The 125,220-nt window shown below is 45.3% G+C and overlaps 4 protein-coding genes across 15 annotated transcripts; 1 reads left to right on the forward strand and 3 right to left on the reverse strand.

Annotated features, from left to right (window-relative positions):
• Window positions 1-347: 347 nt before the first annotated feature.
• Window positions 348-14,277, reverse strand: NHLRC3 (NHL repeat containing 3). Of its 6 annotated transcripts, none has more exons than XM_061575506.1 (8): window positions 14,137-14,277; window positions 12,268-12,339; window positions 9,838-10,002; window positions 8,698-8,848; window positions 6,066-6,266; window positions 4,924-5,015; window positions 3,623-3,735; window positions 348-1,766 (listed from the first exon to the last, which is right to left on the reverse strand). In XM_061575506.1, exons 2-8 carry the CDS (start codon window positions 12,328-12,330, stop codon window positions 1,538-1,540), a joined length of 1,014 nt encoding a protein of 337 aa, XP_061431490.1. In that variant the 5' UTR covers window positions 12,331-12,339; window positions 14,137-14,277; the 3' UTR covers window positions 348-1,537. The 6 variants fall into 6 exon arrangements, with proteins under 6 accessions (XP_061431490.1, XP_061431492.1, XP_061431489.1 ...); XM_061575508.1 differs by having other exon boundaries at window positions 14,196-14,260; XM_061575505.1 differs by lacking the exon at window positions 14,137-14,277 and adding an exon at window positions 13,874-14,081.
• A 974-nt stretch (window positions 14,278-15,251) lies between these two features.
• On the forward strand, window positions 15,252-76,546 carry PROSER1 (proline and serine rich 1). Its single transcript, XM_061575374.1, is given in 17 exon segments — window positions 15,252-15,656; window positions 18,160-18,225; window positions 18,723-18,802; window positions 19,385-19,480; window positions 21,588-21,681; window positions 22,877-22,978; window positions 57,212-57,295; window positions 63,281-63,359; window positions 66,812-66,934; window positions 68,786-68,830; window positions 70,255-70,811; window positions 71,335-71,650; window positions 72,622-72,754; window positions 73,498-73,582; window positions 74,653-74,949; window positions 74,951-75,084; window positions 75,086-76,546. Coding segments are annotated over 17 exon segments (2,448 nt in total). The 5' UTR covers window positions 15,252-15,611; the 3' UTR covers window positions 75,198-76,546.
• Window positions 28,699-43,610, reverse strand: SPTSSB (serine palmitoyltransferase small subunit B). 7 transcript variants are annotated; one of them, XM_061575287.1, is made up of 5 exons: window positions 43,455-43,610; window positions 39,643-39,792; window positions 38,767-38,892; window positions 35,302-35,348; window positions 28,699-32,417 (listed from the first exon to the last, which is right to left on the reverse strand). In XM_061575287.1, exon 5 carries the CDS (start codon window positions 32,386-32,388, stop codon window positions 32,113-32,115), a length of 276 nt encoding a protein of 91 aa, XP_061431271.1. In that variant the 5' UTR covers window positions 32,389-32,417; window positions 35,302-35,348; window positions 38,767-38,892; window positions 39,643-39,792; window positions 43,455-43,610; the 3' UTR covers window positions 28,699-32,112. The 7 variants fall into 7 exon arrangements, with proteins under 7 accessions (XP_061431271.1, XP_061431268.1, XP_061431270.1 ...); XM_061575284.1 differs by having other exon boundaries at window positions 38,767-39,017; XM_061575286.1 differs by lacking the exon at window positions 38,767-38,892.
• Window positions 76,547-89,635: 13,089 nt separating the features above from the next.
• LOC133357540 (collectrin-like) lies at window positions 89,636-100,903 on the reverse strand. Its single transcript, XM_061575514.1, has 7 exons — window positions 100,707-100,903; window positions 98,752-98,809; window positions 97,248-97,300; window positions 94,439-94,527; window positions 93,413-93,529; window positions 91,831-92,025; window positions 89,636-90,821 (listed from the first exon to the last, which is right to left on the reverse strand). Exons 1-7 carry the CDS (start codon window positions 100,776-100,778, stop codon window positions 90,713-90,715), a joined length of 693 nt encoding a protein of 230 aa, XP_061431498.1. The 5' UTR covers window positions 100,779-100,903; the 3' UTR covers window positions 89,636-90,712.
• Between the last annotated feature and the right edge of the window lie 24,317 nt (window positions 100,904-125,220).

Consider the following 125,220-nt stretch of genomic DNA (forward strand, 5'->3'; position numbering starts at 1 on the left):
GGAAGTCACTCACTACACTAGCAACCCACACATCCTTTACAAGTGACCTGTCCCTCCCCCAAATTTTTTTATATCCTGAAATAGCCGGGTCTCTATTGCCCCTTCTCCTTGTCCGTCTATCTGTCGATTCTAATTTCTGGCTTTTTGTCTCCATTCCTGTCTTAATTCTCCCCCTGGTTCCTCCTACCTCATCGCACCCGCTTCCCTCCCCCTATCTCTCCGCAGGTTTATCTCACGGCTCTCCCTGGCTTGCCTTTTTCCGCCTCTAAATCTCTCCTTGCCTCATCCTAATACCTGAATCCAGCCAGCAAACATTCAAAATGTAGCATGAAATTCCACTCGGTTGAGCAATTTCAAGATTTTATTGAACTTAATTTAAATTTCATGGAGTATTTCGTTTTTTACAATTCTACTTTGCAACATTTTACAAACATGTACACGCTATTTGCATTTGTAATGCAGCTCCAATTCACCTTACAAATGAACGTTTTAATACATTCACGTCTCTACACATGGACTAGCCAAGGGTGGGTGGTGCGTAAACCTGGCTGCTGTGGGATGCGGATGCCACTTATACTTGCCCCACGTGCCATGCAGTTAGCAAAGCTGATTTTTTCCAGAAGCGCTTTGATATGATTCTTTAATTAACTACTTTGACACCCTTATATCTGAAATCTTTAACTGCACCTCGCGCTTTAAATACAGCATGTATAATGGGACCTCCTTTGTCAGTACCAAAATATGAGAATAGGTTTTACCCTTTCTTCTGGCAACAAAATAGGTGTTAAGATGTTAAAACACCAAACTGAAACCTTCTACAAGGAATCACTCTGATTATCAGTGTTTTTTGTTTGCATTCTGACCACGAATATTGTGGTTAATGCAGACATAATTCCTTGTAAAAGGTTTCAGTTTGGTGTTTTAACATCTTAACACCTGCTTCGTTGCCAGAAAAAAGGGGAAAACCTATTCTCATACAGCACATATATTAAGATGAGGTACAGTAATGCAAATAAGCTCATTGGCATACCTATTGTACTATCACATAACTTTCCTTTTGTACATTACCTCTAACATTCCATGTGTACATTGCTTTGTTACCGAGGCTTTTGAGCACCAGAGACTGTTGCATTGTGCACTTATTACAGAGAAACTTGGTGGTCTTTGTAACCACGATTTGAAATGCACCTCCAAATTATAAAAATAATATTAATTCACTCAATGTTTATCTTAATTTTTGTGTGCCTAAGGTGCAGGGGAAAAAACATTTACAAAAAGATTGGACGAATGTAGGGTAGATTCTTTTCCCTTTTCCCAACATACATAATTTTTTAAGGAAATTAAGGAAAAGCAAAACCTAATATTTCTACAACCCACCATCCCAATGAATAACAGCCTCCAAGATTTCATGAGCTTTGTCCATAGACGTATTTAAAATCCACATATTGTAACCATTGTTAAGTCTGTGCTGAAATTGCAGCCTAAATAGAGACTCTGTGGATTTGTGAATGGAGTGAATCCGCAAAGGCAGAAGTCATCACCGGATTGGAACAAACTTCTGTGCCTGTTCAGCGCCGATCTCCGCCAGGTAGATGGCGCCCGTGGCAGGGCTGACTGAGACAAGGTGTGGCCGCGTCTCAGGGCCCATCTGCAGCGAGGCGGCAACACGGCACGTGCCCGGTAGGCCCACGCTCGGCATGTGCAGCAGCAGCAGCCGCCCCACGTTGAGCTGTGCCACCACCAGATACTGCCCATCCTGGGTCAGTCTAAAACATGCACATACACGCGCGCACATGACCTGGGTCAGTCTAACATGGGGGTTGGCAACCAAAATGAGGCATTTTATTCGAATTTGGTCAACTTATTTCAAGAGCTGCAATGCACTTCAATAACATCATGAAGCAGTCCTTAAAGAGCCACATATGGCTCTGGAGCTGCAGGTTGCAGACCCCTGATCTAACACATGTAAACAGATGCACACACATGACTTGGGTCAGTCTCGCACATGTACACAGATGCGCACACAACTACTGTTGGCATTGTAATCAGCATCGGCATTGATAATCATCAGGAACAGCATCAAGCAGGTATATCATTGGCACCCAAGTTGTGGAACATCTTACCTGGAAAATAAATGTACCCACCAATTCATATATTTAAGACTGAATTAAAGACAAAACTTTCAGATTGTAATTGGATAACAAAAAAGAAAGTAGTCTTAAGCACATTTATATTTTAAAACTTTGTTTATTCTCATTGTGTAAATGGCTGCATCGCATTGTTTTTGAACATATTTGGTCTGCCATGACTTCCTTCCTAAGTAATTATCTCAAATACTTAAAATTTGTTCTGGTGCCTAGAAATGTACTGTGCAGGAGGCATGATATACATAATAAAAATATAATTATGATAGCAGGATCCTAGAACCAACATTATTAGTATCAGTGCCTCCACGCTCTAATAAGCAATCGGATAGCACTGACCTCCGATGGCAGCCCTAAACTAAACTAAAATAACATTATCGGTACCGAGACTGACAAGGCCATGCAGGAGGACGTGTGGTACGGTTTGGCGCCAGCTATCATAAAGTGTGGTCGTGTTGCTACAGTTCTCCGCGGTGAGTACAATGTTTTTAAAAACTGCGGCGCTATGCCTCTAAATCAAATTAACACCGAGCCGATTGCGAGTTCCAAGATTCACCGGTGAACGGGGGGAAGCTCCCAATCTGCAACTTGCAGATGTCTCGGAACGAAAAAAGGGTTAATTATGTTTGGCCTCGCGTTCCATGCTTGGTGCCTCCCTTTTCATAGGCAGTGTTTGTTTATCTCAACATGGCTGCGAGCGATTAATTTCATGATTGGCAAAGGGGAGGACTTCTCTCCCCCCTCTGTGTCCACATCGATTCTTAATGCTGTACAGTTTTTTTGACTCTTAAGATCCGTCTGACTGGTTTGTGGCCTCAAGTGCCAACTAAAACACTTGCATAAAAACGTGATGCAACCAATGCATTGTTAAACTCGAGAAATTTGTTCAATAGTATACCCACAACATTAGCCACATAAACCATTTCATGGCAGGGGTCAGGCTCTCCATAGAATGGCCACCGCTAACTTCTTAGGGTGGCGATATGGCCAAGCAGTAGCACATTTGTCGCTTGTTGCAGAGGTTTGCGGTCTGAACCCCAACGGCACCGTAGTTAGCATGACCGGTATATTCACAGTGGACGTGAAAGATCCCGCAATGTTATTTCAAAAAGAGTAGGCAGGCATTGAGGTCTGCAAAGTAATTAACCGACAACAATGCAGCAATATCAACCCCCTACTGCTGGCAGGCCAGTGCTGCACAGGGATGGTTGCCCCCAGGGGACATCTCAACCATTACATTTCCCTGCTGTAGGGAAATGTAATGGTTGAGATGTCACGTCACACGTTTTCAGTTGCCGAGTCATGCAAGTGTCTAAAATCATAATCCTGAAGAAGCAGTGATCAGATATAACTTACTCAATGGTGAAGTTCACGATATGCTAGATTGATTCCTGATTGAATTTAAACTTACAACATTTCAAATTTGAGTCGAGTGCTCTGACCACAGCAACACACTGGACCAGGCCATGTAGCCTCACCTGACGGAATATGGGCCGTCATCCGTGAAGCAAGAAGTCCACTCTCCCAGCCATTCACCAGTGGCAGCGTCGAACACTTGAATTCGCTTGTTCCCCCTGTCAGCCACCCACAGCTGTGATGTACAAACGCCAGACGCACAACTCTTGAGTGGATTTCATGCTCGCTAATAGGCATGCAACCTATTAAACTATCTTGTGATTCAATGCACATGTACAAATTTTGGGTCGTGACTCTATTCAAGTAGAGATGGGCAATATAATTATGTATTCGACTAATCTGATAATGTGAAAATACATGAGAAAAAAGACGAATTTATGGAAGGGATATTGGGTGGGACTTGGTAACATAATTACCTTTTTTAGCTGCATCACGCTGGGCGTGAATTTGTTTTTTTCAAGGGGCCGATTAACGGACCACTGGAAACGTATTTATTCAAATTTTTGGTTGCATAATCGACTTAATCAAATGATTGCCCCAACTCTATACTGAAGAGTGTATTCTTTTTAGTGTGAGTTGTAATTTTTATCATTCTCATTTGCACAGTGTTTCCCTGCATTAGTATACGTAAACATATCAATACACAACTGAATGAGGTCCTTCCAATGCCATGTGGGTCACTGTAGTTATTTGAACATCATCAAACTGGTCTGCGAGTTGGTGACGGTAGGAAGCAGAGACGCGGAAGCATACATGTAAAGAACAATGTCTAGATTTGAAGCTTTCGTGACTGCAAGGATTCGTACGCTTTGGTTTCAAATCTAGAATTAATGCCCTCTACGGGGAGGAATTTCACTTATCTGTTAGAGTTTTTAACAGACAACATGTGTTTTACCTACGTGACTTTACCGAAAAAACCAAAAAGTAACATTAATGTCCTCCACATAGCCCCGCAGACTTAAATGGACAGTTTTGTGCATGGTGGTTGCCCATTCAAGCACTATCCAGGCTCAATATCCAGAGTTGGCTTCTGAGATATGATGAGATCTGGAGCACTCCGGGTGACATGGCCAAAGGCAGCAACATTTTAACACCATATGATTTGTATACACTTATTAGCTAACATTCAAAATAATTATTTCTTACACGTACCAATTTATGCATGAATCGTACATGTAGGAATCAATTTTAATCGCTTGCAAACATGTTTTGACATGCCTTCTCACAGATTCACTGCAGACATTTTCTTATCATTAATCTCTTACATCCGCGTGTTTCTGCTGTTGCTGGTACTATTATATTCGATACTCTCAGGCGCAACAGGTTTGCATTCCGACGCCAATTTCTTGATCGGTAAACTGACCCTGCCAAAGCTGTCGAGGCACAAGCTGTGTGGGATGTAAAACTGGGCTTTTCCACTCCCCTTTTCTCCGTGCACCCACTCCAAGGTCCGGTCTGTCAATGGAAAGAATGAGTCACCATGTGCCAATCTGATCAAGTGCAGTGGAGGCTTACAGCTAAAAAGAAAATCAATTGTATTTCATATTGTAATCAAAGTTAAAATTAGCAGGGATCCATCCAAATGACAGCAGCTGCAGGCAATTCAGCAAATGCAATGTTACTAAGTGGCTTCCAGCCTTTATTGGATTGGCAGACAGGTTTCAGCCACTTTGGCTTAAACTGGGTTCTCAAATGGAATGTGGTGATGGTCTCAGCCTGACTCACAAAGTACCATTAAATTAAACTTTGTGTTCCAGTTAACTTAGGATATACCAACTAAGTATAATTTAAATAAATAGGTTTGATTGCCATGCGAGAAACACATAGAATGTGAAAGGCATTCCACCTACTGGGTAAGATTCCTAACAAATTTACTTTAGAAGTAGTTCCTTAATCTCATCTTATAGGGGCTTTCTCCAAAATTGATGTTACATTAAATGTATCTGGTAATATCCAATGGAAATGTATTTGCCTTAATGCAACATGACGTAGATAACGTTACAAAATGTAGTATATTTTGGAGGAAAAACAAGGGGAAAAAATATAATTAAATGTAAGCTGGCAGTACAGTCAATTGAGTGAGTCTCCACTTGAAGACAGTCTCCATTAAGGAGACTTGAAAATGGTATCTATTAAAGGATAAATAAATGAAAAAACAACTAAATTAAATCACGACGTTTCGGAGGCAACACAAGCTTCCGTCTTCAGGTGGAACCGTTACAGCCAAATTCACTGTAATAATGCACTTATTATTAATAATTCACTTATTACAGTGAATTTGGCTGTAACGGTTCCACCTGAAAACGGAAGCTTGTGTTGCCTCCGAAATGTCGTGATTTAATTTAGTTGTTTTTTCGTTTATTTATTTTTTACCTACGTGACTTTACCGAAAAAAGCAAAGAGTATGAATCCTTGCAGTCACGAAAACTTCAAATCTAGAATCTATTAAAGGGTTCAATGCAAAGTGAGAGGTAGCGACAGAAGGACAAAATAGCTCTGACGCACCAGATTGGAGCTTGAAGACGCGGTTGTTAAGGCCACCGTCTCCATCAGCAACGTACATCTCCCCTCGCGGCCCCACAATCACCTCTGCCGGCTGGTCAAACTGCAGTGGCGTGAAGCTGGCGCCAGCCTTGCCCGGCGTGCCTAGCACCTCAAGCAGGTTCCCGTCTGGGGAGAACCTCTTTATCGAGTGGCCCCATTCACCTGTCGGCAAAGGGGTTGCAGTGACAGTCAAGACAGGGACCGGACTAGATATGAACGTATTCACGCATGGCAGTGGCGGTCAACAACCGCGTTGTGCTGAGGCTGTGCCGAGCTCGGCTGGCGCACCTCATGAGTGCCCAGGTTGTTTGTCCAATGCAAAATCTGAGCCGCGCCGCTGACGTCACAAGCAATGAACAAGTTGAGACGCATGCAGATGCTGCGGTGAAGCTGTATTCGAGTAGTGACGTCACAGGCAACAACAACGTAATTTGCCCCACCCCTGGCCCTGCTTGGGCTCAAGCCAGATAGGGATGTCTCATGTCAGTATCATATGTAGTGACGTTATTCGGATCACTACGGCGCTTTGCGCTGTGTGTGTGTGTGTTGTGGAGATAACTAGCAGGGTACAGTACCATGCACGTGACGGGCTGGGGTGAGGTATAGGGGCACGTGACGGGCCGGGGTGAGGTATATGGGCAGTGGAGGACAAGTCACCCCGCGGCAAACAGATGCTAGGGAACTGGAATTGACCGGATGGGCCGAGGGGAGTGGCGACGGAGGGAGGAGCGGGCGCAGTGGGGAATAGAGGATATAAGGCAAGCCTCGAGCGAGATTCGAGGCTGTTCGGTGGATGGAAGAATCCAAAAACCTCTTATGGATGATATTGGTCGCGAAAGCCTACGTGTTAAACTGACTAACCTCAATGGGGAGGATACTTTTCTTCAAACTAGAAAACTGGAGAAACTCCGAATTGTCTTCACTGGCGTTCCTCAAAAGATGCAAAAATTCAAAGAGCGCAAGAAGGGTGGTCAACACATCTACGCCTCTATATAAGCAGGGTTGCGATTTCCGCACCAATTTCCGCAAACATGCTGTTTTCGACCGCATTTTGCGGTAGTTTCTGTGACCCTCTTCCGCACAAATTTCCGCAATTTGCGGTGATTCCTGTGAAGACTTCCGCAAATCGTGACTTCGATTCCCGCCTTTCTCGGTGCCGTACTCGCGCGGTTGGCGCACATATCTTGCGTATGCCCATTTGGCTCTGCTGACTTCTGGAAAAAACGATATGTATATATGAACTATGGATTCCTGCATTCAGACAGCGTTGTTGGTGCGCACGAACTGTGAAAAAATCAATGAGAGCCGCGAGCTCTTGTGCGTCGAAGTACTTGTCGATGCCGTCGATGAAGCACACTTGCCACAAGTACACGACGCCACCGTTGACATGTTTGTCGCCGATAGGAATCCCTACGGTTGCATCTTTCCGGATCGACGCAACCCCCGGCGCTGTGCTCACGCCCTTTTGCCCAGCCCCATGATGTCTCCTAGCGTCTGCCATTCGGAGCCCTCGCAGTACTCGTAGCGACAAAGGAAAAACAAAAAACTGTAGCATTTTCTTTATTCATATTCTGTCGATATGCAAAACTATTCATCGTCGCTCAGATTGCAGCGCGTTGGGAAATCCACTGGTAATTTTGGCCAAGCGCTCAGATACCCACGCTGTTTTCGATACGCTCAGATACACACGCGTTTCCGCTCAGGTAATATCCTCGTCCAGCGTATGCTCATTTGCCTCTGTCGTAGCTACTTTATACCTCCTGCGAATATATACACTTTACTGCTAACGATTAAAACTTTGGCGCACAGGTCGGTCGGCTGTGAGAGGGCTTTCTCTCTGCAAAACAACATCAAGCCCGAGGAGTGGTTGCTCCTCTCGTGCAAGCAGTTGAACGCGCTTATAGTTTGCGCCCGCGACAAGCCAAAACTCAGCATCTTTCACGCCGAAGACGACATGAAGCGCTGGAAGAATGCGAAGAAGTGAAAGTACATGTGCTCGTAATCATGGCTCCGCATTTGAATAAAGTATGTGGTTCTTGTGCGGAAATGCGGAAATCATATATTCATTCCAATCAGTAACTCAAAGCCCTACGTGATGCTGGGCCTTGCATGTATCCTTTCCAATAGAACGCATTAACGTGTTGTTAAAAGCGCGCGGTCATAGGAGTAGTCTTTCCACCGTTTGCGGTTGACTTTAGCAAAAATGCGGGAAAATTTGAACCCTCCTTCCGCATTTTCCATGCGGAAATCGCAACCCTGTATATAAGGAACAAAACAGTAAGACTTCTCCACAAATTTGGCTGTTGCCTGATGAAGCTAGCTGTAATTACTGGTGGAACGTCGTACTCAGTTTGTAAATATTGTGGCTTGGCTCTACAACACACTTGTGTGCTGTACAAGTGACGAATTGGCATGTTCTGTTTACGTGACAACCCTTACTAGTTGGCTGTGTCGGGTGGTGGCAGGTTTTAATGACACATTTATACATTATACAGGTTCATTATCACAGTAAGAATGAATTAGACATGCCCTCTCATTTGAGCTCGTTAAGTTTGCTGACCGGGCAATTATGAATGGTGATGGGGTGTGCTACCCGTGCCGACGTCTGTGACCCAGATATTGGAGTTGTTCGCAGATTGCAGGAAGAAGATGCCGTGGGGCATCTCAAGGGCCGACGAGTTCCAGGACCCAAGGAATGACCCAGACTCTGAGAACACCAGCATTTTTGGCACGTTGTCTCCCCTCTACACACAAACATGCGAAAATACAAAGAGCGCTTGTATAGCAATGTTCCATATCTGTGACTTATCTGCCATGAACAATTAACTGCCCACACCCAGTGCAGTATTTGTGCACATGGAACTCATTTCCTATAGACGTCCACAAATCTGACATTTTCACACGCAGTTAATGCTTGCATACATATGTTAACTTATAAAATACAGTGGAGCATGGCTTCAAGTTCAGAGCAGTTTGGGTTTTATTTATCCGTGAACTTATTTGAGCAGGATGCAACTGTGATTTTCTATAATGTTCACATGTACAACTTTTTCACATTCGCCTAAACCTCAAGTCTCCAGCGTATATGGATATGCAACATTTGACTGTATAGCGTTTTGAGTTAGCGCAACGTAAATATTAATTTGTTGTAACATGAAGCACCAATGGCTTGTTGGCAAGAGGTCCATTGGACAGGCCCCAGGTGTGTATGTATGTTTAATTTCTTTCGCACCATAGGTAGCCAACTGTGCAAATCGGAGGTGTGAGGAAAGGACAACTAAACACAAAAATTAGTGTTAAATCTATATTTAAAAGTGCATAGCTCCAATGGCTTCCTCATATCGGAAGAGAGTTCTAGACCAATTGCAGAAGTGATCTGAAAGTGTCAGATGCTGTGACCGCATTTGTTGGATGGTTAGCCAAATTCCGCTGCGAGGATGGCCAGAGTTTACGTGATGGTTTATGCTCCTTGACGAGATCAACAAGGTATTGTGGTTAATTTGTGCCCAGCACTTTGTGTTAAATGAGAGCGATCTTATAACGTGTTCGTTCAGTAACCGGAAGCCCAATGCAGCTCAGCAAGAACTGGACAGACATGGTCAGATCTTGCAGTATTCTGTATTGGTGGACTGAGATGACAGGCAGATGTGCCAACTGCGTTCCCCACTGCCACATTGTTGTGTTTTCGCTGCCTACTATATCGTGGGTAGCCCGAATGATTTTATCCACTTACCTGCGCGACATACACCCGTCCAGTGGCGCCATCCACCGCTGTAGCAAACACCTGCCCGCTGAAGTGCTCCGGATAGTGTGGCCACGTGGGGTCAAGCTTGTAGAGGAAGCCCTCGCCACTGAGATGATATGACCAGGCCTCCCGGTGCCTCAGCAGAAGTGACATCTACAAAGGACAGGACAGCCAACAGTTGTGACCATGCTAAGGGAATGTACTGGGTAAAGATGTCAACCTGCAATTGATTACTCATGCGACCGATGATAAAACAGCATCCACTACAAAGAATTCTAGAGTACAGTCATACCTCAGTATACGACCGTTTTGGAATACGTCGAATTTGGTATACGTCGTGTTTTGACGAGAAAAAAATGTCTTGGGATACGACGTCTTGCTTGGGGTACGACGTGCTTGCTAGAACTTGTATTAGTCGGGATGGGTCACCGCGTACCCGCGTATACGCCGTTCACGACTCCTCCCCTTCCTCACCACCATCCTCGTAGGCTAACAAACTCCTCTCAGCAAGGTAAAGTGATGTTAAATTGTATTTTATTTCAATTTATTTATATTTATTTTAATTTATTTATGCATTTATTTTAAATGATGTATGCATTTTAGTAATAAGTAGTGTCTAAAGTATGTTATACAACCCCATTAATGTATAATATGCCATATAAAATATCATTTCTTATACTCTGGAACGGATTATTTCCTTTCCCTTTATTTCTTATGGGAAAAAATTTTACCCGTCAAAACAAAGTTTTTCACTATAAATCCTTAATATGCGTGGCGGCTAGAGTCCTCTCGTCCTCTGGCTTGAGATGGCTGCCACATATGGGTCAGATGATTGCCTGCCACCATTAAGCAATTGGTAATTGAATATAATTTATTTTTTCCTAAAAAGTGTAAAATTTTGGAAAAAAAAAAAAAATTTCCACGAAAATAAATTGTCACGCACAACGAGTCTGTGTGCAAAATGTCAGCTCGATTGGATCACGGGAAGTGGGTTAAAAAACGACCGAAAGATTTGCACGGTCGTAAGCGCGCAAGCAAGCAAGTGAACTTAATATAAAGGATTTAAAAATCGTTTGGTATACGTCATTTTCGGTATAAGTCCTACCTTCTGGAAATAATTAACGACGTATACTGTACTTCTTTAGAACATAGTTTGCTGTTCTTCCACGCAGGCCAGATATCTTGGTATGCCCACACATGACCTGCCGATCGACTGTGGCGTACCAATTTAGAATCCCACTGGATAGAGGCAACCCAAAAAACACACATCTCTGATCTTGCAGGTCAACGTTCATTTTGTGTGCCCGGCTGTCAAATGAAAGTTTTAGCATTTCATAATTGAAGAAAAAAATACACTTTAAATTGGCTTTCCGGTGCCCTCTAAAAATGCTATTCCAATGGTTAATATATATGTACCAACTGAGTCTGATTCTCAAGCACAATAATCGCTACTTGCGCATCATGACCATAAGGATACATTTTAATTGATGAAGCAATAAAAGAGGAATTAATGTTATCACACATGGAAGGATGATGATCATTTAGTGCTATATGTAGTATTGACATTTCAGGGAAATGGCACAAACATGCTGCATTCAGGAACTGCTCTGTCCTCATCTTAGCTCTGTGTAATGTATCTACTGGTGCCTATAACTTTCGTGTAAGCTGGTCAGAAATCCAAGCACTATCCAAACTAACCCATGCTTGGTTTTCAAATAATGATGACATCGGGCAGATTCTGCATTGCAATACAGGGTGGCACAGTGTTAACAGTTGCAAGGAGATCCTGAGTTTGATTTCCGACTCGGGCACCTTTCTGTGTGGAGTTAGTATGTTCTCCCCATGTTCTACATAAATTTCCTCTGGGTTTTCTGGTTTCTTCTCATAGCCGAAAAAACATCCAGTAAATGGTTTCTGCCAGACTTCCCAATGACGAAAAATTACGGCCATATTTCTTAATTGGTATTACACACAGCAACTTTTGCTCCCTTCTGCAAAAACTTGGCAGAACCCTGCCAAAAGCAAGTCTTGAGAGTCTGTGAGCCTTTCCTGGGAAAACAAACATAATAACCATGTGATTTGTGGTCGGCAGCAGGGGGCAGTGCAACAAAGTCCATACTTGGAATGGATGTATACGCCTCCACATCTACGCTCTTCCCACCTTCACCAACCAGCACCGATAAACGTGAAGTGTGGTGAAATAACACTCGACAAGGCATGGAAAGGCCCTCATTCAGCAGCACGTTTTTAAGAGAGTAGAACAGATTCATTGAAACTACTGGAAAGTTCTCGTGGACCACGTGTGTATGCAGTGCTAGTGTTGGCGTGCATTACATGTTCACAAAATGGATTCATGTTCATCTTTGTGAAGGAAATGGGCAGTCAACAGTGGTGATGGCTGAGGCTGTAGATTATTACCTTCAACACGACGAGGATTCCCACGAGGGTGAGACTCATTGTCAGAGTCATACATTTTCTCATGGCTTCTGGCTGTCGGTACAAAATGCATACACATCACACATTTGATAATTCTACGTAGACAATGCCACATTTCATACATTACTCCCCCCAAATTTAGAAGGGCCACCAATGGTGGAGCGACGGATCTTTGGAGCCAAGAAGGCTGTGTGGCACATTAGGAATGGACCACTCTTTTAATGATTTCCTCGTGCAACAAGGGAGTAAAGTGTGGTTTTGTGAAAGGCCTTATGTGCTGTGCGGTACATCAATGCACGTGTGTACACCAGCATGCGATAACGGAGTTGGGCCTGTGGGTGGCTGGCAGGGTTATTGAACACATTCCTGCAGGGGGAAGCTGGTAGGAACGTTGGGTTGCTCGGTCAATGGCCAGGGTCAACAGCGGCGTGGTGTATTCCGCAAAAATGCCCGACTGTGAGGGCTGGCACAAGCCGGTGTGAGTAGGTTAAACGTTGAGTTTTATAAGGGCACCACGGGGTGACCAGCCTCTCCCCACCCAGCCCTACCCTCCCCACCCAGCCCCACCCCACCCAGCCCCTTCCCACCCTCCCTGCACGACGGACACAATAATCCCCCGTGGGCTGGTGGAACCAGGAGGTTCCTACCAGTAAAATGTATTGTTGTGGTTGTCACACCTGATGATGATTGCTTGTGTTGCAATCGAAACGTCGTGATTTAACTTATTTATTTATTTTATCACCTACGTGACTTTACCGAAAGAAGCAAAGAATATGGATTCCTTCTTTGGTTCTTTCGGTTAAGTCACGTCTAAAGATAAAATAATAAATTAAAATAAAAGCATATTACGACGTTTAGATTGCAACACAAGCAATCATCAGGCAAAAAAGAGATAGCAACAAAAAAGCTCCATAATTAAGAATATGGATTCCTTGCAGTCAACAAAAACTTCAAATCTAGAAACAACAAAACATACGTGGCATAAACACAAAAACAAACACGGGGGTCATTGCATTGGCCAGCAAAGCCAAAGCTACGTTTTTAAGTCGAATAATCTTGACATTCCCTACATCCCACACAACACACAATTCCATTCACACGCCCTCACGTCAAGGATTTGTTGTCCACAGTTGCATACACATTGCAGATGTATCACTTAATCACGTCAAAAAGTTTAAGGTTTGTTTAGATCTGCGGCATTGATGATCCCGTTCAGAACAGTTTAGTTTTGCTGTCCTTGCCCCGGCAACCTACCGATTGGCTACGTACGGCGTGAAAGAAGTTCTCTGTACAACGCAAATTTAATACGAAAGATGCGTGGTACATGAGCACAACAATAGCAAATTAAATTAAAAAACGTAAACAATACATTGCAACGAGACCTTAAGGAATTGTGCAGAACCATCAGGCGGCGTCAAGCGATGAAATCCGATAGAGCTATCAACAAATCGAAATGTTGCTTAACAAGAAATGTTGCTTAACAAGACAATTAAGTTTTGTTCACGAGGTGATGTTACAATGCACTGATGAACATTAAAGACATCCAATACCTTAATAGTGCCAAGACGTATAACAGACACTCACTCACTTGGTTCTTTCGGTAAAGTCACGTAGAAGGTAAATAATAAAATATTAAAAATAAAACAATAAAATTCTCACGACGTTTCGATTGCGACACAAGCAATCATCGTGAGGTGTGAAAAACTTTACCGAAAGAACCAAGAATACGAATCACTGCAGTCACGAAAGCTTTAAATCGAACCTCACTCACTTCCTTGTTAAATGAAGGCAAATAATGAATTAAAGTGCCCGCTTTTAGCAATGGAATCGCACGACGCCCTGAGAACTTACGAACAAGTGGCGGCTCGTCGTTGTTTATTTCAACAGCGCCGTTAACAATAAAAACATACCTTGAGGGAAAGTGTCAAATACTAAACGTAACGCGACGCTCACGTTAACGTTAACGATGCGAAGCTTTAACACGGGCCTCGGTCGGCCATCTTAGGTGAGGGGAACGGCTAAACGCGAGGGGGGGGGGGCGATTCACCGCCCCGCCCCCCTCCGAGCGGGCGACGTCACGGCCAACTTGCAGTTACGGGGGTTAGAACATGGGGGGGGGGAAGGGGGGGAACGGGGGGAACGGGGGGTAGGGGGGGTAGGAGAGGGAAGGGGTGGGGGGGGGAATGGGGTCGGTAGAAAAAGGGGGGGGGTAGAAAATGGGGGGGTATAAAAAGGGGGGGGGGGTATAAAAAGGGGGGGGGTATAAAAAGGGGGGGGGTAGAAAAGGGGGGGTAGAAAAATGGGGGGGGGAGAAAAGGGGGGGAAAGAAAAAGGGGGGGGGGAGAAAAAGGGGGGGGGAGAGGGGGGGGAGAGAAAAAGGGGGGGGGAGGAAAAAGGGGGGGGGGAGAAAAGGGGGGGGGGGAGAAAAGGGGGGGGGGAGAAAAGGGGGGGGGGGAGAAAAGGGGGGGGGAGAAAGGGGGGGGGGTAGAAAAAGGGAGGGGGTAGAAAAAGGGAGGGGGTAGAAAAAGGGGGGGTAGAAAAAGGGAGGGGGGGTAGAAAAAGGGGGTTGTAGAAAAAGGGGGGGAGGTAGAAAAAGGGGGGGTAGAAAAGGGGGGGGGGGAGAAAAAGGGGGGGGGGAGAAAAAGGGGGGGTAGAAAAGGGGGGGGTAGAAAAAGGGGGGGGGGTAGAAAAAGGGGGGGTTAGAAAAGGGGGGGGGAGAAAAAGGGAGGGGGTAGAAAAAGGAGGGGTAGAAAAAGGGGGGGGTAGAAAAAGGGGGGGGGTAGAAAAGGGGGGGGGTAGAAAAAGGGGGGGTAGAAAAGGGGGGATTAGAAAAGGGGGGCGGTGAGAAAAGGGGGGTTAGGAAAAAGGGGGGGTAGGAAAGGGGGGGGTAGGAAAGGGGATTAGAAAGGGGGGGGGGCGTTAAAAGGAGGGGCGGGGGTTGAACGACTGTCCCTGACAAACATGGCCGCCGCGGGCCTCATCTCCACTCGTTCGCGAGCCGCCTCTTCCACGCGCTTCTGTCTCGCGTCGTTTGAAAGCCCTCTCGGTCCCGCTCGCGAATCGCGCGGTCCTTGCTTTAGTCGCAACAACAACGTCAACAACAACAAGAAGAAGAGGTTTGCACAGTTGTTAAAGTGGCGTTATATCCGCACCCGTCGGGGATATGTTCACGTTCGGCGTTTGCCGCGTGATGCGAGCGTGGCTTTTGGCATTAAAAACCTGAGGTGGGGTTTTGTGTAATCGTTCCCCCCGAGTGGACATTGTTAACAGTCTTCTAAAACACGCAGTGTTGTAATGTCTAATAAGCTTTAAAAGCCACCCAAGCGATGGATTCCACTAAGTACGAGGTCGTCCTGGACGAAGTGAAAAAGGCAAGGAAACCTATGTTCGTGTGCTGCTGCTGCTACTATCCTTTCACCATCGTCAGGGTCTATCCACTGCTGCCTTCTCTCGCAATCAACTTGTTTATAATCCACCACAGCACCTGGTATTTCATCGCTCCCATCTCCGACAGCGAACTCGTAACAACTTGGTGACAGCCACGACATGTAACCACCACGTCGGCCGAGGGGGGGGACGTGACGACTTAATCACATTGTGTTGTTGTTGTTGTTCCTTCCTACCAAGCTGTTCAATTATCAACAGCACAGCTTGCGTTGTTGTTGTTGTTGTTGATGATGATCGCTGACAATTGACCATGCTTTGATCACTACCACTGTACATGTTGTGCTCATTGAGCCAGCTTAAGGCACTTGCTAAGCCACACTTATGTTGATCAACCGAGTGATGTACAGAGGGGTCAAGATGGCCCGTGACACCCAATTACTTGACCTTTGCATAGTCATTCCTGTTTTATAGAAACCGTACTCAACAAATGTTACGTTTTAGAGACTTATTGGGGGTCACAAGACATCTGGACCGCCCTGTGGATGATGATCACTGGCTTGTACGTGTTGTGCTCATTAAGCCAGCTTAAGGCGCACTGGCTTATCCACAGTAAGGTGGATAAACCGAGTTGATGTACATTGTGGTCTAAATATGTTGTGAACCCCCCCCCCCCAATTAATTGACCCCAAACATAGTTTTTCAATCATTTGCATATTAATTAATGTATCAAATAAACTTTTAAAAAAAAATCCGTTTTAGAGAATTAATTGGGGGTCACAAGACATCTGGACCGCCCTGTAGATGATGATGTGCTCATTAAGCCAGCTTAAGGCGCACTGGCTTATCCACAGTAAGGTGGATACACCGAGTTGATGTACATGGTGGTCTAAATATGTTGTGACCCCCCCCCAATTAATTGACCCCGAACATAGTTTTTCAATCATTTGCATATTAATTTATGTTTTAAATAAACTTTCTTTTAAAATCAGTTTTAGAAAATTAATTGGGGGTCACAAGACATCTGGACCGCCCTGTAGATGATGATGTGCTCATTAAGCCAGCTTAAGGCGCACTGGCTTATCCACAGTAAGGTGGATAAACCAAGTTGATGTACATGGTGGTCTAAATATGTTGTGACCCCCCAATTAATTGACCCCGACACATAGTTTTTCATTTGCATATTGATTTATGTTTTAAATAAACTTTTAAAAAATGTGTAAGTTTTAGAGAATGAATTGGGGGTCACAAGAAATCTGGAGCACCCTGTATACGTTTGGGGGCAATGCAGCAACAATGAACTGTTGTACGACTTGACTTTGATCCACTTCCATCTACCCAGCACCTCCGGATCGCGAGGGATGGCGACTGCGTGGGGAAGCATTCATCCAGCAGTGGATAAACAATAGCTTATTGATGGTGATGACTGTGCTTGTATATTCCCAGTTGCACTGGTCTGTACTGTGTTCAAATTGCTCTATGTAGTATGTACTGTTTTGTCTTCGTGGTGTCTTGTCATATCTGCTTTGGGGCCGTCCATAAATGACGTCACGCACCTGGGGGGGGGTGGGGTCAGACATTTGTGACGATGTGTGACGAGGGGGGGGGGGGTGAGCAATGTGACGTCACATCAAAATGCGCAACTTTAAATAAATATAGACAACACGTTCTACTTAATTAAATATACTTTTTAATAAATGTTTTCTCCTACAACATCAGAGTGCAGCGCCACATTAAATACGCACTACAATGACAATAGTTTAAAGCGATTTGAAGCATGTTTAATTTTTTTTTGGGGGGGGAGGGGGCAGAGCTTTGTGACGTCACATTTGAGGAGGGGGGGTCTGACTTTTTGTGACGCCGTGTGACGAGGGGGGGGGTCAAAATGTTCCAAAATCGCGTGACGTCATTTATGGACGGCCCCTTTGTGATTTCTGTTTCAACGTGACTTTATTGTGCTTCTGTATAATGTGACGTTTGTGTGCAGTCTGCCTTGTGTATCGAAACTGTACTCTTTTCTTTTACTCATTCGTCTGTACTGCCTCGCTTATCAATCTCAAGTCGATCTCGTTTTTTTTATCGTCGGCATCATCCATTGCGCTTCTTCTGCTCTATATCCGTAAAGGAAATCAATACGTAATGCTCCTTTATTTGAAATAATCGATAACTAATTTGGTGCATGTTTATTTGCATAAGGAAGTTTTACTCAATCATCAGTTGTCTTCATATTGCCCAGTCGCATGCAGTTTGGAGATGCGTTTTCGAGTGTTCTGCATGATATCCGAGCGAAACGTCACACATCAAGCTTCCCGAAGAAGCTCGCGGAATATGGCTCCAAACATCGGACGTCATACTGCGCAACGCACATTAACAGTTCCAAAAACACATTGGAGAGATATAGAGTACAACCGCGAAAATCAACATTGCTGCTCGCATGTCAACAAAGTCTGCGGTTGCTTGCTTTCTCTCTCTCTCTCTTCTTGCCCACAGGGGGTTTTAGCGGAGCACAAGCTGAAGGCTGTGGCGTGCGTGCAGGGATTTTTTTCCGGAGAGCAGGTAGGTGATTGACAAGAATAAAGGAAACACAGATGGAACAAACACACACGGTTTCCGTTGTGCACTAGGAGACATAACTCATTCAAATGGCCAGATTTGTATTCGACTAGTCGTGGATTTACAGCGGGATTTTAGGCAATTAAGTTTTTTATTGATTAAAAAGTTAACTGCCCACTGGCATCTATGTACCAAGGCAGTTTAATTTTATGGCAAACTCACCATGCTTATGGCCCAATCTCTCACGAAAATAATGTTTTTTTTTAATGACATGGGTGAGATTGCATGTTTTGAATGAGTTGCGCTTTTGCTAAGGGACTTGATGTAACGCTCAGTGGCATTTTATTTAAATTATATCGATCCATAAAAGCGTTACTAAACAATCTGGAAGTTCAATTCATGTGATGCGGTATCCGCTTATCCACTCGCCCATTTACATCTGCACTCGCAGCCACTAACCCAATCACTCAATAACTTGACTCGCTCTATTTTTCCTGCAGGTTGTTCGACTTCTCAAAAGCTTCCCCGGTGCGGAATGTCAACTGAAAGCACTGCGCATTTTACAGCAGGTATTATTTTTGTTACACAGCATAACTCCAGCTTCACCAGATTCTGCATTTAACCTTATTATTAAAATGACAATGAACTGTGGGGAAAAAAGTAAGTGTTTATGATAGACTAATGTATATTTCATGTACCGTTGATTCATTTTGTATAACGTTTTTTGTATACTGTCCCTCTTAACAGGGATGTGACATTTCTTGACTCAGGGTTGGCAGTGGAGATGCTCACTGCCTCAGTTTGTAAATGTTGTGGCTTGGCTCTCCAACACACCGGTGTGCTGTACTAGTGACGAATTGGCATGTTCTGTTTATGTGACAACCCTTACTAGTTGGCTGTGTCGGGTGGTGGTGGGTTTTAACGACGCATATATATATACGCGATCTAACCCAAAACCTCTTATGGATGCCTAATGCTCATTGGAGCGTGTGGAGTTATTTGAACTTTTACATTAATATAGTGCATTGTCAGCTTATTGTCCTGTTTAGTTTGCCAAGCAGTGTTGTTTATGATGCTGTTATTTCTTAGTTATGTTCTTCATCCCAACCCCTTTGGTGTTTCTCCTTTGCTGACCTGCCAATGCGCGGTTGCGTTTCTGCAGAAGATGTTTCGCTCTCTCCACGAATGCTGCCGTCTCAATCTTGGGCGGCTTCACGTTCAGCAAGGACAAGGTCCACGCTTTGGAGGTCATCGCGTCGTGAGTGCTGCACGCACGCTGCACACACTTACCCGCTCGCCCGGCCACTTGCACACAGTGCATCCATTCATAAAATGTGTAATGTGCGTGATTTTAACTTAACTCAATTTTTCTTCCCATGCTGATGACATAAACGTACGTTATCAGGAATAGAATAAAATAACTTTAAGATCGGTAACTTTAAGATGGGTAACTTTAAGATCGGTAACTTTAAGATCGGTACCGAGGCTCCCACAAGACAATGCAAGAGGGCATGCATGTGGCACAGTTTGGCGCCGCCTATCATAGTGTACGGTTGTGCCACTACAGTTCTCTGCGGTGAGTACAATGTCTCTTAAAAACAACAGTGCTACTATGCCTCTCCAAATAAAATTACAGTGATCCCTCGTTTATCGCGGTTAATGGGGACCGGAACCCCTCGTGATAGGTGAAAATCCGCGAAATAGGATTGGTCCTCTAGGAATTTCCGTATATGTGTGTGTGGGTACCAGAATGTTTAAAATATGTATATTTATACTTTATATATATTTTACTTAAATCTATTTAATTATAAAACCTTAATATTATACATTCACTCTCTCTCTCTCATACGATACGTATTATGGTGTTCTACACTCACCAATGACAGTAGTATCTTGAGACTTGACTCCAGTAATGACGACGACGACGATGACAATGACGATGACAATGACGATGATGACAGACCTGTGCAGTTCGATGAATGTGATGATGAATGATGATGATGGTGGTGTTACTGCACAGGTATAATGAGGCCTTTGAATCAGTTCGAAAAATCCGCGATGCACTGAGGCCGCGAAACTTGAACCGCGAAGTGGCGAGGGATTACTGTATCGCTAACCGCTTGCGCATTCCGAGATTCAGCTTTGAACGGGACCCCACCTCCCTGCAACTTGCAGACATCTCAGAATGGGAAAGGGTTAAAAATAGGACATTCACAGGCATTTGAGATTAAAGAGGGAGAAAAGTGTTCAGATGCTGACAAAAGGTCGACGCCGATGTGCGCAGTGAGGGAGCAAGTAAATTCCAGACGACTGGAGCTGTGACAGAGAACTGACGTTTATTGCCTTGTCTGGTTCGACAGACGGGCTTGACATAAGTGGCCCAGTGTCACAATGTAAGTGTACCATTTGGTTGTTATTCCTAATGAGATTATTGTCATTGTCAAAGTGTTGCCATTTGATATGAGGAATCGCCAAAACGTGCAATTTAGTAGTGGATGAAATCAAAATAATAATTTTATTTCTTTCATGGAAGCCAGGACTCCTGGTTTAAATTAGCGTGTTTTCTATGGACATTGGCTCGGCTGTCAAAAATCACATTCCTCTATTTAAATGAATGAGCATGCCACTAGATGGCGCTCTAACCACGCTTGAATTTCATTCAAGTGAATGACGATGTCACATGGTATTCGCTCATAGATTGCCATCATTGCATGATATGCCCACATTGGATTTGTGGAATTCAAATACAATTCCTGCAGGAATTGCACTGGTATACATACATAATTTACAAGACACACACGTGAAATACAATGGACACAACACATTCAACTCAACAGTCGCACACGTGCACAGCTCTTTTCTCAATCCACTGCTGCATGAGGGCCTCTCCCCACCGTACTGGTCATGGAGGTTATTTGGCCACATCACCACACTGGTCAGTGTGGGTTGGCGAAGATGGGAAGCATAGATGTAAAGTCCAACAATGGAATTTTCTGCACTGCTGCCTGCCACTTAGCTTCCCAGCCTATAACAACCGGTTTTGTACAAGATCGTGACCCATTCAAGCACCATCCAGGCTCAATATCAGGGTTAGCTTCTGAGATCTGACAAGATTGTGTGCATTGTGGGTGATTTGGTCGTGGACAACACGCATCACATTCCCCAAATACAGAACATGTACACACTACATATACACTACACACTATCCCCAATATGCGTCATACCCCTCAAATATACAAACACAACATATATCACATGTGCAGTATACAGTATTTATTTCACACAAGTAAACTACATCGCATGTGGCATTACTGATTTGTTCATTCATCATATTTTGCTCCACTGTCATGCTCGACTGTCTGCAGGTCCATTCGCAACCCACTAAAATCGGCTCCGCTGGAAGATCACTTCCGCACATTCGCAGACGAGCAGAAGAAATGCCGGGCCATTCTGGAGCAGGTGATTTCGCCGTGTGTTCGTTTAATCGTGGCGATGCTCTCATGTTTGAATTTGGCTTTTAATTGAAACCTGAACATTGAAGCTTCTCTATGCGTATGTGCACGTGTGTGTGTGTGGCGAGTAGGGGAGTGGTGGTGTAGCGGTGAGCGCGCTGCACTACGAACCCAGTGCCCTGAATTCGATTCGCGCTCGCGGCCAACACCAGTGATCAATTATCCGAACCGGTCATGGGCCTCCCCTAGGTCGACTCAGCGGCAAATGAGTACTCGGTGTGATGTATAAACATCATGTGTAAACATCACCACTGGCGAAGACAAAGGCGGACAAGCGTGGTGTTGGCCACCCATCCCCTCGTGTGCCGTGCCGGCCTCAATAGGTGCTGCTCGCTAACTGCACTTGTCCCAACAGTCTGTTAAGGCTATTTGGGGGATCTTTGTCTTTGATTTTGTGTGTGACGAGTGGTAGCACAAAGGTTAGCTGGCGATGCAACGATTTGTGGGACCTGCATTTGGTGTCCGATCATAAATGGCGTCTGTATCACAGGAGTACTTCCACCTGTCCATGAGTCAATTCATTCTTAAATGAACACAATGGTTAGCTCGCTACGCCGCATCTCCAGGGACTTGGGTTTAATAACCAGTTATGGCTAACATCAAATACCAAATGGTACCCCAACCTGTTTTGGGCCTTCCCTAGGACTGACGAGGCTTAAAACAAGTACCAGGTGCACTCTGTGAACATGATCACAGGGGAGAAAAAGGTGGCTGGCCTGGCCACACCAACTACCCCTTTGGGCACTTGCGGTGGCCAGATGTTAACTCCCTCGCCAGGTATACAGGAGGTCGGGGGTTCTATCACCATCCCTAACGCCTGTATATTTGGGGTTTGCATGTTCTCCCAGTGGTCGCGTGGATTTTTATCCGGGTCCTCCGGTTTTACACTCCACATTTAGAAACATGCGTTTAGAGTATTTGGCTGCTATAATTTTTCACATGATAAGCTACTTTGTTGAGCTATCATTTGTAGCCAGGTCTTGGGAGGCCAGTTTGGTTTCTGGTCCAGCATGGCAATAGCCAGTGGAAACCACCCATACCACAAAGCCCCTGCGTTCGCTCAGCAAGAATGTGCCAGTGTAAAAAGGGGTATTGATGTTTGGTTCGTGTACATATATAGATTTGTGTCTGTGTGTGTGCAGGCATCACGGCTGGGTTGCCGAGCTCCCATGCAATCGTACAGCGGAAACTCGGGGAATCCCTACCCTCAAGGTCGGCCCAGTCGCTCCAATCCCCTCTTCACGGTACGTGGGCCTCAGTGCGACACCCATTATGGGTATCGCTTTGGAAAGTGACTAGATTATGAGTAACATTTTTTTTCTAATTTAGAACAGTTTCAGATTTCCCTCAACAGAAAGTATCTAAAGAAGAAATAAAAGAAGTGGGAAGGGGAGTGTGCCAATGTAAATAAAACATTATTTGAATATTTAAGACAAGGTATGTGCAGCATAAATAGAATTACCAAAGAAATTCCTACTGCATTGTGGAATGCAATAGTTACATGTTTATGACAATGACTATGTGTGCACGTACGTACTGTCCATATGTAGTGCATTATTTACTTAACAGTTCTTAAACAATCCATCAAATGTTTCGTTTTCATCAGTCATTTGTAATTTATGAATATTAGAAACACATCACATACTAATGTACCCCTTTACGAACAGAATAAGCAAGACTGAAGAAACTAGACAAACGAGACATGACAAAAAGACAACAATCTAATCTTGAATCGAATAATAATCCCGAGTGATGGACAATTCATTAAATAATTGGGGAGGTGGATTACTATATCCATCTTTAAATGTATAATGTATGCATGCTTTTGTGTTTAGTTTGTTATTCCTACCCCGCACCTCCATTTAGCTCGTTTGGCTACGTATGACGCGAAAGAAGTTCACCATACTTACATGCGAACGTGTGTGATACGTTTGCATAGTCTAATTAGGTGCTCGCCAAGACCACTTGGCCCCTCAATGTATGGCTATAGGGCAGTGCTTCTTAACCTGGGGTACAAGCACGCCCTGGGGATGCGAGATGCCATTTATGGGTGTGTGAGACACGCCATTTTTTAAAGGGTAAATCTTCAAAACACAAATTAAGCATGGGCACGCAAGTACAACTACTTTGTTTCATCAAACCTATGTATTTATTAACATAAACAAATTTAACGATTGAGAACCAAAGGTTAAGAACCACAGCTATTGGGAATCGTTGCCTTAAGGATGTATTTGTGTGCATGTCCACACAGTTGTATGCGATGAAACATGCTGTGGACAGGCATGTGCTCTCAGGCTTTTATAGTTTCCCTCTGTTCCCACATCTCCACAACCCCCCTCACTGTCAGCTCAGGAGTGTTAAACAGGTAATAAATAAGACACCAAGCTGCCTCTAGCTGAGTGTTTAAAAAAAAAAACACGAGGTGCATGGCTTATTTTTTTTGTTATTTTCTGCCAAATTTGAGAGCAGCCATCAGCACTCGCTGGCTTGTCAGGTTGCATTGTACTGGTAGGAACCTCCTGGTTCCACCAGCCCACAGGGGATTATTGTGTCCGTCCGTCGTGCATCCAAAAATGGGAGGGGTGGGGCTGGGTGGAGAGGGGCTGCGTGGGGAGGGTGGGGAGGGGCTGGTTGGGGAGGGGAAGGGCTGGGTGGGAAGGGGAGGGTGGGGCTGGGTGACCCTGGCCATTGACCGAGCAACCCAACGTTCCTACCAGCTCCCTCCGCAGGAATGTGTTTTAAATGATGAGCAATAGTTAATGAACGCACACACGAATACACGCTAGGGTTGCTGCGATATGGCGATACGCACTGTGATGCGTCGTACAACACAATATCCACTATACTCATATCGTGCATTTTGCTAAATATTGTCACAGCCTGATGATTGTTTCTCTTCTAAGTTCGTCTTAAATATTTACTAAATAATAATTGAAGTTTGCAACAATTGCTATTACCCATTACATCTGTACAGTATATTATAAAACATTTTCTGAAGAAATAAACTGCACGGCGATCATAATATGAAGCCATCAATTTCTGACGGCATGTTCTGATAAGCATTATATGTTTATTGCAAAGTTACAGTGCTTTAAAAGATTCATAGCAGGCTTAAGTAAAGTGAACTGCGGTTGAATAATTCAGTCTTTATTTGCACTTCAAGTACATTAAAGCACAATAACAAGATGATAAAATAAACTAATATAGTAACTGTCATGGCATTGTGAAAATTATCACTGTTAGAATGAAAACTCTGCCAGAGAGCCTATTAATCATAGATCATTAACTCGGGTGTGTTAACAGGCTTGGGAAATCGCATTAATAGAAACGCAAAACACAATTATTAGAGTGTACCCCTCCGCTATTAAAAGCATGTAAGTGAGCACATGTTGCATGTCCATTTCAAAGAGTTAAAACACGTAAAATGTAACTTTGTTTACGACCACTACGGCAGTGAGGAGTTACGCAATCAAGGTGATGAGTTACATCAGAATATGTGTTACATAATGAAACAACAAGTTTCTTGAAAACTAAAGGGTTCCCCAAAACTTGAAACCCCTAGTATGGAGCAAAAGGAACTGTTTGCAAATATGTAAATCCAGTTTGGCCTCACAGCTGCCTGTTGAAAAGCATCACGTAATTAATGCGTGCTTTTTCCAAGCTTGTCGAGATTAAAAAATGTTGTTTCAAAAGCATACTACTGCCAATGCTATCCAAAAACTAAGGATATGGACAGGTGGTATGTTAAGCTACGCTGGTAAAGTTTCTAGTGAATTAAGGCGGGTTTTCAAGAGTTTTTAACAAGTCTTCCCAGACGAATGGACATTATTTTCAGGGTATAGCATGCACTTCAATCATTCTCCTACGTATGGTAGGATGGAAAAGCAACATTTTTGACATGTGCTATAGTTGAATGCCAAGTTTTCTTTTCAACCAATCTAAGGAGGCAATCGACTTTGTATGGATCACAGCCATACCATTGAAGCAGTGATGGGAGAGTATAATCACAGGGTTACGTCTTTACCTTTTATTACGACATTGCTATAGACCAACTTGGAATATTAATTCTAGATTTGAAGCTTTCGTGACTGCAAGGATTCATATTCTTAGTTTTTTTCGGTAAAGTCACGTAGGTAAAAAATTTAAATTAATAAAAGTAAAATAAAAATAAAATAAAAATCACGACGTTTCGGAGGCAAAACAAGCTTCCGTCTTCAGGTGGAACCGTCACAGCACGGACTGCTGCATCAAGTAAGCATCAAGCTTGTGTTGCCTCCGAAACGTCGTGATTTTTATTTAATTTTTATTTTACTTTTATTAATTTAATTTTTTACCTACGTGACTTTACCGAAAAAACCTAAGAATTGGAATATTAACTCATAAGAAAATTACGAAGTATAAGAGTTTTCATGGCGCTGTTAGATAACCAGGATACAATGCTGGATTACGGTAACCCCCTTTACATTGCGCAATGTGGTGATGTTTCACCATGCGTGTCTGTGCACGTTTGTTTTCAAACAAACGTCTGAAAAAATCTCTTGAATATGTATTGGCAAAAAAATCTCCCAGAGCGTGGAGCGAAACATTAGACAACATGCGGTACAACCTGAAAAATGCATCGGAGAGCTCTACATCGCAATCGTTAAAATCTGTGCAGTGGCAAATGACTGAAATTTCCATTTGCAATCTGGCATAGATATTATTGGGGCCCTCACCATTTTGCTTCACAATCAACAATTTTTATTTTACGTGGGGTTTATTCCAAAGTGGCTAAAGATTTTGGGTTTAAGTTTTAGGACTTATTTTTTTGCCTAAGGCTCAGAACCAAACAATAGGCGTTCTTCTTGCAGGGTTCCACGGCCTCATGCTTCCAGTGGCACGTACAAATGAATGCAGATCGTCAGCACATTCTTTAGAGAAGGTTGATGGAGTAGCTGTTTGCTAAGCTTGTGAATCGAGCGCAAATTATGATTACTGCTGTATTGTGGGAGGGTGGCAGGTATGCATTTGTATGCCATTGAACAAAGTAAACAAATACGTGACAAAATCCAGCTCTTTGGAGGCATGGTTGGTAGATCGTGAATAGCTGTCAATCTGTTAATCAAGGGGAGGCGTGTTGGCGAGATGTTAACTCCCTCGCCTGGTATACAGGTGGTTGGGAGTTCGATCCCAACCCTGATGCCTGTATATTTGGAGTCTGCATGTTCTCTCCGTGATCGCGTAGATTTTGCACAATTTTTAGAGAAGGTTGATGGAGTAGCTGTTTGCTAAGCTTGTGAATCGAGCGCAAATTATGATTACTGCTGTATTGTGGGAGGGTGGCAGGTATGCATTTGTATACCATTGAACAAAGTAAACAAATACCTGACTAAATCCAGCTCTTTGGAGGCATGGTTGGTGGATCGTAAATAGAGGCGTGTTGGCGAGATGTTAACTCCCTCGCCTGGTATACAGGTGGTTGGGAGTTCGATCCCAACCCTGATGCCTGTATATTTGGAGTCTGCATGTTCTCTCCGTGATCGCGTGGATTTTGCTCCGGGTTCCCCGAGTTTTTCCCTCCACATTTAGAAACATGCGCGAGTATTTGCCTGCTGTAAATGTCCACGTGATAAGCCACTTTGTTGAGCTGTCGTTTGTGGCCAGGTTGCTTCTGAAAAAGAGCTCTATAGCTCCAGTGGGCCTTACCTTGTAAAATCAATAAAAAAAATAGTTTCAGTATCTTCTCAACTCTATGGTGGCCCAGAGATGGTAGTACAACAAGTGGGTTGCCTAATTATTTTAATTCTGAGTGTTATCTCCTCATGTGAGGGGTTTCTTTAGGTACTCTGGTTTCCTCTCGTTTCCACAGCACATTGGAATTAGCCAAGCTTCATAATACAGGACCCATCTGAAAAATGTATCTTGAGATTGTCTCTCTTTTGTGGATAAGAGAGCTTTATCGTTATCGTCACTATCGCTCCTTCAAATTAAAATCTACCACATGGTGTGCATTATGATCATCGTGGCGATGACAAAATGTGTACCTTGTGAACAAAAATGGAATGCCTACGAACGTCTTTCCCCTGGGGGGATGGAGCGATTAAATCAGCTTGTGTAGGTGCTAGGTGTGGATTCATATATTGTCGGAGGATGATAAATGACTACAGTGTGGGGAGATTTTCATACAGCAGTAATAATCATGGCCAATAACGATGACGTGGTAAATACCCTCTATTAGCTCAGTGGTTGGGCAGCATCCACATTTCTGCAAGGCAGTGTGTCCAAGGATTGGAGAGAATAAAAATGCACCGGATTGAATTAAAGTTTCATCTCCAATACCGGAAGGCATGCCTTGCCTGGCAGGAGCTCAAAATATGTGTTCTTAAAATAATCGTTTATAGTCCCACTCCACTGCTGGATGAAATGTTTCTTACAACATGTCAGTCATGGGGATCGTTTTAACATACTTTACCACACTGGTCATTGTGGATTGGTTAGGGAGGGGGGGAGGAGTGGGACCCATTCAGATATCATTCATCACTGATGTCAGCCCGGGCCAGGAATAGAACTGGGATTTCCAGTTTCATGTATGTTGAACTTCTTTCGCACCGAACGTAGCCAACCGTGTGAATCGGAGGTGCGGGAGAAGTGGAGGTGTGCTAAGCACAACACCACTGCTTCCCCTCTTTATACATTTGGCAAAGCTTGTCTTAAAAATAGTTAAACTATGGCTTGAGCAGACAATGCCAAAGCTTTAATTGGCACTAAGCGTGAAAGGTTATAATTTAGCATCGGTGTCATCTTCAGATAATGCATAAATAGATTATGCAGTGGGGAAAGGATTTTATTCATTTTCCTAGCACTTTTAAGAGATTAATAGCATATTCTTTGGTTCTTTCAGTAAAGTCACGTAGGTAGAAAAAGACGGATGCTTGTGTTGCGAACGAATCGTCTGATCTATTATTTTTTGCTACCTACGTGACTTTACCGAAATAACCGAAGAGTATGGATTCCTGCAGTCACAAAGGCTTCAAATCAAGATAGATTAATACCATTTTAAAAACCCTCGTTTTTGAATTATAAATGCACGTAGAAACATTTCTTTTGCATGTGAGGATGTTTGTCACTTTACCTGTTTTGTCAATCGACATGCCAAGTGTGGTAGTGTAAACTATGGCGACTTGCACTTCTTTCAAGATGTCTGACCAACATGGAAGAGTAGGCCAACAACACCCTCGATGGGCTCAATGGAGCTCACTCCAATGAAGACCATTTTGCCCGCAGTGAATTTGAGCAAGGGATTGCAGGGCTGCGCCTTTATATTTTTGTGCATCTTATATTTTATTTTGCGTTGCGTGTACATGTGCTGTCGTGACTTATTGTCTGCAGCTGAACCAGCTGCTTCTCACGCTAAAAAGAAGATTATGCTGCAACAATAACTTGCGTCCGACAAATGTTAACTGCCCAGGTTTATTGGACAGAGGTTTTAAAAAATGCAAAACCCCCAAAAAACGCGAGTTTCAAAACAGCCTTGACATAAAACGTCACAAATACAGAACTCCTTAATTATACACCAGCATTGCATGACCCACAATTTTTCCCAATTGTGCTCATTGCACAATGTCATGAGATGGACCAATCCAGTCGGGTTTCTCGCAAAGTCTTGGCAACTCTTGTCACTGGAGAACGAGCCACGGTAGCCGGGAGTGACCATACGTCTCCGAGGTCATAGCGTGGAGCTGATGCTATGGAGATCCTGGGTTTAAATTCAGGCAAAAGCCGCCCGTGATTAAACTCGGTTTTTTTTCTTCCTGTCGCACGTAGACTCTCAGCCCGGTTACCAGCGACTGCACAAAAAGAACCATTACATTCAATTTTGTTCTACGATTAATTTGGCTAACAATTACAAATATTGCTTGGAATGACAAACAAATGAAAACAAAACACAAGTGCACGACCATGACGTGTGCACATTTGTTAGACACATGTAAATGTTGTGCAGATACTGTGCTGATCCATGCATTAAAATCCACAGGTACGCCCAGACACACACTCGGAGGTTGTCATTGGTCATTTTGCACACATGATTTGTATGGCAACTAAAGGAATTTTCCTTCTTTTCCGTGTGTCATTTATTTATATTTGAAAGTTGTACAAAAAAAGACAAAGTAAGACAAAAGTGATACTGTACACATCCTTTTTACCATAGTTTAGACCCGGCTAGGAATGGTGTCCCATTTTTTATCATGCAGTTTTGTTTTTATCTTTATTTTTAATCATTTACTGGAAGCTCAATTTAAAAACAACTTGACCAAAATAAAACTTCGTTGTCACCTTCATCAGAGTCCAGCAAATTCAAGGGAACAGTCAAGCCCATCGCCTCTTGCGTGGAGCTGGGTTACTCGTTTCAGGCTGAGTTTACCTAGGGGGAGGCCCTCACCGGGTGAAATTGTCATTGACCAATACAGTGGTCACTAGCCTGGTAGGCACTTGAGTAGAGAAACCGACATTAGCACAAAGTTACATACAACTTAATCACAGATGCGATATTGGGAACAATACATGTTGCAGGCAATTACTTTATATATGTATGACCACATGCTAGAAGACTTTTTTTTGGGTGAGGGGAATGACTAAAGTTCAATAAAGTATATAATATTGTATGTACATTCCTATGCACTTTATCAATGATGTGGAGGTGGTTTGGATAATGGGGAAGTTATTCCACCAACATGCCAGCTGTTTTATACTTTCACTAATACAAGGAGTCTTTAATGTAATTTTTGCTAAGAATACGATTACTACTGCAGGTGCAAATTGTACTGCACGTAAAAATAATCCCTTGCTTGGCCTTTAGAGGCAAGTGCTGTTTGCAAGCACCTATTTAGGAGTTGCACAGCATGTGTGGCCAGCCACTATGCTTTTGTCACCCCAGGTTTGATTGTTATTCCCCAGACCAGCAGCTAATTTAAGGCCTTGTTTCCTAGAGACTGCCTAAAGGCAGATTCAGATACGGTTAATTTGCCTCGTGCATGGCTGGCTGCCTGGCAACTGCACAAAAGTATGTGCACATGTCAGAGTATTTTATATATTACGTATGTTGCAATGGAAGATATGTAAAACCTCATGTTATAGCACATTTCATTGGTTAGACACTTAGTCATCTTTTTTGCTGTTCGTGTTGTAAGGTTTACGCTTCCTCTTTAAAGACACTATTTTCTTTGCGATGTGCCACAGAAAGCAGGAACATAGTTTTAGTGTAACATTCAAGGGATGATTTGGAGTTAACCTATGCATACCATTCCATTTCTTTATTTATTAATTAAAGAAGATTAAAATATTTTTTGATTAAATGCTACCACCATAAAGTTACTTAGTTGTTAACAAAATGGCAAATGCATCTATTTACAACTGTGTAATGGTGTGATTTATGTTTCAATAGATTGAATTCACAAGATAATGGTTGGTACTGTTTGCGAGGAACGTGTTTACAGTGAAGAGAATATTTGTTGATGGTTTTCATACACACGAGCGTTCACAAAAGCCCTTGTGAATATATATATAGAGAAGGTCAGTGAACGATATCCATCTGGGATAAATCCAGCCTTTGTACATTCTTTCCTCATTCTATATTACAAAATGAGCAGTCTTACAATTTGTTTCAGTTTAAGACGGCTCGTTTTGTATTTGGCTAGTTTTTCACATCCTCAGGATTACGGGTTTGTGGGCTATAACGGAGGGCACCGCTGTTTAATTTCCGACCTGACCGATTCTAATTATGGTCTCCACCAGGTGGGTATTATTTTAATTTCCCCCGGGGGGGGGTATGGACACCAAATAAAATGGACTAAATATAAACGGCGGTTTAAAAAGTTTCTTAGTATAAGTGTTTGTGTGTAAAATAAAATGTGTATTTTTGCGGACGTAGGTATGGGTAGGCAAGTGTGTGAGCGAAGTAGCGTTAAAGCTCTCCAATATGTTTTGGGGTTGCACTGCTTGTTTGGAATGATGTCCGACGTTTCACTCCATGTGCTGGGAGCCTCTTCAGTATGTTTCTTCAGAAAGCGTGCGGTACAACCCGTAAACACATCATAGAGTTATGCTACACAACCGCCAAAACCTATGCGGTAGGATTTGTATTAACTCCCTCGCACCATGGCACCTTTTAAAGATAATACATTTGGTAGAGGGACCTGGGACGTAGCTGAAATTGGTAAATTTTAAACACTGCCTGATTATAACTTCAATATTATGTCAGGGCAACCCCGCTGCTGTGGGGACACACTACCATCGTTTTATTTCCGAATAAAAAAATCCCCCGAAAACAAAATGGACAATAGTACGTTTTGCAAATGCCCTCCAGAAAAAATCCGTGCGGTCTGAGCGCCAACGGTTGCGCTCAGACTATGGCACCCTCCATTTGTGATGCATGAGTGCCGCCGCCCGGAGACTCGCTTCCCAGGATGCTGTAGAGCAGGCTGGCAGCAAAGCGTAGGTGCATGGGCACGAAGGCATAGGTGGTGTAGGCCACCATGGCCATCACTGACAGGAAGATGGTGTTGAACACGGTTCTTTCCCAGGGCTCCATGACGTAGCAGCACGTGACCAGCAGGTACTGGTAGCGGAGCCAGCAGAGGTACTCCTTGATTCCTCGTCGGTGTGCCGGTGGGGCCATTGCTGGACAACCCTAAAGCCTGTGGGTTTCTGGAGGGGTGACAATGGGATAAAAGGAAAATAAGTGGTCACGACACGGCCCAGATAGCACAATTAGTAAATAGGCCATAAGTGCATTGGCCTAATGCAATAATACGACTGAAACATGAGGATTTCTCCACAAATCTGGCTGTTGCCTGATGAGGCTGGTTGCAATTACCACCAAAACGTCACTCGAATTGTAAATGTTGTGGGTTTACTCTCCAACACGGGTGTGCTTAACTATTAACTAATTGGCATGTTTTGTTTACGTAACAAACCCTACTAATTGGCTGTGTCGGGTGGTGGCAGGTTTAATGACATTTATGCGATCTAACGCAAAAAAAACATCTTATGGATAATAAGCAAATATGTTTTGTCGGGCACTAATTCACAACTGACAGCTGACAAAAAAAGGCTGTGGGTAAAATCAAGCGGGGATAATAAGTGATGCATGAAGTGTGAAAATCCACTTAACGCTCTCAAAATTGCTGCAAGATCTGTGCTCCCTATGGCCACACTTTGATGCAGGGAAAGATGTCCGTTTCGACTCAGGTTGTTACAATTTAGGTGTGGATGTTTGAACAGTTTCAATTGCAGGCGGAAAACAGCAAGGAATCCACTATTGGTCAATTGTAAAGGTTTTCGCGTGGGTGACTCGCAGTGCCAAGCCCCAGTATGACTCACTTGTGGTTAAATAAAGGAAGAAGCACTCTGCAGTTTCTATTCTTAACAGATAGCCTGTAATTTACTTTTTTTTTTAAACGATGGCTCGGGGTGCATTTACCTGGTGTTGTGTGGTGAACTCTGCTTGCAATTATACGCCTAAAATTGCCTATTGTAAAGGATACGTTTGCAGGTGTCACATGGGTTTCAAGCAGGTTACAGCTTGCAACCGTCACAATGTTACGGTTACATCCGCGCAGTCGACGTGCGGTATTTATTGACGAATGTCTTCCAGTTTGCGGAATCACAAAGTTGAACGGTGAAGGCAGAATTTAGATCGCATTTGACAGCCAAGATTTGTGTTAGCCCCCATGTCGTCTACTGAAGCTGTTCGACTTGTAAAAGGGGCTGTGCTCCGTCGCCAATATTAACCATTGCCAAGCAATGGTTAATGCACGGGCATAAGTAGTACTAATCACATACCTGCATTTCCCATAAATATGCTAAATTCCTCTTGATATGCAAATTCTTTTGTCAAGGCGCCCTTCCCCCCCCCTTCCTTCCCAGCTTAAATATATGCTCCAAGCATGGTGCTGTTTCATTCAAACGCTGTCGCCTCGACAGACCTGGTTTTCACCTGAGGACGGCTGCTTGCGTTGTGGCCGAAACGTCGTGAGAATTATTTTATTATGTTTTATTTTTATTATTTTATTACTTCCCTTCTACGTGACTTTACCGAAAGAACCAAGAAGATCATTGCCAAGCAGTGTGGAATGTCCCATACCCTAACAGCTGTGCGTCGTAAGCCAATGAACTCGGGAAGTAAACGGACACCTCCGTTTTAGCGTTTCGTGCCCCGACGAACTCTGCCGGGCTCCCTCGTGAATATATTTGTTTCTCATGCGCAAGCTGAAGTCATGTCGCTCGGGTCGATATCCTTGTTGCTGCAACACTTGCTTTTATGTAAAGACGGCACGGTGTTTTTCATGCGCAGTTTAGAATAGGTCAGACCTGGTCTCCCTTAGCGCTCACTGGCAAGAACTAGAATTTGCTGTATTACTTGGTTTGTTTATTATTTGGTCTGCCTTGTTTACAGTGTTGTCTGCTCCATTAGCTTAAATGTAACATTTAGCTTCACATTTTCACGTGATATTAATAGGTTTTAATTGACAAGTCGTGGCATGCCTAGCAAGCACTTGTCAACTCAGACTGGTACAAACTTTAATGACTCGGGAGAGATGATTGGCTCGTGACCTAGAAACATGCACTTGGGATTTGTTTTTATACGACAGCTTCACGCACAATTTATATATTTATTTGCAATCGAGGCCACATGTGACAGTTGTCGTAATGACAACGTTTCTATGCTCGCGAAAGTGTGAGCATCAGTGTCAGTGGTGGTGCTTCTGATCCATTGTGGGGGAGGGGGTGGGGAAGAGGCCGCTTTCCATTTATAAACTCCCGGTGAGATAATATTTAGTGAGATTTTTACATCAATTGGCTTGTGTTTATTACAATTTGAATTCGAGCTGCCGATATTCCATGCATCTCCGTGTTTTTCATCAACCCAGAGCTTTGTTTGCTTCTGCCAAGTGCCACAGCTGGACAGGGCCAGTAGCACGTTTTGTACGCAGATCAATATTGTCTGTAGTCGTCTTTAAAGGAGGAAATCCCCCGACAGAGTAATGTGGAAATTGAACTGCTCACTCAGGGTGGTCAAGGGACGATTACCACCCCAACACTCACCGAGCAAGGGATACACTATCACAATCAATTTGATCATTCACATTGTTAGTTTAATTGCCGAGTGACAAACACTATTATGCAGGGCATGTTAAAGGAATGCCCCAAATGTGGATAATGAGGGTTATTCCATGGACTTCACAGTTGGTTCTGTCCTCATCACCCACGGCCCTTTTCACATTCACTGCTTTCCGTGAGAGTTCTGAATTAAAATGTCTTCTGACCATCATGCTGATATTACAGTTGGAATTCAAACTGATGTGTGTATAGACCCCATAAAATTATATTGAGACATTTTTATTCATATTCCTGTACATGCCCAACAATCTGAATGGGCGTATTTAATATTGAACACCCTTTTGTAAGATGTGGAGCCATTGCTTTCACGATATTCATTCACCTATCTATATAGAAAAGAGTCATCCTGTACAATGAGACAAAATAGAGAAAATAACAGGCCTGGCAGAGAACAGTGTGAGTGACTCACTTTTTAGTTTGTCGTCCTTCCCCTGCACCTCCGATTAGCACGGTTGGCTACATACGGTGCGAAAGAAGTTGAACATGCGTACATAAATACTTTGCATTCTATCGTCACACAGTGTGTTGTTTAAAGGAGCATGTTTTTAGTTCGACAGGAGTATTGCCAAGCTCAAGGATGCTTGAATGACGGCATATCTTGCATTAGTGCTAGTCATGCCGAATAGGCTGAATGCCATGCGCTGAGTATCGTAAAAAGCCATAACGATCATGTTCTGGCCAGATGTATGTCACTATTAATATTTGTATGTCAATAAATGGGGAACTTATATAGGAAGACAATATACATCATTATTAGTAAGTCTTATATTACACGAGTCCCTTAAAGCAGCTTAGCCCTGGTAAATATTATAGATAGATAGGGAACACATTGGTAGGAGCATAAAATGAGAAAAAATTCATCATCGGCCTTGGTCAATCCACTGCTGAATGAAGACCATCCCAAACAACCGCGATCTCTCTCAATCCTGCTATGTAAACAGTCCACCTAAACCTTGCACACGAGATTAATTCACCTCTCCATTTCCTCTCAGACAAAGCTAGCGATGACTGCTGTATTAAGCTTACAGGTTGAGGGGCCGACTCATGTCCTTATACGCCTTATCATATAAAATGCTTAAACATGAGGGCATATAAGGTGAGCATTCAGTGGTTGAATGCAACTTGGGTTTATCGGCCTAAAATTGTGCGGAGGGGGGAGCATTGTTGCAGTTAAGCTCCTGGAATCTCGTCAAGCTAGCTGCCAGTACCCAAGGCACCTTTACTACCCCTGTATGCTACTGGCCCACTCCCCCTCCGCCCTCTAAAATCTCCACATTCCTGGGCCAAAAGATTAAGCGGGCACTCATTGACATCGGGCGCTCCTGTTGTTTGCAGGGACGTAGCTTGGAGGCATAGAGCCAGTAAGAAAATAACACGCTTGCTTTAATGCCTCTTGCATTCGTCCTCTTTGTCGACGGAGTTTGGTCTGGACCTTTTGGCGAGTGAAGGGAGGAAAGTCAGCGGCGCAAGCTTAACCGCACATTTCTAACTCATCCTCCCATCGTTGTAAAGTATTGCACGGTTACTCGTTGGGCGCGTACAGCTCTCACGCGAAAATGTAAACAAATTATTCGGTGATAGTTTCATTGGCAGTGTTGCACAAGCACAAATAACAAATGTGCTGCCGAAGACCAGCCCTTGCTCAAGTGATTGCCTCCTATACTTTGCCTTTAAAAGGAAGAGTTATTGACAAAGTATTGATTTTTTTTCTCATGCTCAAGATACTACATGCAGACCCGCACACGTAAGAATTGATTATTTGCTCGTCATTGTTATTTATTATTTATACCGCACCTCCCTTTGCAGTATATCTCAAGGTAGCAGAAGAGGCGCTTTTTAGAATTTCTCAGCAAGGAAATGACTGCAGAACATAACATGTGAAGCAAATGTAAATTGTCTAAAGATTATATACAAATGTACCTTGGGAGCGAATTGATGAAGCAAATGAGATGACACCATCGAAACAAACACAGAAGAAATTAGACATCACAAACGAGAGACACCAAAATGCTTTTTTTTAATTTAATGTTGACACCCCGAATGACACGTGTGTGCTCATGCTTTGTTTTCTACTCAAAAGGAGAATGGGGGAGGGGGGGCTTATCCCCTTTCATGGCCAGAGCACGAAATACAAATTCCACATTCCCACGGAAGGTTGCTCCAGGGTTCTTTATAAGGAAACTGTCCTATGTACGTATGCATTTTGAACTTCTTTCGCACCTCACGTAGCCAATCGTGCTAATTGGACGTGCGGGACGACTACTGTTGACTATTCTGGGGTGTATTATCAAGATAATATCCGAAACATGTCAATGTACAAGTTATTTAAGATTGTAGACTTAAGATCTTGATATTCTATAAATATTTGCACGTGCTCCCTTATTGTTATCTCTGCGTGAAGCTCTATTGTTTGTTTTGCAATGTTTTTAACTGTGCCTTTGCGATTGCCAAGTTACACAGTATTCCAGCTAAGATGCGTGTTTAGCCCCTCGGAGCCCATACCATTGAGTAGGTCACGGTTGATCGAGATGAAAACATCAAGGCACATTGCTATGTTTTTGTTCATTCTTAGCATAGCGTCCCACCTGCTTGTAAGTGATGCTTTTGTCACGTATATTGCACACCAGCACTTCTGTCTGCACGATGCGCCCAGTTCGTATCGACTATTTGTAACGCCTCGGAACCTAACAAGATCGCACCGAGTTCTTAAGACTGGGCTTGGGGTGTTTGGCCAATTGGATGTCCTGTTGTGTTTCTGCACAGCGTCTTGCATTTAGATGACATTTCTAACTCCAAATTGTACCTTAGACTATTGCCGGAGAGATACCTCCTTTTAAGGAAAATAAACAACCACGTTCACCAGTTGATTTGAGCAAGCTACTTGTGGTACTGTATCCTACGGGCAACTCTCCGCTCCTGGAGGGTGGGCTATCATCTTGCCCGTATGGCCTCGGTGCATCCACTAAATGCGCAAGCTGCTGGCTCGGCAAGCACGCGCCACCACACGTGTGTGCGTGTGTATCTGCATGAGCGGTGGCCCCCGTGGGTTTGTGCACTGTCGCTTCAAACACAGTGGCTCGAGTTCAATTCCCAGTCCTGGTTAACATCAGTGGCAAATGGTTCAGCACTTGATAATTGTTTTTTTACTCTTTTATCTGGCAACAAAACTGACACCTTTTTTACAAGTAGTCATGTTTGCATTGACCACAATCCCTGCGGTCGGAATGCAAACAAAAAAAAAGATGTCAGTTTTGTTGCCAGATAAAAGGGTAAAAAACCAATTATCATATTTTGCTACTGGCAAAGGAGGTTCCAATGGTGGTTCAGCACTTGTCCCATGCCTCTAGGTCAGCACGACTGTAGCTGAGTATCCGATGTTGTGTGCGATTAACAGGACTGGGGACACAAAGGGCAGCCACTTAGTCACCTCCTGTGATTGTGTTTTCCTTCATCGATGCTCACTAACAGTCTTCGCACTTGTTTGGGTAATGTGTTTGTGTGTGTGTATATACGGGCATATTGCACTCCGCTATGAAACCGGCAAACCGAGTTTGGTTCCTAGCAACGACTAACATCAGTTAGTCCTGTGCCTCCCTGACGTTCACTCAAACTTTAAAATAAATACCTGTGTAAACATAGGCAGCTGGACGTGATGCTTGGCACACCACCTCCTTGTTATGCCATGTCAGCCTTCATTCGTGGTCACAAACAGCAGTTTCCCCAACAGTCTATATGAAGGCTATATACAGGGGATGCATGTTTTGGTGTGTGTACGTGTCAGTGCCTCTGGGTGACTGTAGAATAATGCACGAGTGCAGGCGTGGCTGTGTGTAACGTACACTCGGGGTGTAACAATTCAATCACCCCTCCTTACCCGTGGCGACTTGAAGAATTGTTGCAATTTGTGGGTCATGGTTCCATTTGGCAGATCGTTTTTCATCTTATTTTAATCATCTTGGTTGTGCTCTCCCATTTGGCCCATCTTGTTTGCTCCTTTAGCCTAAATATTGTATTGGCATATCAATTGCATGGACTATTTTAATCTCCGATAGCCACATTACAGGGTCCTAAGAGATGGCGGTGGCTTCCGGAGGCCTTCATCCAGCAGTGGTTTATTCATACGTACTGTAATTTGCATAAATTTAAGAACATGGATTCATTAAAACGCGATTTGTACTATGAACTTTACAAACAAATTATCAATAGATGAATAGATTACTTACTCCATCCCTACTATGTCAGTGGTTACCTGGGTGTTTGCGTGCGCAAGATTCATCACTTTGGGGAGAGGTGGCTTATTGGTTAGCGCACTGCAATACGAACCCATTGATTTCGATTTAAAGCTTTCGTGACTGCAGGGATTCATCTTCTTGGTTCTTTCGGTAAAGTCACGTAGAAGGGAAGTAATAAAATAATAAAAATAAAACATAATACAATAATTCTCACGACGTTTCGGCCACAACGCAAGCAGCCGTCCTCAGGTGAAAACCAGGTCTGTCGAGGCGACCGCGTCTGACGCTGTCGCCTGAGGACAGCTGCTTGCGTTGTGGCCGAAACGTCGTGAGAATTATTGTATTATGTTTTATTTTTATTATTTTATTACTTCCCTTCTACGTGACTTTACCGAAAGAACAAAGAAGATGAACCCATTGATGTACGTTTTAATTACCAGCCACGGATAACATCACTAGTCATTGTTCGTACTAGTTCTGTACCTTCCCAAGATTAACTTGGCCTTACGAGAGAGTACCTTATACGATGTGTAAACATCTCCACTGGGGAGACGAAGGTGGCTGGGCGTGGTGCTGTCCGACACCACCCCCTTGACAAGTGCCATCCGGTCTTTCATAGCTGCTCGCTCAGCAGCACTTGCCGCAGGGGTTGGAGGGACGATCTTTGCCTTTGTAAGACAGTCATCATTGGCGCGAGAAACTAGTTGGTCTCTTCTGCTCCTGGGTGATGTGTTGTAATGGGATAGGTTTTGTTTTTCATTGCACCAATCTGCCAATGTACCTCAAGATGCTGTGCGTACACGTGACGGCCAAACAAGAGTAATGTATGATTAGATTACTCTTGCCTGGCCGCGTCCATTTAAGAGATAGCATGCCTATTTGCAAGGAAGACTTGAGGGAATACAGGCTCCTAAACACATGACTTACATTCATGAATAAACAACCTAAAGGTGCAAATGTGTGTATATGTGTACGCAGGGCGGTGGGGAGCAGTGGTGTTGCGGTTAGCGCGCTACGCTACGAACCCGGCGACCCGAGTTCGATTTCCGCTCATGGCCAACACCAGTGACGATTATCTGAGTCGGTCCTGGGCGTCCCCTAGGTCGACTCATCCTCAAATGAGTACCTGGTGTGGTGTGTAAACATCACCACTGGGGAGACAAAGGCGACTGGGTGTGGTGCCAGCCACCCACCCCCTCCCTCGTGTGCCGTGCCGGACTTCATTAGGTGTTACTCGCTAACAAACTTGCCCCAACAGTCTGTTCAGGCTATATGGGGGATCTTTGTCTTTGCGTTATGCACAAACATTTCGATAAAAATACAAGGTGAACATTGTGCATAAACAGTAAGCTTTGGGAGGAGTGCCGGACAGAGTGAATGACCATTAAACGAACCAGCTGTTGTGAATGCTAGCAGTGTGTGTTGTAAAAAGCGGCTGTCATAAATCCAAACGGTGTTTTTGGACAGAAAGAACAGCATAAGAGAAGCTGGTGACTGCCCAACCACTGCATTGGTGTTGTGTGTATTAAACCAAAGCGCAGATATCCTCGTGTACATTACCAGCATGGTCGAGCACGCTACATCAATGCGGAATGGGCTCGTTGGATGAAAGCAACGCCAGCAGGAATTTTTGCAGCATGATTTCGTGAGTTCCGATTCAATGAAACCCAATTCGGCTTTCTATGCAGGACCATGAAGGTACATTTTGCCCCACTTACTGCCTTCTGCGGTCCACAACACAGCCCTGCAAGCAAGTAGCCGCCTGCATCACGGGCTTTAAATGGTGGTCGCCCCATACAAGCGACTACCCACGCTTAAATCCTGCCTTTACTTTGAGATTTGATGCACTTGTTCGTGCATTTTGCACGATTACCTTATAAGATCCGACATATTCGTTTGTGTTATCCCAGAAATGGCATTGTTTAACACCGAGTACATTAATTCTAGATTTGAAGCGTTCGTGACTGCAAGGATTCATACTCTTTGGTTTTTTGTGACTTTACCGAAAAAAACTGAGTACCAAGTACATTGCTGCTTATGCTGGTTCTTCCTAATGGAATATCCCAATGTTCTCATCCCCTGCAGACAAGATGGAACGATCCAAACCTCCTGTGCAGACAGCAGCAATTTGGATCAGTCCATGTTGTATTGGGGTCTTGTAGGGGAACGCATGGTGCCCCTGTTGTGCATGCTTAACTTTATTTGCCCAGGAAAGCTTCATAAGTATTAAAGACTGTTGAGAGAATCTGTCAGCAGCCACCTACTTGCTGCACTCTCAAGTAAAGAACCATTATTTTTACTTCGTATATTTCAATAGTGCCACTAGCATCGTGCCATGACACTTAAATTGTTTTGTTATAAACGGTTAAGCAAGCAGTGCGCATCACCTTGTGTGTGTGTGTGGAATGGCTCCAGGAGATGCAATCACCAAAACTACTTATAATTCTAATTCTCGTTTCACAGACCAGGGCAATGTCCATGCACCACCTTCCTGTCGTTGTAGCTACAAATGTCACTGCCCGTGTCCAATGACTGTAAGGGGGCACGGCACTTGCACACATTGCCCTGTAAATGCACATTTCTCGAACTAAGCCTGCATTGACCATTGTGTGTATGTTTGTAACCAGTGACCCCATCATTGAATGCCTCAGAAGTGATCTATTGTGAAATGTAGTGGAATAATGTGCACAACTTAAAAAAAAAGTAATCAAGACCGCTTGTGTATGTGCGCTTGCGTCCCAGAGAGCAGTATTGTAATTGACTTTAGCCGCTCAACGTTACGTACTATGGTTATGAATGTCTTTGCAGAGAAACTCGTAGGTGGCCTTTAACCCACTACAATCTGACTTATCTTGTCTTTTTCCATTAATCTGTATATCATAACACGATGGAGTTTTAAAGACTGTGACGAACGCTACGTTGTGTTATTATTTAGCCCACGGCTTAGAGTTTAGACACTCTGGCAATGTGTTTTTTTAAACATCCCCAAAGGGTTACGTGAGTCCACAGTCACCCTCCCACCTCCGCACTAAAAATGTCAACATTCGTAATCTGCAAAGCATTTGTTAATTTTTTTGTTCTCACGTTCAGTTTCACGGAGAAAAAAAACCTTTTATTTTTCCTCCCCGTTAATCTGTTTCACCAAGTTAGTCCCCAATTGGTCTACCGTTGAAGGTAAGACTCCCGTTTGGGGAGTAGTAGTTGGCTGGAGGGCAAACACTAGGCAATGCAAACAATTGTTAGGAATTTTGAGAAATGGTTCAAAGTTAACTCCAGCGCAGTGCAAAGCCAACACACCTGACCAGGTAAAGCAAGTGCAACACACATAGCGCCACCAATGCCACGGCTACAAGCAAACATAAACAAACAGAAACAGAAAGTTTGTTTTTAAATCACCGAGCACATTGCTTTATGGCAAGTTCAGTGAGTGTACCTCTTTAATATCGTTCAATCATCTCACAAGTATGCTTTGAAATCCCAGGTAGTATATTTAAATTATAGATCTTATTGCAAGAAATATCACTCTTCAACCACTCCTGGCAACACAAATAAGTATTGTTATTTGTTTGCTTTAGCTGTTTGTCATTTTCCTTTTTGTCTCCATGGAAAGCAGCTTTGACACTTTGTTGAGCGTTTTTGGTCTTGCAAGGTAATGAATATGAACTGGCGATTGCAATATCGTCCATGCTGGCGAATTGTAAAATTAATTTGTGAGCAGATGCATATTTCAATCTACAGTACGATCATATGGGTCATATACAGTGTCTCACAAGTTTCTGGAGCTTTGTTTTCATAGCAAAATATATTAGTTTTTGTATTTACATCATGTTGCTCTTAAGCACATGAATGCTGAGGAATTATTATTCTCTTCTCCCAACATTAATTCGCAAGCACACACAAAACACACACCACATACTTGTTAGTAAACCTGCTTCACTCACCGAACACTTAAGTGAACAAGGCATGAGAAACACGCACGCAGGCAATAAAATGTATGATAATGCATTGCCGTTCACGACCACAAAGAATAACTCGCATTCCTCAGCCACTTTGTATGATTGGCAATATATTTACGCAACTTGCCCTTTTCATACCGGATGATATGAAGGACATTAGAGATTTAAGTGAATAATAAATGGGTGACTGCACGATACACTATGGTGGAATGGTAATGCAGTCAACTATTAATCACTCACTCTCCAGCCTATAATGAAGAGCCATTTCCTGAAATATCACCTGTTATATTTGATCCTTTTCTGGCAATGTTACTAACCAAAATGTGCCGAGTTTTTCGCACCTACATAGGCGGCGCATTGCTACACAATCGTACCTTACGAGCGAAAAGCGCAGAGAGAAATAAATGTCTTGAGTTGGTACAAGCGCCGCTGGTTCGGGACGAGGTTGACAACGCTTGGAGCTCCCTCCGAGGCTTTTTCCCACTGCAGAGATTGTGGTGTCCTCCTGCTGGGGGATCCGATCCTTCTGCCACCCCGTTGCCTTTTGTAATTCACGGGGGCGGTCCGTGTCTGCAGCGCAGCGCCGCGTGATTGGTCCGCATGCCGCGGGGACGTCACGCGCGGCTTGCACAAAGGGAACAGGTTTGGCGACATGCGCAGTGGGGGATTTGGAAAGGGTGGTGCTGCCAGATGATTGAGTGGGCATGGGGTTGTATTTTGCTTTTGACGCAAGAAAAGTGGGGTGTCAAGGCAGTAAAAAAAAATCAAGGCTACGTGCGCCAGCAGACTGGTTTTTCAGGTGTTTGTTTTCAGGCTGAAGATAGTGTAGCCACAGGGGTGGTAGGTATGGCTCATGCACGAATTCCATTGATCTTGTAAATATTTGTTTCATGCTTAAAGGGTTCGTTTTAACAACGTGCACTTCAATACTATGTACAGTAGCCATTGCTTTATTCACCCATGAGCATTGTTATGAAAGTTTTCCACTTTGGCCAAAATACTTGAGGAATCATGATACATATACTGCTTTAAACATAAACCACTAATTTACGTCCTTAAAAAAACATTTTAATGAAAGGGCTGTTCATTATTAATCACTTAAAAAAATCTTGAGACCAGCCTATGAGATGATTAAAAAAATCAAAGTTAATTACGTGAGGTGAACCATTACCTACTTCTTAGTGGATTGCTTCTGGATTGCTAATCCATTTCATAATCAGATTTTATCAATCCATTGCTGGATAAAGGCCTCCCCAAGTCATCACGCCGTCTGTCGCGTTAGTGACATGTAGCGTTGCACCCAGCAACTGCACACAACCGGATTTGATCGCTCCATCTCCTCGGTGGAAGTCCTCTTGGACATGCATGAGTCAGTTTAACACGTAGGCTTTCGTGATCAATATCCATAATAGAGATTTTTGGGTTAGATCGCGTAAATATAAATGTGTCGTTAAACCCGCCACCACCACCCGACACAGCCAATTAGTAAGGTTTGTAATGTAACCAAAAAGTGCCGATTTGTTACTAGTACGGTACTGGTGTATTGGAGAGTAAACCCACGACATTTACAATTTGAGTACACATTTTGTTTACGTGACAAACCTTACTAATGAGCTGCGTCGGGTGGTGGTAAGTTTAACGGCACATTTATATTTACACGATCTGACCCAAAACCCTCTATTATGGATGTATGAGTTAATAAATCAGTTACTTTCTTTGAACAAAATAGTTACACTGTAGAGATGACAGGTAGACTAGGGAGGGAAACGACTATTTAAAAAAAAAATTATTGGGACAAATAAAGCATGATGTGAAATTTCTATAGTGTTAACCATCTCAGGTAGTCGTAACAATAAATGAGCGACAGGAAACAATTTTAGAACTCAATAGAGGAGGCTACAAAGTGGGGTTAAAACTGTCAGTGTGTTCATATTCTTTGGTTCTTTCGGTAAAGTCACGTAGACATAAAAATAATAAAATAAAAACCACGACTGACGTCGGCGTGTTGTCAGCGTGTTGTGTAACTTGGTGAGAACTCCGGAGACCAGGGCATTGTAATTTGCAAGAATGACCTAAAAATACATGTAAGAGTATGTAAAATAACGTCGCTGAACAATAAAATATATTGTTGGAGGGACACCACTACAAAACACAACAAAGTACTTGTATATATTTGGCAGTAATTGAAGGTGGGCCAGGATTTAAATAAAGTGATAAAGATGCGAGTCAGAGAAGGTTATGTTTTGTTTTGGAAGATGTAGATTGACAATGAAGAACGGCATATCAATGTGTCGAAAGAAGAACATGTCCAGTGAATACGTATAAAAACAATGAGATGGGCTAGAAATAAACACTACAGAGTAGTAAGCAAAGAAGCAACAGTGGTACTTGCTGGGCTGACAAACAGAACAAGGAACACATGGATGAGAGAACAAATATATATACGCGAGACATACTGTACACGATTCTGACAGAATTCCCCCCAATGATTCTGGTTGTAATTACCAGTGAAACGTCACGGTACTCATTGCAAATGTTGTGGATTTACTTTCCAACACACCGTTGGTGCTGAAGTAGTTAACTAATTGGCACGTTTTGTTTACGCGACAAACCTCACGAAGTGGCTTTGTCTGGGTGTTGGCGGGTTGACGACATATTTATACTTATGCAATCGAACCCAAAACATCTTTATTATTATATTCTTAGGTTTTTTCGGTAAAGTCACGTAGGTAAAAAAATTTAAATTAATAAAAGTAAAATATAATTAATAATATTGGTGGCGAAAGCCTGCGTGTCACATGTACTTTTGACCGTTCATTGAAACTGGTCTTGGGATAGGAAAAGTCACACGAAGGGGATGAGGGCAAGTGGAAGAGATGGCTGACAGAATGACAGCCAAATGAGGCAACTCGCCAAAGAGGATGAACACCGCAGAGGTGGATCGCAGAGATCAACTCGCCGACCCGCCAATCTTCCTCCTCCAGTCTCAATGAAGATTCTGATCTGAACTCATCCGCACAAGTTATATCGTGGCATCGCTGGACCATGAGCAACATCAGTGGTGTGGCGGAGGCCTTTGTCTAGCAGTGGATTTGTCGCGACTGGTGATGATGAGGATTTGTTTCCTTTTAATGTAATCTTTGTCTTGGGGATTGTTTGTGGAGTTGGACAATGCGAACAGGGCTGCGGTGGAATGCATTGTTAATGAAGTGGCCCCCCTGGGCACGAGTGGTAGTTGAGTGAAATTTCCAGATCTGCTCGCAACGAATCCACTGTGCTATTTACAAAAGCCCCCTTGTCTCGGGGCGCTCATAGTTCCGCCACCGCCACACCAACAATAGGCGGGTATGAAACATGCCAATTCCTCATTTGAATATCAATTCCTGACTGATCCTACACAACTCAAGAGAGATGGACTGTTATTATATATATTAGTGTGATTAATTTATCTTCGGCATGAATAGGTAGTTTCAGATGCGCTTTTGCGGCTGACTGAAATGCTCCTCCTTCCGATATTAGGACTCAACTGGCGCTATGCGCTTTTATATTTATAATGAAAGCGAATTATTTGAAAGCTGCTTTTTATGTTTAGTTTGTTGTCCCCCCCCCCCCCCCCCCCCACTGCATCTCCGATTAACACGGTTAACTTCGTACGGTGCGAAAGAAATTCAACATACATGCATACGTAGTTAACTCATCAAAAGGGCCAAGTGGCATTGCAACCAAAAAGCTGAGAAGGAAGAATAAGGAGGGCTGTTGGGAGCAGTGGTAGGGTGAGTGGCAGTGTGGGGTCTGATATGGGTGGCTGGTTGCCTATTGGGGTAAGGTTGGGCTCAGTGGGATGAGTAGTTGTAGAGGACGCATTTTGGCGCCTTTTCACGTCCTCTGGTCTAACACCGTTTGAGACGAGGCTCAAAAGAAAGCTGTCTCTGGTGTGAACCAATCAGTTTCAAGGACAATGCATATATTATCAGAGTATGTATTTTTTTGCATTCTGACTACAAGTATTGTGGTTAATGCAGACACGATTCCTTGTAAAAGGTTTCAGTTTGGTGTTTTAACATCTTAACACCAATTCTTGGTTCTTTCGGTAAAGTCACGTAGAAGGGAAATAATAAAAATAAAACATAATAAAATAAAATTCTCACGACGTTTTGGCCACAACACAAGCAGCCGTCCTCAAGTGACGAACAGAGCTGTCGGAAAGACAGCATCCTAATTAAACGTCGTGAGAATTTTATTTTATTGTTTTATTTTTATTATTTCCCTTCTACGTGACTTTACCGAAAGTCACAAAAGCTTTAAATCGAAATGTTAACACCTGTTTTGTTGCCAAAAAAAAAGGGGGGAAACCTATTATCAGATGTGTATAATGTTCACTACAGGACAACGTCGTATATATTTGATGCCTTGGTGACTGAGGCATAGACGAATATCGATATAAAGCAGTTACACCGTATATAAATAGGCTACTGGACAAAATATCGTGTAAATTGCTTTAAACGTGGAAAATTTGCTTCTCTGTGCTTTCGAAGTAAGCAAATGTACACAAGATTAAGAACACATTAGTGACTCTGAAAAGGTTGGGTTTTGCCAACATCTTTAGAAAATGACATTTACCCCGTGCACACACACTAGACCGAGTGTGGGCGGTTAATTGCTCACGGCAGATACGTGGCGGTCGGATATGCCGTGTTGTACTGCTCTGCCGTGTTGCTTCTTAACGTGCACCAGTGCCGCCCGCTCTGCACGCGCCTTTCGCCTCGTGTGCTCGAGCCGTCGCAAATGAAGAGAGGCATCCGATGGAGAGCGCATGAACATCGGCCCCGGGGAGGCACTCAACGTGTGCGTGCAGGCACGCGTGTGCCGCCCCCTTGTCAGCTTGCAAGATGCTCACACACGGGGCACAATCGGCATTTGCGTGGCTGCCCGCGCGAGTTGAAGGTTTCAGAATGCCACCAAGGCTCGCCCGGTTATTTATTTCATTCGGCACTATCCCCGGCGGAGCCTACGCCCCACCCATCACGCACAAAGACAAAGATCGCCCGTATAGCCTGAACAGACTGTTAGCGAGCTTCTATTAAGGCCGGCACAGCACACGAGGGGGGGTGGGTGGCCAGCACCACGCCTGGCCGCCTTTGTCTCCCTCGGTGAAGACGTATACACACCGCACCAGGTACCCATTTGAGGCTGAGTCGACCTAGGGGAGGCCCAGAACCGGTTCAGATAATCGACACAGGTGTTGGCTGTGAGCGGGAATCGAACTTGGGTCGCCGGATTCGTCGCGCAGCTCGCAAACCGCTACGCCACCGCTCCCCACACTCACGCAGGCACGCGTGTACGCCTGGGCGGGCGCATGGATGACCACAAGCGTGCCGCCGCCGTTTGCGCGCTCACTCGCTCGCCCTTTCCTTGGCTGACATGAGCACTCGACGCGCGTACGTGCAGGTGTGCACGTATATATTATTTTTGCTGAACTAAAATATAGGCAGCGGCGGCCGGCAGTAGGTGGCGTAAAACAACATGTGTGGCCGCCTGTTTTCACCAGGCACGCCGATGCTTACACAAACACGCGCACTGTCGTCACACAAACGCACACGCTTGTGCGTCTTTATTGGCATGTGCGTGCACACGAGTTGATGCGCGTGCACGCACATATGTTAGGTTACACACAAGCATTGGGGCACGTGTGTACACTGTCGTAGATTTTGGGATGCACACATTTGAACAGGCACATGCTTGCATGGGGACACAAAGACAAATATCCCCCCATATAGCCTTTGCAGACTGTTGGGGTAAGTGATGCTAGCGAGCACTTTTGAAGGCTGGCACGGCCGCCTTTGTCTCCCGAGTGGTGATCGTTACACATTGCACCAGCTGCCTTTTGAGGCTGAGTCGACCTAGGGGATGCGCAGGATAATCGTCGCTGGTGTTGGCCGCGAGGGGCAATCGAACTCAGGTCACACACATATATACATTAAGACTCATGCAAGCATGCATACAATGGGATGCTTACAGTGTAACACATATCCCGGGAACGACTGCACGCACAATATCTATTTTTGACTGCATGTACGTGCGCGCTGGCTTACTGGCCCCCGAAGTGGCTTTGTGCGTGGGACGGCGAAACGCCGCAGTGTCTGGCGCACTGGGCGCCACTCCCCGCCCCTCGCTCGCGATGGTTCGTCCACACCCACCCCTTCCTTCGCAGCGCGGTAGCATCGCAATGCCATAAGTGCGCCGGTGCACTAATTATTGTTCGGTCGGTTAGCCTGGCAGGTTCGTGAGATCTCCCCCCCTCCTTCCCCCCTGTTGTTTTTAAATCCTTTATATTAAGTTCACTTGCTTGCTTGCTTGCGCGCTTACGACCGTGCAAATTTTTCGGTCGTTTTTTAACCCACTTCCCGTGATCCAATCGAGCTGACATTTTGCACACAGACTCGTTGTGCGTGACAATTTCTTTTCGTGAAAATTTTTTTCCTAAATTTTACACTTTTTAGGTTAAAAAAATTATATTTAATTACCAATTGCTTAATGGTGGCAGGCAATCATCTGACCCACAGGTGGCAGCCATCTCAAGCCAGAGGACGAGAGGACTCTAGCCGCCCGTTTCAAAGACCAATGTGGGCTGGGTTGTGGCCCATTGAACACGCATATAAAGGATTTATAGTGAAAACTTTTTTTTTACGGGTTAATTTTTTTTATAAGTGAAAAAAAACATCATGAACGTGTCAGAAAATCGGGCTACATTTCCATTCGGTAGGACAGCTTCCCTGCGACACACCGATGTTTGTGTGTTCAATTTAACCATACACCATCCCCTGGTCATTCACAAGTTTGCTGTTTGCGATTTTGGCTTTCCGCGAATCGCGTCTGGAACTCTACACGACTGCATCGAGAGAGAGAGAGAGAAAGTGGTTAAATAAAGTGATGAGAGAATGTAATGAGATACAGTGATGAGAGATTAAGTGGCCAATATCATTTTAGGCCAATATCATTTTCCACAAAATTTGCCATTCCAAAGCATCTCCGGAACATATCCCTCGCGAATAGCGAGGCAATATTCTGCATATTGCATACTAGCTTTACTACCCGGCTTCGCCCGGGACTTAGATTCACTATGCCCGGCCGCCTTTGTCTCCCCAGTGGCGATGTTCACACACCACAGCAGTTACTCGTTTGAGGCTGAGTCGACCTAGTGGAGGCCTAGGACCAGTTGAAATAATCGTCACCGGTGGTGGCCGTAAGCGGGTTGAAATTCGGGTCGCCGGGTTCGTAGCGCAGCGCGCTAACCACTACAACGCGTTACGTGTATTTTAATAATTTTTGCATGGTGTACAGTCTGGAAAGTACCCACATAGCAAATTTCAAGTTTGTTGCATGTCGGGAAGTACGCTAAACATTTTGAACAGACACACATAATCACAACTTTGCCTTTTATTATAATGTATGTGTACTGTATGAATTCATGGGATAATCAAGTTGGATGAGAACCTCCCCAAGCCACCACCTTCTATCTCTTAGGAGTCTGAATATTCACCAATCCATCTAATTTGTGGCACACGAGCCGTTTCAGCTCTCCATCTCCGCAGTATAATACCTCCTCTTGATTGCTGTTACTCCTTTTGTTGCCTCGACCACTGGCCATCGTCCCTTGTCACGATGCGTCTTGCCCGGGCCCACTCACTTTTCTTAATGGTCACAATGGTAGATGGACTCTGGATACTGCGCCACCACCCTCCTTAACACAAGGTAAACCCGTTGCTCTTGGGAGATAGCAAGGTTGACAAACTTCGACATCGGCGTTTATGTTATTTAATTTCTGGTTCCATTTGGTTACATTGTTTCTCCGCCTCGCACAGCGGGGAGACGCATTCGCAGTGTTTCCGTTTGGGTTTCAGCGAAGGTTTGGGGTGCCACGGTGGCGAGATGTTAACTACCTCGCCCGGTATACAGGAGCTCATGGGTTCAATCCCGAACCTGACAACTGTATATTTTGAGTTTGCATATTCTACCCGTGGTCGCGTGGATTTTTCTCCGGGTTCTCCGGTTTCTCCCTCCACATTTAGAATCAACAACATGCGTTTAGAGCATTTGGCTGCTCTAAATTTCCACATGATGATATGCCGCCACTTCGTTGAGCTATCATTTGTGGCAGGTTGCTTCTGAGAAAGACCTAAATAGCTCAGGGGGCCTTACCTGGTAAAATAAAAATTGTTAGTTTAGTTTAAATAGTTAATGCACTGCTCCCGATCATTACCCCTCCCGCTCCCGTTCGAGCCCTAATTCTGAGGGTGCATTGCGTCGAGCGTGTCATCTGTTATCCTTTGTTTTTCCACCCTTTTGAAATTCCCACTTTATTCTTGGGTTCTTTCATGAGGATAAGAAAATTCTTACAAACAAACTCAGTCGAAATTATGTTTCCAACTTTGGTGGTTGTGTCTGTGGGGTATCTTCTCTTACGTATGTTCTCTTTCGTATGTGCGTTCCTCTTTCTCTCACCGAGTGTAGTTCATGGCCTGCATTGATGTTTGTACTACTTTACACACTTTTCAACATTTGCCTCTTTTTTTATCTGTCATTGTCTTATGTGTCCAACCAATGCAAAGCGGGTGCTTCTTCTAGTCTGTTCAGTTGCTCATCATTTAATCAAGGTGTATGAATTGTTCTAAAGTGGGTGAGTGTTAAGGTACTTACATAATATATTATTATACACAGGAGATGTTTATCCCACTTAGATTTTATTTTTGAATGTTGGTATTTTGCGGTGGCTATGACGTTAAGATGGGTGTGTGGTATTTTATATAAGCGGTGGATTATGTTTTTCTCAAAAGATAATGAACTGCTTTATTTGGGGCTCATATGTCATCATGTCTGTCAAGTGAGATCATAGCCTCAACAATAAATCCTCTACGTGCCCTGCAGCAGTAACAATTCATACAACACACGAAAGCATTACAAAAATGTGTTTACTTCTTTGAGATGTAAAATTTGCAACGATTAGGGAATGGTTATCGAATAAAAACGACTTACTTCCAGTAACACATACCGGGGTGGCTCGATTCATTTTTTGAAATAACAGAGTGAGCACTGGCAGATTCTTCTTGCTTTCAAGCTTGTAATTTTTTTTCATGTATATATGTATCATTGTGTCAGTAATGTCAAAAATTTGTTTTAAAAAGTTGTACGTGAGATGATCTCTGCCCATTCACAATTGACTGAAAAAAACAATCACATTAATATTGATTCCGCCACTAACGTGGTTACATTTTAGCTATGGGATTAAAATATTAGCTTGTTATTCCATTGAACGATACTTTTTGTGGCAGGGTTGGTGGGAAATTACTGCCCTCAACATTGATGAGCAGAGGTCAGTTGCAACGATCTCAGATGCAGCTCTGCGGTATCCAGTTCTGTGCGCCGTTGTTGAATTGCTCTGCAAGAGATCTCAGTGGGTTCTTAATCGCATGATGTGACAACAATAGCTCAGTTAGGATGAGATTGGAGAACAAATATAGATTTTGAAAAAATTCGGATAACAAAAAGTTGGGTGTCATCTGCTGGTAGCATAAAAGGAGCTCTCGGCTCCTTTTATGCTCCCAGTGTGGCCTAGCTCCACCCTGGCCTCCAGATAGGGTCCTCCGTGACCCTTGCCCTAGTTCCTCCGCTCTTCCAACACACCCTGGCCGGTGTGTGTACTGTCGGTCCACCACAGTTGCCGTCGCTGTCCACCAGCCGGCGCTATTACACTACACAAGGATAAGGGGAGTGACAAGCAGTTGGCAGATGAATGAATAATTGTATCATCTGCGCATGTCGCTTGGACCTTAAGTGGTGTTTTTGAAGCTCTAAATATATCCTTTTGCAGAACTTTCTTTAAAATATTCAAAATCTGTTATTGTCCTTTGGCTCATTGGCTCCGCTGATGAGACCGTGAAGGTTGCAACCATTAGAGCTTGCTTAAACAATTGTGACTTGATAATAATGTAGAGGAGTAATATGGGGACGTGACATCATGCGTGCTGTCCAGTGCGATGACGTCGTGTGATGTGACGTCATGCACACTGGGCGGTGCATTGATGTCATGTCTCCTCGTGGTACTTAAGAGGCACCCCGTGACGAAAGTGGGGTCGCTGTGGGAGCCCGGGATAGAGAGCGGTGGAAGAGACAGCCAGAGGTAGAGCTGAGGGAATCTGGAGAGAAGCTGGCTGTAATCATAGGAGGTGCTGCTCTCCCTGGTCGGTCGGTATTGGCTGAACCCCGATCCGACTCGAGGGAGAGAGCCCTGGAGCTCTCAGACAGAGTGAAGGTCCGCGTGAAGGACCTAGTGTAGGGCACCTACCTCGGGTGAAAGTTATCTGAAACCCTTAATAAATAACCAGCGCAAGCCCTTACCTGAAGACCTGCCTCTACGTCGTCATTTGGACCACAACAATAATACTGGTTTGGAAAGCCTATGTAGAGATAGAATGAACTCCTTATATTAGTTGCTACCTATAATACTTCACAGCAACATTTATTGAGAACTGCTCCTTGTGTTTAGTTTGTTGTCCTTCCCCCGCACCTCCGATTTAGCACGGTTGGGTACATACGATGCAAAAGAAGTTCAACACATAAACATACATACAACATAATGAATTAGTTAAATTCCTGAGAGAGAGTCTTCAAACCTCGTGGTGCACTCCGGCGTAAATGAAGAGAGTGAGCATGTGCATATTTTATTGTTTTCACACTGAATTGAATTTTTCACGGGTCTCCATTGTAAAATGCACGCGCACGGTGCCTTAAATAGAGGTTCTCTGCCTGCTTGTTTTCCACGGCATACAGCGATGATGCATGGACTCATCGTAGTAGTTTTTTTTTTCCCACGAATTGTCATTATTAAGCCTCCCTTTGTAAGAAGAGATGGCTAATGTTGCTGGCCCCTTCCCTGGTCCTAAATGCGGCATTTGATGGATTTGCGCTCATTGCTCTGTGTAAGCACTCGCTTCGCTTAACACGGGCGTATGTTGTAAAACTTCGCTGGGATTACCATTTTTGAAGGGATGGTTAGTTGGAAACAGAGTCCAACTGATTTGGCAGTTTAACACGTAGTAGACTTTCGCGACCAATATTATCCACGATAAAGGGTTTTTTCGGGGGGGTTAGATCACGTAAATTTAATTGTGTCGTTAAACCCGCGACCACCCGACGTAGCCACTTAGTAGTAAAGGTTTGTCACGTAAATTCTGGCTAATCGCCAAATGGTTGTAATCACCTGCAAAATGTCACAGTACTCGAATTGTAAATGTTGTTGGTTTACTTTCCAAAAGATCGGTCCGTGGTGCTGAAGTCGTAACTAATTGGCACGTGTTGTTTACGTGACAAACCTTACTAATTGGCTGTGGCGGGTAGTGGTGGGTTTAACTACACATTTATATTTCCGAGATCTAACTCAATTGTTTTTTTTTTATGAACTGGTTTGACTTTTGTTTTACATCCAGTATTAGGCCGATGGGCTGGACGTTCGACGTGCAATAGTGAATTGAATTTTAATCTCATTACACGTCAAAGCACATGCGTACGAATCAGTTATTTTCTTTTCATACAAAAAACGGAATGTCTTCATGGTAATGGTCTGAATCGGAGACGGAACAAGAAGTTGTGAAACATGATGGTTCAAACAGTGTCAATAAAAAAGTACTGATAAGGCATGAGAAAGGACAAATGAGACACATATGAACACAATTGAAAGTGCGGTTGGCTATATACGGTGCGAAAGAAGTAAATTTCTGAGTTCAAGAACCCTGTTGTTTGAACCCAGAAATATGAGTTCTATTCCCAGTCACGGCTAACCATTTCTGCCACCCCCCTTCACCAACTCACGATGATCAACATGGTTTGGGTTGTGAGCAAACAACACCTGTACCTCCGGTTTCCCATGCCTATCCGATTAGCACGGTTGGCTATGGACGTTGCGAAAGAAGTTCAACATACACGAGAGAAGGCTTCATCTAAAAATAAACTGAACTATTATCGACTCGCATGTCTTTATCGCGTACATTTTTTTTTCCATATATTTATAATGCAATATGTTGTGGTGCATTAATTATCTGTAATGCAGAAACTCTGCAGTTGAATTGGTGGTTGACGCAGTAATTGCACCATTGGGTACGATGCACTCGTTGGTAATATAATGAAGGGTTCTTTATAAAGCTGTACATTAAATAGGAAGCTGACATGGTGTATGTAATAGTTAGCACGCTGGACTTGTAATCCAGAGGTTGCCGTTTTGATTCAATCTCCCGGCACGACAGTTAAAGCAATGGTTTTGATTTCACAATGTCCCCGCATCCGTCCTCCCAGCAGTATTGATGGGTACACCACAGTCAATTGGCAGAGGTCGCATCTGGTAAGATGAGTACTCCCATACCTGGCCAGCGTGGAAGAGTAGGCCAAACACCCGATCGAGGGGCTGTCTCGTGCTCCCTCTAGCGGACGTCCTTTTACCAGCAATGGGGGGGGGCATGCAATTTCAGGGCTGCACATTTACCTTTTTTTTTTTCATCATTAAATCGGTGTATGACCTATCAATGGGGAGGGGGTTAAATTGCCCAGATGAGGCATGTACAAGTCAGAGCACTAAGCCAGCACCACTTCGATACAAGGCTCAAATACTAGCAACCACCCATAATTAAGCTGGGATCTCCAGTGTACAACCTGGTCCATTGAACATTAAGGGAAAAAAAAAATTAGTTTTTCAACTTCATTTTGCTTTTTCCAACTTTTAAAATGTTTGAACTTGAAATGCTTTTCATGCAACGGACATTTTTGAAAGGCATATATAAATTGTGTGCATCTCGTGTGGATAAAGAGACCGACTGTTAAGTGACTTCCGAGGTATTTATTAATCAATATCCTGGGCTACTCTCCAATACCAGGTGGTACACTGGTCACTTGTGAGCATTCCAGTGTCATATTCATCTTATAACATAGCATAATTGTGAATATAATTGAAAGAAAAAAGCCAAATGTATTTTTTAAATTACTATCTTAAAGAGAACCTTTAAACTCACGAGGGCTTCCTGAGAATATATAATTGCATATTAGTTTAAAGCAATCACTGTATATAGAGTTGTAATTTAGATGCGGTTCTGTATGTCTGTATTGGAAACACTGGTAAAGTATGGCTACAGAGACTTACGACATGCAGATTGGGTTAATAGCTAAATTGCTGACTTGGTCACACAAGCTGCCCCGCTATAAATAGTGAATACGGTGGTGATTTCCTCTCTCGGTGTGTAGACCATATCTCACCACAAGGAGCCCGAAAAAATCCATTCCACATGACTCACCGTGCCATTAACGTCCAACGCTGTCGGCTGTAGATGGGGAAGGCGGTGGCAGAGCCGTACCTCACACTGAATAAACCCGCCCTACCTTAAAATATAGCGGTCGGTGTGCGTCAATGTGTGAGCAGAACTCGCGGATGTCCAGAGTTTCATTTGCTTTACGATCGGACAATTGGAGATAGAGGGAGGCAGACACAAGCCAGCGCTTTCTCAATCGTGTGTTTTTCAGAAGTGACCTTCACTCTGGGACATAAATGAACCCCCATCATTGCTCCATGATTCACAAAATAGGTATTGCTTTGTGGAAACTTCAGTTTGACTATCCTATGGATTCGCTGGCATAGGAATGTGTAACTTGCACCACTGGCTCCCAGTGAAATATAGAGGAAAGCACTGCCCCATGCTGATTTGAGCAGGGAGATGCTGACGTTTACTAAAGAATGAATTTGCATCAGTGTCTCCATGCCCATATGAGTTTGGGGCATTGCTCATATCCTTGGGCACCCCTGAGCAATTTCTATTACGGAGATCAGTCTCCCTGTGACAAAATGCTATAATTGTTTCTCTTGGTGCGAATTTAAGGTCACCCTAACAATCTACAGTATGTGCCCTTCCCCACAATATTAAATTCAAGGATTTACCGGTTAATTGATAGTCGCTGCTGTGAACGATTTTGGTCACCAAGTGGATCGCGTTGCCGAAAGGAGCGAGTGAACAATTTCGGTTCACCAAGTAGATGACCGGCACTGTGCTGAGCGTGTGTGTCTATCCCCCCCACCCCTTGTCTCTCCATCTCACAGAGGGACACGCTTAGCAAGGACTCTGAGAACCCTTACTTACGGACAAGAGGTGTCGCTGCCTCCGTGCTGGGAGCGTGCAAGGCGGTAAGAAGACTCATTCTCACGCTCACAAATCACAAACTCGTTGGCGAGATGTTAGCTACCTCGCCTCGTATACAGTAGGCTGTGGGTTTGATCCCGAGCCTGACGCCTGTATATTTTGAGTTTTGCATGTTCTCCCCGTGGTCGTGGGGATTTTTCTCCGGGGCCTCTGGTTTTTCCCTCCACATTTAGAAACATGCGTTTAGAGTGATAATTGGTTCTTTACCCTTCTATCTGGCAACAAAACTGACACCTTTTTGCAAGGAGTCATGTTTGCATAGACCGCAATACCTGCAGTCATAAATACAAACAAAAGACATAACTCTGATAATGTGCACTGTCCTTGAAGTTGATTGGTCCACACCCGAGACAGCTTTCCTTCGAGCCTAGTCTCATATGGGTTGGACCAGATGACGCCAAAAGGCGCACAACTCAAGGACAATGCACCATCAGAGTATGAGAGCTCGGGGCAAGCATCTACACTATGGGGACCTCATTTGCCAGTAAAAATATGATAATTGGTTCTTTACCCTTCTATCTGGCAACAAAACTGACACCTTTTTGCAAGGAGTCATGTTTGCATAGACCGCAATACCCGCAGTCATAAATACAAACAAAAGACATAACTCTGATAATGTGCACTGTCCTTGAAGTTGATTGGTCCACACCCGAGACAGCTTTCCTTCGAGCCTAGTCTCATATGGGTTGGACCAGATGACGCCAAAAGGCGCACAACTCAAGGACAATGCACCATCAGAGTATGAGAGCTCGGGGCAAGCATCTACACTATGGGGACCTCATTTGCCAGTAAAAATATGATAATTGGTTCTTTACCCTTCTATCTGGCAACAAAACTGACACCTTTTTGCAAGGAGTCATGTTTGCATAGACCGCAATACCTGCAGTCATAAATACAAACAAAAGACATAACTCTGATAATGTGCACTGTCCTTGAAGTTGATTGGTCCACACCCGAGACAGCTTTCCTTCGAGCCTAGTCTCATATGGGTTGGACCAGATGACGCCAAAAGGCGCACAACTCAAGGACAATGCACCATCAGAGTATGAGAGCTCGGGGCAAGCATCTACACTATGGGGACCTCATTTGCCAGTAAAAATATGATAATTGGTTCTTTACCCTTCTATCTGGCAACAAAACTGACACCTTTTTGCAAGGAGTCATGTTTGCATAGACCGCAATACCTGCAGTCATAAATACAAACAAAAGACATAACTCTGATAATGTGCACTGTCCTTGAAGTTGATTGGTCCACACCCGAGACAGCTTTCCTTCGAGCCTAGTCTCATATGGGTTGGACCAGATGACGCCAAAAGGCGCACAACTCAAGGACAATGCACCATCAGAGTATGAGAGCTCGGGGCAAGCATCTACACTATGGGGACCTCATTTGCCAGTAAAAATATGATAATTGGTTCTTTACCCTTCTATCTGGCAACAAAACTGACACCTTTTTGCAAGGAGTCATGTTTGCATAGACCGCAATACCTGCAGTCATAAATACAAACAAAAGACATAACTCTGATAATGTGCACTGTCCTTGAAGTTGATTGGTCCACACCCGAGACAGCTTTCCTTCGAGCCTAGTCTCATATGGGTTGGACCAGATGACGCCAAAAGGCGCACAACTCAAGGACAATGCACCATCAGAGTATGAGAGCTCGGGGCAAGCATCTACACTATGGGGACCTCATTTGCCAGTAAAAATATGATAATTGGTTCTTTACCCTTCTATCTGGCAACAAAACTGACACCTTTTTGCAAGGAGTCATGTTTGCATAGACCGCAATACCTGCAGTCATAAATACAAACAAAAGACATAACTCTGATAATGTGCACTGTCCTTGAAGTTGATTGGTCCACACCCGAGACAGCTTTCCTTCGAGCCTAGTCTCATATGGGTTGGACCAGATGACGCCAAAAGGCGCACAACTCAAGGACAATGCACCTTATCAGAGTTATGTCTTTTGTTTGTATTTATGACTGCAGGTATTGCGGTCTATGCAAACATGACTCCTTGCAAAAAGGTGTCAGTTTTGTTGCCAGATAGAAGGGTAAAGAACCAATTATCATATTTTTACTGGCAAATGAGGTCCCCATAGTGTAGATGCTTGCCCCGAGCTCTCATACTCTGATGGTGCATTGTCCTTGAGTTGTGCGCCTTTTGGCGTCATCTGGTCCAACCCATATGAGACTAGGCTCGAAGGAAAGCTGTCTCGGGTGTGGACCAATCAACTTCAAGGACAGTGCACATTATCAGAGTTATGTCTTTTGTTTGTATTTATGACTGCAGGTATTGCGGTCTATGCAAACATGACTCCTTGCAAAAAGGTGTCAGTTTTGTTGCCAGATAGAAGGGTAAAGAACCAATTATCATATTTTTACTGGCAAATGAGGTCCCCATAGTGTAGATGCTTGCCCCGAGCTCTCATACTCTGATGGTGCATTGTCCTTGAGTTGTGCGCCTTTTGGCGTCATCTGGTCCAACCCATATGAGACTAGGCTCGAAGGAAAGCTGTCTCGGGTGTGGACCAATCAACTTCAAGGACAGTGCACATTATCAGAGTTATGTCTTTTGTTTGTATTTATGACTGCAGGTATTGCGGTCTATGCAAACATGACTCCTTGCAAAAAGGTGTCAGTTTTGTTGCCAGATAGAAGGGTAAAGAACCAATTATCATATTTTTACTGGCAAATGAGGTCCCCATAGTGTAGATGCTTGCCCCGAGCTCTCATACTCTGATGGTGCATTGTCCTTGAGTTGTGCGCCTTTTGGCGTCATCTGGTCCAACCCATATGAGACTAGGCTCGAAGGAAAGCTGTCTCGGGTGTGGACCAATCAACTTCAAGGACAGTGCACATTATCAGAGTTATGTCTTTTGTTTGTATTTATGACTGCAGGTATTGCGGTCTATGCAAACATGACTCCTTGCAAAAAGGTGTCAGTTTTGTTGCCAGATAGAAGGGTAAAGAACCAATTATCATATTTTTACTGGCAAATGAGGTCCCCATAGTGTAGATGCTTGCCCCGAGCTCTCATACTCTGATGGTGCATTGTCCTTGAGTTGTGCGCCTTTTGGCGTCATCTGGTCCAACCCATATGAGACTAGGCTCGAAGGAAAGCTGTCTCGGGTGTGGACCAATCAACTTCAAGGACAGTGCACATTATCAGAGTTATGTCTTTTGTTTGTATTTATGACTGCAGGTATTGCGGTCTATGCAAACATGACTCCTTGCAAAAAGGTGTCAGTTTTGTTGCCAGATAGAAGGGTAAAGAACCAATTATCATATTTTTACTGGCAAATGAGGTCCCCATAATGCGTTTAGAGTATTTTGCTGCTATTTATTTCTACATGATAAGCCACTTAGTTGAGCTATCATTTGTGAACGGGTCACTTCTGAAAAAGAGCTGTATGCCTCAATGGGCCTTACCTGGTAAAATACAATCTTGTTTAGTTTCACACAACATGTTCATCAATAACACTACCCTAAGAGAAAAATATTAAGGTTTCAATTTTGGGCAATGGCTCTTCATAGCAAAGAGTTATCGAGGTCATATTTACCATATGACCTAGATAGGAAATTAATGCTGAGAATGTTTCTAAATGAACAGTGTTAAATTGGAATATGTACAATAACCCATTCGATATTTAGGAACTGGCAAATCCTTTGAAAGTAAGACATATATACGTTAACTAATTTGTGATGGTGAATAAAATATTACTCTGTAGGGCAGTGTTATTTGCTTACGTGTTGCTTGTCTGTTGTTTATGCTTGTGCAATATCAAATGTACACAGTAGACCCTCGATTACCCACTGCTAATGACTGGGAGGATGACTGTGGATAATTCAAAATTTGCAGATAATCCAAAAATATTCATTTTCCGCGGATCTCTTTGCCACAAACCATGAATATACAATTGACCGATCAATTGCACGTGCTCAGTGATAATACTTTCCTTCTCTGCCCACTCAGTGGGGAGCAGAACCACGCCAATCAACATCAGTCAAAATCAGGCCAATATTGCAAAGATATGCAACTACTACACTGTAGAGGCGATCACGTGGATTTCGGATTAACCGGAGCACATATTTGTTCGGTCTAAGCACATGACTTGTAATAAACATTTCCAACAAGAACGATGTATAACTGTTTTTAGATGATTCATTTGGGCTGAAAGGAAAATCCACGAATTTATGTCAAAATCTCAGGTGCCCAGTTGATCCGCAAATCGGATAAACTGCACGCGGATAAATTGACAATCTACTGTATATATTATTTATTGTTTAGAGCTCACTTTGCTCGTCCACCTCTCCTTGCCCACTCGGACCAAGGGAGTTTAATCACTGCCGAGAGGGTTTTGTGCTAAATGCTGGGGGAATCGTCCTCCGTAGGTTTGCAAACTCATGCTTTATTGCTGTCCAATGTGCTCTTGGGTCGTGCTGCTTGTTGTTCGGCTTGATGTCCCTCTGAAGAAACTTGTGGCATTCGGAGCAAAACTTTGGACATCATGCCAAGTAACATTGTGTTTGTGTTGAATTTCTTTCACACCGTACGTAGCCAACCGTACTAATTGGAGGTGCGGGGGAAGGACAACAAACAAAACACAAAAAGCAGTTCTAAAGAAATGGGTTTTCAATCTAGATTTAAAAGTGCATAGCTCCAGTGACTTGCTAATATCAGAAGGAAGAGCGTTCCAGACCGCCGCAGAAGCGCACCCGAAAGCGTGCGATGCAGTGATCGTCTTTTGTTCGATGGCTAGCCAAAATCCGCAGCTGCGACGATGATCGGAGTTCACGTGATGGTTTACGCTCCTTGACGAGATCACCAAGGTATTGTGGCTTCATGGTACAACCCGAAAACACATCGGAGACCAATGGGTTCTTCAACTGGTGGCCCACGGGCCAAATGTGACCTGCGACGGCTCTGTTTTTAACAGGCAAAGGCTCGGTGGATCACTCCACTCCCGGCATGGCAGTTGAAACAATGACACAAGTTTCTTAAATTCCCCCACCTCTGTTCTACCCAGGAGTACACCACAGTAACGTGTCAGGTCTCGTGCGGTGGACTAAAGTGTGGGTGCACCCACCTCTGCCAAGATGTTTGGCCAACATGATAGAGTAGGCCAAATACACTCTTGGTCTTAAGCCTCACCTTACCATTTTAATAAAAAAGTGTGCCGTTCCTGGCCCTTCCCCCCTCAACCATTATATATACGGGGTAGTATTTCTTGTGATCTCTCATTTACTTGATACAGCTGTCGTGGCTGTGACTGTTCCACCTGAAGACGGAGGCTTGTGTTGCTTCCGAAACGTCGTGAATTTTTTAATTTGTTTTATTTTACTTTACCTACGTGACTTTACCGAAAAAAACCTAAGAGTCTAAAGGGGCTCTTTAGAACCCCCTCTGGTCGAGGCTGTTCTGTCCGCAGTGGCTTGAGCAAGCGATTACAGGTTTGCATGATGGCAAATGTGGTCTCTTCTGCCAATTTGCAGGGGGTCAAAAGTTAAAGTGTTGCAGCTGCCTGGTAATTACACAGATGAAATACATCAAATCATGGCTTTGAAATGCAAAATGAACCTCGGGAATCATGGACAGCTTCAAACGGTCGCTGTCAACTTGCAGCCTTGCTTTCTCATACTTTGATCACATTAGAGGTAACTGATATAAAGCAATCTAAATTAATGATAATTCACGAATGTAATTAGTTGGTGAATTAGACCTGCTTAATGCATCCCAATATTGTGTATCATCATCAGCAGTAGCAGCTGCTAAATCATTATCACCACCACTACCACAGTCATGTAGAAATTACTCAAAAACATGTGTCTGGGAACACTTGAAAGTAATTTTTATCACTTCAGCCATGCTGCCATTTCTTACACACGAGTGAATTTGGTTCACTTGACATTGATTCATTTTTAGTTGCTTGCGTGGATTTGCACTGTGCCCGTTCTCTGCTGTCCAGACTCCCGTGACCTACAATCCGATGCGGCCCGTGCCTTACCCGATCCCTTCACCTATAGTCCACGCCACCTTTGCACCAAGTAAGTGGTCCTGGGTTTTTTCCTTTTTACACGAGTACAAACGCGATATCCAAACTTTTTTTGCGTAACCATTTATTCTACAGATTATTATCGGGGTTTGATGACTCGACTAATTGCACGACACGATAGTTGGGGAAACAAGTCTCGCACCTCTGTTCCCGTGTGTTGCCGACGGGAGGTAATGGGCGAGGCTCTGTGATGGCATTTCTGTGGGTGTCACGTGTACGGGGGTTTTAATGCCTTCAGGAGGCAAGATTTTAGGGCGGTGGCCATATTTGTAAAGGGCCCAAGTAATGAATCACGACAAAAAGGGTTGTCAATTTTGAGTTGAATAATTGTTTGCAATTGGATAATTGTCCCAACTATAGACACGACAGTCTTTATTGAGCTCCCCAAAAACTGAGACGGTTGCATGCCTAAACACAACTTATATGAGTGCATCGGTATATTCCGTAACAATATAGTGTAGTGATAATTGGTTTTTTACCCTTCTATCTGGCAACAAAACTGACACCTTTTTACAAGGAGTCATGCTTTGCATAGACCGCAATACCTGCAGTCATAATACAAACAAAAGAACATAACTGATAATGTGCACTGTCCTTGAAGTTGATTGGTCCACACCCGAGACAGCTTTCCTTAGAGCCTAGTCTCACATGGGTTGGACCAGATGACGCCAAAAGGCGCACAACTCAAAGACAATGCACCATCAGAGTATGAGAGCTCGGGGCAAGCATCTACACTATGGGAACCTCATTTGCCAGTAAAAATATGATAATTGGTTTTTTACCCTTCTATCTGGCAACAAAACTGACATCTTTTTACAAGGAGTCATGTTTGCATAGACCACAATACCTGCAGTCATAATGCAAACATGACTCCTTGTAAAAAGGTGTCAGTTTTGTTGCCAGATAGAAGGGTAAAAAAACAATTATCATATTTTTACTGGCAAATGAGATTCCCATAGAATATAGTGTAGCTCGATCATTTGTTTGTCAGTCTGCTCGTCCTGGTGAAGGTCGCGGCGGCATTATGTTGAGTAGGGCAGTCCGGACCTCCCTTTCCCTCCAGTGTAGATATGGGACCTTTTTTGCAAGTATCCAAAATGATTAAAATGAGAATAGGTTTTAACCTTCTCTGTAAATAAAACAGGTGTTAAGATGTTCAAACAGCCATAAGTCGGAGCATGTTTGTTTGCACGCTTTGCCACAAGTGCGTGTGGTTAATGCAGACTTGATGCCTTGCAAAAGGTATCTGTTTGGTGTTTGAACATCTTTACACCTTTTTTTTATCAGAAATTAAGGGTAAAACCTATTCTTATTTTCATCAATAAAGTGTAGATGCACTTCTTTTTCGAACGGCCTGCCTGCCTTGCTGCTTGTTTACCACCCACTTACTTCCCTGCCTGCCTACCTAGCCACTCACCTACCTGTAAACCAAACTGGAATCCCCCGCTATGCATGAGGGATGTATGGTGACTTAGCTGGAAAATACTTGAAGCGAACTGTAATTTCCTATAGACATGATGTTAAAATGGGGGGTTGCATTCCTCGCCCACATTTCTGGAATAGAAAAAAATGCGTGACTAAATGTCATTGAAGTGTACGAAAACGCATCTGGCTATAAGGTAACATACATTTTAACTTTTAATAATAATTGCAAGTAATAAGATATAAGTTTAACACGTAGGCATTCGCGACCAATATCATCAATAATAGAGGTTTTTTGGGTTAGATCGTGTAAATATATAAATGTTGTGTCGTTAAAAATCACCACCACCCGACACAGCCAACTAGTAAGGGTGGTCACGTAAACACAACGTGCCAATTCGTCACTCGTAGCAACGCAGCGCAACGGTGGCGAGGTGGCTGCGAAGCGTCCGCGGGGGTCTGCGCCGTGATGCTGTGCACGCGCGTGCAAAATTGCAAGCAAACAGATCACACGCAAACACCAACAACAGGCACGCGCGAGCCCACGTGCGAAAACAAACACGTGCGCGTGTTGCCGCATGACTACGCGGCACACACCACAACATGCCCCAGCCAGCCAGGCCGATTTCGCCTGGGGCATGTTGTGGTGTGTGCCAGTCGGAAGGCTAAACACTTAGGGAGTTGCCACCTGTCCTGCTTTTTACCTAAGACGTCCTCTGCAAGTCCTCCCGGGGCATTGAAATTCCCGGTTTTTTGTTAGTTGCTTAATAATAACGATGATGATGATGATACGCCGCTCGAGATGACAAATCCAGAGGTAGTTCTCTCTCTCTCCTGGTAACGAGATATTTGTCTTCGTCCAGTCAAATGTACCGGGGGTTTTTTGCACCTCGAAGATGGCAGCATGATTCACGTATCCACCGCGTAGTGACTTTCAGAAATGTAAAGGGGAAAAAAAATGTGTATAGTGTAGTATACTCGTACAACACACTAGTGTGTGGAAGAGCCAAGCCACACCATTTACAATCTGAGTCCGACGTTTCGCCAGTAATTACAACGAGCGCAAGAGCACAGAATCGTGGTCACCACATCTACGCCTCTATATAAGGAACGAAACAGTAAGACTCCTCCACAAATCTGGCTGTTGCCTGATGAAGCGAGTTGTAACTACTGGCGAAACGTCATACTCAGTTTGTAAATGATGTGTCTTGGTTCTCTAACACACCGGTGTCCTGTACTAGTGACGAATTGGCACGTTCAACCCTTACTAGTTGGCTGTGTCGGGTGGTGGCGGGTTTTAACGACACATTTATATATTCACGCGATCTAACCCAAAAAACCTCTATTATGAATAAGATAGAACTTACCAGATATGAAGAGCTAGGCCTCTTGGGGTGAGTAGTGGTGGAGTTATGCAAAGGGAGAGGATCAATATTGATGTTTTTGTCTTTTGCTACAGTACTCACGCACTACGGATTTCCCATGTAAAATAGTCAGGCAACTGGTTAAACTGTGTAATAATAACAGTCATCTGTGTAATAATTAAAATAAATTCAACATACTTTACCATCCATAATACAGCCTGCAGTGCGGGTTGGTGAAGCTTGGGGGTACAAGTTCAGATATCCCCGATGCCTGCCTGAGCTGGGAATCAAACTCAGGTGGCCGGGTTCATCGTATAGTGCGCTAACCACTGCATCAATGCTCCCCATCCCAGTCACGTGTATACATTCAAAAACGTACGTATGATGAAAGGGAATAATTTTTGTAAAGTCCCTGATTAAGCAGTGTGTCTCTCTCTCGACTTGTCTTACGCCCATGTGGATATTTTCGATTACTTTTATTCACGTGGCTCCCCTGGTAGCAAAGCCCCGTGCGTGTTTTGCCAGTTTTGCCGGAGCCTGTGAGTGCCGCCCATGGTTCACAAGCATCACGCCATTTGTCTCTCTCACACAGATGTTGCTCACACACATGTTGTTCACACAGCTGTGTCTCTCACACCGTTGTCTCTTTCTCGCCCAGCCATCTCGAAGCCGATCTCCGTGACGTCGGCCAGCGGCATCACGGCGGCCGTCGGCTCTTCGGCACAGCCTCCCTCCTCAAAGTCGGCTGTGCCAACTCCTGTCCTCGCCCACATTAAGGCTGGTGCGTAACGAAAGTCTGCAGATGTGGCTCTGGGCGGGGGGGGGGCGGTGGTGGTTTATTATAATGACCCTGACGCCTGCTGTATATTTGAATTGCAAATTTGCGTGGATTTTTCTGCGGGTCCTCCGGTTTCTCCCTCCGTATTTAGAATCGACGTCGCTCGTTTATAGTATTTGGCCGCTTTAAATCTCCACGCAGGGATAAGCCACTTCGTTGCGCTATCGTTTGTGGCCAGGTCACTTCTTAAAAAGAGCTATATATCTCAGTGGGACTTATATGGTAAAATAACAAGTTTAGGTTGAATAATGCGTTGATGTGTCCAGGCGGTGGCGCATTTTTCACTAGTTGCAAAGGTGTGCGGTTTGAACCCAGGTGCTGTCCTCGTTAATACTACAAGTGTTGGTGAATAAAAAAGTATTATATTATTATTGATTGGACACATTGGTTTTTTTTCATGTACCTAAGGCAAATGTATTTATTTTCATGGAGAGGAATACACATGTGGTCTAATAAGTCAGGGGTTAAACAATGTTAATATGTGTATTTAGGAAATAGGCAGTGAGTGGAAAGTCTAACATTATTTGGTGTGATGGTTTAGCACACTGCACGACAGTTGAAGCAATGACCAAGTATCCTAAATCCCCCGTGCACCTGTGCCCTCCCAGCAGCATAGATGGGTACAGCCACAGTTGATTGACAGGTCACGTGGTGGAGTAAAAGTGTGGGTACCCTCCCTCTTCCAACAAGACTTGGTCATCGTGGAAGAGTAGACCAAATAACCCTCTTGGCTTTTCTCTAGTGGAGGTCCTTTATCCTGCAGTAGCTCAAATAAAACAATAGGAGGGCCACACCTATACTCGTATTGTTTGGTTCTTTCGGTAAAGTCACGTAGATAGAAAAATATTAATAAAAAATAAAGTGACTAAAAATGAAATAAAAATAATAATAAAACAAAAAACCACTGATGTAGACTGTAGCCTGGTTCTTAATCGGAGTGTACTGGCAGTCTATAATGTAGAATGTAGCCTGATTATTAAGTTTGGTGAGTGTACTGGCAGTCTATAACGTAGACTGTAGCCCGGTTATTAAGTTTGGTGAGTGTACTGGCAGTCTATAATGTAGACTGTAGCCTGGTTATTAAGTTTGGTGAGTGTACTGGCAATCTATAATGTAGACTGTAGCCTGGTTATTAAGTTTGGTGAGTGTACTGGCAGTCTATAATGTATACTGTAGCCTGGTTATTAAGTTTGGTGAGTGTACTGGCAGTCTATAATGTAGACTGTAACAATGGTTATTAAGCTGGGTGAGTGTACTGGCAGTCTATAATGTAGACGTAGCCTGGTTCTTAACCTCGGTGAGCATACTGACAGTCTATAATGTAGACTGTAGCCTGGTTATTACGTTTGGTGAGTGTACTGGCAGTCTATAATGTAGACTGTAGCCTGGTTATTAAGTTTGGTGAGTGTACTGGCAGTCTATAATGTAGACTGTAGCCTGGTTATTAAGTTTGGTGAGTGTACTGGCAGTCTATAATGTAGACTGTAGCAATGGTTATTAAACTGAGTGAGCATACTGGCAGTCTATAATCTAGACTTATTCTTGGTTTTTTCGGTAATAAAAATTAAAGAAATATTCTTGTTCACAAGTACATCGTGGAAGAGTAGGCCAAATACCCTCTCGAGTTTTCTCTATTGGAGGCCCTTTGTCCTGCAGTCGCTCGAGCAAACAAGAGGAGGGCCACACGTATACTCTTGTGCACAAGTACTTACATGAGTGACTTAAAGACAGTGTTGTGTGAGTACGTCTGTTTAAACCTGTCACTTTCTTCGTGTTTTTCTCTTTTTGCTACAGATCCAGACGCTCAGCCCAGCGTAATAAAACAGTCCACCAGTCACAGTGAGTGCATTTATTAACTTCCTAATGACCACACCTGCACAGGTGTGTATCGCTGTGAAGGGTCCGCGGGGAAGCACGCGCTCATGTCTGTTTGTCAGTGCATCCGTCAACGTGCGCTCTGGTTCCATCATGGTACCAGTAAGACGGTCAGGCTGTCGTCACTGTTGTGAGACCGGTTCTCCCACGGCCTTGTTAGATCTCAAACGATGAGTGTGTTTGTGCCTAGTTACTACATGAATGAGAGAATGCCAGGACATTGCAGGGTTTTCGTAGGTTTGGTGGGTTACGAGGTGGTTGGTTAGCAGATGGTTCTGCAGCAATGGATTCTTAAAATATCTGTGTAGAGATTTGAGTGTTATACGCATCTTACATGCATTGGTTTTCTCCAAACACTCCAGTTCCGTACAGATACGGATGTTTCAGTCATTTGTTGTTTTCGATTGTATTTTATGTTTCGGTGTTTTGCATTATTAATTTACACTCAAATTATCAGCAAGAGAAACGGAATTGTCATTGGTTATAAGTCGGTTAATCTTTGTATAATTTTTATTGTATCGTTTGCGGCATTAGCCATTAACACACTTTTTCTTCACTCAACTAAACTAAATGCGACAGTATATAATTTGAATGTCATTTTCCTGAATTGTAGATCATCAATTCTCACGAAAAATCTTCGATGATCTGTATCATGAGCACAGGAATTGGGTTTAATCAATTTACATCCCTACGCATTGGCACGCATTGGCACGCATGGTTTACTCAACCATGAGATGGCAGGACGCTCGTGGAAACAGTCCAGAGTCTCATTGAGGTTTATCTGAGCAAGGAAAGACTGAAACACATACAAAGACAAAAATCCCCGTGTAGCCTTAACAGACTGTAAGGACACGTGCTGTTAGCGAGCACCTATGAAACACATACATATACATACACACTCGCACCTCCGATTAGCGTGGTTGGCGATGTATGGTGCGAAAGATAAGTTATACATACTGATATACATATGCAGAGTTTCACATACATGGCGAGATGTTAACTACCTCGCTTGGTTTACAGGTGGTCGTGGGTACGATCCTGACCCTGACGCCTGTATATTTAGAGTTTGCATGTTCTCACCGTGGTCACTTGGATTTTTCTGCAGGTCCTCCAGTTTTTCCCTCCCAAGTTTAGAATCAACATGTGCTTAGAGTATTTAGCTGGCGTAAATTTCCACGCGATAAGCCACTTCATTGAGCTATCATTTGTGGCCAGGTTGCTTCTGGAAAAGAGCTATGTAGCTCAGTGGGCCTTACCTGTTAAAATCTAAAATTATTTATTGTTTAGTTTTATAGTTTAAATACGCACACACTCACATACACACACCTGCATGCATACGCACACATACATGCACATTATTGTTGAGATGCCCAACCGTTTTCTACCAGGTCATTCTGGCAGCTCCAAATCATCCCACGCTTCTTCGACCAAGCCCACAAAGCCACCTCCGGGATCCTCCGCCAGCACCCACGCTTACCCGTCGCCCGCCACATCAACTCCTGCCTCCACGTTAATGCCAGCATTGGCCCAAGCGATCCAAGCCAACTCCGCTTTCCAGTCTTCTGGGGCCCCCGCGGGAGGAGCAGCGGCGGAGTGCCTGCCGTCGGCACAATATCTGTCGACCGCTGGTGCGGCCGCTCCCCCGCCAACCTACTCCAGCTTCCACGGGGGGTCGCAAAAACCCTTCCGCCCGCCCAGCAGCACCGCGTCGCAAGCACTGCCGTCGGCCGCCCCGCCGCCCTACCCGTCCACGCCGCCAATCTCCGCGTCCCTCGGTTCGTCGGGATCTGCGGCTGAGAGTTTCCTGCCGGCACTCTCGGGGTCATTCCCCTTGGCTCAGCAGCCGTACCACCACCCTGGCGCCACTGCTGTCGCCGCCACCACCGACACGTCGGCCCTGCCATCGGCGGCCGCCCCCTTTCCATCGCTGCCGGCAAACTTCCAGGTAGGCTTGGCCACATTGTGGCAATACTACGATATGTCGTACAACATAGGATCCACGATAATCGTATCATTCGTTTTGAAATATATCGTCATGTCGTGCTTACTGGGCTCGTTATTTTTTGTTGTTAATTATTTGATTATCTGATAAAATAAAATCACAGTGACTACCAAGTGACGTTCTAAAAGAATAGCTATTGTGCATTATGTTAGTGCTTTGTAAAACGTTTTGCGGAGCAATGGAGAGCATGGCGATTATATGACAATTTTCTGAAAGTCTGCGTTTTTAGCGGCATAGATTGTGAGGTAACAATCACATTTATACCAGGCGTATGTCGAATGAACTGCTGTTGATTGTTTACGTAATCTTTTTGTACTTAAAGTACACCAAAGCACAACAACAAGGTAAAACATCATGAAATAAATGTGCAAAGTAACGGGAAACTGACTTTGCGAAAATCGTCGTAACACGACGCTCGGTATTATCGCCTTGTGGAAAACAACACCGTGGCAAACCCCACTTCTAGGCAGCTGGCGGCGGCGGTGCGGCCGACGGCACGGCTCCGGCGAACGCCGGTAGCCACGCGGAGTCACGGCGATACTCCTACGGCGACACGCACGGCGGCAAACGGCACTCGGCCAGCACCGACGGGCAGAACCGCTCGGCCCCAACACCGCCGCCGCAGAAGAAGACGAACGCGTTCCTCCCCCCGTCGTCTCCGGCATCCGCCGGGTTCGCGCCGTTCGCTGTGGGTGCCTCGCCCACGGCCGCGTCGCACGTTCAGCCGAGCGCGGCTGTGCAGGAGATGTCGTCGCGAAAAAACCACGAGTCTGGCAACGCGGGTGAGTTGCATTTGGGAACTGTAAAACTATAAAGGTACGTTTTATTTTACCAGGTAAGGCCCACTGAGCTACATTGTACTTTTTCACAAATGCGAGCTAGATGAAGTGGCTTATCACGTGGAAATTTATAAAAGTAAAATACTCTAAACGCATGTTTCTAAAAGTGGAGGGAAAAACCAGAGGACCCGGAGAAAAATACACGTGACCACGGGGAGAGAGACATGCAAACTCCAAATACAGCAGGTGTCAGGGTTGGGATCGAACCCATAAACTCTGTATACCAGGCGAAGTAGTTAACATTTCGCCACCTTGGCACCCGTTTGTGATGGCTAACACACCGGACTGAGAGGTTCCACCGAGTGTGTGTGCTGACGTAAGGCCCCACTTGTTATTGAAGCCATGTTGGACAACTGGGATGCTGTCGCGGTGTAATGGTCAGCAGGCTGGACTTGCAATCCAGAGGTCTCTGGTTCGATGCCTTCTCCCGCTGCGGCAGTTATAACGTTGAGCAACTTTCTTAAAATCCCCCACCTGTATCCACACAGCAGTATAGACGAGTATTGCCATTCGGCAGGTTGCATATTGAGTGTTAAAGTGTGGATACTTCCATCTCTTTGAGACATTTCACCAGCATAGAAGAGTAGGCCAAATACCCACTGGAGGGGTTCCTTAGAGCTCTGTCTAGTGAAGGCCCTTCCTCCAGCAGTGGAAACAAGCAAGCAATTCCCAGGCTGAAACTTTACTCTTTTTTTATTTGGTTTGTTGTCCTGCCCCCGCACCTCCGATTAGCACGGTTGACTACGTACGGTGGCAAAGACATTCAACATACATATACTGTACCATGTGCATACAATATATTCATATAATTTAGGAGCTATTCATCGCTTTGTCTTTGTTTAAACGCTGGGGTCTTGCGGATGGTAACGCCGCGTCACTGTGTCCTCCTCCGTGCCAATGGTCGTCGCCACCAGCCCTGGCGGCGGGCAGCGCAGCGGACGTGGGGGGCTCGGAGAGGAGCTCACAAACCGTGGGGGGCTCTTTGGGCCGCTCTGCCTTCACAGCCCTTCCCAGCCCTGCTGGGGACACCGGCATCTCCAGCGCAGGGTGAGACCCTAAAATAAAAATTAGTGCATTATTTAAAGATTAACTAAATTTGTTTTATTTTAATTTACCAGGTAAGGCCCACTGAGCTACATAGCTCTTTTTGAGAACGACCTGGCCACAAATGGTTGCTCAACGAAGTGGCTTATCATGTGGAAATTTATAACAGCTAAATGCATGTTGATTCTCAATGGAGAGGGAAAAACCCGAGGACCCGGAGAAAGATCCACACGACCACAGGCAGAACATGCAAACTCCATATGTACAGGCATCGGAGTCGGAATTGAAACCACGACATCCTTCATACTAGGCGAGGGAGTTAACAACTCGCCACCGTGGCGCCCATTTCATTTTTCAATCACAGATGCCGAACACAGATACAAAGGCCCAAAGCAGCTAAATGAATCTGAAGCACAAATCTGGACTCATTACATGAATTATTTAAAACATTGCCTTACAATGCATTTTTTCATCTCATAGGCTAAAAGCTATTGGCAGTGGTCCTTCTTAATTGGTTGCAGTTTATTGACTTGAGATCAGTGACTGATTGGGCTCTACGTATGTGTAGATGAGAAAGGTGAATGTGGAGGAGGGGAGGGAGACAGAAGCATGCAGAGCAGAAAGAGGAGTGGAGGGTCATGGTGGGAGACTAGGTGCTCGTGAACAGCACTTGCCCCAACAGTCTGTTCAGGCTATCTGGGGGATCCTTATATTTGTGTGTGTCCCTTGTCCGCTTGTCTGTACAGATATGGAGCGTCCCCATACCATATGCCCGTCCAGAAACGGTCGTCTTCCTCCAGCAGACACCGGGAAACCCCATCCATTATGCAGGTACTGGAGTGTTCACTGTCACACCCGTGTCTCCGCACGTGAATGTTTTTGTGTTAGGTCACAAAATGATCTGACCCAATGCATGCCGTTAAGAGCCCCGCATCACCCAACATAAGCAAATAAATAAAATTGTCACGTACACAAGCATTCAAGTTGCCAGTTATTCCATTGGAACCTCATTTTCCAGTAGAAAAATATGATAATTGTTTTTTTACCCTTTTATCTAGCAACAAAACTGACACCTTTTTTAAGCTGTCTCGGGTGTAGACCAATCAACTTCAAGGACAGTGCATACATTATCAGAGTTATGTTTTTTGTTTGCATTCCGACTGCAGGTATTGTGGTCTATGCAAACATGACTCCTTGTAAAAAAATATGTCAGTTTTGTTGCCAGATAAAAGGGTAAAAAAACAATTATCTTGCCAGTTATTGTTTCAGTTCATCGCTGAGTTGAAGAACTATTCTCAATACCCAATTTTGTAATTTGGATACATTATTTAATTGTTACATTTAGCATAGAAACTATTGCAGAGTCTTTCCACGCCGCATGGGTCATGGGCGTTATTTTCCCACACTTCACCATGGGTTAACGGTAGGGAGCATAGCTGTGGTAGCATAGAAGTTCAGCACAACAGTGGATTTTGCTGAATTGCTTTTTGCTAACCACCACACATTAAGCTTTCCTCTGCTAAGTACAGTGCTACCACCTGAGGATGCAAACAACCCACCTCATAGCATGCATTTTCGAACACTTTGGGAATCTGTATTGACAGAATATATATGAAACAAATATGCATTTGTTTCCAAAGTATATGATAGCAAGACTGGGAAATAGACGATATGATTTCATTTCTTTAGAACTACTTTTTGTGTTTAGTTTGCTGTCCTTCCACCACACCTCCGATTAGCATGGTTGGCTACGTACGGTGCGAAAGAAGTTCAACATACATCCATACATGTGTTAGTCGATGGGGGTCTGTATCACCAAGATTGCCGATGTGAAAAACCTGGCATGGGGAAAGGGGTGACGCCCACCTTGCTCTTCACTGTCACCGTCTCACCACCCACAGCCCCAAGCAGGCATCGCCGTTCCCAGCTTTGCCCAGTACCAAGTGGGCGGTGGCTACAATCCCCAGCCTCTACTGCCGGCCGCCCTCTCCCAGCCGGGCCTGGTACCCGTCTACCCCGGCTTCTCCACGTCCACCCAGGCTGAACTGCCCCTCTCTCTCGGCTCCATGGCCTTCGCCGGGCAACAGCAGCAGCAACAGCAACAACAACAGCAGCAGCAGCATCACCATCAGCAGTCCTCCGTCCTCGCCGCGGCACCCTTCCTCATGCAGCAGAGCCTGGCCGCTTTCCAGACGCAAGGCCGAGCTGAGCGCCGGTTTGTCGGCGTCGATGGGGCTGCCGCTCACCGTGCCCTTCCCGTCTCACTCTGCGGCGCTCGTGCACCCGGCGCTGGCGGCGCAGTCGCAGCAGCAGCATCAGGAGCAGGCGGCGGCCGGCCGCGGCGGCGGCGGCCCTCGGTCTCGCGTACATGGGGCAGCAGAGTGCTGTCACGCAGGACCAGGTTCAGATGCAGTCGGGTTTCCCTGCCGCACTGGGCTGGCAGTGACGGCAAGAGCAGATTCTGTGCGGTTGTACGAGGACTCGGGGTCTGGCACATGCGGGGGTGCGTGGCGATCCTTCACTATCCCACGTGAGGATGAGCTGCTTTTTTTATGAGATGGTGCAACTTAAGAAAGTACAAGTGACTCTTGTAGATGCCTAACTGGGCTTGCTAGGTGGGCCAGTCTCTTCAACATGAGTATGGAGCTTAATTAGTGGATACAATTACCTTTTAAAACTACGGTGGGGTATTGTGCTTTTGTGATGTCACTGGAGTGACGTATTAAAAATGCCATCTGTAATGTTGTAGTGACATCACTGGAGCACGTCTGACTGATTTAAAAGTCTCCTACTTAACTAAGGAAGCTTAAAAATGCGTGATCCGACAGCACGAACATCACAGCCTATGGTTAAGTGTACACAAATGAGAGCTATTTGTTACATGGGTTCCGTTAACCATTTTCCCATGACCTCGTGAGAGGCTTGTGGTGTGACGTAGAGATGCGTAGTCAGAGAAAAACTGTACGGGCATTAATTAGAAATATAGTTCGTGTTGCTATCGGCTGCGAATATTGGGGGGGGCTGGGTGTGATGGTGTTTATGGGTGCCAATGTGATTATAGCGCTATCCTCACAATCGGCAGGCTGTGATTTCCAATCCCAGTTGGGGTTGACTCAGCCCACCATTGGAAACTGGTCCTCACCATTGGAATGTGGAATTTCCAGCACTAGGTTAAGGGCTGCCAATGGAGCTGACCGGGGAGACCACTTTCACCTGCTTATATAGCTCTCTGATGCTTTCTCAAGTTGTACCCACGTGTTCCCAATGAAGCTCCCAGGACGTGGAGCGAAACGTCGGACATCGTTGCCGAGCAACACGCGGCACGCCCCGAAAGCACGTCGGAGAGACGAACAGGACAACAGTGAAGACCGACGCAATCAAGGAATGCTAGCGATGCTCTTGTTATCTAAGAATGTGGCGATAAGGAACTCGTAGCAACTGCTAGCATATTGCACCACGTAACTCCGCATGCAATTAATAGGGTATTTGCATAAAGTATTAATTTTATCTTGATGTAGAATATACACCAACTGTTTGTAAACGTATACACTGGCATGCAAATTGACATTATATGAAATGAGACTCTACGAGGAAACTGCAGGAATTGTATTATTTTCTTTTTTTACATGTGACACGATCACATAGCTGCCTGTGCAGACATATATGAAACTTGGTGTGCGAAAGTGATGAGGCGAAGGCACGCACACCCATTTGATATGGACATTGGTGGGGCTATTTTATTTTTGGTAAGCACGGACACGTATACCGCACTTGGAAAAACAATAAAAATACTAAACTGTGCTTTTGATAAAGTCAAGACCTCTTTTTTAATGTGTATTTGTTGTTTTTGCTCAGTTTATTCACAATTGTGCTCTGCGGTTCTTGGTGTTCGAGAATGGCCCACAGAAGCAGATATTACAGAGCTACCTTAAAGTGACCTACAAGATCACTTGAAGGGGGCAGAATTTTCCCCATCCACTCTGCATATGGCGGTATTGTTCGTCACGTGATAGTCAAACTGACAGTTTAATTCTCAGTGCTGGAATTTAGCCAAAGAAAGTGCAGGACAGCCACTGGTGATCGGCCTTAGGTCGTCAAATTAAAGACACCAGATTTAATTGCCTATATTTTAACCCAGGAAGTCTGCCGTGCCAGGTTATTGCCCTGACCTCTGGTTCACCTGGCCACCTATGCTTTCAAGACATCTGATGAGGACGCGCATCTGTTGCGAAATAGCATTTAAACCAAAAGTTGTTCATGTCCTCTTGAGCAAAAGCAACGTGTGAACGCATCGAAGGAACAAGCAGAATCCACATTCCCTCGACGCCTAATCAACAGGAGTGCTTGCAACATCTCATTAACGCGTTTGCAATTAGGTGAATATTTGTTGGGCATGGAACATCTAGTTAGCGCTAACGAGCTGTGTAGATGTTAGCCTGGTTCAATTAACGGTCAAGTGAAGCTACTCTGCAAATTGTAGCCCTTTAAGTGAGCGCACAGACGGAGATGCAAGCGTCGATGTTTTCTCCAGTGAGCAGAAATCACAGCGCATTCCCGGCGATGGGAAGTGGCACACGCGCGTTTTAAAAAGGGCCCTTAATTATCGTTTTCCGTCGGGCAAAGCAAGCGGCCAAGCGGATGTGTGCGTGGCGGCGATAATGAACGACGCGTAATTGAGGGCACGTCGCTGATAGCCTCGCGGGAATGCTCCTGTAATTGAGTGCTTTATATAGAAAGGTGTTCGAAAGGAAATGTGTGTTCGCACGTGGACCCCACCTTGAGTTTGTTTTTGGAGGGCGGGGGGGGGTTAATTACACGTACTGTATATTTCGGAATACTGACTTGCAGTCCGGAGTTCGCCATGTTCCATTTAATTATTCAATGTCCAGTTGAAACAATGAGCAAGATTTCCCTATTATTGGTTCTTTCGGTAAAGTCACGTAGAAGGAAAATATTAAAATAATAAAAATAAAACAATAAAAGAAAATATTTTATTTTTATAATTGTATTATTTCCATTCTATGTGACTTTACCGAAATAACCAAGAATATGAATCCCTGCAGTCACGAAAGCTTTAAATCGAAATTCAAGATTTCCCTGTCTCTTGTCCACCTAACGGGGAGCGGTCGTGTGTGGTTGGGTAAAGTGTGGGCACTTGGCCGGCTACCACTATTGTTAGAGTACTCTACACTCTATGAAATCTAGGGTTGGTTAAGCCCATACCAGAAACATCTCTTCTTGGTCGATCAAATGAATAAGACATCTGCCGTGCTTGTTCTATTTAAAGACTGGTTCCGGTTATATAAATGTGGAATTTGCAATGGAGAAGGATCTCCAACAGATGAGCATTCCAATGATGCCCTTTTCACAACCTCAACCCACCACTCCCTCTCTCGTTCATCTTCTGTATGACACAAGCGTTTACTGATGATTGATTGCGTTGGGTACAATGGCCAAAGCTTACACTTTGTTTATGCTGGTAGGAACCTCCTGGTTACACCAGCCCACAGGGGATTATTGTGTCCGTCGTGCAGGGAGGGGCTGGGTGGGGAGGGAGGGGCTGGGTGGGGAGGGTGGGGCTGGATGGGGAGAGGCTGGGTGGAGAGGGGTGGGGCTGGGTGGGGAGGGGCTGGTCACCCCGTGGTGCCCTTATAAAACTCAACGTTTAACCTACTCACGCCGGCTTGTGTCCGCCCTTACAGTCGGGCATATTTGCGGAATACACCACGCCGCCGTTGACCCTGGCCATTGACCGAGCAAACCAACGTTCCTATCAGCTCCCTCCGCAGGAATGTGTTGAAGTTACTGCAAGGGCTTCATTTCAGCCACGTCTGTCCGGAAGACAATTTTTGGTGTTAAATATTAATGTGTCGTTAACCCACCACCACCCGACACAGCCAATTAAGTACGGTTTGTTAGGTACACAAAACGTGCCAATTAGTTACGACTTAATTACACCGGTTGTGTGTTGGGAGGGTAACCCCACAACATTTACAATTTGAGTACGACGTTTCGCTGGTGATTACAATCAGCTTCCCCAGCCGATTTGCCAGAATTTAAACCCAAAGAACCTTTATTATGGAGAATATTGGTGGCGAAAGCCAAACGAGTTATACAGTTTTGTCCGGGTCGGTAAAATACTTTCCGCAACCCACCACACCACGTTCAGTCGAGCTCGAGCCGTAGTCGGTGTGCCAACACAAACCCTAACGAGCCACCTGGAAATATGGTGGTATTGCATTGAATCTTGATTTGCACTGGGTAAATGTTGTCCCTAGGGGGCATCAGCAAACCATATTCAAAGCCGTATCTGGCTTCGTTTATGCCGAAAGGTGTTGTTGTTAAAACCTGTCGTGGTGTTGGGTGTTGTTAAAACCTGTAGTTGGTAAAACCTGTAGTTTTAATCTTGATTTGAAGCTTTCGTGACTGCAGGAATCCATACTCTTTGGTTCTTTCGGTAAAGTCACGTAGGTAAAACACAAAATAGTTTTATATTCTTGGTTCTGTCGGTAAAGTCACGTAGAAGGGAAAAATTTAATATATATATTTCACACCTGATGATGATTGCTTGTGTTGCAGTCGAAACGTCGTGAAAATGTTATTGTTTTATATTTTTATTATTTTATTGTTTCCCTTCTACGTGACTTACCGAAAGAACCATGAATATGAATCCCTGCAGTCACGAAAGCTTTAAATAAAAAAATAGTTTTAGTTGTTAAAACCTGTACTACCTTTGAGGACGTTCCTCGTAGTGCCATTAGTTCAGCATCAGCCAAGATCAATCCACTGCTGGATGAAAGCCTCCCGAATCCGTTTGCACCTCAGTTCTGCAACGTAGCGACAAAACCGCATCGCAACCGGAACGCGGGCAGATTTCATCACTCCGTCTCCTCGGTGCAGGTGCTCTCAGACGCCTTCCGTTCCTTGGCTGCCACTGTCATTCCCTTGCTGTGTAACTAATGTACACATTTAATGTCACGTTACATTAATGAAGAATGCAATGCCATGGGCACCTGGCCACGCGCTTGTCGTCCGTGGGACATTGTACCACCTCTCCCCAATCGCTCGTCCTCTGTACCGGGCTTTTGTTTAAAAAAATTTTTATATATATAAATGCGATCACATATCATTTATAAACAATATGATGCAATATTTAAGCGTTGTGGAATGTTAACGAAATAACGACTCCTTCCCATATTTGTCTCTGCACGTAAAATCAAAAGAAATACAACATATTGAATAAAACCCATTGGCCACGTGATCTGGGAGTACATGTTATCAGCAAGACATAATAGTCCTAGGAGTTGTGGGTTAATTCATGAAAGATACACAATTGCAAATTCATCGTGCAAAATCAGACGCCCAAAAACACATTCCTGCGGAGGGAGCTGGTAGGAACGTTGGGTTGCTCGGTCAATGGCCAGGGTCAACGGCGGCGTGGTGTATTCCGCAAATATGGCCGACTGTGAGGGCGGGCACAAGCCGGCGTGAGTAGGTTAAACGTAGAGTTTTATAAGGGCACAACGGGGTGACCAGCCCCTCCCCACCCAGCCCCACCCTCCCCACCCAGCCCCTCCCCACCCTCCCCTCCCTCCCCTCCCCACCCAACCCCTCCCTGCACGACGGACGGACAGAATAATCCCATGTGGGCTGGTGTAACCAAGAGGTTCCTATAAGTAAAAGTACGTATACGTACGTACTGTATGTTTAACTTTGTTCGCACCTTACATAGCCAACCGTGCTAATCGGAGGTGCAGGGGAAGGACAACAAACTAAAACACCAAAACGCAGTTCTAAAGAAAACTAGAGTACTGTATTGATAACCCTAAGTGGCATCATGCCCACAGATCAGAACCAGTAGTGCAGTATTAACAGCACTTTAAACTACGCCAACGATAAACAGGCAAAAAAGTAATTAAGAAGAGTAATTGCTAAATATTAAGTCTGGAAAGATACAAAAAAAAACATTTCGAGTTGACTTTTAACGCGTGAGCGAACGAACGTTGGGATGCCGCCCGTGGTGCAATGGTTATCACGCCTCGACGGTTCGATCTCCTGGCGTCGAAATTGAAACGAGGCCAATTTTCTTCGCCAAAATACCCCCCAAGAGGGGTCCCCTTGGGGCTCCCTCCAGTGGAGGCCCCTCGTGCCAGAGGTGACGTCACAAAGCAACGTTACAGGCTCCTAACACATTCGCCTGCTTCACCATACTGCGTAGCGAAGCGACCTTCACGATGTTACGAATGTACTTTGACGTTACATTAGCAACCATTAACCTAGCGTGAAGGGGGGATGAAGCTTCGATAGTACAGCTTTAATTGGCAATTACGAGCCACGCGGCCGTTGGGAAGCATTTTATTACATGCGGTCAGGTCCAATGAGTGGCTGTAGATGAATGCGTCGTAATTGGATCTTGCCGAGAGCCTCCAGCAGGGGGTAAAGGCATCATGTGGGCAAAATGGTTTTGGCCATCTTGACAGGCTTTTAAAAGTGAACATTATCAGTGTAAATATTCGGGAAAACCCACTCCAACCTGCTGTTGCCCGACAAATGTGCGTGCATGTAGCGGCTGAATCAGAAGTCGACGTCGTGAGTAAAGGGAATCTTCGAGACTAAGTTCCCAAGATCAGGGAGGTACTGGCTTGACTGCGCATCGTTGTACCCTCGAAGACTCCCGTTAAGGTAGTAGTTCTTTACCTTTACTGCCGCCTGCGCCCCTTTGGTTCTCAATCGTAAAAAAAATATGTTAATAAATACAAAGGTTGGATGAAACAAAGTAGTTGTACCGACATGCCCATGCTTAATTTGTGTTGAGATGATTTACCTTCTAAAAAAATGAGGCATGTCTCGCACCCTCAGAAAGGGCATCTCGCACCTCCATTGGCCCAGCTCCACTCCTCTAATCTCCACTGGCCCAGCTCCACTCCCCCACCCTTCATTGGCCCAGCTCCCCTCCCCTACCCTTCATTGGCCCAGCTCCGCTCTCCCCCACTCTCTATTGAGCCACAGCAGCATTTGGCATACACGTGCAGTGAGCGGCTTCCGAGACACGTCGTGTACAAGGCTTCTTATTTATTAGGAACACACTGGGCGATACATTTATGTAACACAGCTACACATCGCCGACCCTATCACACAACCCCATCGTCGGCATACAACTACGCAGCTGTCCGACCAGCGTTGCGACGGCGACGATGAGAGCCTTGCAGAAGATCGGCCACGTGGTCGCACGACGAAGAGAGATGACGGTGAGCAGCGATGCAGCCAGGACCCCCTTATATACCTCCTGACGTGGCCAAGCCCCGCCTCCGGCCACGCCTCCGGCCATGCCCCCTTCCAGAACCTTCGAGCAGGTTCCAGGAGCTTCCCGACTGACTCTGCCTTTCACCTTTGCCCCAGATACGAACCCCTCATAATTAGACATTATGTAACTTGCCCATATCTGCGATTACCCCTTCAGGCCGACAGGTGACACCCTGTCATTACACGCCTACATTCGACGCTCTAATGGATTTGTGGGCGGGAGGGGGGGATGCAATCCATAACAATAGCTCAACGCAGGACAACGTGGAAGTTGATGTTAAATTCATGTGACTAATGCGTCTGGCGTTTTGCTCCTCGTCCTGGGAGTTAACTCAGCAACTGAATTCATTCAGGATATATGTTATTGCTTTCATTATGTTTCCAGGATTTGGGGGGTGAGGGTTGCTATTAAACAACTCAGTATCCCACCAAAGCAAAGCTCTTTACCTATTTTGACGAGATGTCTCAGGGTTCTCGCCTTCTGTACAGAATGTTGTTGTGTGCGTGGCAGTGAAGATAACATTTTGAGGTTCTGTACATCACGGAATATGTTACATTGTATCTGGTCAATCAAAGTTTACATTGTATTTATATGAAAAAGATTAATCAGACAATCCACACATATCAGTCCATCCACATGAACAGAAAAGTACTTTCTTACACATTCCAATAGCCACACAGCCTACTGGGAGCACGGAATTTCTGCAGAATCGGGTCAACTTCAGCAAATTCTAGATCGGTTTCTGCATTCAGTAGCTTCTCAATAGAGTCAGAATTGCTTGAACTTATGCTCGGAAACTGCCAGATGTTTCCGGATGACAACCCTGTCTGTTATGTATTATGAGTTCTTAGTTCGATGCAAAACCATATAATACAAAACACAAAAGAATAATCGCAAAATATATACACATGTTAAACCCGCCACCTTCGATACAGCCAACTAGTAAGGGTTGTCACGTAAACAGAACGTGCCAATTCGTCACTAGTACAGCACACCGGTGTGTTGGAGAGCCAAGCCACAACATTTACAATCTGAGTACCACGTTTCGCCAGGAATTGCAACTAGCTTCATCAGGCGATAACCAGATTTATATATTTACGCGATCTAACCCCAAAAAACCTGTATTATGGATGATATTGGTCGCGAAAGCCTACGTGTTAAACAAAATAATAATTATTATCAAGCCCTCTGAGGCGCCCTGGCGTTAAAGGTGGTCGACCAGAAACAAATTATATAAATCACTGAAAATGTGTGAACTACCATATTCCTACAAAGTGATTCGGGGAAAGTTATATTGCGATGATCATATCGTGAACATTAATATTTTATTGTGAAAAAATATACATATCGCAGCAGCCGTCATGCTTACACGTTTAAATATTTCTGCAAAAATGCCCTTCGTTATGATTGTTGAAAAGGATAAAAAACGCATTAAAAATGTTCGCCTCACAGCCATTGCAACTCTATCACAAATCATTGAATTTTGTTGTCGAATTCTGAAGATTCCACCGAGAATGCAATTTACACAATTTGCAAAGTGCATTTACGTGCCCAGATGTTATTATGAGGGCCACTCATCACAAATCCTTGCAGGGAGAACACTAATAGTACCAACAACAAAAACCCATCAGATGTAGGATTAGTGTGCGTATGATTAGGGTGACACGTTGGCTTTAGTGAGTTTGTCATGGCCATCTTTTGTACTCAGCCGATGCATTCATTAATACGAAGAGGATGAGAATATAGTTAGTTGACCCGAGCGTGCCCCTCATCATGGAAACATTAGGAGTGGGAGACAGAGATAATGTAACACCAACGTACGATCGCGATATTCATTATTGTATCCAGGAAAACCTCATTTAACCCTGATTTTCTTTTTTACAGAGCCCTTCTTTGAAGCCCTTTTTTATACATTACTTATTTGACGGCCTGACATCCCACGCCTACCAATGAAGTATCGGTGCCTGGTGGTTCTGTCGCTTTTTACAGCCGTTCGCATGTCCGACGTTTCCATACATAATTCCCAGAGTGAGATGTATGATGTTCGACCGGGATGTGTGTTGTTTTATTATCGGATGGAACTGAAGTGCTTGGAAACAAAAGGCCCAAATATGAGGGGATGGCAACACCCGCCACATTAGGGTGTCCTCATTGCTTATTGTCAAACTATTTACGACACCTACAATTCTGTGGCCTCAGGAATGAGCTAGATCTAAGATGTGCGATACAAAAAAAGTTTTTTATTCTATTGCAGTTCACCTTTTTCGATCAACACATCTGGCTCGTGAAAATGCCACTTCGCTCTGCACGCCACACCCCTTTCAGCAAGAACTCGTCCGAGACCAATGTTACACTAATAGGCATCGACTTTAAGTCTGAGGCAATTCCCCTTTGTGTATCATATCCCTGCTTCTCATTATAAACTCGAAAATACGCAAAATATCCATCGTGTTTGTGACCAGCGTGTCACCATACCTGCAGAAGACGTTGCATGCGCTGATACGAAACCTCAAGTTTTCTGCACATTCTGGTCTCCGTCTCGAAAACTCATTTGTTTAGAACTAGTTTTTGTTTTTAGTTTGTTGTCCTTCCCCCACATCTCCGATTAGCATGGTTGGCTACGTACGATGCGAAATAAGTTTAACATCCATACATAAAGGTGATTTTGTACGTGTAATGACAGTAGAGCCTATATGCGCCGTGAGTGGACTAGTGGCCACGGGAGGTAATTACAGGGGTATCAGTTGTGAGTGCGAAGTGACTGGTGGCTACGAGAATTTTCGAGAAGAGAGCGTGGTCATGTGACGGAAGAGGACGGTGGAGTCTGCCGGTGGAGGGAGCGTCCAGAGTCAGCGAGAATGATCGAGAAGGGGGGCGTGGCTTCGTGTCGGTATAAAAGGGGGAGATGCACGGGAGACTCGGGGCTGTTGCAGTGGGGGTCTCCGCCTGATGTCAAGTGAACGTGTCTTCAATAAAGTGCCATCTCAAGAGAAGCGTGTCAAGTCGTCAATACATACGGAAGAAATAAAATCAGCGTGCACGAGTGTATCTCTCACATAAGTGGACTCCATCATCTTGGTCTCTGCCGCTGGTCATCCCGTTGGGCAGGTATATCTGGCCATCTGCTACCGGTACAATTACACGTCCGCCTCGAGTGGACGTGCCACCCAAAAGGTCCTCCTGGTCGCGTGGCTGTATTCATTGTCCGTCGGCATCATGGGCGTGATCATTCTGAGTGAAATGCGTTTCTGACAACGCATCAAGGTCCACTACATGTACCGTACGTAGTGAGCCGTGCTAATTGGATTCTAGATTTGAAGCTTTCGTGACTGCAAGGATTCATACTCTTAGGTTTTTTCGATAAAGTCACGTAGGTAAAAAATTAAATTTAAATTAATAAAAGTAATAATAGAAATAAAATAATAAATGACGACGTTTCGGAAGCAACACAAGTCTCCGTCATCAGGTGGAACCGTCACAGCTAGATTTACTGTGACGGTCCCACCTGATGACGAGGACTTGTGTTTATTATTTTATTTCTATTATTACTTTTATTAATTTAAATTTTATTTTTTACCTACGTGACTTTACCGAAAAAACCGAAGAGTATGTGCTAATTGGAGTTGCGGGGGAAGGGCAACAATTTGAACACAAAAAGCAGTTCTAAAGATTATTCGTTGTCACTCTAGATCAGGGGTGGGGAACCTTTTTTCTGCCAAGGGCCATTTGGATATTTACAACATCATCCGCGGGCCATACAACATTATCAACTTAAAAATTTGCCCGTTGTTATATTTGGTCAAACATTTAATTAACTCACCCCGAATGTGATGGCTGGAACTGCTTCTCTTTGGTGAGGCGTGTGATGTTAGCTGGTATTGACGACGTTGCTACTCGCAACTGCTTTTCCAGGTTTGCTCCTAGATTTATTGAATTTCGAGTCCCACCTGCGGTTGCCTTGGCAGGGCCACACCAAATGATTTCGCGGGCCTCATACGGCCCACGGGTCGGACGTTACCCACCCCTGGTCTAGATGATGCTTTAAAAGTGCATAGCTCCAATGGCGTCTTAATATCAGAAGGAAGAGCATTCCAGATGGCCACAGAATCGCTCCTAAAAGCGCGCGCGATGCGGTGACTGTCTTTGTTCGATGGTTAGCCAGAAGCCACCGCTGCTCAGATGACGTGAGTTCGCCTTCCCTGCTGTACAATGTCGTGCTCGAACAGTTTCGCCGTGAGCGTGCTGGGACTTGTTACCGTGATAATTTCCAGCGTGGTGCCAATCGCTCCTCATCATCATCACCGTCTGCAGGATGACCTCCGGAGTGCACGCTGTGCAGCGGTTAGACGCGAAGTACACCGACTTGTGCGTCACTGCCAAGCCTCTGTACACCGTCGTGCCCACCCGCTGTGGCGAGCACCGCCATCCACGCACTGTGGTTTAGGGAGCTGCGACATGAGACGGCCAAATACTGGAGAAGCGAAGTTAAACCTGACTTCGTCGATAGCAAACCTCCAAAAATTGCCGTGAAGGCAGATACTGCTGAAGGTAAAAAAAAAAATTGTATAATCATAGCCATAAGAGAGAAATGTGAGTGGCTTAGGGAAGCCTTCATCCAGCAGTGGATTGATCATGGCTGATTATTATGACAACATGGTTAAAGAAAGGTAATTCATGTTTGTGAACATTCTTTTTTTGTTCTCCGGTAAGTGGGTTTGGCAGGTCATGTCACCGGAAGTGATGATGGGCCGTGGTCGCGACTAACAACGGAGTGAAGGTAGAATCAGAATATGTATTTATACTGGAGGAACCCGATGAGCTATGAAGCCCTTTTTCGCAGATGTCCAGTCGGGGTGGGTCAGAATGAGAGAGTACGTCTGGGAGGAGGTGCAACATAGAGGTGGAGTGATGACATTAGCTCGTCTGCTGGAACCAGATGTGGGATGTTCCATCAAGTTGACGTGACAGATTGCTTTGGAAGGTCTTTGTCTGTCCATGGAAAGATCGTCGGTGATGGTCATGAGTAGATTTCAGTTACTCTTTGGTTCTTTCGGTAAAGTCACGTATAAAGATAAAATAATAAATTAAATAAAAGCATACGACGTTTCGTACTCATTGACATGTTAATATTTTCTCTAACCCCTCCCTCTCTCCGCGCCCGCCCCCCTCTGTCTATTTAAGGCCTCGCCACAGAGACGATCTCCCTCTCTGTGCCTATGTGTTACTCTCTCTCTATGTATCTTAGTGATATCTGTCTGCTTATATGTCTGTCTATAGTTTTCTGGTTATATTTTTGTTGCTATTTCATTTATACCTGATGATGATTGCTTGTGTTGCAATCGAAACGTCGTATGCTATTATTTAATTTATTATTTTATCTTTATACGTGACTTTACCGAAAGAACCAAAGAGTAATTCCTGCAGTCACGAAAGCTCCAACTTAAGATAGATTTCAGTTGTTGAAATAAAATTCAAGGCAAGGTGTCCCCTTGTCTTATGCAGCCACGTAATATGTACCGTTGCATGTAAATTAATCTCACAATTGCTGAAATCATCAGAATAGCATTGTCCCATTTATTCATGACAATCGGTTGGGGCAAACCAGCCTTCCTCTTGTGACCTCCAAATGAGCTAATCCTACTGCAGCCTGGCACTTGATCCTTATGGCAGTACCTCGGGGTACCAAATAATACAAACTGGCCTAGGCAATTAAATAATTTATTTCTGGGCCCACTATTTTTTTTCAGGGGTGTACTTAACTCCGCGACTGGGGTACCAATCAATCCGAAATCGGTGCCACACTGTGCGATGTCGAAACGCAGCGAGGACGATTGCGCCGAAACCCTGAACGCTCGAACGCACCGTAGCTGTGCATCGTGTCCAGCTCGTCGAGATGAGTCGATTGCCGCATCGCCGACCACCAACAGACTAAAAGTGATTGCATCACGGACATTATACGAGAGCCGGGGTACTATGGTAGCCACCAGCAGATGAGTCTTCATCAGTCTGTCATTCCCGGGCAATGGGCTCGTATTAAACCAAGAACCCATTTGGTTTTGGCGGAGTAATGGGATGAAGTTATTTATAGGGCTCCATTTCCAATCAGACCTACATACTGGCACATTTCAGATAACCGACTTGAAGATATGCATATAAATTAGAATTTGCAAGCTTGGGGCAGGGTAATAGCAGTGTGTATTGAGATTCAGATGTGTGCATCTGCACATGTGAGTCGCATTCATGCCGACATAATTCAAGGATTACCTCTTATCGCTTAGGAATTGACACAACACACTAAGTGTCTGTGTTTGTTATTTACATGGACAGGAGTTGTATTGAACGTATTTTTTTATTGTTAATTGCAAGGCCACATACAATGCGATAACATAGTTTTAAATACTAGGCATGTAATGAGGCATTGATTTCTTCATATTGCTGCATCATGTGTGACAATCGATTGTTTACAATTCATATGTGCACATGATATTGTTACGTTTAGACGAACTGAACCAACGAAACTGTACAAAGCATACACTAAAAAAAGCAATACAAATGAGGATTAAGTCAGACGCAAAGATTTTTTTCTTCTAATGCAATCGTGACCCCAGATAATGACGATGCATCACATTTCAAGGGTGGTACGGGTTTTTTTTTTACATTCTATTGCAAACTATATAAATACGCACAGGATTATTTTTTTGTTAATCAACCGACAATAATTGGATTGTGAATCGGATTGTAACTGAATAAAAGATAAACGGATCCAATTGCTGTGAGGCTGAATCATTGCATGCCTCTTAATTGACAAGATATCCCCGTACGTTTCTGCAATTACATTTTCCGATGGATGTTTTTTTTTTAAGTTTCATTTTGTTCAAGCCACCTTTTTTATTTCTCCTATAATGTGGTTGCTTTTGGTCTGATTCGCATTTGCTTCATTGGTGTACTAATGAGCAGAGTGAAGCTTTTGAAACTGCTAGGTTGTGCGATGTTCATAGCTAGAATATTTGGAAGGTCGAATTCGGTGCAGAGTTTTCTTGATGAAACACAATCTGCTGGATGATATTGGTCTGAACAGTCAATAGGTTGAAGGGCGATAACAATTTTAGTCATTTGTGGAGATACTCCATTTTCTACTTATCTTATTACAATAATACTCCACAATACATACATCAATGTGCGTCAATGATGTACTGCAGTCTTTAGGGGCCGTCCATAAATGACGTCACGCGATTTTGGACTATTTTTGATCCCCCCCCTCGTCACACGGCGTCACAAAAAGTCAGACCCCCCCTCAAATATGACGTCACAAAGCGCTGCCCGCCCCCCCCCACACCAAAAAAAAATAAAACATGCTTCAAATCGCTTTAAACGTTTGTCATTGTAGTGCGTATTTAATGTGGCGCTGCACTCTGATGTTGTAGGAGTGGTGTTATAGCAATTAGTGTTGTTATAACAATTCTATATTTATTTAAAGTTGCGCATTTTGATGTGACGTCACGTTTCTCAACCTCCCCCCTCCCTCGTCACACATCGTCACAAATGTCTAACCCCCCAGCCCCCTAGGTGCGTGACGTCATTTATGGACGGCCCCTTATGCAAATTTTTTTCACTCTTAAGGGATGCAGTACAACACATGGGGCAATCCTGTGGGTGGCAGTGAGCAGGGCCGCATTAACGCAGAGGTTTTTAGAGGCTACAGCTCAAGGCCACAAATATAAAAATGGTTGAAACACAACGCTGATGATACATCCTAATCCATAGCACCTGTCGGATTAATGCCAGAATATAAAAAGTAATATTTAAAATACTTTTTTAAAAACACGCTTTAATTAAATGTACCGTACTCGTAATGGCAGAACTCCACGACTCCAGGAAGTGGCCCCGAGGCTTGCCATAACGTAAGGGACCGTGGTGATTTACAGCCAACGTCAGTTGAGCGTGGACAATTAGACCCAAGCCGAAACACAACATATAAAAAAGATGGTTTTACATTTTTTTAATTTTAATGATAGAATATAGTATTGTCATCAGGATGACATAAGTATACCAAGTTTGCAGTCGATACCACATTGGGAAGGAGGTTAAAATTGAGTTACAAGATTTGAGGATACGACAACAACAACAACAGAGTGAGCTAAATACAAGCGAGTAAAAAAAAGGCTTTGTTAATGTTCACTTTGATTTAGCTTTACAATTAGTATACCACATTTTAAGTTAGAACTGAACAAAAAACCAAGGTGAATGACAATAGAGAGTGTGGAATGGGGCATGGGTGGTGGTAAAATGGTAGAGGGATGGTATGCACTATGCAAACGAAAACGATAAGGGCACTAGGCCCTCAGCAAACTCTTTAAAACTTTTTAAAATTTTACCAGGTAAGGCCCACTGAGCTACTGTACATAGCATTTTCTCAGAAGCGACTGAGCACAAATGATAGCTCAACGAAGTGGCTTATCACGTCGAAATGTATCGCAGCCAAATACTCTAAACACACGTTGATTCCGCATGTGAAGGGAAAAACAGGAGGACCCAGAGAAAATCCACATGGAGAGGGAACGTGCAAACTCCAAATATACAGCAAGCGTCGTGGTCGGGATCGAACCCACGAACCTCGTGCATACCAGGCGATGGAGTGAACATCTCGCCATGGTGGTCTAGAGGGCGGTGAGGGCATCTCCGTTGTACTGGGTCGTAACGCTGATCGCTGTGGGGAGTCCGTCTGCGGGGTGATCGGTGGCCTCTGAATCAAGACCTCTTCTCTGCCTAGGCACAGCCAAGCAGAAAACACGGTTCGTTATTATATATTGTGCAGTTATATGGGAAGTTATAGGTTAAATCTTGAAATGTAATAATAGACGAAAAATGGTGAAAATGTAATAATGGGTTCAATGGGATATTTTTATTTGATCAACTTGCTCCATTTTCTTCATACCGTTTACAATGCAACTGCTCCAATTATCACCAGAACCCGATCCAATCATATACTCGCTTGGAGAGCAGTGTTAATTTTGTCAACATTATTTATTATCCATCGCCTCACGACGTGATTTAAGAATCCTGAAGTGGCCCTGACAGTGTGATTAACATCTGGGGTCGATGCTTGGATGCTTTCGTGGTTGACCAGGTTAGGGATGGCGATGACCTAGGAATCGCTGCTTATTCTGAAGCAGCGGTAATTAAAATTTTGATTTAAAGCTTTCGTGACTGCAGGGATTCATATTCTTGGTTCTTTCGGTAAAGTCCCTTTACGTGACTTTACCTAGCGGTAATTTAGTTTACGCTTTTTTATTTTATTATAGCCATTTTATTAGGCCAGTCGACTAAAGCAAAAAATGTAGTTTGTTCACTCTTAGCCCCTTTAACTATTATCAGATCAACCAATTAATGAACTCAGTAAATAATTTTATATCCTGTTCATGTATATAAATTTACCATTTTCGGTATACCTCAGTGCACTGCGGTTTCCCATCATAAATGACCTTCGTTCTGCGTCACGAATGAGACCAATTATTTTTGTTTCGTCATTCATACATCGGTCTTAGGGCTTAGGGGTCGTCTTCATCACCGTCTTGCTTTCGATGATTTTCGACCACCCCTAGTCATTGTCGACTTCAAACGAAAAAACACAATTGACAAATATAATTTCACGAATGATTACGCATTGGTGGCCAGTGCTTGACACCCCCCCGCCCCGACTCACCTCACCCATCGGTCCCGCACTTGCCCACCGTCATTATTATCACGAGGACCTGGAGGGTCAACCCTCGCTCACCTGTATCGCTTGCGCCACGCGTCCACGAAGAGGGCCATCATTGCCAGGAAGGAAACGCCGCTCACGACGCCGTAGGCCACGAGCCACGTGTCCTTGAACGCGGAGCGCGTCGGAGCCAGCGTCGGCTTGATGCCCACGAACTCCAGCGTCCTCACGTCCAGCATGAAGGCCCGGTTCATGCGTGGGCGCGACAACCTTCAAGGCCAGGGGATTGGTGTCACTGGTCACTGTTGGAGTGGAGTGCGTTGCGTACGTTGAACTTCTTTCGCACCGTACGTGACCGACCGTGCTAATCGGAGGCGTGGGAGTGTGTCGGGCAATGTCCTGCTGGCGCGAGGTCACCTAACACTTAACCCATTCATCAATAACACTGCCCTTACGGAAGACTAAATACACGATAGGCAACATTTCAGGCAATGCACCTTCTTCTTGACTGGCATGCCACCTATCGTTGTATCCTCCAGGTTACAAAAAACACCGTTTCCCCCCCTATACAGTATTCTAAAGTAGAAGTTAGGGTGCGTCTTATAATCTGGGAGGTGTTTACGAGTTGCCTCTTATATTCCGGGGCATCTTATAAGCTGAGGATTATGGCACAGTAAAACCCCCGGCTACCCAGAACCGGGAGGCGAACAAAACACGTATTTTAAAATTCATTAAGAATGCAAGAAAGTAGTCGGTATAATAAGACATCCGATACACTTTCGAATAAGTTACATAACATGAAATGTATAGCATGCGCTGGGACATGTTCAATCGTGTACATCATTTGGCCACACAGCGTTGGCGGTGTGCACGACAGCACAAAAAAAACGATACGACGCATTCGTCAATTTTCTCTTTCAAGGCAGTATTACTGACGGTAGCTGTTCAATATGTATGTGCCTAAGTAACAGTATTGGGGGGGGGGGGGAGCGAACGTCGAACTGGAATGGAGATTGGGGGGGGTGGGAGTTTGTATCATGATGAAATTGAGAAATAAAGAGTGTACACACACACAAGACACGGGGAGCGACTCGGCATGCTTTAGTAGCACATGGGTCAGCAACTAATATAACACGAGTCCATTTTTGCGAATTTGGTACCAAAAAAAAAAACTCTATGTTTCAAGATCCGCAATGCAAGTGGTGAATACGAGACGGCGGTGGTCCTTGACGAATAAAGTCACGTAGCAGCGGTCCTTAAAAAAGCCGAATGCAGCTCCCAGAGCCGCAGGCTGCAGACCGCTGCTTTTCGTACAATAACGAGGGGTGGAAATCTTGCAGAACGAGTCAAACAAACAGAAAGGGGGGGGGGGGTGATGATTTCGGACCCAGGAACGCAACCCCATTGCTTCCCATTAGGTGATATTATTTGCAGAACGCGGTATTTTGCTCGACGCGGCATTTTCCCATGAGCGTAACCCCCCCATCCTCTCCCAGCGGTCGGCCTCGGTTCTAAAGCCCGTGCCACGTTCTTCATTCTCCAGACCAGCGCGATTGACGCATCGCTTGTGCGCCACTGCCAACGCTGCATCGCGCACGAGCGGTCAATTTGTTGTCTAAAAAGAGCGACGTGGGGCGTGCCGGGGGTGGACACTGACCTGACGGCACGCACCAGCTGCTGCTTCTCCACCAGGGTACTCGTCCGGTTCGGATTCATCACCGCGAAGTAGAATGAGATTCTCTCCGTCTTGGCGCAGACGATCACGTGCTCGGTCCTGCTCGGGCAACGTGGTCGGGTCGCATATCATTGGTGAAGATGAACAAGTTTTTATTTGTCTTCGTAAAAAAAAACAATTATATCTCAGTTGTGCTGTCAAATGTCATGAGAAAAGAGCTCGGATGCGTTATTTGTTTGGTTTTTAGTTCTGCACGTGTGATTCCTCACCCCCCCCCCCTCAATTTCTTCAGAATCAGAATCTTTATCAGATTATACTGGTAGGAACCTCCTGGTTACACCAGCCCACAGGGGATTATTGTGTCCGTCCGTCGTGCATCCAAAAATGGGAAGGGTGGCGCTGGGTGGAGAGGGGAGGGTGGGGAGGGGCTGGGTGGGGAGGGTGGAGAGGGGCTGGGTGGGGAGGGTGGGAGGGGCTGGGTGGGGAGGGGTGGGGCTGGGTGTGGATGGGCTGGCCACCCCGTGGTGCCCTTATAAAACTCAACGTTTAACCTACTCACGCCAGCTTGTGCCCGCCCTCACAGTCGGGCATATTTGCGGGATACACCACGCCGCCGTTGACCCTGGCCACTGACCGAGCAACCCAACGTTCCTAGCAGCTCCCTCCGCAGGAGGAATGTGTTTTATTTAGACTGGAGCAATCCTATGAGCTATCGAGCTCGTTTTCACAGATGTCCAGCAAAGGCGGGTGAGAAAGTTACAACAACATAACAAAAACATTTTATATTTCAATCGTGCCATCAGTTGTGTCATCGACATCATGGGAGAACAATTAATTTGGATCTCTCATGAAGCAGTGCAAGGTCACGGCCGATGGAAGCAGATATCACTTAAATACATCTAAAATCCATTCAAGTGCCCTACAAGGATGCAGCATTCTAACGCAGCAGCGCCTTTTTGCGAGCTCAAGGCGATGGGGAAGTATCCGTGGGCTGCGTGCGTCGCTCACGTGAAGGCGGAGTGCTGCTCGGGGCTTTTACGCATCGCGTAGGCGACGGCGCTTCGGAAGAGAAAGAGCTCCGAGTCGTCCCACACATACTGGCAGCGTGGGCATGCGAGGGGTGGACACAAGAAAAACAAAAACCGTTTAGGTGAATAGGATTATTATTTTTTTTATCAAACTTAATTTTTTTTTATTCTTAATACTGACAAAAAGTCACCTGACTCCCTGCATACGAGCTAAACTCCGATTTAAAGCTTTCGTGACTGCAGGGATTAATCTTCTTGGTTCTTTCGGTAAAGTCACGTAGAAGGGAAATAATAAAATAATAAAAATAAAACATAAAATAATTCTCACGACGTTTCGGCCACAACGCAAGCAGCCGTCCTCAGGTGCTGCGTTGTGGCCGAAACGTCGTAAGAATTATTTTATGATGTTTTATTTGTATTATTTTATTATTTCCCTTCTACGTGACTTTACCGAAAGAACCAAGAAGATGCGCTAAACTCGTCACTCCATCTCTCGACAGTGGCTGCTGTCCTTTTGGCTCGCTCTGCTTCTACGTTGGTCACTCTTATGGGTTCAAAGACCCTCATCCGAATTTCCCGGCCCCTCCTCACCAAGGCGAGAAGGCCTCAGCAGTCGTCCCCTGGACATCGAAGCCCTCAACTTACTCACCGTTGTCTCCCCTCGAACCGAGACTGCCCCCCCCCCACCCTGGCAGATCGCCGCGTCTCCCTGGCATTGCTCCAATCGTTTGGCATTGAATCCCGCTACGCCTACATTATTATTACGTATCGCTTTGGTACTCTTGCTGACTGCTGGCTGAGTCACCCTTGAAGAATGAGCTGTGCAGCTCACAATGGGTTATTTACTCGGATAATAAACTTCACATTCTGATGCCTCCCGCGCACCTCCGATTAGCACGGCAGGCTATGTACGGCGCGAAAGAAGTCCTACGTGCATATATGGCCAGCGGTAGCATCCACCGCCACTCTTAAGAGATAATTGGAGGCTTCTCATCGGTTCCGTCGGGCGTATGAAGATAAACCCTGAGCTGATCTCCGCGCCTCTAAGTCACGAGAGGAAATTTGGACTTTTCGCGAAAATGTATGCGTTACATATTATTATTTTTGTTATTGTGACAATTAAAATGCCGTTTATTCGCCAAGGTCCTTCACAACGGCATTGGTGTATATTTTCCAAAGACACTAATTGATTAACTCAAGGCATAAACGTCAGCTCAGAGAACGTATTAGCCATCTCAGATATGCTCACAACATAGTCATTATAACAACCGATGAAAACGAATCGCAGGCAATGATTTAATAACTTTCCAAAACTAGGCCGTACACGGTTCCATTCAAGTAAAAGAAAAACAAACGCCACGTAAAGCACATAGTTTCCCAAACGAACATCAAATATCTATCGGGAGAGACGCAATTGGAAAAAAGATGGCATCAAAGATAAATAACCACATTTTCATGACTAAATAGGCAAGCTTACATGAATCCGCACAGCATACAAACGTGTATTTATGGATATATGCAGTGTATGTTGAACTTCTTTCACACCGTACGTAGCCAACCGTGCTAATTGGAGGTGCTGGGGAAGGACAACAAACTTAACACAAAAAGCCGCTTTAAAGAAATTAGTTTTCAACCGAGATTGAAAAGTACATAGCTCCCTCTTAGGTTTTTTTCCGGTAAAGTCACGTAGGTAAAAAATAATAATAAAATAATAATAAATGTGATTTCATTGAGTAATTTTCATGTATTATTATTATTATTTTATTATTCTTTTTTACCTACGTGACTTTACCGAAATAAACCCTAAGAGTATGAATCCTTGCAGTCACGCAAGCTTCAAATCTAGAATTACATAGCTATATTCTTAGGTTTTTTCGGTAAAGTCACGTAGGTAAAAAATTAAAATTTTAATTAATAAAAGTAAAATAAAAATAAAATAAAAATAAAAATCACGACGGAAGCTTGTGTTGCCTTCGAAACGTCGTGATTTTAATTTTTATTTCATTTTTATTTTACTTTTATTAATTTTAACTTTAATTTTTTACCTACGTGACTTTACCGAAAAAAAACCTAAGAGTATGAATCCTTGCAGTCACGCAAGCTTCAAATCTAGAATGACATAGCTCCCAGTGGCTTCTTTATATCAGAAGGAACAGTGTTCCAGAAGGCGGCAGAAGTACGTGATCATATATGAAGAGATCCAGGCGTTTAATCACAAGGTGTGTTGATATGGGAATGGAAAATGGCTTAATGTCTTAAGGGAGAATTATTTGCGTGTATGTTTAGGGTAAATGTTCGATTTCTTCTTGATTCAATCATTACATTTCTTTCGCTGAGAAGGTTTAGCATGGCACTGTGTTAATCGTTAAGTGTCCGAGTTAAACACCACCGCGTTCATTTAGACTCTGAGCCGCAGTCCACATGCACGGTGCTGCCGAATTCCTCGAGTCTTCTTCTTCCGTGTCGCCTGCTGATGTAGACGCAATGCAACAACTACAATTTCACGTGCCAATGGTCGAGCCAGACAACCGTGTTGGCAGCAGCGGAATAGTGTGTCGCTTGCGATGTCTCCGTCGTATTTGTGGATAGGGCGCTGGGTTGCTTTACGTCGTACGGTCTGTTCTGTATCACCGCAGTCGCTGATTCCTGGAGAGTTATTACTTTTACATTTGTTGCATCAGGTAACCGCATCTGCCATGGTTTGTGCAGTGGACCATGAGCTTCGTGGAAGGTCAAACTCAGGCATCTACTGTGTTGGGTTTTTCACATGGCGTATGTGCGAAACTCACCGCATTCTCACCCAGCTGCTTCTTCAGACTGATCCTCACCTTAACACTTTCATCTGTGATGTAATCACGCGGACCACACACACAAAGACAATGATCCATAGATACGGCTTAACAGACTATTGGGATACACACAGGGTTATTATATGGCACTCGTGTGGGTGGCATGGTCAACAGTCATTCCCGGCCGCATTCGTCTTCCCAGTGCTGATATTCACATGCCACACCGGGCGCAGTACTCAGTTGCGGTGAAGGATAAAGTTTGACCGAAAGGGTGGTGGCCTTTGACCTTTAAATCCCAAATTCTGAGACGCTAAGCAGAGTTGAATTTGGATCGTGAGTTAGTCGTGCGGGACCCCCACCATAGCAAACAGCTTGTCATGTAGCCTGTGGGGAAGCATGGTAGGCAGCAGAGGACAGCACAGCAACATCCACTATTGTACTGTACCGTATAGGCTCCCGTATCATCCGCATTGTAAAATTTGGTCAAATAATCTCCTTACTGGGACGGGTACCCCTCATCCAGCAGTGGATTGATAAAGGGCTGTCCTCGTGACCTTGAAGGAAGCGCATCGTCGGGAATTGAAGCCCGGATGGAAATAAATGTAGCACTGATTACGGTCCACTGCATTACTGCTGCCCACCGGTACGCAGCCATGGAAGCTGGCATACCCATTCATGATTTAAACTCGTGACCTGCACAGTATCGGCAGGCAAGTGAGACAGGCAGCCAGACGGCGAGCCAGCGCCAAATTCTCCCCCACCAAGCTCTGCGGTCCCCTATATATCAAGGTGTTTATCGGCCAATGTAATGCACGCGTGTTTATGCACGTGGGAAGAAAACGGAGCACCCGGAGAATAACCACCCACGCATGCGAGGGGGCAACACTGTATCCCATACAGATGGAACAGGTGGGTCCCCCATTGGCTGTTCTGCCTGTTGGCAAGCCAGGGTACGGCTCTTTCTCGACGTCCACACAGGTCAGGAGTTTCACATTGAAATAAAAAAATGTGTGTCATTCACCAACCCTCGCCGCCTCCACAAGTCTGGATCAGCACCACGCACGGCCCACTTTGTCCCCCCCAAACACGGACGTTGACGCACCGTGCCCAGGCACTGGTTAGGCGAGAGATGACTAAGGGAATGCACCCGGGACTGGCTCGGATATTCACTACCGATGTCAGCAGTGGCCAGGAATCAACGTCCAGGTAAGGGCAGTGTGCTCACCACTACGCCACCGCGGAACCCCGCAAGTAGAGATAAAGACAAAGATCCCACAAGTGTCCTACGTAGACTGTTGGGGCAAGTGGGAAGAAACACCGCGCATCTCCCGAGACGAATTGGAATTGCACGCATACTCTGTGCGCACATTAAGCTAATCACGTCCACTAACTACTTGGCGATGGTAGATGTTGTTGTTGTTGTTTTTACAACGCTGCCAGTTGTGTGTGTTGTGCCAATTAATTGTACAATGAACCCTTGGGTGTACGTGTGTGCGCACATCACCTTTACAGATATTGCCACACATGGGACCATCAGTCTCATTGAAGAACGATGCACATTGCTGAAAAATAAAGGTGAATAACAACAAAAAATTGCAAAGCAAGCGGACGCATTAATATACGCGCGTATATTGTTGCATATCCAACCGCGCCTCCGATTCGCACGGTTGGCTACAAACGATGCGAAAGAATATGAATTTTGATTTGAAGCTTTCGTAACTGCTGAAATCCATACTCTTTGGTTCTTTCGGTAAAGTCACGTAGGTAGAAAAAATAAAAGATCACGACGTTTCGATCGCCGCACAAGCAATCGTTCTCAGTTGGGGACTTTACCGAAAGAACCAAAGAGTATGGATGCGAAAGATGTTCAACGCACGTATATACATATCACGTGACCTTTTTTTGCCAACAACAGATTATGAAAAATAATAATAGGTTTTACCCTTTCTGGCAATAAAACATGTGGTTAAGATGTAAAGTCACGTAGGTAAAAAATAAAATAAAAATAAATTAAATCACGACGTTTCAGAGGCAACACAAGCTTGTGTGAAGCTTTCGTAACTGCTGGAATCCATACTCTTTGGTTCTTTCGGTAAAGCCACGTAGGTAGAAAAAATAAAAGATCACGACGTTTCGATCGCCGCACAAGTAATCGTCCTGTTCGACGTTTGTCGTACTCTGGTCTGCCACTGGTGAGACTAGGTCATAAAGAAAGCAGTCTTTGGTGTAGGCCAATCAGTCCCAAAGACAATGCCATTGTATTATCAGAGTTTGTTTTGTTTGCATGTTCACCACAAATACGTGTTGTTAATAAAGGCTTCCTAACCAGGCACCAGAGGAAGGCGTAAACTGAGTCCTGGCTTTCAAAAACCCACACAGCGAGAAAAAAATGTGCGACGCACGTGTTCATTTGAACATGATAAAACAATGGAGGATGCTGTAGGGCAAGGCCTTAATTATAACATATATTGGGGGGGGGCACATCCCCCCCCCCCAATATTCAAATATGCTCAAAATGTCCCCCCCCCCCAATATATTTCTATAAAAATGTTTTTAAAAATAATAATTTCTATGCTATGTAAATAAAAACAATTTGCTCAACCTTGGCCACAATATCTGGACTTGTCTTCATATAACAATGCATCGATTTCTGTTCATATGATTGTGGTTATGTTTGTACTTTATTAATCCCTAATCTCTGCCATTACATACAATGAAACAAGAAAAGGTTAAAAAGTAAAAACAGAGCAATGTAATACAATACACTATTAGACATTATTGTAACAAATAAATGAAAAGTCCATCCCATGTGTTAGTGAATGTTTTTATATTTTAGGAAGGAAATTAGTTTTCAATTTTAGGATTTTTTTCTCGGGGGGGGACCCCTAGACCCCCTGGAAGATTTGGTCCCCCCCAATGTTGACTCCACGGCTACAACCTTGCTGTAGGGTGCTGTTTGTGGGGGGCGGGAGAGGTGGAACCATGATCCACACGCTCCAGCAATGAAATTCCCTGCCGTAAGTAACATCAGTGGCGAGTGTTTAACTGACAAGGTGCTGACCACCGCAATGGCCAGACGTCTTCCACAATGGCCAAATTTGTTGGACTAGGTGGGTGGACGTACCTACTACACTTTACCCCACCGCAATCGTCTTTGGCGATCCACATTTATACGGCTGTGCGGAGAGAGAGAACGCGCGGATTTAGGATGCCCCCCCCCCCCCCTGTTGCTTCAACTGCCCCGACAGGTGATCGAGCCGGCGACTTCTACAACGGGAGTCTTGACGCGCTAACCACGACAACCACGGCCACCGCACCACAACGGCAAACGGTGCCGGCGTCAATTGGCAAAGTGGGTGACGCATTTGGTCGTAATGTGATGAGTCGGTTGGCTACGTACGGGTGCGAAAAACGTCCAACAACGGGGGCGCGCGTTGGCGGATCGCATCGGTGACTTACCGAGCTCACGCGAAGACTCAGAGCAGCCAGCACGAGGCAATTCGCGAGCAGGCGCAAGCGGAGGCCACCCATTGGGGCTGGCCGCGAAACGTCTCGCTAATTCGCAAGAAACGGGGCGCCTCGACGCCGTGATGTGAAACCCGCCCGTGCTTGGTAGTATTTACCCCGCAAATGCGCACACGCACACGCGGCTTTCCCTTGGCATATCTTTACTGATAAAAAAAAACTAACTCTCCAATGTTCTACTCTCAGTGTTATTCATTTACAAATAGTTAAGCCCGCACCAGCACTTTTTTGTTACGCGCTGGCTACTAATGATGTTCTCGCGCATGGCAGCAGCGTGGGCTCAGGAGCTAAATGCAAATGTGGAGGTGTGCCGCTGATGGCCGCGACGAGAGGGCATCGGGAGAGAGACTTTTGACTTTTAAACAACTTGTATTGCCGCCAGCAGCAACAGCACTGGAGGCGATTCTGATATGAAATACACAGTCACCAGCAAACAAATAAACGCTATAAATCCACGCGCTGTGGCGCTAAATGCACCGTGCACAACACAAAAGAAAAGTCACGTGGTGGTGGTGATCATCGCGCACGCCACGGTGACGAGCAAGCGCTTCAGAAGGTGAACACCACGAGGGTGCCGTCCACGCTGGTACAGAGAGGGGCTTGTCCGGCTCCCCAGCGTTCGAAGAAGACGCGCACATCACCGACATGTGTGTGGTACGCGTGCTCCAGCCGGAGCCGCGCCTTGAGCAGGCCCCTGAACACTGGAAGCACAGAGCAGCCGTCAGTGTCATCTTCCAGCATCGTTTTTCTCGTTATGTACACCACCAACTTCGCCTGAGCACAGGCGAAGTTGGTGAGAGAGAGAGAGGGAGTTCGTGTCGTTTTGCTGTTCCTCCTCCGTTAAAGGAGATCCACGCTACAGTCGTTTTTACGAGAAGGTTTGATGAGTGGCGATAACACCGCACGTGTAGATCGTCATCCTTGTCTCTGGCCAGACGTTTCGCACGAGGTGGCAGGACAAGTACCCACAGCCCCGCGCTCCCGGTTGCAAACCTGTCAACCCCCCATCAGTGCCCTAACCTTGTTATAGACGAATTCAGACCTTAATGCTCACCCCGTGCCTTTGTAAATCTCAAGGTTCATCCTACAAAGTCCCATCACAAGGGAGAGACACAAACTAATAGACAAAATAGATGCCCGTATTGAAACGGCTGTACGTCATATGAAGCTGAAACTACTCAATTTCCCTGTTGCAATAATACGGGGAAGCCATCTGGGTTGGCAGCTAATGCGGTTGGAGGATGCAGGCCACGCTCTTGCGCGGCCGCTTCCACCGGCTATTACATATTTGTTTTTATTTGCATGGGGGGCCGTCCATAAATAATGTCACGCACCTAGAGAGGGGGGGGGTCAGACATTTGTGACGATGGGGGGGGGGGGCGGTTGAGAAATGTGACGTTACGTAAAAATGAGCAACTTTAAATAAATATAGACAACACGTTCTACTTAAATTTCGATTTAAAGCTTTCGTGACTGCAGGGATTCATCTTCTTGGTTCTTTCGGCAAAGTCACGTAGAAGGAAAATAATAAAATAATAAAAATAAAACATAATAAAATACAATTAAGGCGCTCTTCTCCTCCCACCCAGCTTAAAATACGCTGCCAAGCTTAGCAGTGTTCATTGGAGCGCTGTCTTTCAGATGGCTCTGTCTTCACCTGAGGACGGCTGCTTGTGTTGTGGCCGAAAAGTCGTGAGAATTAAATTGTATTATGTTTTATTTTTATTATTTCCCTTCTACGTGACTTTACCGAAAGAACCAAGAAGACGTTCTACTTAATTAAATATACTTTTAATAAATGTTTTCTCCTGCAACATCAAAGGCAGCGCCACATTAAATACGCACTACAATGACAATAGTTTAAAGCGTTTTGAAGCATGTTCTATTTTGGGGGGGGGGGGGCAGAGCTTTGTGACGTCATATTTGAGGGGGGGTCTGACTTTTTGTGACGCCGTGTGACGAAAGGGGGGGGGGAGTCAAAAATTGTCCAAAATCGCGTGACGTCATTTATGGACGGCCCCATACTAGCAGTAAATACCCGGCGTTGCCCGGGTACCTGCTAAATCACTGCTAACAATCATCATCAGCAGCAGCAGCAGCAGCAATTGTTATGAGCAGTTAGCGTCTTCACGAATTGCATTATCACCGTCTGCAACTCACATCGTAGCAACATTTTCAGTGTTAGTATTAGCGTCACCGTTATCATCAGTAACAGTTTGATCATTATCAACACAGCGGTAGTATGTTCACAGGTTTCCTAAGCAGTATATATTCATTGTGAATATCAGCAGTAGCACTTCTTTAAAATGAATATATTTCGAAACAAATTAATAACGTACACGTGTTAGCATACTCACAAACTCTCACACGTTTGCAGACATCCGCACAATCACGCATCTACTCACGCAATCACACACACCACAGTCATGCAATTAAACCAGCATGAAAGCATTGAAAATAATGGAGAAGTTAATCGGCACAGACAGGCAGACAATACCGCATGTCTTGCGTTAGAAACGTCGTGGGTTTTTTGTTTTTTTTATTATTTTAAATTTATGATGGCAAAAAATAAAGTTTATTTTATTTTTTTCTATTTTCTATCTACGTGACTTTACCGAAAGAACCAAGATTTTTTGTTTGTAAGTCCGATGTTTTTTTTCTTTTCATTAACGTTTCTATTCTGTGCTAGGGTATTTTATTACATTTACCCGAAGCCTTTCCGATTGTTGACACATTTGTTGAGGTCTGTGATACCCTAATCCCCTCCCTCCCGTCCTTGCAGCACGTTCATTCTCTCTCACTCACTCACTCACGTGTTAGTCATTCTCTCGTTCATTCTCACTCACTCACTCCCGTGTTATTCATTCTCACTCACTCACTCACGTGTTAGTCATTCTCTCGTTCATTCTCACTCACTCACGTGTTAGTCATTCTCACTCACTCACTCACGTGTTAGTCATTCTCTCTCACTCACTCACTCACGTGTTAGTCATTCTCACTCACTCACTCACTCCCGTGTTAGTCATTCTCTCTCACTCACTCACGTGTTAGTCATTCTCTCTCACTCATTCACTCACGTGTTAGTCATTCTCTCTCACTCACTCACGTGTTAGTCATTCTCTCTCACTCACTCACTCCCGTGTTAGTCATTCTCTCTCACTCACTCACGTGTTAGTCATTCTCTCTCACTCACTCACTCACGTGTTAGTCATTCTCTCTCACTCACTCACTCACGTGTTAGTCATTCTCTCTCACTCACTCACTCCCGTTAGTCATTCTCTCTCACTCACTCACTCCCGTTAGTCATTCTCTCTCACTCACTCACTCCCGTGTTAGTCATTTTCTCTCACTCACTCACGTGTTAGTCATTCTCTCTCACTCACTCACGTGTTAGTCATTCTCTCTCACTCACTCACTCCCGTTAGTCATTCTCTCTCACTCACTCACGTGTTAGTCATTCTCTCTCACTCACTCACGTGTTAGTCATTCTCTCTCACTCACTCACGTGTTAGTCATTCTCTCTTACTCACTCACTCACGTGTTAGTCATTCTCTCTCACTCACTCACTCCCGTTAGTCATTCTCTCTCACTCACTCACTCCCGTTAGTCATTCTCTCTCACTCACTCACTCCCGTGTTAGTCATTTTCTCTCACTCACTCACGTGTTAGTCATTCTCTCTCACTCACTCACGTGTTAGTCATTCTCTCTCACTCATTCACTCCCGTTAGTCATTCTCTCTCACTCACTCACTCACTCACGTGTTAGTCATTCTCTCTCACTCACTCACTCCCGTTAGTCATTCTCTCTCACTCACTCACTCCCGTTAGTCATTCTCTCTCACTCACTCACTCACTCCCGTGTTAGTCATTTTCTCTCACTCACTCACGTGTTAGTCATTCTCTCTCACTCACTCACTCCCGTTAGTCATTCTCTCTCACTCACTCACTCCCGTGTTAGTCATTCTCTCTCACTCACTCACGTGTTAGTCATTCTCTCTCACTCACTCACGTGTTAGTCATTCTCTCTCACTCACTCACGTGTTAGTCATTCTCACTCACTCACTCACGTGTTAGTCATTCTCACTCACTCACTCACGTGTTAGTCATTCTCTCTCACTCACTCACTCACGTGTTAGTCCTTCTCTCTCACTCACTCACGTGTTAGTCATTCTCACTCACTCACTCACGTGTTAGTCATTCTCTCTCACTCACTCACGTGTTAGTCATTCTCACTCACTCACTCACGTGTTAGTCATTCTCACTCACTCACTCACGTGTTAGTCATTCTCACTCACTCACTCACGTGTTAGTCATTCTCACTCACTCACTCACGTGTTAGTCATTCTCACTCACTCACTCACTCACGTGTTAGTCATTCTCACTCACTCACTCACGTGTTAGTCATTCTCACTCACTCACTCACGTGTTAGTCATTCTCACTCACTCACTCACGTGTTAGTCATTCTCACTCACTCACTCACTCACGTGTTAGTCATTCTCACTCACTCACTCACTCACGTGTTAGTCATTCTCACTCACTCACTCACGTGTTAGTCATTCTCACTCACTCACTCACTCACGTGTTAGTCATTCTCACTCACTCACTCACTCACGTGTTAGTCATTCTCACTCACTCACTCACTCACGTGTTAGTCATTCACTCACATCACTCACTCACGTGTTAGCATCTCACTCACTCACTCACTCACGTGTTAGTCATTCTCACTCACTCACTCACGTGTAGTCATTCTCTCTCACTCACTCACTCACGTGTTAGTCCTTCTCTCTCACTCACTCACGTGTTAGTCATTCTCACTCACTCACTCACTCACGTGGTTAGTCATTCTCTCTCACTCACTCACGTGTTAGTCATTCTCACTCACTCACTCACGTGTTTAGTCATTCTCACTCACTCACTCACGTGTTAGTCATTCTCTCTCACTCACTCACGTGTTAGTCATTCTCACTCACTCACTCACTCACGTGTAGTCATTCTCTCTCACTCACTCACGTGTTAGTCCATTCTCACTCACTCCACCACTCACTCACGTGTTAGTCATTCTCACTCATTCACTCACTCACGTGTTAGTCATTCTCTCTCACTCACTCACGTGTTAGTCATTCCTCACTCACTCACTCACTCACGTGTTAGTCATTCTCACTCACTCACGTGTTAGTCATTCTCTCTCACTCACTCACTCACGTGTTAGTCATTCTCACTCACTCACTCACGTGTTAGTCATTCTCACTCACTCACTCACGTGTTAGTCATTCTCTCTCACTCACTCACTCACGTGTTAGTCATTCTCACTCACTCACTCACGTGTTAGTCATTCTCACTCACTCACTCACGTGTTATTCATTCTCACTCACTCACGTGTTAGTCATTCTCACTCACTCACTCACGTGTTAGTCATTCTCTCTCACTCACTCACGTGTTAGTCATTCTCTCTCACTCACTCACGTGTTAGTCATTCTCTCTCACTCACTCACTCACGTGTTAGTCATTCTCACTCACTCACGTGTTAGTCATTCTCACTCACTCACTCACGTGTTAGTCATTCTCTCTCACTCACTCACGTGTTAGTCATTCTCTCTCACTCACTCACGTGTTAGTCATTCTCTCTCACTCACTCACTCACGTGTTAGTCATTCTCACTCACTCACGTGTTAGTCATTCTCACTCACTCACTCACGTGTTAGTCATTCTCACTCACTCACGTGTTAGTCATTCTCACTCACTCACTCACGTGTTAGTCATTCTCTCTCACTCACTCACGTGTTAGTCATTCTCTCTCACTCACTCACGTGTTAGTCATTCTCTCTCACTCACTCACGTGTTAGTCATTCTCTCTCACTCACTCACTCACGTGTTATTCATTCTCACTCACTCACTCCTGTGTTATTCATTCTCTCGTTCATTCTCACTCACTCACTCCCGTGTTATTCATTCTCTCTCACTCACGTGTTAGTCATTCTCTCTCACTCACTCACTCACGTGTTAGTTATTCTCTCTCACTCACTCACTCACGTGTTATTCATTCTCACTCACTCACTCCCGTGTTATTCATTCTCTCGTTCATTCTCACTCACTCACTCCCGTGTTATTCATTCTCTCTCACTCACTCCCGTGTTATTCATTCTCTCTCACTCACTCACGTGTTAGTCATTCTCTCTCTCTCTCACTCACTCACGTGTTATTCATTCTCACTCACTCAACCCCGTGTTATTCATTCTCTCGTTCATTCTCACTCACTCACTCCCGTGTTATTCATTCTCACTCACTCCCGTGTTATTCATTCTCACTCACTCACTCCCTCCTGTGTAATTCATTCTCCCGTTCATTCTCACTCACACCCGTGTTATTCATTCACTCTTCATTCTCACTCACTCCCGTGTTATTCATTCTCTCTTCATTCTCACTCACTCCCGTGTTATTCATTCTCACTCATTCAACCCCGTGTTATTCATTCTCACTCACTCACTCCAGTGTCATTCGTTCTCACTCACTCCCTCCTGTGTAATTCATTCTCCCGTTCATTCTCACTCACTCCCGTGTTATTCATTCACTCTTCATTCTCACTCACTCCCGTGTTATTCATTCTCACTCATTCAACCCCGTGTTATTCATTCTCACTCACTCACTCCAGTGTCATTCGTTCTCACTCACTCCCTCCTGTGTAATTCATTCTTCCGTTCATTCTCATTCACACCCGTGTTTTTAATTCACTCTTCATTCTCACCCACTCCCGTGTTATTCATTCTCCCGTTCATTCTCAGTTTAACAAGTCGGATTTCGCGACCGATATCATCTATGATCCAAGTTTTTTTTGGGGGTTAGATCGTGTAAATATATAAATGTGTCGTTAAACCCGCCACCACCCGACACAGCCAATTAGTAAGGGTTGTCACGCAAACAGAACGTGGCAAATTCGTTACTAGTTCGGCACAGCGGTGTGTTGGAGAGCAAACCCACAACGAGATGAGCTCTGCCCGATGCCCGTTTCATCATATGAATGTCAGCACTGTCCATTACGATGGTCCTGTGATTACAACACAAATCGTGTATATACAAACAGTATTAGTTACTTTAACACGTGTGCGGCTTCCGCGACCAATATTATTCATAATCAACGTTTTTGGGTTTAGATCGCGTTATTTATAAATGTGTCGTAACCCTCCACCACCCGACACGGCCAATCAGTAAAAAAGTGTCACTTTGACAAAAGACAAATTAGTTCACTGCTTTAGCCCACCGGTGTGTTGAAGCGTGAAACCACAACATTTACAATTTGAGTACGACGTTTCGCTGGTAATTACCAGCGAAACGTCGTGGGCTAAAGCAGTGAACTAATTTGTCTTTTGTCAACGTGACACTTTTTTACTGATTGGCCGTGTCGGGTGGTGGAGGGTTACGACACTTTTATAAATAACGCGATCTAAACCCAAAAACGTTGATTGTGAGTATTAGTTACCACTCGAATTGCAATACTACCACAGTGTCATGGTTAGCACACAAGGCTTGCAATCCAGAGGTCACCGATGATGAAAAATAGGAGTAGGTTTTACCCTTTCTGGAAATAAAACAAGTGTTCAGATGTTCAAATACCAAATCGATACTTTTCCAAGCCATCAAGTCTGCATTAACCAAACGGACTTGTGACAAAACATGAAAACTAACATACTCTGATGAATATAGTATGCATTGTGTTGGAACTGATTGGCGACCTGGCCCCAAATGACAGCTCAACGAGGTGGTTTATGACGTAGAAATACATAGCAGACAAATACTTTAAACGCATTTTTCGAAATGTGGAGGGGAAAACCGAAGCACCCGGAGAACAATCCACGTGACGACGGGGAGGACATCCAAACGCCAAATATATACAGGCGTCAGGGTCGGGATCAAACCCACGGCGGCCTGTATACAGGCGATGTAGTTAACATTTCGTCACCGTGATCATGATGATGATATTCATGCAACAACAGTGTATGCAAAGTCTGTCTTGCAAAGAAAGGTAATGGGATCTCAGCTGCTTCAATGAAGGACATGAATAAATCCGCATGTCATCAACAAAGACACCCGAGCCAAATCACAGCTTGCTATCGTATCTCTCGGATCATGAGACACACTTTTCTCCCTGTATTTTTAAATAAAAAAATTCGTGTTGCGGATTATAATAGAAGCAGCTTCGTGTGAGTGTGAGACCAGTTGTGGATCATTTTATTGTGGGGAGCGGTAGTTGTAGCGGTGCGCGACCCGGTGTTCGATTCCCCGCTCACGGCCAACACCAGTGATGATTATCTGAACCGGTCCTGGGCCTCCCCTAGTTCGACTCAGCCTCCAATGAGTATCTGGTGCGGTGTGTTGTAAACATCGCCACTGGGGAGACAAAGGCGGTCGGGCGTGGTGCTGGCCACCCACCCCTTGTACCGTTCCGGCCTTCATAGGTGCTACGCTAACAGCACTTGCCCCTACAGTCTGTTAAGGCTATACGGGGGATCTTTGTCTTTATATAATTTTATTGACGCTGGGAGCAGGAGGCATGGGGCGCTTCTTCCTTTCCGAGCCGTTGAACAATCCAGAGACCACATGGATGTGCCTACGTATCTATGTTGAACTTATTTCGCACCTTACGCTAATTGCAGGTGCGGAAATATATGGACGCGGATTAGGTATAGAACACCAGTTGAGGGGCCATCCATTTCGTGGGAGTGTGGGAGAGGTGTCACTCGTGTGCCACCGTACCCCTAAGGGGCCGTCCATAAATGACGTCACGCACCTAGGGGGGGGTCAGACATTTGTGACAATGTGTGAAAAGGGGGGGGGGGGTGAGAAATGTGACGTCACATCAAAATGCGCAACTTTATATAAATATAGACAACACGTTCTACTTATGATAATTGTTTTTTTACCCTTCTATCTGCCAACAAAACTGACACCTTTTTTTACAAGGAGTCATGTTTACATAGACCACAATACCTGCAGTCATAATGCAAACAAAAACATAACTAGGCTCTAAGGAAAGCTGTCTCGGGTGTGGACCAATCAACTTCAAGGATAGTGCACATTATCAGAGTTATGTTTTTTTTTTGCATTATGACTGCAGGTATTGTGGTCTATGTAAACATGACTCCTTGTAAAAAAAAGTGTCAGTTTTGTTGCCAGATAGAAGGGTAAAAAAACAAAAAAAAACAATTATCATATTTTTACTGGCAAATGAGGTTCCAATGACGTTCTACTTAATTAACTAGACCTTTTAATACATGTTTTCTCCTACAACATCAGAGTGCAGCGCCACATTAAATACGCACTACAATGACAATAGTTTAAAGCGATTTGAAGCATGTTTTATTTTTTTGTAGGGGGGGGGGGCAGAGCTTTGTGACGTCATATTTGAGGGGGGGGGTCCGACTTTTTGTGACGCCCTGTGACGAAGGGGGGGGGGGTCAAAAATCGCGTGACGTCATTTATGGACGGCCCCTGACTGCAGCTATCACGCAGCTCAGCAACATCAGTGGCCAAGGTACGAAACTTAATTCTTTAATGCAGCCGGCGGTGGACTATCTGTTTGCTTAAACACGTAAATATTATTAATCCTTGATCGTTTCTGCGTGGATTAAATATCGGCCGTTCTATAGGATTCGGAGGGGGGGGGGGCGTCAGGCGTACGTACGCAGGTGGGGGTATAAAAAGTACGCGTACGTAGAGGGAGGGGTCAAGTTTTGACAGATTTCTGCGTACCTCCTCAATTGTATGTCTTCTAAATGCCCATTAATTATTTCCAGCACGAACCGAACACTTTGAGTCGGCAAGATTTATTGGTGATGTAGTGATTGCCGCAGCCAACATGATAGTGCTAAAGTACACACTCGGAAAAGTTCGTGCGGTTAATGGGTAACGCGTTAACGCTCAGTCGGGTTAACAGCTACTCATAGTTGTTGTTTTAAGCATGGTTGAGCTACGGAAAGTTAAGAACGATGCATCGATTCGCCGAATAAAATGTATCCGCATGCCGATGATTGAAGCATCGCATTGTGCTCTGAAAACGGATTGTCTAGTACAACAGATGAACTGAAACGTTTGATAGTCGCGTTATTTCTTGTTACACATAGCTATCATGGAGGTGATGTTTCACAGATGGGTATTGATGCAGTAGGGGGTGATGTTGACGTGCCATTTTATCCAATAATTTTTTCTGTGACTAATATACGAGAGTAATTTTTCCAATTTGACAAATTTAGACCATTGCCGCCGGCTTAACGTGGCCTAACATTCTTCGGGATCTTTAACGTCCACCGTTGAAGCAGAAGGCGAATATCTATTTGTTTTGGTCAATACAGCGAACAATATTAACCAGGATGGCCGCCGAGCTCTCACCGCGAATTTTCTCATCAAGTGGAATACGTGCTACCGCTTGCAGGATGTCACAGAGACGTAATTTTTCACGCGCACATTGGATGTAAATATTACATCCAGGGCATTGGAGCAAACGCAACTGTCCAATGATATGAAGAAGAAGAAAAAATATACGCCATTTTGAACGAGACGAAAGATAACACTGGTCAACAACAACAAAATTCTGGCCTGGATTTTTGCAGCTGTTTTAGACTAATGTCAGGGTGCTGATTCCAAATCTGATCTCATATTTGCTCTATCACATCTCATTTTTATGCTCTCGGCATACCACATTTTCATTGATTTTACCCGAAATTAACTCTGTCACTTATGATTGCAAGTTGTTGCGAGTCAGTGACTGCTTTAGTGTTAAAATATGGTGCTGTATTTTTAGGATAGTGTGTTTATAATATCATTTTATGTAGATATCCGCATTTATTGAATATTTTTCTTCTGCAGTTTTTATTGAAAATGCAATATTTGATATCTCAAAAACCTGATGTGATAGACAAAAACTGATGCCAGATTTGGAATCAGCACCCCAAAATTACATTAAACCCGTTAGAATACCTTAAACCAGAAAAAGTGTGTTGACCAGTGTAAATAATATTAAAGTAAATGAACTCCAACGCATCGTGAATAATGATCGAATTCATGGGATATGATGTGTCACACGCGGCTCTTCGAAGGAGGGTGAAGCGTTTCCTCGCCAAAGTTGTGTCCTGCTTATTGAGGTGGCAGTGCTCATCTTTTTATATTCATCTTCTTATATTCCTATAGCAGGGGCGAGTCCATCCACAAGACAACCAAGGTTGACTTCTCCACACAGTGGTACTGGGTTTCTCAACCCCAGGGGGATGATGGGCTGAGCCAACCCCCATGTATGCATGTATACTCTTAGGTTTTTTTCGGTAAAGTCATGTAGGTAAAAAATAAAAAATAGAAATAAAATTATGTATGTTAGACTTATTTTGCACCCCAAGGACGACAAACTAAACGCACACACACACACAACCCTAGCGAGGAGTTGAACTCGCAAACTTCCATTTGCGAGCCCCTCCCTCTACTGCTGAGCCACCTGGCTGGTAGGTTCGGGTGTTTTTAGGAGAATGTTTGGTGAGGGTCGATGGCCTTAGCTCGGCCATCAACGACTGCACGAACCAATCCATCACGTTAAATATGGTTCGGCGCTTAATTTTGCCACGTTTCCATCTCTGAAAGTTAATGATGTTGTATTGTGTTGACTGTCGTGTGAAGAACATTTCTGTCTGCAGGCAGGTGAGTGAGAAAGTTGCTGCCCCCGGCTGTGTGGACCAGAGATCACTGGAAGGGGCCTCAGAAGTAGTTCTGTGATATCTGCTTCCGTAAGCCGTTCTCGAACATGGAAGGGTTACGTTGCTTTGCGAGAGATACAAATTCATCCTTCATCTCACGACATCACACTGATAGCACATTTGAGATCTAAATTATTGCACGAAAAAAATCCGTTGAGTCAAGGTTACGTTTTGGTTTTCTGTTAGGTTGCATTAGCGTTTTAGTTGGGTTAGGATTAGGTGCAGATTAGGGCTTGTGTTATCGTTAAGTTTGAGTTGTGCTCATGGTAGGTTAGTTGTGGGTTCGGAACTCAGATTAGATGTGGGTTAAGGTTTGGTTTGGGTTAGGGAGTGAGCGGATTGTATGGATCAGGGCTAACCCTTCTTTGTTCATCTTTCCTTGCCCATCCTATTCTTAACATCCTTTTGAAACACCAAATTATCAGCGCACTTCGACAGTCCCATCGGCCACACAAGGCAGTTGAGGAGTTCAAGTCACGTGGACCTGTTACAAAACACCACCAGAGGGCTCAGCACAAGCGTAGGTTGGGGGGGGGGACCTCTTGAAGTGCATTGTGGGTAACAACTACAAGTCATTCCACACGTGACCTACCGATTGACAGTCAGTGCCGGATTATCCTCGTAGCAAAAGTAGCTACACATGTAGTAGCTACACATGTAGTAGCTACACATGTAGTAGCTACACATGTAGTAGCTACACATGTAGTAGCTACACATGTAGTAGCTACACATGTAGTACATATGTAGCTACGGGCCCCGCACTTTCAAGGGCCCAGCGCTAAATTATTTCAAGCTATCAATTCCGGTTCAGCGATTCTGCACTTGCTCTATTACTATAGTACTATACCGCCTTCGACTTTTACGAACGACCGGGTGATTAAGGTTAGCGATGTGTCGTATTATCTGGCCGTGTAGCAAATTAAAAAAGACAATTACTTTACTATGCTAGTAAAAAAGGGGAATTATATTATTTATGTGTTTATTTATTTAGGGCCCCTTTATAACATATGATACAGGCCCCGGCACGAGCTTAATCCGGCACCGCAAACAGCGCTGTACCCATTTATATCGCTGGGTGGACACAGGAGGCTGGCGTTTAGGAAACGTGTCCATTGTTTCAACTTCCGCAACGGGAGATGTTAACTCCCTCGCCGAGTATACAGGAGGTCGTGGGTTCGATCCCGACCCTGACTGGCAACGCCTGTATATTTGGAGTTTGCATGTTTCTCTCCCCGTTTTTTCCTCCACATTTAGAAACAACATGACGCATTTAGAGTATTTTGCTGCTATAAACTAGGGCTGGAAGATTTGGGGAAATATCTAATTGCGATTTTTCTGAGAAATATTCCGATTTGATTTGCGATTACATTTTTTAAAGTCAAGCTTGAGTTCAATATCCACTGTGTAATAGATTTAGAACATGTGATGGAGCATTACCACATGATACCATCAAAATATGAACTGCTCTATATATTCTAATGCAAGGATGAGAACTTAAAAGATACGAATTGCTACCAACATATATTTATTAAAATGTTTTAATTGAAATAGAGCAATCAAACATAGAACAATTGTCAAGCTAAATAAATAAAGTTAAAATAAATAAAAACAATTCCAATAAGTAACAGGACTTTTCAAATCGCAAAAAATCGCAGCCTTTGCGATTTTGCTAATCGCATTGTTTCAAAGTGCGATTTCGATTTGAAATCAATTAATCGTTCATCCCTACTGTAATAAAGGACTCGACCACGATGTCTGGCTTGGTGTCCTTTATTCGGTTCTTCTCTCTTAACCCGCACGGCTGTCCTTCTATAAGACTCTATACTGACACTGATACTGCTCTCCTGCAGTTTCTCCCCTCGTCGTTCTCTCAGCCTCTCTCTCCTCTCGTCGCTCTCGTAGCCTCTCCCTCACACACAGCCTCGCCGGCTGTGTTCCCCGCAGCTCCTCGTCCGCCTTCTCTCCAGCCGCCCCACCGCTGTCTTCTCTCGCAGCTCCGCTGGCTGCTCCCTTAGCTGGCCACCGCTGGCCGCCGCTGCCACCCCTTGGCTTTGCCCACGTGGCCTTACTCTGGTCCAGTCCCACTCGTTCTGCCTTCCTCTTCCGGTCTCCTCCCTTAAGAACCTTAACCTTTCCTCCCACGTCACCTAACTCCACCTCTCCGTGACGTCACATCCGGGAGGTCGCCCGCGCCCGCATTACACCACCCTCCCCCGTGGAGAAAAACCCAGCCGACCTCGGCTGAACAACACCAACAGTAATGCGGGCGAACCCGAGCGTAACACACCAAAGGACACCAAGCATGCAATATAACAGTAAGAACAATCAACACAACTCAACAATCAATAACGTAGCAGAAGCAGGCAATAAATACACAGTAAGAACAATACAACATAACAATCAACGAAACACAAGGGATTTAGAGCGTGTGCGGGTCGCCGGCCCGTCCCGGACGGTCGGCGGCCCATCCGCGGAACGGGAACGTGATTGAGTTTGAGGAGCGACAGGGTGAAATCCCCCTGTCGCTGTTGGAAGTCCACCAACGTCCCGTGTCCTTGAAGGATCAGTCTTGGGCTTGTCCCGCGGATGCGTCTGCAGCGGGGTCGGAAGGGCTGCAGGGCTCGAAGGACCCGCAGATCTGGCAGGCACCCTCCGAGCAGAGCGCCTCGTCCCCTCCGGTGTCAAGGCCGGCCTGCCTGGAACAGGTACGACAGGCGCTCTAGCAAGATCAATGGACGCAGGCGGGGGAGAGTCGGCAGCAACAGACCCCGGCAAGGCAACATTGGGAGATGATGCATCATGTAGGGGAGCAACATACGGTTTCAAGCGCGACGTGTGAACAAACCAGCGGCGAGAACCAATTTGAACACGCGCCGACTGAGGATTAGGAACCTCAATGAGGCGGACAGGCCCTCGCCAAGGTTTGTGAAATTTGGGAGAGGTACCCGGCCGCACCTGCGGGCAATGGAGCCAGGCCAGGTCCCCAACCTTCCAGGGGCACTCCCCTTTGGAACGCCGTGCGTACCTCTCATTTCGGGCCTGAGCTTTGGCCGTAGCCACACGGGCACTCTCCCGCGCCTCCGAGACCCGGCGAACAGTGTCCCGAATGTAGTCAGGAAGCGGTTTACAAGGTCCCCTCACACCGGTTCCCATCTGCACATCCATTGGCGGCACGTTTTCCCGACCATACATAAGGTAAAATGGCGAATAACCCGTAGCCGCATGAGGAGTCATCCTGTACGCCGAAAGCACCCCCGGGATGTGCAGGTCCCAATCCGATTGTTGCTCACTCACCGTGTGGCACAGCATGGCAGACAATGTCCGGTTTAGCCGCTCAACCATACCATCCGTTTGCGGATGGTATGGGGATGTCCGGACCTTCTTAGTCCCTAGGCCCGCGCATACTTCCGCCAATAATTTCGAAGAAAAATTTCGGCCCTGATCCGTAAGGAGTCTCTCCGGCGCACCCTTGTCCATAACATATCCGAACAAAAAGGCGTCGGTAATGGCCGCGGCCGATTGATCGGGCAACGGCCAGGCCATCGGCCAACGGGAGAGGTACTCAACCCCGACCAGCAAATATTTATTACCCCTCGCCGAAGGTGGGAAAGGTCCCAAAATGTCCAGTGCCACCAATTCATTGACCCGAGACACCCGAATTGACTGTAAGGGTGGCACATAAGGATGTTTAGGAGGCTTACGCCGGGCACAGTCAGGGCACGCGCGGACGTGCCCCACGACATCCGTCGACATGCCGTGCCAAAAATAATGACGTTGCAACGTCAACAAGGTCTTCTGCACACCCAGATGTAATAGCGTGTCACAATGGAGAGTTCTAATCAACTCGTATCGGAGGGACGCAGGCACCACTAGACGCCAGTGTTCCTGGAGACTTTCCCTCCACATAAGCAGACCATCTCGGACCGCGGTTTCCGGCGCACCCTCCGTAACCGGACCCCCAACCTCCACTTTGGATCGCTTCCGCAAGGACACTAACGACTCATCCATCATTTGCTCCCTTATCCAAACAGACCGTGGCAGATTCAAAACCCCATCAGTCGGCCCCGGTTCCACAGTAGCATCCGACTTCTCCACAGCCAATACCACCGGCTGAGGGGGGGGGTAGGCTGGGCGCACATCTCTGCGTCCCCGACGCACATTTGCAAGGGGAGCGCTGCGGCAACCTAGAAAGTGCGTCTGCGTTCGCATGGCGCACCCCTTTACGATGGTGAATTTGAAATGAAAATTCTTGCAGCGTGTCCAACCAACGCGACAGCTGGCCGGAAGGTTGATCCATTTTAAGGGCATATTGCAAGGCCGCATGATCCGTACGTACGATAAAGGAACGGCCGTACAGGTACGGTCGAAACTGACGTAGGAAAAAAACAACGGCTAAGAGTTCCCTGCGAGTGACACAGTAGCGTGTTTCCGCGGGCGACAGGACCCGGCTACCATACGCAACGACGCGCTCTACGCCCCCTTTAGACTGAGACAACACCGCGCCAATACCTGTGTCGCTCGCATCCGTATCAAGAATGAACGGTTGATTGAAATCCGGATAATCCAATGTTGGGGCGGTAGCCAACAGATTACGCAGACTCTGAAAGGCCGCCTCTTCCGGCGGTCCCCACGCAAACTTACGTCCCTTACCCGTAAGGAGGTGCAAGGGCCTCGCGATGGTCGCAAAATTCGGTACAAATCTTCGATAATACGAGGCAAATCCCAGAAAGCGACATACATCCCCCACGGTGACCGGAGTCGGCCAATCTCGGACGCACGCCGTTTTTTCCGGGTCCGTAGACACCCCCTCAGCACTCACGATGTGCCCCAAATAACGGACGGACCGTTGCAGTAGGTGACATTTCTTTGGTTTAAATTTCAAGTTCGCGGAGCGCATCCTCGCGAACACCGTCTCCAGCCGCCTTAAATGTTCATCAAATGTGCGGCTGAAGACGATGATATCGTCCAAATATATGAGACATGTCTCCCACTGCAACCCCGTCAAAACGAGTTCCATGAGCCTTTGAAATGTGGCAGGGGCCGCATTCAGCCCCATCGGAAGGCAGTTAAATTGAAACAACCCCTGCGGCGTACGGAATGCGGTCTTCTCCCGTGAGGGCTCGTCAAGGGGAAGCTGCCAAAATCCCGAAGAGAGGTCCAGTGTAGAGAAATACTTAGCCCCCGACAATGCGTCGAGGGAGTCGTCCATACGCGGCAGGGGATACGCATCTGCCACCGATATCTTATTCAATTTTCGAAAGTCAACACAGAATCGCAATTTGCCATCCTTTTTCTTAACCAAAACCACAGGCGCGCCCCATGGGCTGTTCGACGGCGATATAATATCCGCAGCCAACATATCCTCCACTGCCCCCCGAACGTGTTCTCGCTCGGCCGGACTCATTCGGTGCGAATTCAACCGAATAGGGGCAGCGTCGCCTGTAGCAATGTGATGGTGAAGCAATGAGGTGCGTCCCAAATCCAAATCATTGGAGCTGAACACATCGGAATACGTCAATAACAATTTATGAAGCGCACCCCGTTGATCCACAGACAGGGAAGAATTTCCGTCACATAAGCTAGCAATCCAGCGGTCATCCGAAGCCACAGGCTCGGAAACACCAGCAACCACTCCCTGGCTATGCGAACAATCGTGAGCCGTAAATGCCGTGGTGGCATGTGCCACAACCGTGCCGGCTGGGACACAGACATTTTCCGTACCCGCATTGAGCACCTGCAAAAACGGTAATTGATCTGGCCGGACGATGGTCTGCGCTCCGACCAGCGCCGATCCGGCCGTTATCGAGGCTGAAGGTGACAACAAGATCCCAACCGCTCCCAGCCGACCAGGCAGGGGCTTCCGATACCGCAGGGGAATAAGCATCTGTGAACCAGGTGGAATATCAACAGATGCCACGGATAGCGCCTGCACTTGTACGGCCGAAGCAGGTCGCCCCCAGGGCGACGGCAGAAACGAAATTTGACGGCCACCCGGCAGTTCAATACAATTCTCATTAATTTTGATCAAAATAGGCATCTTAGCCAGAAAATCAGTGCCCAATAAACAGGGAACTGCCAAGGATCTTGAAATCAACACAACGCCCGAGGCCGACACATCCCCAATAGATATTTTAGCGTCCACCTGGCCCACGATGCCCATACTACCCCCGTTCGCAGCGACGCACGACCCGTAAACCGGACGCACGGCCCCGGGTGGGATGCCTAACAGATGAAAAATGACATCCGAAATAATAGTCGCGGACGCCCCGGAATCGACCAAAATGCGCACGTCCACCCCTTGTATAGACCCCGGCACGGTGGACGAACCCGTAGCGGCCGCAACAACCCTCCGTGCCAATTTGCGCCACTGCGTCACAGAGCGACAAGGCCCCGTCGAAGGTCCCTCTTTAACAACAACACTATGACCGCACAACGAAGGTGATGGGTGAGGTGTAAAGCCTTGCCGGGTGTCTGGTGCGTGCCGACTTGCCTGTTTCGGTGGATCCTTGGGCGGCTTGGCCGGTAATGAGGCCTCCTGTTGTGGCGGACCCGGGATGCGGGCCCAGCAGTCCTTCGCGTAGTGGCCCTTCCGTCCGCAGCGGAAGCAATCGGCGTCGTTGCGCCGAAGCGCAGGCCTTGCATCGCGCCGCCCGCGTATCGGCGGTGCAGCACGAGAGGCCGGTCCACCGCGGCCTGACCATGGCACCGAGGCGGCCGTCAGCTCCTGAGGGCCCCGCTCATCCGGCACGTATACCGACTTCGTAGGGTCCCAACCCAGAGCGCCACCCTCCGCGACGGGCCCCCCTGTCCACGCCGTGACCTGTTTCCATCGTCGTAGGTTGAATTGTGCATCCAGACATTTCGCCGCCGCCCGGGAGGTGAGCTTCTCATGCCCGCACACCGGCATGGGAATCCCAAGATCCCGCGACAGCTCGAGCATCTTGCCCAAGATGAGAGGCTCGAGCAGGTCAGGTGTTGTATCTGGATACGCGGCCATAGCCAAATCAAGCACTGCACCCCTGTACGCCACAGGCGACTCCTCGGGCGCTCGTTGTCGTTGAGCGAATCGCCGATGCGCGTCGTCAGGTGGCTCGTAGGCGTCGGCCATTTCTTGAAAAACTCCATATAATGTCCTCTTCTTCTCGGCCTTAATGGAGCGAAAAAAACGAACAGATTCGTCGTCCAGAAGAGTCGGCAACACTTCCAAGGCCTCAGCATCGGTCCATCTCGCAGAACGGACCGCCGCTAAAAATCTGCAGGCGAAAGCGCTCCAGTCGCCCCCAATGGCGAATTCCTTGACCGTGGTGAGATGGCGACTCCGACTTCGCTTCACTCCGCCCTCCGCCGATGGTTCCTCCGGAGGCAAATTCAAAATGGCGTCGAATCGCGGCGTGGTCAAGATGGCGGATTCCCGCCGCGGCACGCGCAAGATGGCGGCCTCCTGCCGCGTGGCCCATGGCGCCGGGAGTGAAGAACCCGTGGCGGCCTGTGGAGCACTCTCCGCTCTCTCCGTCGCCGTGCTTGGGGTGACGAGATGACACAATTGGCCCAGGCCGTCCTTGAGAGTCTCCAGTTGCTCAGCCACCTGCAGCCATCGCCGATCAGCGTCTGATGGTGTCGGCGGCCCTGACACTGTGGCTACATCTTCCACTCCCGTCCCCGCACTCGTTTCAGCAGGGCTCTCCTCCACCACCCTGGCAGGATCCATGTTTGGAGGGAAGTCTTCGTCTTCGGACGAAGAAGCCGATGCCGGCGCTGGAACATTTTTCTTTCTCACTTGTTTCGACATGCCGTTGCACTTCCGACACCAATGTAATAAAGGACTCGACCACGATGTCTGGCTTGGTGTCCTTTATTCGGTTCTTCTCTCTTAACCCGCACGGCTGTCCTTCTATAAGACTCTATACTGACACTGATACTGCTCTCCTGCAGTTTCTCCCCTCGTCGTTCTCTCAGCCTCTCTCTCCTCTCGTCGCTCTCGTAGCCTCTCCCTCACACACAGCCTCGCCGGCTGTGTTCCCCGCAGCTCCTCGTCCGCCTTCTCTCCAGCCGCCCCACCGCTGTCTTCTCTCGCAGCTCCGCTGGCTGCTCCCTTAGCTGGCCACCGCTGGCCGCCGCTGCCACCCCTTGGCTTTGCCCACGTGGCCTTACTCTGGTCCAGTCCCACTCGTTCTGCCTTCCTCTTCCGGTCTCCTCCCTTAAGAACCTTAACCTTTCCTCCCACGTCACCTAACTCCACCTCTCCGTGACGTCACATCCGGGAGGTCGCCCGCGCCCGCATTACACTACTATAAATTTCCACGTTATAAGACACTTAGTTGAGCTATCATTTGTGGGCAGGTCGCTTCTGAAAAAGAGCTACACAGCTCAGTCGTCCTTTCCTGGTACTTTAGAACAGGATTGCAAGTCCACTGCGCTAACCCTTAGGGGCCGACCATAAATGACGTCACGCACCTAGGGGGGGGGGGTCAGACATTTGTGACGATGTGTGACGAGATAAATATAGACAACACGTTCTACTTAATTAAATAGACTTTAATAAATGTTTTCTCCTACAACATAAGAGTGCAGCGGCACATTAAATACGCACCACAATGACAATAGTTTAAAGCGATTTGAGGCATGTTATATTTGGGGGGGGGGGGCAGAGCTTTATGATGTCATATTTGAGGGGGGGTCTGACTTTTTGTGACCCCGTGTGACAAAGGGGGGGGGGGGGTCAAAAATCGTCCAAAATCGAGTGACGTCATATATGGACGGCCCCTAAGACAAATGTGCAGTATCCCACAGCATTAATAGTCTTCATTAATTATATCTGGGTTCAGCCCTTTCCGGTCTCCCGCATAAGCGAGGGAGCATTGGAATGACCCACCTGCTCTCTCTCGAGGCCCCGTGTCCTTATAAGGTTCTGAGAGCAGTGCATGTGGCATGCCCGTGTGTGCGTGTGTCCAAGCAACCGATCCATTGGCATTCGAATGTGATTAGGCAAACGGGGAGGGGGGCTGTGGGTGCAGACGGGGGTCGGGATGGTGGTGGTGGTGAGGTGCCTTTGGGGTTGAGATTGTTCCTGGGATTTTAGCGGCATTTCATTTTAAAACGTGACTTTCCCCCCCCCCGCTTATTCAATGTATGGGTTGAAGTCAAGTATGTTGAAACTTATTTCGCACCGTACGAAGCCAACCATGGCTGATCAGACGTGCGGAGTTAGTATGATGATGGTGATGTTGATGATGATGATTGTAGTAATGAATTTGTCATCATCCTCATTAGAATATTGCCATGTGATCATGGTTGGCACACCGGACTTGACATCCATAGTTTTCCGGTTCGATTAAAGTTCTAACCGATTTTGCAAGTTTCTTAAAACCTCCCACCTATGTCCACCCAGAAGTATGAATGGGCACAGTACCATTAGTCATAGGCAGGTCACGTGTGTGATGGGGTAGAGGAGAGGTACTCCCACCTGGTCCAAGGTCAGTGTGGAAGAGTAGGCCAAAAAAACAGTATGTATGTTGAACTTCTTTCGCATCGTACGTAGCTAACTGTGCTAATCAGAGGTGCGGTTAGATGGACCATGTACAGCTCCCTCTACTAGAGGCCCTTCTGCCGGAAGTGACGCAAGCATGCCATTGCAGGGGCTGCACCTTTGTTTTTTTTTTATACTGTGTTGCATCAATATTAATTTCATTTCAATTGACAGGTAATTTTACTTTAAAGACACACACACACACTCTCGTGTTTTGAATACTCTGCTGATGTGTTCCCAAGGCGATTGTCATTTGTGTATCATTGTTGGTTAGTGAGCTCGATTCAACGTTCCGGCGTGACTTTCTTCTGGCCTCTCATATCAGGTCGTGATGCGACTCTCTCGCCACTACCTTTGCCGCTCACTTCGATGGGAAGGATCGTCACAATTCACGCGAGAATCGGGGCCACGCTCTGGCTCGGAATCGACCAAATTTTGATTCCGAGCCACGGCTAATTCTGTTCTTGCGCATGGCAATACGTTCAGCAACCACATTGGCGATGTCTCGAGTTCTGCTGATGACCACGACCAAGAGGGGCTTCAGGAGAAAGAGAGAGAGATAGAGTTCGTGTCGTTTTCGCTGTCCCTCCACCGTTGGTGGAAGTGCAGAGCACAGCGGGTTGACGAAATTATCCGAAGTCCGGGTTGCATGGCCACGGGTCGCACTCCCTGTTGGGCTGGCGTCATTTATGTTCCACTCGTGAAGGACGTGTGCGCATCTTCACGTGGATGTTCTCATGCCCGTTGACGACGGTGCACCGGTGTCATCATGTAATAAACGCGTACCGCATTGTATCAACCGCTTGGCCGAGAGATGGGATTCGAACTGACCGACCTCTGGATTGCAAAAGTCCACTGCGCTAACCATTACCGTGTCCATCACTGTGTCAGCTCCCATCCTGGTTGAGCTTGGCTCGTGCTCGGATGGTTGGACGCCACGCGCCAAAAGGTCATTTATAGGCAACAGGGGGGCGTTGTTGCTGCAACAACAACAAAAAACAATGTTGTACTGTGCTTCTGTGCTCCCGTGTTCCCGCACCAGTGCCTGGACTCCCTTCACCAACACCGCACTCATCGGCGTGGTGATGAACAACCGCGCTAATCGGGCAGCCTCTCGTCCAGCAGTTGATTGACGAAGGGCTCTGCACGTACCAGTGCAGTACAACATTTGCCTTGTTGTGCTTTAAACATACTCACGCCTTCTTAACGTCTTAGAGCAACGGGTTAGAGGCTGAGCCCCAACTGTACGGGCAGGTGACTCACGTTGGCGCGCGCGCGCACACACACACACTGCACACAGCATTCCTTTGGACAATGTATTCCCCTCTGAGTTTCAAACCCCATCCTGACACTTCTCCTCCTCCCTCTGACGATCATCCACCGCCCTAACAACGCACACACCATTGAGCCAAACCCGCCCACAGAAGACACACATGCATACATACCCACCCATCCCTTCCCAACACTTGGGTTGAGAGCAAAAGGAAGGTTAGTGGCGCGGGGGGGGGGGTGAGCGACTGAGCAAATAGCCCTCCCTTGGCCTGGATCTCAGTCGCACAGGCAACACTACCTTGATTGTCCATTCATTCGTTTATTTGTTTGTTCTAACGGCGATGCAGCACAATACCGTTGGAATTTTTCGGGCAGTAGTGGTGTACAGAGGGAATGTTGCAGCGGTGTATGTCGAACTTCTTTCGCACCGTACGTGGTGGTCACCCGTGCTAATCGGCGGTGCGGGGGAAGGACAACAAACTAAACACCAAAAGCAGTTTTCAACCTGTACGTAAAAGTGCATAGCTCCGGTGGCGTATCTGACGGAAGAGCGTTCCAGACGGCCGCAGAAGCGGAGTTTCACGTAATGACTGTTTATGTATCGGAAGATCCAGGTTCTTTCTCCCGGTGGGGCAAACTGAAACAGTGGGGCGAGATTTTTCAAATCGCACACCCTCTGCACGCCCAGCAGTGTGAACGTGAATATCCTCAATCAAAGAGCAGGCCGCGTGTGGTGCGGGTAAGAGTGTGGGCGACTCCAGCCTGGAAGATTGGGCCGTGCGAATCACCAGGGACTGTTTTTGTGACGTTATTGATGAAGGACCATCACCGTCTCGTATATGCACCGCCTTGCATTGAGGCTCTTGAAATCTTGAGGTTTTTTTTACGAATTCGAAAAATAAATGGCTGTTCTTGCTTCAGTGGATGCCCTTCCTCAAGCAGTGGCGTGAGCAGAACGATTGCAGGGGCCGCACCTTGACCAACACCGAGTGCTTTTCTGTTGTTCTAAATCCATTGCTGCTGCGTCGTCATAACTCGCTTTTCCCGCGACCCCCCCCCCCCCCCCACACACTCATTGCGTCTTCAATTTCCATGGATGAGCTCCGCTCTACGTCATTGTGGTCCGTGTGGGTAGCTTGAGTGTGGGTTGCTTGACCAAAATTCCCGGCGCTGATTTGGATTTATGATGCGTCTAAAATGCGACCGCATCGCACGAGTCGTTGAAAATATGGGGTGGGGTGGGGGGCACATGCTCATCTCCAGAGTTTTAAGTAACGAGGGGAATTTTGAGGGTTTTTCTTTATTTAGAACCCGGCCAACCGGGAAAAAATGCTGCAGAAATCACGTCATGGTCGACGTAGGAATGAAGATGTAGGAATGAAGACACTTCGTAGGAAGAGAGAGCGAGAGAGAGTTAGCGAATTGATCACGTTCTGTGTCGAGTAAGCTTTTGCGACCAATATTGTCCATAATAGAAGTTTTTTTGGGGGGTTTGATCGCGTAAATATAAATGTGTCGTTAAACCCTCCAACAGCTGACACAGCCAATTAGTAGGGTTTAACCCAAAACATTAACAATTGTGGGTTTACTCTTCAACACACCGGTGTACTGTACTCGTAACGAATTGGCATATTTTGTTTACGTGACGAACCTTACTAACTGGTTCGGTCGGGTGGTGGCGGGTTTAACGACACATTTATATTTACGCGACCTAACCCCCCAAAAAACCCCTTTGTTTTGGGTGGAGCAGCGGTACCTTGCCACGAACCGGACCACGTAAGTTTGATTCCAGGCCACGACTAACACCAGTGGCTAGTAACACGGAAATCGCCCTGGGTGGACCCCTTCGCTAACCAGCACTCACCAGGGTTATGTAGTATGCTCCAACAAACCCAGCACGTGGTTAGGGGCCGTCCA

This window comes from Lethenteron reissneri, chromosome 58, assembly GCF_015708825.2.
Source record: "Lethenteron reissneri isolate LAM-NWPU_2019-01 chromosome 58, ASM1570882v1, whole genome shotgun sequence".
Taxonomy (NCBI): Eukaryota; Metazoa; Chordata; class Hyperoartia; order Petromyzontiformes; family Petromyzontidae; genus Lethenteron; species Lethenteron reissneri.

What these genes read in the sequence shown, in the direction of transcription:
- NHLRC3 (XM_061575506.1), bottom strand. Translation starts at nt 12,330, where the DNA reads ATGAGAAAATGTATGACTCTGACAATGAGTCTCACCCTCGTGGGAATC. An exon ending in CGTCTTCAAGCTCCAATCTG is followed by an intron (nt 5,016 to 6,065) that starts GTGCGTCAGAGC and finishes TTCCATTGACAG; the next exon opens with ACCGGACCTTGGAGTGGGTG. An exon ending in GCCTCGACAGCTTTGGCAGG is followed by an intron (nt 3,736 to 4,923) that starts GTCAGTTTACCG and finishes TGTACATCACAG; the next exon opens with CTGTGGGTGGCTGACAGGGG.
- SPTSSB (XM_061575286.1), bottom strand. Translation starts at nt 32,388, where the DNA reads ATGGCCCCACCGGCACACCGACGAGGAATCAAGGAGTACCTCTGCTGG.
- LOC133357540 (XM_061575514.1), bottom strand. Translation starts at nt 100,778, where the DNA reads ATGGGTGGCCTCCGCTTGCGCCTGCTCGCGAATTGCCTCGTGCTGGCT. An exon ending in GTGTGGCAATATCTGTAAAG is followed by an intron (nt 97,301 to 98,751) that starts GTGATGTGCGCA and finishes ATTACATCACAG; the next exon opens with ATGAAAGTGTTAAGGTGAGG. An exon ending in GCGTGGCGCAAGCGATACAG is followed by an intron (nt 90,822 to 91,830) that starts GTGAGCGAGGGT and finishes GGCTGTGCCTAG; the next exon opens with GCAGAGAAGAGGTCTTGATT.